At 47.0% G+C, this 144,179-nt stretch overlaps 1 protein-coding gene across 1 annotated transcript; it reads left to right on the forward strand.

Moving 5' to 3' along the window:
* Positions 1-43,498: 43,498 nt before the first annotated feature.
* Positions 43,499-119,022, forward strand: LOC119966495 (PR domain zinc finger protein 1-like). The gene is given in 8 exon segments (XM_038798279.1): positions 43,499-43,642; positions 62,595-62,826; positions 86,762-86,792; positions 86,795-86,880; positions 100,125-100,377; positions 109,848-110,914; positions 113,158-113,286; positions 114,204-119,022. Coding segments are annotated over 7 exon segments (2,295 nt in total). The 5' UTR covers positions 43,499-43,642; positions 62,595-62,655; the 3' UTR covers positions 114,762-119,022.
* Positions 119,023-144,179: the final 25,157 nt, after the last annotated feature.

The raw sequence follows: 144,179 nt of genomic DNA on the forward strand, positions 1-144,179 counted from the left end.
ACCTGCACATCTTTGGACTGTGGGAGGATCCCGGAGCACGCAGTGGAAACCCACGCAGACACGGGTAGAAAGTAGAAACTCCACACAGACAGTCACCCGAGGCCAGAATTGAGAGAGGGACCTTGGAGCTGTGAGGCAGCAGTGCTAACCAAAGATGAGCAGGTTAGGTGGATTGGCCATTATCAATTGCCCGTTAGTGCCCAAGAGGTTAGGGTAGGTGGGGTTACTGGGTAAAGGGGAGAGGGTGGGGGCCTGACCCTAGGTAGGGTACCCTTTCCGAGGGTTGATGCAGACTGAATGGGCCAAATGCCCTCCTTCTGCACTGTAGTGATTCTAAGAAACCTCTCTACTTTCCTCTCTCCTCCTTTATGACATTTTCTAAACCCTATGTGGTGATCTGCATGTACACATCAATGTATATAGTTGTTTATCAATGTATATAGTTATCAGTACGACCTTCGACCAGCAGGTAGCAATAGAGACCTACCATGTGACTTGAGTCACCCGCCAGTTGGTAGTAAGCCCTACAAGAGGATAATTGCTCTGAGAATAGCTCCAGGAGAATTCACTAAATTCATTCAGTAGCCATCATCTGTATTATAGTTTGTTAGTTATCTTTCCATGTGTTTGTTAATAAATCATCTTTCTAGTTGAAGAACTAAATGTTCTGTGTACATCATTACCATGGTCATAATGCAGAACACAACATGGTACCAGGTCTGCAGAACAATTAAAGATCACAACAAGAAGACTGGGCTGAAGAAAGAAAAGAGAAAATTCTTCCACTGACCTGATGAATTACGGCCATCTGGAACTCAACGCATGGCAAGATTGTGAAGTTAGAGATGGAAGGTTTGAAAGCACCGCACAATCTTCAAGTCTTGAGTTATGTAGATGAAAATTGGCATGTTTTCAAGCAGAAATTTAAACTCTGTTGCAGCCCTTGGCCCACAGGCACAGCCTGATGAGAGGAATATTGCATTGCTGCTCATGGTAGCAGATCCTCAAGCAATAGAAATATACAATACCCTAGCCTTCAACAGCGAAGACGAAAGCAAGATCTTTGAATTAGCAATGCAATATTTTGATCAGCTTTGCGCTCCGAAGAAAAATGAAACGTTTGAACGTTATATATTTTGTACGCATACCCAAAAACAGGCAAATCTATTGATTCTTTTGTTGCCGACTTGCGGTTGAAGGCACAGTCGTGCAATTTTCGTATTTCAAACTCGTCGATGATCCGCGACCAGATAGTGTTCGGCATATTGAATGATAGAGTATATGAGAGGTTATTGAGAGAAGAAGACCTGAAATTAGAAAATGCAATCAAGATTTGCCATGCAAGTGAGCTAGCTGCACAGCAGATTAGCACACTCAACCTGCAACATTTTGGTGCCAATCGGGAAGAAGACGCCAGCGTCATAAGCAGTGTGATGCAATTGAAAAAGAAATGAGGTCGCAGTGCAGGCAGCCATTTTGAGCGGCCGACCAGATCCGCCATTTTGTGCCAGCAATGCGCTAATCATCATTTGCCACAGCGATGTCCTGCACTTGAAAGGGTGTGTTCCAGGGCGGCATGTGGCGCAGTGGTTAGCACTGGGACTACGATACTGAGGACCCGGGTTTGAATCCCGGCCCTGGGTCACTGTCCATGTGGAGTTTGCCCATTCTCCCTATGTCTGCATGAGTTTCACCCCCACAACCCAAAGATGTGCAAGTTAGGTGGATTGGCCATGCTAAATTGCCCCTTAATTGGAACAAAAATAATTGGGTACTCTAAATTTATAAAACAAAGAAAGGTGTGTTACAAGTGTGGCAGAACAAATCACTTTGCTAGGCAATGTCTCTCACGTCCAACAGTGGGCCAAACAGGACCAGTAAGTGTAGATAATAAGATGTGCATCGACGACCTGGCCGCTGTGAACCTGATTTCGAGGGAGGACACGAATAGCCAGCCAAATGACCAGCCAAAACGGCAAATTTTTCCTCACCATTTGCAGCAATAATGATGCAGATGTGAAGATCATTGAAGATGGATGGACGATTCCGTTGATGGTTACTGGCATGCTAATCAAATGCAAGCTCGACACGGGAGCGAGGGCCAGTCTGATCATAATGCAGGCGTTGAAACGACTAAAAATCAAACCGAAAATGGTTCGAAGATCCGTACTACTGAAGGCTTACAACGGTCATCAGGTCACAACATTAGGAGCATGTGAACTCGCAGTAACTGTTAAGGACATATGATCATATTTTCCATAGTGGAGACAGAGCGCATATCGCTCCTAGGAATGTAAGCGCGTGAAGAACTTGGGTTCGTTAAGCAGGTGTACACTGCAGAAAGCATGGCACCCAGGCAACATATATCTATGGAATCCGTCATAAAGGGCTTTCCGGAGATATTCTAAGGCTTTGGCACTTGGCCTTTCACATACCGTAACCAATTGAAGGTGAATGCGAAGCCAGTCGTACACACGCCAAGACGTGTACCTGCTCCACTGAAGGACAAACTAAGGCCTAGTTAGACAGGATGATGGCTCTAGGAGTCATCAGACGCATAGAAGAACCTACCGACTCGGTTAACTCTGTGGGGTGCATTAAAAAGCGGAATAATGGCCTGCGGATATGCAAGGACCCCAAAGACCTGAACCTTAACATTAAGAGGGAGCACTACCCAATTCCCAAGAGGGAAGAAATAACGTACGAGATGGCTGGAGCGACATGTTTCAGCAAGTTGGACGCGTCACAAGGCTTCTGGCATAAAGCTGGATAAAGCAAGCTCAAAGTTGTACACGTTTAACACACCCTTCAGGCACTACTGCTTCCTGAGGATGCCATTTGGCATAATTCTGGCATCTGAAACTTTCCATCGTGCCATGGAGCATATAGTTGAAGGGTTACCAGGTGTACACGTTTATGTCGATGGTATAATCATTTGGGAGTCCACACGCGATGAGCATGCCCGAAGGCTTCTCAGAGTCCTACAACGGATAAAAAAAAGTGGCCTGAAGCTCAATCAAGCAAAATGTCAAATCGGGGTTGATAGTATTATTTCTTGGAGGACATGCTCTCGGCACAAGGTGTGCAGCCGGATAATAAAAAGATACAGGCCATTTTAACGATGCCACGTCCCTCAGATGTAAAGGGCATCTTATGGATACTAGGGATGATCAACTTTGTTGGCAAGTTTATTCCCAACCTGGTCTCTAAAACTTCTCAACTATGAGATTCGATGAAAAGGACGCAGTGTTCCACTGGTCTCCCAGACTGAGCAGGAGTGGCAAGCATTGCTTATCTTGTTGACAACAGCGCCAGTCCTCGCGTTTTTTGACCCGGCGAAAAAGACCAACATCTCGACCGATGAAATTAAAATGAAAATCGCTTATTGTCACAAGTAGGCTTCAAATGAAGTTACTGTGAAAAGCCCCTAGTCGCCACATTCCAGCGCCTGTTCGGGGAGGCTGATACGGGAATCGAACCATGCTGTTGGTCTGCTTTCAAAACCAGCGATTTAGCCCTGTGCTAAACAGATCATGCGATGCGTCTAGGGATGGCCTAGGAGCGGTGTTACTGCAGCAGAGTGCAGACGACAGCTGGTCGCTAGTGGCATATGCATCCAGAGCAACATCCGAGACGGAGCACAGGTATTCACAAATTGAAAAAGAATGCCTTGGGTTAGTTACGAGTTTGGACAAGTTCCATGATTGTGTATGGTCTTCCGACGTTTCTTGTGGAGACTGACCACAGGCCACTCCTATCCATTGTGCCGTATAATTTGTGCAAAATGTCCCCGAAGTTCCAGTGCATGATGAAGTTCCAGCGCTACAATTTCGACCTAATCTACACACCAGGCAAGCACCTTACTGTCACGCTTTCTCGAGCCAAGGGCATTTAAGAGGTACACCTGGTTGATGAGGATGTGCAATGCCATGTCAATCCCTTCACTGCATCTCTTCCAGTCTCCAATGAGAAGTCATGCCTATAAAGGAAGAGACAGCCAAGGATATAGTCCAACTGGAGATAATCAAGTGTCTCCAAGAGGGATGGCCTAAGAATTCCTGCTTGAGTTACTACAATGTGCGGTCAGAATTGAGTGAGGCAAATGGCCTTCTCCTGCGACAGCACCAGATTGTGATTCCACATTCCTAGAGGACACTCATGCTCAGAAGTTCCATGAAGGGCACCTGGACATTGAGAAGTGCAAGCGCAGGGCCAGGGATACAATTTATTGGCCAGGCATCACCCAAAACATTGCAGACATGGTCAACAACTGTGACATGTGTCAGAAATTCTACTGTAAGCAAAGCAAAGAGCCGATGCACATGAGTGAAATTATCACACATTCGTGGCAGGAGGAGGGCATGGATCTTTTTCACTTCAATGGGAAAGACTACCTTTTGGTTATTGACGACTATTCAAATTACCCAGAGGTAGTACAGTTGGTGAACCTGACTGCTCGATGTGTCATCCAACATACTAAAGAGATTTTTGCCCGGCATGACATACCATAAGGGCTGGTTTAGCCCAGTGGGCTAGACAGCTGGTTTGTGATGCAGAACAAGGCCAGCAGCGCAGGTTCAATTCCCATACCAGCTTACCCGAACAGGCACCGAAATATGGAGACTAGGGGCTTTTCACAGTAACTCCATACTAGTGACAATAAAAGGTTATTATTATTATATTACCAAGCATTGTTATGTCTGACAATGGTTCCTGTTTTCAAAATTATGAGTGGACTGAATTTGCCCATCACTATGATTTTAAACAAATCACCTCAAATCCTCTATATCCCTAGTCAAACGGAAGGCAGAAAAGGATGTGCACATTATTAAACAGCTGCTAAAAAAAGCCATTGACAGCCAGGAAGACATCCAACTGGCGCTTCTGAGCTATCGTTCGACACCACATATCAATGGACTGTCACCAGCACAGATGCTACTGAACAGACAGCTGTGAACGACCCTGCCTTCCATTGCAACTCATCCTGTGGATCGAGGACTGGAGTGGAAACTGTTTCTTCAAAAGAGGAGGCAGAAAGGGTTCTTCGATTGGTCCACAAAGAAGCTCCAGCCACCGCATCCAGGTGATAGGGTCAGACTGAAGGATGCCAATAGAAATGGTTGGTCAAGGCTGGCAAAGGTACCTCAAAGGCAGGTCCACATTCGTTTCTGGGTCTTACTGAGGATGGTGACGTCTTGTGAAGAAATGGAAGAATGCCGTTGAAAGTACAAGGTCCTTTCATGTTGAGTCCAGCAGAAGAGTTGGTATGTAATCCCAAAACACTTGAAGAGGACACAGACCACCCATCAGAGCCACTGATCAGAGAAGCATCTGCAGCAGTGAATATGGAACAAGCAGGAACACCAACAACAAATGAAGGTGGACCACAATCGCCGACTCAGCCATCGATCAGGAAATCACCCAGATTATGTCGGAAACCTGACAGACTGAATTTGTAAGAAACTGTGTAGTGTACATGTTTAGAACAGAATGGCCTGTTCTGTGCTGTACTGTTCTATGTTCTATGTTCTATGTTATCATGTATATGATGTCGTGTAAAGCAAAGTCACATTTGTAAATGTTAATACTTCCAAAGGAAGGGGATGTGCTGATGTGCATGTACACACCAATGTATATAGTTATCAGTACGACTCCGACCAGCAGGTGGCGATAGAAATCTACCATGTGACTTGAGACATCCGCCAGTTGGTAGTAAGTCGTGCAAGAGGTTGGTCGCACTTAAGAGTAGCTCCAGGAGAATTCACTGAATTAATTTAGTAGCCATCATCTGTATCATAGTTCGTTAGTTATCTTTCCACGTGTTTGTTAATAAATCATCTTTCTAGATAAAGAACTACATGTTCTGTGTACATTATTACTACGATCATAACACAGAACACAACACCCTACTCTTTGATCAAACCTTTGGTTACTTCTACTAATATCTCTCTGTGACTCAGTGTCAAGATTTGGCTGATGACGCTCCTGTGAAGCACCTTTACGATGGTTTACTCTATTAAAGACACTATATAAGTGTAAGTTGTTGTTTTCCTTGCCCTTGTTACCCATGCCAGGTCGAACTCAAGTCACATGTGAGATTCTTTGACCCATTACTAGAGAATGAGTAGCTGAGCTGGTTTCCAGTTACCTTCCTCCATTTTGATTTTCAGAGGAGGCTTCAATTAAGGGTAAAGTACCACATCTACCCTTGATGATGATGGGCATTCATCAGAGTCAAACCTCCCCACTGGAGGAAGAATCAAGGCCCAGTTGAGCAGGAAATCTTGGCTGACACACACAGTGCAGTACGAAGGGGCGCTGCACTGTTCCACCTTTTGAATGAAATGTTAACCTCAGGCACCCCCTTCCCTCTCAGGTGGTTGTAACAGATCCTGTGGCATTACTTCAAAGATGAAGAGGGGAGTTCTCACTTCAACCACCATCACTAAAAACAGATGATCAGGTGATTGCTGCTCACAAGACCTTGTTGTGCGCAAATTGACTGTCACATTCCCCATATTGCTATAGTGACAAACATTCAAAAGTGATTCAGGGCATCTTGAAGTTGTGAAAGATGTGAGACACGTTTTCTCTTTCTTCCCATTCGAATGCATTGGGCTATCAGAGTAAAGCCGGATAGATGTAAAAACAGAAAGGCTCCTATCATTCCGGCTGATCTGACTTTACACATGCTGACAGATTGGCTTTAGTACTCAAATTAAAGGCCAGAGTGACAGGCATTCTCAACTTCTGACACCAGATGCTCAGCACTATTGTCAGTGGGCTTGAGACTCATTGTTTGGAAAGATATCAGTCGCTCTCGTGTGTCAGAACTGGTGACAGCTCAAGACTGCTGAGTCCAAGATGACTCACTTTGGTGGCAACCTGATCGCCTGTCCTCTGTAAGCAGTCTGATCAATAATTTGTCACACATTGAACAGTTCAGACATCGTGCTGAACACAAGGACGGTTGGTAACAGGTATTGGCTGTCAGTGGCAGATTCTTGGATTGCTAGTGACAAAATGGCTAAAAATAACTGCTGTCCTTTCAGTTTGTCAGCAACCTGAGAACCCGTGGCCTGCATGGTTTGTTTAGCCTTGATGAGAGTAAGTAGAGGATTTGGGTATCGTGCCTATTACTTTCGCACCTTTTTATATGTTATAGGAGGGGTTGTGTTTCACAGAATCTGTGAGGCACTGACAGAGACTGGGAGGGGGAACACATTTAAAGCTTTAATGCTTATCTGTAAATGGATTCACAGCATCTCAGATCAATGTCCTCTGTTGAAATCATCACTTCGCATCTTCACACTCTTCCCTTGGAGAGTAACATGAAATAGTGAATGGATTCACAGGCTGACAGCCCGTGGTGTCAACACATTTTCCATGGCTATGGCCATCTTCATCCCAGTCAGTAGGGGCATTAGTCTCTTTATTAGAGGGGAGAGTTATATCGGCTCCCCCAGCGTAAAATGAGGTAGAGCGAATACAAATATTCTACTAAATTTTTATTCCAGAATTTGGAGTTGGAAATCCGATCTCCACTTGATAGGACTGTCTACAGTCAGTGTTTGAATCCAGGACCTTCTGGCTCCGGGTAGGGATTTATACACCTCTGGACTAAAGGCTGCCAGTATTATGCTGTGGATCCCTCCCTGTTAGAAACTGGTCAAGGTCACTCAGCCTGTAACTCTCATCCATTAATCTGAGATGGAGTCAGCCTTTGGGCCGATAAGTAAAAAGGACAATATGCCAACCCATGGCGCCACTCTGATCCCATGGTTAACAGAACACTGAGAATTAAACCCATGAAAATGCATGACATTCCTCTTGACTAATCCCCAAGATTCCTGGGTTCAACCTCACAACATAGTACCAGATAAAGCACAATTTATTGGTGGTGCAAACTGGTATGGAGAAGCAGAGAATCAGAATGGTATTCCATGCAAGGATGTGGGGCTGGATTCTCCATTTTTGGGACTATGTCCCCACGCCGTTGTAAAAACTGTGGCCTTTCACGACAGAAAAACTGACGTGAAAGGGTCACATATTCCGAGCCCTGCTGGGGGCTAGCAGTGAACCATCAGGAAGCTCGCAGCTTTTGCGGCAGATACGGGCTTCCGCACTTCTGGGTCAGAAGCCGCGCATGCGCACGGCGGCGGCCTCCAGCGACCGCGCTGTGATCCATGGCAGACTGAGACCATAGAGCTGGACACTCCAAATAGTGCCCCTGACCGGCCGCGCTCCCACCCCGGACCGCCTGCCCAAAATTAGTCCTGTGCCGTATAAGGCCCAACCCTGCTGTCCGATTGGAGTCCGCAGCCGCCATGTTAGTATCCCGACCGGCAGGACCACATTAGATCCACACCTCGAGACTTTGGCCGGTTGGATGCAGAGAATGGCGGGGCGGAGAAATGGAGAAGCTCCTGGACGCACTCTGAGTTTCAGATTGAAGACGTGCACAGCTGGTAGAGCCAGCGGTGTGGTGGAGTCTTTCAGGATTGGTTCTGGCCATGGATGTGGCATGTCATCCGGACAGTTCCTACATTGGGCATGGAGACTCAGGGTTCAATGGCCCATGTTGCCTTCTGCTGGGCAGCAGCCTCCAAGAAGTTTCTGGAATCCACACTTAGCGGTGGCCATGTTGACGGTGAGAAATTGCTGTTGCTTTTGGAAAATGGACCTAATTAAACTAATGGCTGCCGCCTCCATGAAGGGGGCTGCCGACTTAGGTCCAAGCCAATTCCTGAAGCATTTTCTGCACCCCCTCCCCTTCTGCCCCTCTACGAACCTGTATCTCAGTTGCTGGGAAAATTCTGCCCTATGATTCTATGGCTCAGACAGGGAAAGGAGCACCAGTTACAAAACAGCATCCCAGCCACTGGGAAAACGGTGGGGCTGGGCAAGGGGGGGGGGGGGGGTGGAAGGTGGTGGGATGTGGAGGTATAGAGGGCAGTGGCTGATATGGATTTGCTTAATAGTGACACCTAATGGTAGAAACCAAAGACTTCACCCCTGTTGTCATGTGAGAGTACCTTTAAGAAATGGGTGTCTAAGAAATGTACCTTTAGTAAATGTACCTTTAAGAAAAGGGTCTTTATCAGTGATGTCAGAGTGTGGGTGGAACTGGGCTGTCCATCAGCTTTTTACTTTCATTTTAGGCTGTTTGCTGCAGGGTGTGTTTTAGTTTCGTTTTCAGTGTTGGAGCTGAAGCCCAACAAAGCAGCTGTACTGCTGTTCTCTCTGCCATGAAAAGACTATCTCTTGATCATTTGGTGAATTCAGAATTATAAATGTTCTCAGGAGTGAATGTAAACCCAATGTGCTTCTGTTAAAAGGTGTTTCTTTTATCTTCTGGATGTTGTTTGGGGAGTTATTCAGGATGACTTAGTGTTGTATTCTTTTTTTACTGTTGTATTTTTTCACCTCCTCATACGTCCCAGATACCTCCTCCGGTGCAAACACTTCACTAGCCCTACCTATCAGCTTTGTTTGAATCAGTAATACTCACATGTCCTGTGGCCATTTCATTTGTTTAGCCACCTTCTCAAATGAAATGAAAAAGTTATTGATAACACGTGGGCAAGTTTGTGGAGATAAATTGGGAAGTACTAAAATGGCTATACATGATGTAGATGTGGGAAATGCTGTTCCAATCAAACAACATCCATATAGACTGAACCCTTTAAAATTGGCATAGGTTAACAAAGAGATTGACAGTATGCTTAAAAATGGCAAAATTGAAGTGGGTTGCAGCCAATGGAGCTCACCCACAGTGATGGTACCAAAACCAGACAGTACCCAACGGTTGTGTGTGGACTAAAGAAAGGTTAATGCAGTTACAAGAACAGACTCTTATCCTATCCCACGTTTAGAGGATTGCACTGAGAAAGTGGAACAATCAGCTTTTATTTCTAAACTGGATTTACTTAAAGGTTACTGGCAGGTACCTTTATCCGAAAGGGCAAAGGAGATTTCAGCTTTTTTGACTCCGAATGGTATATACCAATTCAAAGTTATGCCATTGGGCATGAAAAACGCCCCAGCCACATTTCAACGGTTAACTAACAAAGTTGTTTCAGGATTACCCAATTGTGTGGTGTACATTGGCGTTCTGGTAATTTTGAGCCAGACCCGGACAGAACATTTGAAACATCTGATGGAGTTATTCGATCGACTTCAGGAGGCGGATTTGGTGATGAACCTAGCCAAAAGTGAATTTGGAAAAGCCCAAGTCACTTTCCTTGGCCATACACTCGGACAGGGTCAAATGGTCACACGGGATGTATAACCGACAGTTATTGAGGAGTTTTCCATACCCTTGAGATGACGGGAAATAATGCAATTTCTTGGCATGAATGGATTTGATTGAACATTTGTGGAAAAGGTTTGTAGCGTGATTGCTCCACTGATGGACTTACTGAAGAAACGTCAAAAATTTCAATGGACAGCGGAGTTTCAACAGGCATTTGACTGCCTGAAAGCTGTGATAACCAATGCTCATGTGTTGGAGAATTACAAGAGACTCTTTGATCAGATTGAACTAAAGTATCTGACTTTAAAGAGAAATGACGAGGCGTAGAGAAATGGACAGATCGTGCAGAGACCTTCTTGTTCAAAGAGACTGTCAATCGAGAAGGATTTCAGTTGGAGGAAGATGAACAAAACAAAATGGACTATATTATTATACCTGTTTGCGTGTGTTGTTTTTTTGAAACAAAAATGTATATTTACTGTGTGCATTTCTTAAGGGTAGTAAAAAGGTGAAAAATGAAACAATCTTGAAGTTGATGGTTCATTTTTTTTTCTTTGGGGGAGGTGTCATGTGAGAGTACCTTTAAGAAATGGGTGTTTAAGAAATGTACCTTTAAGAAATGGGTGTTTATCAGTAATGTCAGGGTGTGGGTGGAGCTGGGCTGTCTGTAGCTTTTTACTTTCGTTTAGGGCTGTTTGCTGCAGGGTGTGTTTTAGTTTCGTTTTCAGTGTTGGAGCTGAAGCCAGACAAAGCAGCTGTACTGCTGTTCTCTCTTCCATGAAAAGACCATCTCTTGATTATTTGGTGAATTCAGAATTATAAATGTTCTCAGTAGTGAATGTAAACCTAATGTGCTTCTGTTAAAAGATTTCTTTTGTCTTCTGGATGTGTTCAGGAAGTTATTAAGGATTACTTAGTATTGTATTCCTTGGGGGTTGTATTTGAATTGATGGTTACTAAGATGTTCACTGTATGTTTTAAAAAGGTGAACTTGAGTTCATAGAATAAACATTGTTTTGCTTTAAAAAAAAACTTTCCATTTCTGCTGTACCACATCTGTAGAGTGGGCCGTGTGCTCCCCACACCACAATCGATTAAAAGTTGTGGGTCAGGTGAACTCCATGATACACTTTGGGGTTCTCTAAACCTTGGCCCATAACCCTGTGAATCTTGAATTTAAAGTAATCAAAATGAGTTGTTGAAATCTAGTTCTTCTCGACAATTTTTGTCTCCTATTCTGCTTATTAATAATAATAATAATGATAATAATCTTTATTAGTGTCACAAGTAGGCTTACATTACCACTACAATGAAGTTACTACAAACAACCCCTAGTCGCCACACTCTGGCGCCTGTTCGGGTACACTGAGGGCAAATTCAGAATGTCCAATTCACCTAACAAGCACGTCTTTCAGGACTTGTGGGAGGAAACCGGAGCATCCGGAGGAAACTCACACAGGGAGAACGTGCAGACGCTGCACAGACAGTGACCCAAGCCAGGGACCCTGGCACTGTGAAACAACAGTGCTAACCACTGTGTTACTGTGCCATCCTGAGTCACGTGGATTAGGGGTATACTGTCTGGTGTGATACTGAGCCACATGGATCAGGGGTATACTGTCTGGTGTGATACTGAGCCATGGGGATCAGGGGTATAGTGTCTGGTGTGATACTGAGCCACATGGATCAGGGGTATACTGTCTGGTGTGATACTGAGCCACATGGATCAGGGGTATACTGTCTGGTGTGATACTGAGCCACATGGATCAGGGGTATACTGTCTGGTGTGATACCGAGTCAGATGGGTCAGTGTCTCTGGGCCTCGATAGGGAGATGGGAGATCTTTGTCCTCATTTCTCTTTGTTGCTCCCTCCCTATTGGTGATGTGTTGTTTTGAGATTGTGCGAATAGGGCTGGGTTCTGAGGGTTGAAAGGAAACAACTTTCATTCTTGTTGCGCCTGTCAAATCAGGACACCACAAAAGAACTTTACAGCCAATGAAGCTGTGAAGTATGGTCACTGTTGTAATGGAAGAAATGCAGCAGCCAGTTTGTGCACAGCAAGTTCCCACAGACAGTAGTGTAATAGTGACCACATAATCTGTTGTAATAAGTGTTTCTTGAGCAGTAAATATTGGCTGGGCATAAAGGGGATCTCTCCATCTTCAGATATTACCATGAGATATTTTACGTTCATTAGAGAAGGTAGGCAGGTCTCTGATTTAATGCACATCTAGCAGCACAGCAGTTCCCTCAGTACTCCACTAGATGTATGCGCCTGGATTACATTCTCAGATCTCAAGAGTGGACTTTCTGACTCAGAGGTGAGAGAGCTATCGAACCTTGACCGACATGTTTTTAGTCCCAATGGTCAGCTCCTTGCTGCTTTGTTCCAGTTCTTTATTTAAATAAGAATTGCAGGTGTCTTCTGCAGTTGGGAGCATTCGGGCCCTGATCATTTTATTTATATTAAACTGATATTAGTCTTCAGTCCTCCATTCCCAACACTTCCCCCCTTAGGTACCTCGGGCCAGTTTCAGCCACTCTGCAAGCTCAGATGTAGTTCAGTTCATTTCTCTCTGTTTAGAGAGTGAGGCTTAAGTTCAGGCCTGAAGTGCTGGGCCTGCTGCAGGACCCACCGGCCTTGAAGAGAAACAAAATGGGAACGAGGAATTTTGCTGACATTAAGCTTGAGTGTCAAGTCTATAAGCCGTAAATCATTGAATTTACAGTGCAGATGGAGGCCATTGGGCCCATCGAGTCTGCACCGGGAAGACCAACCCACCTAAGCCCACACCTCCACCCTATCCCCACAATCAAGTAATCCCATCTAACCTTTTCTTTTTGAACACTGTGGCAATTTATTATGGCCAATCCATCTAACCTGCATATCTTTGGACCGTGGGAGGAAACCGGAGCACCCGGAGGAAACCCACGCAGACACGATGAGAACGTGCAGACTCCTCAGACAGTGACCCAAAACTGGAATTGAACCCGAGACCCTGGAGCTGCGAGGCAACTGTGCTAACCACTGTGCTACCGTGCTGCCCTAAAGGGAGGGGAAGCTGAGGAAAGTCATGATTTCCCTAGTCCTGGAATCCTGGGGAAGAATAATATAATGACAGAATGGTTACAGCACAGAAGGAGGCCTTTCGGCCCTTTGTGCTAGCTCTCTGCACAGGCAACTCTTATTCAGCCCACTCTCCTGCACGTTCTCCATTGCCCTGCTCCCCTTTTCTCATCAGATAATGATCCATTTTCCTTTTGAAAGCCATGATCCTCCTGCACAGACGTAGGGTGTGTATTCTAGATCCTAACCACTCACTGCTTTTAAAATCAAGATTTCCTCATACCATCCGGTTCTTTTGTCAGTCACCTTAAATTGGTGTCCCTTGGTTCTTGAACTTCCTGTGAGTGTATTATCTTCAAAGAGAAATCCTGGCAGTCAGCCATTTAGTTATTTCTGAGGTACTGGCCCATGTATGTAGGTAGTACTGGTATATCACTAACACCAGTGTGCGCAGTGATGATATATGTGCCAATCCAATTACTGATGCATTTTTAATGTGCAGCAGAATTAAAAGGAAGTGTATTACTTATGCAGTGCCTAAACATAACACAAACATCACCAAGTGAATTACTGAACTCGGTAAAGTTTGCAGGAAATGGTTAAGCAGTTTTTGTTGAAGCTGCAGTGCTACATATGAGCAGGAAAAGGCTATTCAGCCCTTTGAGCCTCTTCTGTCCTTCAATTAGATTGAGGCTGATAGAGATTAGATCATGGTTGAACTCAATTGTAACTCCATCTACTGGTGTTGGCCAGGGTTATAATTATTGAACAAAATGCACTGCTTGATTTTGTGTAATGTGTGTGTGTGTGTGTGTGTGTGTGGGGGGGGGGGGGGGGGGGGGGGTATATAGTTGTAAGTATGTGGGTGTTGAATGTGAGTGAACGTGGGGTGTGTGTATGTTTATGTGTAGTCATCAGCTTGTCTGCCAGTTGATGTGTGTGTGGAAAGGTGTGCGTGTCTGTCAGTGGGTGTGTGTATGTAAGTGTTTACATCTCTATCAGTGGGTGTGTGTATAAATGTGAACGTGTCTGTCAGTGGGTGTGTGTAACTGTGTGCATGACTGTCAGTGGGTGTGTGTGTATGTATGTAAGAGTGTGCTGGTCTGTCACTGGGTGTGTGTAATCATGTGCATGTCCATCAGTTCATGTGTGTATATGTTTGTGTGTAAACATGTGTGTGTAAGCGTGTGCGAGTCTTGTCAGTGGGTGTGTGTATACGCATGTGAGTGTCTGTTAGTGTGTGGAAGCGGTGCATGTGCGTGCTGGCCAGTGTGTGTGTATGAGTGGAAGTGTGTGCGTGTCTGTCAGTGGGTGTGTGTGTAAGGATGCGTGTGTCTATCAGTGGGTGTGAGTGTTTAAGCATGTACATGTCTGTCAGTGGGTGTGCATGTGTAAATGTGGCAGTGTTTCAGTGGATGTGTATATGTGTAAGCACGTGCATGTCTGCTGTAGGTGTCTGTGTGTATAAGGTGTGCATGCCTGTCAGAAGTTGTTTGTGTGTGTAAACTTGAGCTTGTCTGTCAGTGGGTGTGTGCGTGTAAGCATGAGCTCATCTGTCAGTGTGTGTGTGAGGATGTGTGTCTGTCAGTGAGTGGGTGTAAGCATGTGCATGTCTATCAATGGGTTTGTATGTGTATAAGTGTGTGCATGTTTGTCAGTGGGTGTAATCATGTAAGCATGTGTGTGCCCATCAATGGGTATCTATGTGTAAGGGTGTGCATATCTGTGAGTGGGTGTGCGTGTGCAAGGATGTGTGTCTTGTCAGTGGGTATGTATGTGTGTAGTCTGTCATTGGGTGTGTGTGTAAGCGTGCACGTGTGTCAGTGGATGTGTGTATGTGTGTGTGTACATGTGTGCACGTCTGTCAGTGGGTGTGTGTGTGTAAGGGTGTGCGTGTCTGTCAGTGGGTGTGTGTGTAAGCGTGTGCATATCTGTCACTGTGTGTGTAAGCTTGTGCATGCCGATCAGTGGGTGAGTGCGTAAGCGTTTACATGTCTGTCAGTGGGTGTGAGTGTGTAAGCATGTGCCTCTCTGTCAGTGGTTGTGTGTGTAAGCGTGTGCATATCTGTCACTGGGTGTGTGTGTAAGCGTGTGCCTGTCTGTCAGTGTGTGTTTGTCAACATGTGCGTGTCTGTCAGTGGGTGTGTGTGTGCATCAACAGGTGATGTTTTTATTTAGCACCAAATGACAGTGGTGACTGCTGATTATTGCCTCAGTTCTCTAATTGCCACAGGTTTGTCTTATGTAGATATCATGCGCTCAGTAGCTCGTTCACTCAAAGCCTCATTAAACCCTAAAGGATTTGTCAACATTCCAAATTAAAAGAAACACAAAGGCACAGCCAAATTAATCTGTAACATTTGTTTGCTTAGCAGCTCACGATTGCATAACTAGTTGGAAAGCTGACCAAGCCTTTACTGTGTTAGGTAACCGAGTGACTGCTTCCTAGCTAATTGAAATTCTTGATTAATTGTTTGTCTGATGTACTTCAGTTAAAAATATATTCACTTAAAAGTTGATGTGTCACGTTGTGCCCTGCAAAGGGATGACTTTAAGGAGAATTTATTGTAATACATATGTACGTACTGAAACAAACCTTTCAACCAAACTAGACCAGGCCTGTATTATTCATATTCCCCATGAATGTCCTCCCACCTCCCTCATCTCACCATATCAGCCTCTCAGGGGGAAATTAGACCAAGAGATTCATGTTCAAAGAGGGGTGTTTAAAGCAGTGTCTTAAAGGAGGTTAGAGTGGGGAAGAGAGGCAATTCTGCAGGACTGCCAATGTTGGAGCAATTAAAATCAGGATGTGCAAGAGGCCAGAATTGTAGGAATGCTGTTGGTCTTATCTTTTCCCGATGACAGCACATCTTAGCCCACGGGTTTCCAAGAGGCATGGAAGTCCCATTGACAGTCCTGCCGCAGTGAACGGCGCACCATCAAGAAGCATGCAGCTGGGGGACCAGAGAATCCAGCCCTTGATATCTCAGAGGGCTGTAGGGCTGGAGCAGATTACAATAGGTGGCTGAGGGGGGATTTGTAATGTCGGATGAGAATTTCAAAATAAAAGCAGATGGTTGATGGGTGAATGGGATTTGGTGCGAGTTTGGACATTAATTTTGGTAAAGATAACCAAGGCATGGATGCGGGTTTCACCAACAGGTGAACTGAGGTATGTGAGGAGTCGGACAATGCTCCAGACGCAGAAATGGGCGGCCTCAATGGTGCGAATGTGCAATTGGAACCTCATCCTGGTGTCAAACATGACACCAAGGTTGTGAACAGTCTGGTCCTGCTCCTGACAGTTGCCAGGGAGAGCAATCGAGTCGGGGGTTGGGAACGGACTTTGGAGCAGAGACTGAAGATAATGGCTTCGGTCTTTCCAATATTTTGTTGGAGAAACTTCTGCCGAGTCAGTATTGAATATCAGACAAGCAGTCTGACAATTAGAAATGGTGGCAGGATCGAGAAAGGGGGCAGTGCATGGGAGCCGTCCAGCGTTAGCATATGTCATGTGTTTTTGGATGAAGTCACTGAGGGGTAGTATGTCAAGGGGGAAAGAGGAGTAGGCCCTGGATAGATCCTTGGGGAAGACCGGAGTTAATGGTGCCGGAGTAGGAAGAGAAGCCATCACATGGTCCTTACCTGGCAGGGTTACAAAGATAAGAGTGGAACCGGGTGAATGAGAGTGGATGATAGTGAAGAGGATGCAGTGGTCAACCCAGCCAAAGGTTGCAAACAGGTCATGTATGACGAGGAGGAATAATTTGACTCTGGATGTCATTTGCTACTCTGATAAGAGCTGTTTGATTCTGTGGCGGGGCAGAACTGTGAGGCATTCAAAGATGGAGTTCCAGGAAAGGTGGACATGGATTTGGGAAGCAACAGCACATTCAAGGACTTTGGAGAGGCAGGGAATTTGGAGATAGGGGCCGGGATTCTCCGACCCCGCACCCGGTCGGAGAATTGTCAGGAGGGCGCGAGAATCGCAACACACCACCCCGATGCCGGCCCGCCGATTCTCCGGTGCCGATTCTCTCAGACTCCCCTGGGACCGCTGCGCTGGTCAGGGGCTGTTGAAAGCAGCCCCCCGGTAATTCTCCGGGCCTCGACGGGCCGAGTGACTGCCAAGTTCGGCCGAGTTCCGCCGGCGTGGGTTACGTATAATCCCACCCAGCGGGACCTCGGAGTTCTGGCTGCGGGGGCTGTCCTACTGGTTGGATCTGACTCCGAGGCCGGGGGGGGGGGGGCGCTCCATGGTGGCCTGGCCCGTGATCAGGGCCTACCGATCAGTGGGCGGGCTAGTTCCTCCACGCCAGGCCCCTGGAGGGCTCCGTCAAATTGCCCGGAGGCCAGGGCGGAGACGGGCACCCAAGCGCATGCGCGGATGCACGGCGGCTGTGGCGCGCATGCGTGGACCCGCGTCGGCCATGGCGCACCGGCTTCCGACTGCCAGAGCAGCGGACACCATTCTGGTGTTGTACTAGCCCCCTAGAAAAGGGTGCATACCCGGGCTTTGCGGCGCGTTGGCGCCGGAGCGGCTCGCGCCACTTTTGACGCCGGCGTCAGAACTTGGCCACGAGATCGGAGAATCCCGGCCGGGATGTATTATAACCTGCACGGATGTCCTGGGGTAGGGATGATTAACTACCCCATGGACCTTGCAGAATACAAGCTCCCTTGATAAGCGGGCAGGGGACCCTTAACAATCTCTGGTTATGTCTAAATAGAATCGGCCAGTGAGGAACCAACTAGAGAAGACCCAGCACAGATCTACTGGAGGTATATATCATAGTTATTGGAAAATAAAGTACGTTTTTGTTTCGACCTACTCGGTGTGGACATATAAAAGGATGGTAGTTGGCAGAAGTGAGGAGGGGACCTCCTCACTTTTATTTAAGGAGGGGATTGGGGTGGGGTTGGGGTGTGGCGGGGTGGGGACAGGACTTGACAAGTGAGAACAGTTTACAATGTCAGCTAACATGAAAGTCAGGAAGGGAGGTTGGTGATTATCACTTTAGTGGAGATAGGGTCAGTGGTGCAGGAAAGAGATCTCATGGACAAGGTGAGCTCGGAGAGGGCATGAGACAAGACAGGAGAGAAACGAGAGAAAGATACTAGTGCAGTGCTCGGGCAAGGGGAAAGGTTAGAGGAAGTTTGGCACAGTAGGCTAGGAAAGGGAGGGATGTAGCTGAGGCAGGTGAACAGATGGTCACAACATTAGTGATTAGTGATTGGGAGGGCAAATGGAATGTTGTTGTTTATGGCAAGGGAAATGGAATGTATAAAATAAGGAAGATTTACTGCAACTGTACAGGAGATGGGTGAGAGCACTTTGTAATACTGTGCACAGTTTTGGTCTCCTTTTTTGAAAAAGGATATAATTGCATTAGAATCAGTACAGAGAAGGTTTACGTGCCTCATTCCTGGGAGGAAGGCTTATTCTATGAAGAAAGGTCGAGTGAACTAGGTCTATACCCATTGGAGTTTTGAAGAATGAGAGGTGATCTTATTGAAACATAAAACCTGAAGGTATCAAATGTTTCCACTTGTGGGGGAGACTAAAACTAATGGGCACAGTTTAAGAGGTCTGTCCCCTTTGAAGATTAAGATTAGGAGAATTCTTTTTCCCAGAGGGCTATTAGTCTGTGGAATTCTCTTCCCCAATGATAAGTGGATATGGGCAGAATCTTCCGGCCATGCTGCATCGGAAAAACATCTCGCCATGGTGCAGCGTGGGCGGTGAAAGCCGCGAGACCCCGCTCCCGGGATCTATCCGGCTTGCAATGCCTCGCGGGATTCAACACAATTGCGCGAGACATTGCAAGGGGAATCCTGCTCACAATGAGCGAGATCAGTTTCTGGCAAATCTGCACATTAAAGCGAGGCAGTAAGCCTTACTTTAATGTGCAGATTCCCAAGACATCTTCGGCTTTGGGATTCAATCCCTTTGCCTGTGGGACCTTAGGTGAGTGCTATTTAGTACTGGTCCCCACAAATGGAGACCAGGTAGAATGGCACTCGTGGGGGTCTCCAAGGGGATCGGAGGCCTCCAGCTGCATGCCCTTTGGGCATGGTGGTGCCGTGGCACTGCTGGTGCCACCTGGGTATCTTGGCACTGCCATCTGGGTGCAAGCCTGGCACTGCCAAGGTGCCCAGGTGGCACTGGCGGGAGCACTGCTAGGGTGCCAGGTTGGCACTGCCAAGATGGCAAGCTGGTATTTTTTGTTCATGTGTGATTGGGTCGGGTTGCCCACCATGGGCATTGGAAGTCGTGAGGGGGGGTACTGAGGGACCCTTCCATCTTCCGTTCTGGCTGGAGGGTGGTCAGGGATTCGTTTTCAGGCCTCGGAGATGAGGATGCCATTAAAAAATGGTGTCCCGATCTCTTGCTACAACGGGGTGTTACAGCGAGCAGAGCTCCCAGTTGCAAAAAACAGGGCTATGTGCGGCCTTGGTTGTGCTTTCCCTTTATTCAACACGAGTAGCATTGAATAGCCACGTGTTTCTCAGCACAGCGAGTGCCTGGAAACATACAGCTAAACACGCTCGCTAGGAGACTTTGTTCCTTTTGGGAAGATCACGCACTGGGTCACTAAATTTATTCAAGGCTGGCGTAGATAGATTTTTGATAGACAGGGGAGTCTAGGGTTATGAGGGACAGACAGAAAAATAGACTTGAGTTCACAACCTGATCAGCCATCAACTTATTGAACGGCAGAGCAGACTTGAAGGCCTGAATGGCCTTCTCCTGTTCCTAAGTCTTATGTTCCTATGAGCAAGGGCATGGACAAAGGAGTGATTTGGTGATAAGAGCCACACCGTCACTATGAAGGCTTTGGCGGGGCCAGTGATGGCAATTCAGAAGCAGTTCTGGTCGGTATTAATAAGCAAGGAGTGAGGGAAAAGAGAGGGATCTTTAAGAGTACAAACAGGCATTTCTCATATCTGGCCCAGGATTGAGAAATGGGCGAAGAGAATCTCCCCAGATATGGGGACATGTGCTGCTATAGAAAGAGTGGAAGAGATGAGTCTGTTGGAAAAAAAAAGAGAAGGCTGAGGATCTTGGAGGCGGCTTTAACAATAGAGATTTTGTTCTGGCTGTTAATTCTCTAATTTAAGTGACTGCCCTATATAAATTTGTGAAAAATATGTTGTGATATTTAAGGAGAGTGCAGTGTATTAAATACTCATTTTGACATTTAATTCTCTAATCCAGAGTGGGGGGACCCAGGGCTTTATATTATCCTTGACTCGTGTGTAAGTCTGCAGAAAGACTTAATCACTTGTCATAACTGTCAATGCTTCAATTCATCACCGGTCAGAGGCGGTAATCTGTGTCGCTCGATGTAATTCCTGTCTGCTGCAATTCAGCATATCAGCAGGGTGGCCAAGCCAGACTAATTAAAGGCTGCAACTGGTGGCAGCTGTGTACCCCAGCTTCTGGTCAGCCGAACACAGGACATAATGGTCAAGGAGCAAATTAATTATGCACGCGTGGGACTGAGTGAGCTGCCAGCTAAGGCAGTGATCTTGATCGTTCTGCACCACACACACACACGTGTTTTTGTCCACAAAGAAATACATACACATATACACATGTACACAGGTGCTTGTCCACACAGATATGCATACACACATACACACACATGTGCTTGTCTACACAGATATGCATATACTCATATGCTTGTCTACACATACGCATACACACACACATGCTTGTCTACATAGAAATACACACACACACATGCTTGTCTACACAGATATGTATACAAACATACATGTGCTTGTCTGCCCGGATATGCATACACCCACACACACACATGTCCTTGCCAACACATATGCATACACAGACACATGTGCTTGTCTACACAAATATACATGCACAGGTTTATGCATACATTGAGGGTGGAATTCAATGAAAAAATGTCTGTGTTCATTTGTGGTGGGTTTTTCAGGGAGTTTCCCAAGTTCCCCACTGCTATCCAATAACCCATAGTCACCTTTTTGGGCCCTGGGGAGTTTCTCACTGGTTTAGACCACACTTAGGGTGCAATTCTCCCAAAAGGCAACAAATTGCCCTGGCGAGCGCATTTAGCCACATGTTTCCCGGCACTCGCAGTGCCGAGAAACACAGGCATTCAGTGCGACTTGAGTTGAATAAGAGGCTTGAACGGGAACGGGCGACCGAGGCCGCACATAGCCCGGTTTTGTACAGTGGTGAGCTCCCTCGCCGAAACTCCCCATTGTGGCGCGAGTTCGGGAAGCCAGCTGCGAAAGAAACACAAGACTTGAGTGACGGTATTGTGACCGTGTATAGATTCTGATGATGCTGTTAAAGTTATTGCCTTTGTTTTGGTTAAATCATTGTAATTATATAATATGATGTGTAGTTGTGGACAAATAAATTTCAACTTGTATGATGTAATAAGTTATGTGGTTAGATATATGTCATGGTATATTTGTATTAAGTGGATGTAACACTGGTGTAAAGAAATCTTCATGATTATGACGATTTTGTCCTTTCAAAGTGGGGGGGGGGGGGATTGTCAGGAAAACAAAGGTTTTTAAAGAGATTTATACTTGTATTGGTAAACATTAGAAATAAGGTATAGTTTTAAGTGAGTTTCATTGAATGGTTCTATGCCTGGAAGTGTAAAATCTATAGGGCGTGATTCAGCGACCACGTTGCATCCAGTGCAGATCCAGGCGCAATGGGTGAAACAAGCGAGAGCCCCAAATTGCTCTACTGCAAAAGCCCAAGTGGATCAATGTGTTGATGAACAGTAGCAGGCCTGTCATCTGAAAATGCCAAACCTTGTGCAATTAGGTTGGCTCTGAGCCCTAGATTCATCTCTATGAACCATCTGGGCCCGACCTGGGATAAAGCAAATTCTGGATTAGAATATGCTGTAGTGAGTGCCAGAGGTGAAAGTTTGCTTGTGATTGAAGGTGCCATTTCGCCAGTCTCAGCCTAAAGCAAGCGATTGTCTGGTGTCACGGGCAGTGGCAACTGCTGGCGCAACATTCCCTCTTACAATCCAGTCATGTCTGGGTTTGGAATTAGAGGCTGTGTCAGCTTTGATGATTCCTTTATTTCATAATATTTACTTTCTTTCTAATTTAAATTTTTTTCAATTAAGGGGCAATTTAGCATGTCCAATCCACCTCCTATGCACATCTTTAGGTTGTGTGGGCGAGACTCACGCAGATACGGGGAGAATGTGCAAACTCCACACGGACAGTGACCCGAGGCACGGATCGAAACCGGGTCCTCATCACTGTGAGGCTGCAGTGCTAACCACTGTGCCACCGTGCCGCCCTTTTTCCTTCTAATTTAACACATTGAATGCTGAATGGAATATCAGTCTGTAAACTGTCCGCCAATTGGTCAGCACGCAAAGCCTACACACCTCTCACTGAAGAGTGGCCTGACCACCATTTCTGCAGTGATTACTCGTCATTAAAAATCTCTCATCTCATTCACTCAGGCAATGAAAGATCCCTTTATTTTCCAAATCATTGAAGACGTGGTCTGAAAAAATTTCAGGAAGGTGACATTGGCTTTACACCCAGCCTGAGAGTCCTCTCATGGAGAAACCTCTCCATTATCTAGGGCAGGGGAAAATTGAGAGAGGTGAAGAGTTTCTCAACTTTGAGTTTGAGAAGGAGATGGTGTGACAAGACTTATTTCAGAAAAGTGAGGATCAAAGAGGAGTCAGCTTGTGTTCCACCTCCTTTCCCAGCACTTATACTTTTGTTGTAATGAATGTGAATATTGTTATTGGCAGCAGTGCAATAGAAGTAGTAATCCTCAGGAACATAGGAACTACTAGATGAGAAAGGAGCAAGACCCTTCTACCCTGTGGGTTTATGATACAACAGTAATGGAGTTATTGACTAATCATGACTCAATCAATTAGCCGACTCCCAACCTAGACCCAGACATGACGAAAGGAAACCTCCAGTGGCAGAGAGTTTTGGTAACTCTTTAGTTCAAAGCTACCTGTTCCTTGCCAGCACACTACATTCACCACGCCAGGTCTCAAATTACTTCTATGATGCACTCCAAAGTATCACTTTCCGAAATGAATCTGTCTAGTTTGACAGTTGAATGAACCAATGCCAGTAGCTAACAGCAAGCACCCACAAGTAGCAATGACATAATAACCAGATCACCTGCTTTAATTATGTTGGTTGAGGGAGAAATATTTGCCAGGACACTGGAGAGAACTCACCTGCTCTCATAGAAATCATAGAATTTACAATGCAGAAGGAGGCTACTCGGCCCATCGACTCTGCACCAGCCCTTGGAAAGGGCACCCCACACAAGACCACACCTCCACACCATCCCTGTAACCCAGTAATCCCACCTAACTTTTTTTGGACACTAAGGAAATTTTTTTTTATCATGGCCAATCCTCCTACCCTGCACAACTTTGGACTGTGGGAGGAAAGCAGAGCACCCGGATGAAACCAACGCAGACACGGGGAGAATTTGCAGACTCCGCACAGACAGTGACCCAAGCCGGGAATCGAATCTGGGACTTTGGAGCTGTGAAACAACTGTGCTAACCACTGTGCTACCATGCTGCCCAATGAAAAATGCTCTCCCTAAAAATAGTGCCACATGATTTCTTTTTTTGCAAATATACTTTATTCATAAAATTTCTGAAAGAAACATTACAAAACTTTTCACATTGTCATAACAAGAAAGTGCAATAATATTCACGTTTTCTCCAGAGACAAAGATGTATTCTGGGGTGCTTCAATTCAGTAATGAGAACATTACAAATATTTGAATATTTTTGTTACAGAGTACAATTCTGTTCAAACTATATACATTGGTCATGTTGCACTCTGAGGTGCAATACAGTTACGTACGGTTAGGGTTAAGCACGCAGTCTGGAGGATTTTGCATGGTTACCAGACCCTCGGTCTACATCGTCTGAAAGGCCTTTCACTGTGGCCTTTCCCCGTTGCATCTTAGTGGCAGTTGCCCTGAGCTTAGTAGTCCTGTACCTTGGAATGTGCCAGTTTGCAATACCTGGTCGAGGATAATTCTTAAAATAGTGTCGCAGGATATCCTACACCCACCTCAGAGGGCCGGCAGGGCCACGGTTTCACATCACATCTGGAAGACTGCACCCCTTGACAGTGCAGCACCCCCTCAGTCTAGCTCATTGTATTCAAGCCTCTGGAGTCCGCTGACTCAGAGGTGAGAAAGCTACCCACTCAGCCATGGCTGACACATTTTTAGAGCAAGTTGAGACTAATGTCTGTCTAACAGTTTGCCCATTCCCTCTCCGATTGCTGTAAATGGATAAGTGTGCAAACTGTAATTGTCCTGCCTGGTCCTGCAATGTTCTGCTTATCACCTGGCTCTTCTGATTGGCTTTGGAAGCAATCTACTAGCAGAGCTGCTAATTGGGATTAACGAGGTGTAGCTCTAATGATTTGGCAAAGTCACTGTGCTGCAGAATAAAACCTCGCTTTGTGAGAGCATGGGCTGATTAGCTTTTAGCAAATAGGTTTTGTCTGCATTGGCGAGCTAGTATGTGCAGGATCTGTGTGCTCTATGATCAGGGAGCCTCTGCTTACATTGCGAATATTTCCAGATGGAGATAGAAGGAATTAGATTAAGCTTTGATTATCAAGAAGCGGCTTAAATATAAGAAGTAGGCCATGGAGTTTTCTATGGATTAAGGTCGTTGGATGCTATTAACCTGTAGATGAGGGGGAACAAGAAGGGGGAAAGTGGAACAAGGTAACGTGGCATTAAAATGAATGTTGCATAGGGGAAAAAGAGATTCTTTGCAGTTCAAAAACTGGTTGAGGTATTGGTGAGCCCTAATATACTGTGAACGTACCATACAGAAGAAGGTCCTTTGACCCATCATGCCTGTTACGGCTCATTAAAAGAGCTACCTACTTTGTCCCACTCCCTCTGTTCTTTTCCTCCCTGATGTTCAAGTATCTGTCCAATTCCCTTGTTGTAAGATGCAATTGAATCTCCTTCCACCACCATTTCTTGAACAGTTTTCGTTTGAGCCTCCCCATCTGCGTTCCAAACTTAGCACAGTATTGGTTGGTTGGGGGACGCCAAGTTATGTCCTAACCTGTGAGAAATTCTTGCTGGATGGGTGATTCTAACCAAGCACACAGGAGGCTTGATAGCGGCACAGTCACCCAGGTATGGCCTGTTGGAAAAGTGGTAAAGAGGAAGCTCTGGGAGGGTGAAGGGCCATAGTCCTCTGTAGAAAAACCTGCTGAGAGTGTTAACGTGGGTGCCTGAATAATGCCATAAGAACACCATCATGGAAATGTTGTGCAATAGTGAAGATGTCCAGACAGTGTAAAAGTGATTGTTCTCTGACAGTAGAACAGATACTACATGCTGAGCAACAGGTAAGGTGCATGTTGCATATTCGGAGCAGGTATAGACTTGCCATTTCCAGCATTTTGAATCACACTTCCTGCATTGTAGCATGATGGGCTGATTTCCTTTCAATGCTATCTAAATTTCTGGTAATTTAGGAGCTAAAAACAAACAAGGAACTGGTAATCTATTTCCTCACTTAAAGAATCGGCTAGCCGAGCCACCAAAATTAATCTCTATTATCTTGAATGTCCTTGATAAGAAAATTGGCAGCAAAACATTCAGTTTTAATTGACAAGGACTTAGGGAATAGGAGCATTTTCCAAACATATTGCCCAGTAGTGCTCGTGTTAGCCTCACTGTTAAATGTTGACCATCAGGGGCCCATTAGTTTAGACTATGATCATCATTTGAGGACTGGATACAGTAGTGTTTTTTTACAATGTATTTTATTACAAATATGTATCAAAACATGTTACAGCAAATAAACACCCTGGGAAATATACGTCCCAACAATCAACTATACAGTCTGTACAGATTTTTCCCCTTTTTCACCTTACCCCCTCCCCAAACCCCACTGCGACAAACAGCTCCTCAAACACGGTCAAAAACATCCCCCACCTTTCCTCAAACCCTCCTGAAGAGCTCCTTAACTCATACTTTATCTTCTCTAATCACAGGAAGTGGTACAGGTCACCTAACCAGGCCGCTACCCCCGATGGCGTTGCCGACCGCCACTCCAGCAAAATTCGCCACCGTGCAATCAGAGAGGCGAAGGCCAAGGCATCGGCCTTCCTTCTCTCCATGAGCTCCGGCTTCTTTGGAACCCCAAATATCACCACTAAAGGGTCTGGGTCCACTCCCTCCTCCACTATCCTGGCTAACATCGCAAACTCTCCCGCTCAGAATCTTCCCATGTTTTCGCAACCCCAAAACATGTGCGCGTGATTCGCTGGCCCCGCCCACACCTCTCACACTCATCTGTTACCCCCTGAAAGATGCCACTCATTCTTGTCTGAGTCATATGCGCCCTGTGCACCACCTTAAACTGTATCAGGCTCATCTTTGCACAAGAGAAGGTCTTGTTTACTCTTCACAGTGGATACAGTAGTGTTAATAGTGAACTAGTAAGACAAGAGGCCAAGAATCAAATCCCAATATGAAATTGAACTCCGTGAATTTGGTGTGTGTGTGAATGGGTGTATATGCGTGCGTATGCGTTCATGTGGGTGTGTGTGTTGGTATGATTGGTATGTGTGTGTTTGTGGGGGGGGGGGTTGCATGGGAGTGTGTGTGTGTGGGTGTGTGTGGGCGGGGTGTGTGCATGGGGGTGTATGTATGGGTCTGCCTGTGGGTGCATGCCAGGAGAGGGCAGTAACTTCTGATGCCCAGGTGATCAGTCCAGGAGATCATATGGATCAAGCATTATCCATGATTTGTTTTGATTTGATTTATTGCCACATGTACCGAAGTACAGTGAAAAGCATTTTCTGCGACCAAGGGAACGTACACAGTATGTACATAGTAGAAAAAAACAAATCATCGACAGAGTACATTGACAAATGGTACATCGACAAACAGTGATTGGTTACAGTGCAGAACAAAGGGCCAAACAAAGCAAATACATGAGTAGGAGCAGCATAGGGCGTCGTGAATAGTGTTCTTACAAGGAAAAGATCAGTCCAAGGGAGAGTCGTTGAGGAGTAGTAGTTGTGGAGATGAGGAACTCTTCATATTTGAGGTGCTGGGGATGAGAGAGAGGAGGAAATGGGGAGATGAGTCTCCAATGCAACAGCTGTCATAAACACAGTGCATTCATATGGTGCCTCTGTTCCAAGCACAGGTTGTGTTGTTGAAATCTAAAGTTGTGGAGCAAAGGCTGGCAGTGCAACAGATTGTCTTCAAGAAGAACTGAAGTTTTTTTCTTTAAAGTTAACGATGTTAGGTAAAAGTGGAGTTTGTACTGTCACTCCTGCCAGTAACTAACAGAGCAATTGTTTTAAGAGGGCAGCTACCTGACAGTGGGCTGCGAGGGGTATGGATATGAAGGGGTAATAGATGGGCAGGTCAGTAATTACCTGAGTGTGGGACACATACACCAAAGGCAGTCCTGTCATCACCCAGTGCACAGGGACATAGTCTGTAAAGGTAACTGCATAATAGCAGTGTTGCGTTTATCTCTGATCCACTATGGGGCTTAAGCAATGTATCTTTGGAAAGAATTAACACAGTTCCACTGTGGCCACGAAGCAGCCTGATGGTAAAATGACACCTATTATTAGACCTACTGGTTCTTTTGACATCGCAAGACCAATAGCAATGTAAGAGTATGAGAAATAGTAGCAGCACTAGACCATCTGGCCTGTCATGCCTGTTTTGTCATTCTATAATTTAATGGCTGATTTTCTACCTCAAGTACACTTTTTAATCCTATCCCTAATCCTTGATTCATTTAATGCTCAAAGAAACCTTACATTGATCTAGCACCTTTCACACAGTAAACATCCCAAGGTGCTTCATAGAAACCTGGGCCGGGATTCTCCCCTACCCGGTGGGGCGGGGGGTCCCGGAGTGTTGCAGTGGCATGAACCACTCCGGCATCGGGCCGCCCTAAAGGTGCGGAAGTCTCCGCACCTTTAGGGGCCAAGCCCTCACATTGAGGGGCTAGGCCCACGCCGGAGTGGTTCCTGCTCCACCGGCTGCGTGAACGGCCTTTGGTGCCATGCCAGCCGGGGCCAAAAGGACTTCGCCAGCCGGCGTAAATCCGCGCATGCGCCGGAGCGTCGGCGCATGCGCAGGGGAAGACCATGGGTGAAGACCATGGCGAAGGCGGAAGAAAAAGAGTGCCCCCACGGCACAGGCCGGCCCGCCGATCGGTGGGCCCCAATCGCGGGCCAGGCCACCGTGGGGGCACCCTCCCGGGGTCAGATCGCCCCGCGCCCCCCCCCCCCCCCCCCCTCCCCAGGACCCCGGAGCCCTTCTGCGCCGCCGATCCCGCCGGTAAGGTAGGTGGTTTAATCCATGCCGGCGGGAGAGGCTTGTCAGCGGCGGGACTTCGGCCCATCGCGGGCCGGAGAATCGCCGCGGGGGACCCGCCGACCAGCGCAGCGCGATTCCCGCCCCCACCGAATCTCGGGTGGCGGAGAATTTGGGACATGGTGGGGGCAGGATTGACGCTGGCCCCGGGCGATTCTCCGACCCGGCGGGGGGGTCGGAGAATCCCGCCCTGATCAGGCAAAATCTGACACTTAGCTGCAAAAAGGTAGATTGGTAGAGACAAAGAATGAGCCTAGTTTCAAAGGAATCTATTATGGAGGATGAAGAGGTAAAAGATTCAAGGGGGAATTCCAGAGTACAGGGCCAAAGCAATTAAAGGCACAGCCGCCAGTGGGTGAGGCGAGGATATAACTGGAACGCAAGGAGAACTTTTAAATTGTGGCATTGCCGAGGCCGGTCAGCGAGCATGGGGCTGATGGGTGAATAGCACTTGGGTGCGAGTGAGGATAACATTGGATATTCTGAATTCTCCTTCAGTCTTCCTGAATCGGCGCTGTAGTGTGGCGACTAGGGGATTTTCACAGTAACTTCATTGCAGTGTTAATGTAACCCTACTTGCGATATTAATAAAGATTATTACATGAGCTGCAGAGCTTTGGATGAGCTGAAGTTTATGGAGGGTAGAAGTTAGGAAGGCAGTCAAAAGAGCATTAGAACTCTCGAGTGTGGAGATAACAGAGACATGGATGAGATCAGTAGTAAATGAGCAGAGGTAGGGGCGGAGACAAAGATGTCGAGTTGGAAGGAAACGGACTTGGTGATGGAGAGGAGGTGAACTACCAAGTTGATTCGGGGTTAAATAGGATGCTGAGAATTTAATGGTCTCATTCAGTCTCAGACAGAAGCCTGAGAGAGGGATGGTGTTGAAAGTTCTGGCATTATCAGACTGACATCCACAGTGAATGCACTGATATCAGGCTAGTCACATTGAAGTAACTCAAAGTGCCTTAAATGACAATTTTTATGCCAAAAAGTACAAACGGTGTGTATGCTGGGCGTATTTTTGTTTTGTCGGAGATGCAAACAAGGAGCTTGGTGAATATCTACGAGACATGATACCGAGGATTAATGATTTAATCCTTGAAATCCCCCTCCCCCATCCCAGATTTGAGAATTCTCTGACATCTCCCTTGTCTATTTCTCATTTTGAGGAGTAAGCTCCCCTGGACACCCTGATGGGAAAATTTACTGCTTGGATGGACAAGCGACCTACTTTTTAACTTTTGCACAGCATGTGGAGCCACATTCTGTGTCTACTAAGAATGTGAAGCTGATCATCAGGCCAGGCCTGGCTACAACAACACTCGAGAAGCCCAACACCATCCAGCACAAAGCAGTCCGCTTGAGTGGCACCGCTTTCTCAAGCATTCACTCCCTCCACCACTGACGAACAGTGGCAGCTGTGTGTACCATCTACAAGATGCACTGCAGCAACTCACCAAGGCTCCTTCAACAGCACTTTTCAAACCCGTGACTTCTACCATTTAAAAGGACAAATGCAGTAGATGCATAAGAACATCATCACCTTGAAGTTCCTGTCCAAGTCACTCATCATTCTGACTTGGAAATATATCGCAGTTTGTTTCCTGTTGCTGGGACAAAATCCCTAACAGCCCTGTGGGTGCACCTACACACGGACTGCAGTGATTCAAAATGGCAGCTCACCACCATCTCAAGGGAAATTATCGATGTACTATACATACCGGCTGAGCCAGTGATGCCCACATCCCACAAACAGTTTTTTCAAACGTTTCCTATGTTATAACAGTGGCGACACTTAAAAATAATTCATTCATAATAATTTTTTTTAAATACTATTTTATGAAGGTATTTGAAAATTTTACAACAGTAACATAAACAATGACATCAACATGGCAAAATAAACATTCCCCCTCCCCCCAGCTCAATCTTCACACATCCCAACCATAAAACAACAATCCGGCCCTCTCCCACCCCTTGGAATACTGCCTCTGCTGACATTTTCATTTTCTCTGAGAAAGTCGACGAACGGCTGCCACCTCCGGGTGAACCCTAACATCAACCCTCTTAAGGCAAACTTTATTTTCTCGAGACTGAGAAACCCAGCCATGTCACTACCCCAGGTCTCTTCATTCGGGGCTTCGAGTCCCTCCACATTAACAAGATCCGTCTCCAGGCTACCAAGGAGGCAAAGGACAGGATGTCAGCCTCTTTCGCCCCCTGAACTCCCGGCTCTTCCGATACTCCAAAGATTGCTACCTCCGGACTCGGCACCACCCGTGTTTTTAATACCTTGCCTTAGTAAAATCCTGCCAAAACCCTCTAAGCTTCGGGCATGCCCAAAACATGTGGACATGATTTTCTGGGCTTCTCGTGCACCTCGCACACCTATCCTCAACCCCGAAGAACTTACTCATCCTAGCCGCTGTCATATGTGCCCGGTGGACTACCTTAAATTGTATCAGACTAGGCCTGGCGCACGATGAGGAGGTTTTAACCCTGCTTAGGGCATCCGCCCATAGCCCCGTCTCTATCTCTCCTCCTAGCTTGTCCTCCCACTTGCCCTTAAGCTCCTCCACTGGAGTTTTCTCCGCCTCCGAAAGCTCCTGGTAAATATCTGATACCTTCCCTAGTCCCACCCAGGTACGAGAAACTATTCTATCCTGTATCTCCCTTAATGGCAGCAGCGGAAAGGCCGGCACCTGTTTTCTCAGGAAGTCGCGCACCTGCAAATACCGCAAGCCATTCCCTGCTGGCAATTCAAATTTATCCTCCAAAGCTTACAATCTAGGAAAGCTCCCATCTATAACTAGATCTCCCATCCTTCCAATTCCTGCCCTTTGCCATCTCCGGAACCCACCATCCAGACTACCCGGTACAAACCGGTTATTATAAATCAGGATCCAAATCGATGGTGCCTCCACTCTCTTATATCTCATCCATTGCCCCCAGATCCTCAAAGCTGCCACTACCACCGGACTTGTGGAGTATCGGGCCGGAGGGAACGGCAGAGGTGCTCCCAAACTGGTGTCTTGACATGACGTCGCCTCCATCAGCTCCCATGCCGACCCCTCCCCCACTACCCACTTCCTAATCATGGCTATATTAGCCACCCAGTAATAATTGCAGAAGTTCGACAGCGCCAACCCACCCTCCCCCCGACTGCACTCCAGCAACACTTTCTTCACCCGTGGGGTTTTACTCGCCCACACCAAGCCTGAAATAATCTTATTCGCCCGCTTGAAAAAGGCCTTAGGGCTGAAGATGGGGAGGCACTGAAAGACAAACAGAAATCTGGGGAGGACCATCATTTTCACGGTCTTTACCCTCCCCGCCAGTGATAGTGGGAAAGGGCTGGTTCAGCTGGCTTTTAAAGTAGACCAAGGTAGGCCAGCAGCACGGTTCAATTCCCGTACCAGCCTCCCCGAACAGGTGCCGGAATGTGGCAACTAGGGGCTTTTCACAGTAACTTCATTTGAAGCCTACTTGTGACAATAAGTGATTTTCCATTTGTTCTACCAACCGGGATAGGTTGAACTTGTGTACCTCCCATTTCCGGGCCACCTGGATTCCCAGACATCGAAAGCTCTTCCCTACCATTCTAAGCAGCTCTCCCAGTCTCTTCTGTCTTCTTGCCTGGATCGCAAACATCTCGCTTTTCCCCATGTTCAATTTATACCCTGAAAAATTGCCAAATTGCCAAATTCCACCAAGATTCGCATTACTTCTCCCATCCCCTCCAACGGGTTTGAAATGTACAAGAGCAGGTCATCTGCGTAGAACGAGACCCGGTGCTCCACGCCCCCCCCGCCCCTGCCCTGAACCAGCCCTTTCCAGTTCCTAGAGGCTCTGAACGCCATGGCCAATGGCTCTGTGGCCAGAGCAAACAGTAACAGGGAGAGGGGGCACCCTTGCCTCGTCCCTCTGTGCAGTTCAAAATACTCCGACCTCAGCCGGTTTGTACGCACACTCGCTACTGGTGACTGATAGAGCAGCCGCACCCAGTCAATAAAGCCCTCACCAAACCCAAACCTTCCCAGCGCCTCCCACAGGTAATTCCACTCCACCCGATCAAAAGCCTTCTCCGCATCCATCACTACCACCACCTCCGCCTCCTCTCCTTCTGACGGCATCATAATAACATTTAGAAGCCTTGAGTTGCCTGCCCTCAACAAATCCCGTCTGGTCTTCCCCTATCACCCCCGTGACACAGTCCTCTATCCTTGTGGCCAGTATCTTAGCCAGCAGTTTGGTATCCACATTCAGTCGAGAAATCGGCTTGTATGATCTGCATTACTCCAGATCCTTCTCCCGTTTCAGGATAAATGAAATCGAGGCCTGCGACATTGTTGGGGGGAGGATTCTCTTCTCTCTTGCTTCATTAAATGTCCTCACCAGTAGTGGGCTCAATATCTCTGAAAACCTTTTATCGGATTCCACCGGATAGCCGTCAGGCCCCGGGGCCTTGCCCGACTGCATGCCCTCCAGCCCCTTGCTTATTTCCTCAATCTCAATTGGGGCTCCCAGCCCCTCCACCAGGTCCTCCTCCACCCTCGGGAACCTCAACTGATCCAGAAATTGCCTCATCCCCTCCACCCCAGCCGGGGGTTCCGACTCATATAATTTACTATAAAAGTCCTTAAACACCTCGTTCGCCCCCGCTGAGTCCAGGACAGTATTACTGTCTCTACTCTTTACTTTACCTCCCTCCCTAGCCGCCTCTCTTTTCCTGAGCTGGTGCGCCAACATTCTGCTTGCCTTTTCCCCGTACTCATATATCGCCCCCCTCCCCCCCTTGCCTTCCTCAACTGTTCCACTGCTTTCCTTGTGGTCAACAGCCCAAACTCCACCTGTAACCTCCGCCGCTCCTTCAGTAGCCCCGCATCGGTGGGCCTCTGAGTATCTCCTATCGTATCTCCCCCACTAATCTATCCCTCTCAGCCCATTTCACCTTTTCTCTGTGGGCCCGTATCGAGATTAATTCCCCTCTGATTGCTGCCTTCAAAGCTTCCCAGACCGTCGCTGCAGAGACCTTCCCCGTATCATTTGTTTCCAGGTAGTTCTCGATGGACTTGTTAACCCGCCCACAGACCACCTCGTCTGCCAGCAACCCCACATCCAGTCTCCACAGCGGGCATTGCCCTCTCTCCACACTAACCCGTAGATCCACCCAATGTGGGGCATGATCTGATACTGCAATTGCCGAGTACTCAGTATCCACCACCTTCGGTATTAGCACCCTGCTCAGAACAAAATTCCACGTCGTCCCAATTCGGAGCATATATGTTCACAAGTACCACTCGCACCCCCTCCAGCTTCCCACTCACCATTATGTACCTACCCCCTTGCATTCATAATAGTTTTATCCATCACAAATACATTTCAGGGCTCTGAATGACTTTTGGATGTTCTGAGGTAGTGAGAGACCTGGGGCGGGATTCTCCAAATCGGGTCGGAGAATTGCTGTAGGTGGGTGGGCGCGATTCACATGACGCTGCCCCGACGCCGATCCGCCGATTCACTGGCGACTGGAGAATTGGTGCCATTGGCGCCGGCACGGCGCTGGTCGAACGCCGCATTACGCCCCCCCCCCCCAAGCGATTCTCTGCGCGGGATGGGCCGCGTGTCTGCCGAGTTAGGCCAAGTCCCGCCGGCACCATTCTCGCATGGTTCTACCCGGCGGGACCTCGGCGTTCATGTTGCAGGGGGCGGCCTGTTGGGAGGAAGGGGGGGTCGGGCCCCGGGGGCAGACTCCACAGTGGCCTGGCCTGCGATTGGGGACTACCGATTGGCGGGCAGGCTTATCCTGGTATGGGCCTATGTTCCCCTGCGCCGGGTCCCTGTAGCTCTCCACCATGTTGCGTTGGGGCCGGCGTGGAGAACACATGGGCATGCGCAAACTCGCGCCGGCCATCATGCGCAACTTCGCCGGCCGTAGCGCAGATGCGCAGACCCGCAGCGCCCGTCCTGAGGCCTGGATCGGCAGCTGGCGCAGTGTGAGGCTCTCCAGTGCCGTGCTGTGCGGTGCAGGATCGCTGCTCCTAGGGGCCTATTGATGCCAGCGTAAAACGCTCCGGTGTTTAAGACGGTGTCAACACTTAGCCCCAGGATTATAGAATCCCGCCACTGATTTACATTCAAGGGACGGAATTCTCTGAAAATGGGGCTATGTCCCCATTCGGAAGAGAAAAAGGGCACAAATCACTCTGGATTGTTTTTCCAGAAAGTCCAGAGGGATTCTCCATTTTGAAGGGGGCTTGCAGGACCCCGGAGTAGTCCACGCAGCTCCAGCCCTGCACTTCCGGCCGCGGGTCCGCGCATGCACGCGGCACCTGCCTGTGGCCCCGCCCAAAATGGCGGACCCGCACAGCAAGCCGGCCCCAACAATATAGGCCACCCCCCAGGTCGCACGCGCCCGCCTGCCGGTGGCCCGTCCTGGAGGACCCCCCCCGCCCCCCACCAGGGCGGCCGCGGACTCCGAGTGCCCGCCGAGTGAAACCATGAGTGAACCACGCCGACAGGAACTCGGCCAGTTGGCGGCGGAGAATCGCCGTGCGGGCCTCTTTCAATAGCCCCCAACCGGTGCCGTGTCGACTGCGCTTTGCGCGACTCCCGCCGATTCTCTGGTCCGCGGAGAATCGCGGGAAGGTGTCAGACCCAATCGTGGGTCTGATGCCCCATTCTCCATCCCCGCGTCGAGCGCGATTTCGGCGCGGAGGCTCGGAAAATCCCAGCCATTTTCATTCTTTATTGTGTCCCATTGTCTGCCACTCTTTCAGGAATAGCACACAGGAAGGAAATAGGGGAATGGAGGAGTTGCATTACCTGATTACAAGATAACATAGTCCTAAACGCATGGTAGATTTACAGGTCAGATCAGTCAGCGGGGTCAGAAATCCCTGGGCAGTGACGGTAGCAGACCATTCCACTGACTGTTGTATTATGTACCTGCATGTCATGTAATGAAAAGGTGTTTAGCAAAGCAAGAGTTAATGTGGGACTGGAGAATAGCACCACACATCGTATGATGTACAAAGTCACATGGTATTAGATTCAGGGAGAATACTCTGGAAGCAGCCTGCGTGAAAGCAACACCATGCATGACATGAACTGGAATCTTTAAAATTAAAGATGAACAATAAATGGTTTATGTTTAAACATACAAGTCTCAAAGACCACATAATTGAAACACTCCAGCTGACAAAATAACACAATGCGGTGACCAGAAAATGGAACATTTTAAACAATAAAGAAAGAATTCCAAGGTATGAAAATCTAAAAGCAATTAAAGCCGGACTGGAGATTGATGCTGAAGAAGGAAAATTGAAGAAACAGTTGCAGAAGCGTCGCTGCAGATTTGGGAATTGAAGAATCCAATGGAGCTAGTGGACCTCCAGTACAAAACCCCGTGTGACGCAAAATAAAAACATGCATTCAGATCACAGACACAAAGAGCAAAATTACAAAAAAAAATTGCAAGACCCTGATGTGACACAGAGGGCGTGATTTTCCTACTGTGTTGCGCCCAGTATCGAACTCATTGCACCAAGTGCATAGCGGGATAGGCCCAAAATGGGTTTTGCACTGGGCACCAAGCCGAGCGAGATGCACCCGACCCGCTACGTCCAGCGTGATCTGAATCATGCCCTTGCTGGGCGTGATCCAGATAATCATGTTTAAATGAGCTATCAAAAATATAGACTAGACGTGATAGCCATGGCGAAGGCCAATGGAGCCCTTGGTGGTGGGGGTAGGGCTCGGCAGTGCCTCTGGCACCGCAGGTGGTACCAGGTTGGCACTGTCATGGGGCTACGAGAAACAAGCTACAAGAAACAGACTGAAGGGCTAAAGAAGCAGTTGAATGAAAATGAAGAGGAATGGAGAGGAAACTCCAGAGAACTTTCCAAGTTAGAGCAGATAATGAAGCCATCAGTAATGCAATTTACTGAACTAAAAACAAGTTGAGACTTTGCCAGAATCAAGCAAAAGCAAAGGGATGTTTTCCCAATGAATTCAAGAGGTTAGTAGCCTCTGTAGACACTGTAGCTTGTGGTGTCCTCCCCCACCCCCACCCTGAGTGCAGAAGAGGAATATTGTCTTGGTAATTAGGTTGTTTGAAGTGAAAGAACTCTGAGGCTAGGAAGCAGTCCTCACCACACCAAGTCATGTTCTCTAGAATAACCTATCAAATACACACTTGGTTGGTCTGCGGACAGTAGAGTTCTTGGAAATAGGGAATTGGGCAAGTGTCTGAGAGAACAGCCAACTTATAGCTGTGGGATTAAGTGGTTACCTTGTTTGGATCATGTGATTCTGAGCTATATCCTAGGAATTTGAGTAGGGGACTATTGCAATTTCTTTCCTGGCTGCAAGAATGACTGGATGGATGTGACATTCTTTCTTGGCATTAGCTTGCAATATTGTCTGTTCGATGGGAAGAACCCTCGCCCCCAGCGTCCACTCCTCAAGGATGATCTATGATTGATCCATGAGGCTCAGTGCCTCGGAGCACCGCAGACTGGCCTGGCTCACATATCGTGCTATCAAGTCTGGGAGGGTTTGGAATGGTTAGAACCTCCATGGCCAGGGAGCTTAGGAATTGGAGCCACCCATTCAGCTCTTCAACACTGTTCCTCTATTCAATCAAACTGATTCGTACCTCAACCTTGTTTACCTGTCTTTGCTCCACATTGCTTCACACAAAACAAAACTCTTATCAATTTCAATCCTGAAAACTCCAATTGATCCCCCTTTCCGAATGTTTTGGGGAACAGGTTCTAGATTTCCATTATCCTGAAATACTTAGCTATAATTTAAAAATGTTTCCCCTTGTTCAGGATTTCTCCACCAAAGGATATATTTGTGCTCTCATATCTACATTAATGAATCCCTTTATTGTGTGTAAAATGTCTCAACTAGATCACAAACAACCTTCTAAACTCCAGTATAATACATGCCAAGTTTATACAACATGCCCACATCATTAAATAACAATGAGTATAATGGGGGATAATGGGTGCTGGCCCAGTGCCAGGCCCTCAGTATCTCAATGTTCAAGTTTAATTCTAGGTGTCTGTTTTACCTCGCTGGACTGCCTGTATGAGGCATAAACAATTGGCTTACGTATATATATATATATTGAATATTTTTCATCACCATTCCAAATGCAACATCAATGGGCATTTATATAGTGTCTTTGGTAACTTTCCAGCCTATTAAGTCCTTTGGATATGTGTCTCTGTTGTAATGTAAGGAAGCACCATGGGCGCGATTCTCCGCAATGGCCGACGCCAGTTGAAACCTGGAGTGTTTCACGACGGCGTCGGAGGCCGCTCCTCGCCCCCTATTCTCCCCCCCGGGATGCTAGGAGCGGCGTTGCGGGGAACTCGGCGCACTGAGAATGACGCGGCCGGTGGCGCCTACGTGACGTTGGCCGCGCATGCGCAGGTTGGCCGGCTCCAACCCGCGCATGCGCGGTTGCCATCTTCCCCTCCGTTGCCCCGCAAGATGTGGCGGCTTAATCTTGCGGGGCGGCGGAGGGGAAAGAGTGCGTCTCTTAGAGACGCCGGCCCGACGATCGGTGGGCACCGATCGTGGGCCAGTCCCCTCCTGAGCACGCCCGTGGTGCTCGATCTCCTCTCCGCCTCCCACGGGCCCCCACACTTACCTGTCGTGCGCTGTTCACGCCGGCAGCGACCAGGTGTGGTTGACGCCAGCGTGAACAGGTCGGGAACGTCAGGCCGCTCGGCCCATCCGAGCCGGAGAATCGCGGGTCGCCGTGAAAAACGGCAACCCGCGATTCTCCGAGCGGCGTGTCGCAAAACGCGACACGCCATTTTGGGGGGGGGGGTGGGAGAATCGAGGCGGGAGGTGCCAGAGCGGCCCTCACGCGATTCTCCCACCCGGCCTGGGGAGTGGGGAATCGCGCCCCATGCGCGTGTATGTCCTCATGATGGACAAAACCCTACCTCAATAAATCATTTTATACTGCTTTGTTCCCGAGTTAAGTTTCTTCTTTGTAGGCCGTTAACCAGAGGCCTTGGAACTGTGTGCAGAGTGAACAGTAGCACTGTTCTGTCCTACCCTAGAGTCTCCTGAGCAGATCTATCAAGCCAATTCTGTTGTGAGATGCTGTCCAATAGGTAAACTGCCTATTTGAGTCTCTGGCCATCTCTAATTTTTAAGAAACATTCACCTTCACAGTTCACTGGGATTTGCTTGCCAGCAGCTGGAAAATTGAAGAAACCCCTGCTTGTGATTTGGCAGCAAAAGAACATACCTGGAGAGTGTTTCACGTTAATAGTCCCATGCACGGCGCGTGATCTGCTCTCTGCTGCCGCTTCTTTTTGGAAACCTTCACGCAATCAAATTTGTTTTCATTTAAAAGGCGACAGCGGCTGTCAATCTCTTTTTTTTTGTTTGCAATAAGTATTTTATTTTGGACGGGTACGCACCAGAAACCACAAAATTACAATAGTAAAGAGCATTATTATCCCAATCTATCTTTAAAACTCCATTATGTTTGCAGAATGCAATTTCATTAAAATTGAAAATGCAAAACACAGGGCGGGATTCTCCGACCTTGGGCCGGGTCGGAGAATCGCCGGGGGAGGCTGCGATTCATGCAACGCCGCTCTGACGCCGGTCCGCCGATTCTCCGATCACAGGAGAATCAGCGCTATTGGCACCGGCACGGCGCCAGTCGGGGACCGCTATACGCGTCCCGTTCCCCCCCCCCCCCCCCCCCCCCCCCCCGGGCGACTCTCCACGCTCAAATGGGCCGAGTGGCCGCCGAAATAGGACAAGTTCCGCCGCCGCAGTTCACGTGTGGTCCTACCCGGCGGAACCTCAGCATTCATCCTGCGGGGGCGGCCTGATGGGGGAGGGAGGGAGGTCCAACCCCGGGAGGGCCTCCATGGTGGCCTGGCCCGCGATCAGGGTCTACCGGCTTGTCCTGGTGGGGACCTATGTTCCTCTGCTCTGGGCCCCTGTAGCTCTCCGCCATGTTGTGTCGGGGCCAGCACAGACAAGGAAACCCATGCGCATGCGCGAATTCGCGCCGGTCGTAGTGCGCATACGCAAACTCGGCCGGCCATAGAGCGCATGCGCAGACCCGCGGCGCTCGTTCTGACACCGGTATCAGCAGCTGGAGCTGCGTGAGTCACTCCAGTGCCGTGCTGCCCCCTGTGCGGCACAGGATCACTGCTCCTGGGGGCCTGTTGACGCCACCGTAAAACGCGACGGCGTTTACGACGTGTCAACTCTTAGCCTCAGGATCAGAGAATCCTACCCATTGAATTTCTTCAAGATAGAAATTTTGAGTCGTGACACAGAAGTTTAATGCTTGAGAAGGTACAACACCGAAGCTTGCCTGAATACCAGAAGAAGTTATATACTTTTCAGAGTTCATGTCATCTTACACCAATGTTCGGATTATATCACATGGGGGGAGTCCTTCTCAGTAGAGACAGGGGTTTATTTTGAAAATGTCAGACACTAAAATAAAATGTAAAAAAGCCGTGGCCACAACTCCTGAGAATAATCACATTGACTGTTTGTCATTTCTGAGCCCGATACTCAGTGCTGCCCAGGACTTGCCAATACAGCCCCCCTACCAGCCCCCCTCCCCCAAAATAAAACCTGTTGCCCAGTAAGACCAACCAGAAACCAGCGGCTGGGTCTGACCCCGAACAGGAGGTGACGGGGCTCAGTCACCAGGACCTGTCCTCAGCAGATGAACTCTCGGGCCTGCACAAGCCTAATTTCCCTGGATAAGTCACCGCAGGGGAGCAGCACACCGAACCTCGGAAGCAGGAGCACCCGGAATCGTATCCAAGCACTCACAAGGGAGGGGGGGATCTTCCCCGACTGTAGGGATGGATCAGTCTCACCTCCACCTCAAGCATTGGGTTTCACTCGCCCCGAACGCCTGGCTATAAAAACCTCCCGTACAACAGCAGACACTTGGACATCTCCACGCAAAGTCGGAGTGAACCCTGAGCCGCAGACACTAGCTTTCTCTCTCCACCTTGCAGACCACCTCCCATTGTAACTCGCCTTCTCCGTGGAGCCTCAGGCATTTTCAAACTTGGCCACCATTCTCAAAGTAAAAATCGGGTGCTCCTCCCTCGATTGGGACCTCCGCGGGAATGGTGTGCCCGATTGTTGCACCACCCTGCCGGGACCCACAGACTTTGAAAACCCTGCTCTATCCAACTGCAAGCAGTCTTCCCCACTCCTGCTACCCAAATCCTCATGCAATGAAAGCTAACGTACCATGTGCCTTTCTAATGCTTGTTGCAGCTGTATGTTAGCTTTCAGTGACTGGTGTACCAGAACACCCAGGTCCCTTTGGACGTTAATATCTCACCATTTAAGAAATGCCTTGCATTTCAGTTTTCCCGAACAAAGTGATAACTTCACATTTTTCCATGTTATATTCCTCTGCCATATTGTTGCCCCACTTTCTTAGTCTGTCTAAATCTCCTTGAAATCTCTTTACATCCTCCTCACAATTCACATTCCCCCCTAGCTTGAGTCATCAGCAAACTTGGAAACATTACATTTGGTGGCCCACATCCAAATTATTGATGATTGTGAATAGCTGGGGCCCCAGCACTGATCCTTGCTAGCCACAGCCTGCCAACCTGAGAATGATCAGTTTATCCAGACTCTATGTTTCTGTCTGTTACCAATTCTCAATCCATGTCTGTATATTACCCCATCCCAAGTGCTCTAATTTTGCTTACTAGTCTCCTGTATGAGAACTTATCCAGCAGGTTGTCCGAACATGATTCCCTTTCATAAATCTATGTTGACTCTGCCAATATCACCATTATTTCCTCAGTGCCCAGTTATCACATTCTTTAGGATGGATTCATGCATTTTCCCTACTTCTGATGATAGGCCAACAAGACTGAAGCTCCCTGTTTTCTCTCTCCCTCCTTTCTCAAATAGTAGGGTTACATTTGCTACCTTCTAATTTGCAGACACTGTTCCAGAACGCGCGTTCCAGTTGTTAACATGTTCCACGCGCGCGGGACTGGCGGGTCTGCGGAGAATTGCGGAAGCGCCGGCCTGCCGGATTTCCGGCGTGAACAGCTATTTTCCACCCGGCGCCAGGCGCGATTCCGGCGCGGAGGGTTGGAGCATCCCGCCCAAGGTGAATGCATTAACCATTTGTCATCTCTGACAGGACATGCACATGGATAACAAGGAATGAAGATTATGTTTAAGTTGTTCAAAATTTTACTCAGCCCCAAAAATCTTAATTCAGCAAATATATTGAATATCGGAGTACAGGCCAGAATCTAAGCATGGGACCGGGTGGTTTATATATAGGATATCAGATATTTGGAGCGAGTGACATGCCGGGATCTAATCAAGGTAATTATGAGGGGGGGAATTTATATAGAGTTGCACACCACAGGGAGAAACGGTTCCCACTTGTAGACAGATTGGGAATAAGAGGGCACAGATTTAAAGAGAAGTAAATGTAATGTGAGAAAACGCTTTTTCAGACAGCGAGCAATTGGGATCTGGAATGCACAGTCTGGAGTGTGGTGGAGGCAGATTCAATTGAGGAATTCAAGAGGGCATTAGATGATGAGTTGAATAGAACAATGTGCAGGGGTGCAGGGAAAGGGCACTAATGCTCATTTGGAGAGCTGGTGAGGACACAATAGGCCGAATGGCCTTCTTCTGCGCCATAGCAATTCTGTGATCCTGTTTTAGGCTTAATGTTTGGAGCTGATTCTCAATCTGTCTGCTGAAACCAAAGGCACATCGCACAATAACCAGAGCCTGTTCTCCCCCCCGCTCCAATGAGTAAGTGCAGGGCTGCCACAGAACTGAAACCAAGAAAGAACTGAGTTGCGAGTTTTTTGCTTACAGCTTGAGCAACAATTGTGGTCCCCCTGGGCTACAAAAGGCAAGAATCAGCAGGAAACGTGCTTCTGATCATTGGACAAATAATCGACAGCTGAAAAGTACTTGAATGGATACCATAGACAGGATCTGGGTGTGATGTGACAACCCCCCCCCCCCCCCTTTATGGTTAAATATCTCGCTGATTCTAGCTATATGGAACTGGGTTGTGGTGGAGGATAGTGACCAACACCTGTGGTATCACACCCCAGTGAGAGTGATGCTTACAGGAGAAAAGGGGAGATAATTGTGAGGTAGGTGAAAAAGATACAACCAGTCACTGACAACAATGGAGAAAGGAGCACAGAAAACAAACACACGGGCCCCTTGTTAGCCTTCCAGATGGCTGTGTGGATCCAGAGCTGGGCCACACCATGCTGTGCTTTTGTGTGCACACATCCCTTACTGAGGGATAATAATCAAAGACTTATTAATTGATTGTGTTTTGATTGTTTTGAATATAGGTCACCTCCCGCTTGTTGGTTTGTCCTGGATGCCTGGTACTTAATGGGTTAAGATCATTGTCTGATTGAGTGAGACACAGGTCGCTGACAGCAGCAATCAGATTTAACACTGTCCATGTGCTATATTTGCGTCTGCTCTTTGTTCCCCTTTTTTCAGTTGCGGGGACGGCGATGGGGGGGGGAAGAGAGAAAGGGACAGCTTCCTCAGACTAAATCATTAATGCCCTCATGATTGGTTAATCTGAAATAATCTGTTAACAGTTAGGCACCTTGGCAGCCTATAGCAATACTCAATGTGGATACAGTCACATCGGGTCCCATTCGATTGGGCGACTCTGGCCCAATGGGTGACTGAGGAGATTGACCCTGTACTGCCTAAAGTTTTGGAAACCCAGGACCGAGAGGCTGATTTTGAGAGGACTCCAAACACGAAGGAAGGATGAGGATTTAAATTGTTCGAGCAGGGAGTGGGGTATGGAAGGGAGGGTGATCACAGCATTGTAGAGCCATGTAAGTACATTTCTTCTGAAACAAGGATGTCACTGATGATGCTGCAGAATTTGTGCAACAGATTATGCAGTCACTGTGCTTAAGACTGGCACAAGTGGCATGGTACGTGTTTGTGTGGGAAAAGTCTGATTTAATGAGAAATCTCGGTAAAGAGCTGAATCCCAGAGGGCAGGGCAGCAGGGGATGGAAGAGTACCCATTCGGTGATCTCGAGTTTCTAAGTGAAATCTTGCATTTTGCACAAATCAGTCAATAGAGGAGAGGCTGAAATAACTTGGTCTGTTCACATTCAACAACCACTTTCACCCTTTGCTCAAGCCGGTCAAGGCTGTCTTGGTTCTGGGAATATGAGGTGACTTGATGACCTGAAATTAATTCGCTGTCGAATTTGAACCAAGGTGACTGAAAGTCAGTATGGAGAAATGAATGAAACTTTTGGAAAGGGCTCCACGTTTGTAAAAGCAATTTCATTAAGTTTATTTTCCCACTCCCACCATTTTTACAGCCATTAAAGGCAATGTTGTAAAAGGGGGTGAAATTTTACTGTGCATGAACAAAGTGCCGCTTACCTTTTGCTGCTATCCTTCCTCCTCAAACAGTAAAAATGTTGTCATATACTCACTCCCCAACTTCTCTTATGCAGAAAATGCACCTCCAAGCAAGAGCTATTCTGGAATAATTTCTGTTTTTGATTTTAGTGTGAACTGTCTCTCTGATTACCGATCATTTGTAGTCTGACAAATAAAGTTGGAAGACTTGAAATCAATGACAGGAACAGTTCCCTACACTGTACTGAAAGGATTGCCTTAGTTCATGTATCACTCCCAACAAAGTTTCTGACAAAGTACAGAGGCAGCAGGCAATGCTCTACTGCTATGTCTTGGTTGCTGCGTAGACTCCCCATTGACCAGTCACCTCCTGAGTGCCTGAGATTCACTCGGTGCACAGTGGTCTGTTTATTCCTTGCCCGTGCTAACGCGTGCTGATGAGCTGGTGAATTTGATGTCTTGGGCGTGGGTGCACTTGTCTATGTATCTGCTTTGCGTCACGGAAGAGAGAATATATAACAAATGGTATGTTGTTTGACCTAAGGACCCCTAAGATTCTGCACTGCTAATTAAGTACGTTTTGAAGTGCAGTTACAATTAAAATGGAGAGGAACATCACAGCCAATTTGTACACAGCAAGCTCTCAAAAACAACAATGTGATAAAGGGCAGATGATCTGTTTGAATGGTCCAATGTTGTGGGCATCACAGAGACGTGGCTGCAAAGGGACCAGGACTAGGATCTAAATATCCAAGGAAATGTGTCCTATTGAAAGGACAGACAGATGGGCAGAGGGGGCGAAGTTGCATTGTTAGTAAGGAATGAAATTACATCGATAGCAAGGAGAGATATAGGATCAGAAGGCATAGAATCTGTGTGGGTAGAGTTGAGGAATCGCAGAGGAAACCTGATGGAAGTTATGTACAGGCCCCCTAGTAGTAGTCAGGATGTGGGACAGAAAATAAATCAGGAGATAGAAAAGCCATGTAAAAAAGGCAATATTACAATAATCATGGGGGACTTCAATATGCAGGTGGACACGGAAAATCAGGCTGGTAGTGGATCCCAAGAAAATGAATTTGTGGAATGTCTACAAGATATTTTTTTGGAGCAGCTTGTGACAGAGCCTACTAGGGAACAGGCAATTCTGGAACTTAAGGTGAAGGAACCCTTACAGGGTAGTGACTACAATATGATAGAATTTACCCTGCACTTTGAGAGGGAGAAGCTGGAATCAGATGTAACAGTATTGCAATTGAATAAAGGGAACGACAAAGGGAGGAGCTGGCCAGAGTTGATTGGAAAAGGAGCCCAGCAGGGAAGACAGTGGAAAAGCAATGGCAGGGGTTTTTGGAGGTTATTCAAGGAGGTACTACAGAAATTCATCCCAAGGTGGAGGAAACATGCTAAGGGGAGGATGAGGCATCCAAGGCTGATGAGGGAAGTCAAAGACAGCATAAAATCAAAAGAAAAAGCATTTAAGGTGGCGAGGATTAGTGGGAAGCCAGAGGATTGGGAAACCTGAGCAGAGGACAACTAAAAAAGCAATAAGGGGAGAGAAGATGAAATATGAGCGTAAGCTAGCTAGTAATATAAAAGAAGATAGCAAGAGTTTTTTCCAATATATAAAAGATAAGAGAGACAAGAATAGACATTGGACCACGAGAAAATTAGGCTGGAGAAGTAATAATAGGAAACCAAAAAATGACAGATGAACTGAATAGTTACTTTGCATCAGTCTTCATGGTGGAAGACACCAGTGGGATGCCAGAGCTCCAGGAGAATCAGAGGACAGAGGTGAATGCAGTGGCCATCACTAAGGAGAAGGTTCTAGGAAAATTGAAAGGCCTGAAGGTGGATAGATCGCCTGGACTAGATGGACTACACCCCAGGGCTCTAAAGGAGTTAGGTAAGGAGATTGTGGAGGCATTGGTGGTGATCTTTCAGGAATCACTGGAGGCAGGGAAGGTCCCAGATAACTCGAAAACGGCTAATGTAACACGGCTGTTTAAGAAGGGAGGGAGGCAGTTGACAGAAAATTATAGGTCAGTTAGTGTGACTTCAGTCATTGATAAGATTTTAGAGTCCATTATTAACGATGAGATTGTGGAGCTCTTGGAAGTGTATGATAAAATAGGACCAAATCAGCACGGCTTCATCAAGGGAAGGTCATGTCTGACAAATCTGTTAGAATTTTTTGAGGAGGTAACATGGATGTTGGACAAAGGAGAACCCGTGGGCATGATCTATTTAGATTTCCAGAAGGCCTTTGACAAGGTGCTATATAGGATGCTCTTAAATAAGTTAAGAGCCCATGTGTTAAGGGTAAGATACTGGCATGGATGGAAGATTGGCTGACTGGCAGAAGGCTGAGAGTGGGGATAAAGGGGTCTTTTTCAGGATGGCAGCTGGAGACTAGTGGTGTGCCTCAGGGATTGGTGTTGGAACCATAATTTTTCACATTGTACAGTAACGATCTGGAAGAAGGAACTAAGGGCATTGTTGCTACGTTTGCAGATGCTACAAAGATATGCAAGTAGTATTGAGGTAGCAGGGGGGCTGCAGAAGGACTTGGACAGGCTAGGAGAGTGGGCAAAGAAGGGGCAGATGGAATACAATGTGGAAAAGTGTGAAATTATGCACTTTAGAGGCATAGACTATTTTCTAAATAGGAAAAGGCTTAGGAAATCAGAAGCACAAAGGGACTTAGAAATCCCAGTTCAAGATTCTCTTAAGGAAAACGTGCAGGCTGAGTTGGAAGTTAGGAAGGCAAATGCAATGTTAGCATTCATGTTGAGAGGGCTAGAATACAAGAGCTGGGATGTACTTCTGAGGCTATATAAGGCTTTGGTCAGACCCCATTTGGAGTATTGTGAGCAGTTTTGGGCCCCGTATCTAAGGAAGGATGTACTGGCCTTGGAAAGGTTCCAGAGGAGATTCATAAGAATGATCCCTGGAATGAAGAGGTTGCCATATGAGGAACGGTTGAGGTCTCTGGGTCTGTACTCGATGGATTGGATTGGATTGGATTTGATTTGTTTATTGTCACGTGTACCGAGGTACAGTGAAAAGTATTTTTCTGCAAGCAGCTCAACAGATCATTCAGTACATGGAAGAAAAGGGAATTAAACAATGGAGTTCAGAAGGATGAGGGGGGGATCTTATTGAAACTTACAGAATACTGAGAAGCCTGGATAGAGTGGACGTGGAGAGAATGTTTCCACTTGTAGAAAAACTAGAGCCCGAGGGCACAGCCTCAAACAGAGATGAGGAAGAATTTCTTCAGCCAGAGGGTGGTGAATCTATGTGAGTCCTTGCCGCAGTCGGCTCTGGAGGCCAAATCACTGAGTGTCTTTATGACAGAGATAGGTTCTTGATTAAGAAGAAGATCAGGGTTTATGGGGAGAATGGAGGAGAATGGGGATGAGAAACATATCAGCCATGATTGAATGGTGGAGCAGACTCGATGGGTCAAGTGGCTAATTCTGCTCCTGTGTCTTATGGTCTTAGGAATGATGTTGGTCGAGGGATGAATATTGGCTGGGTTGCCAAGGAGAACTCTCCCACTCTTCTTCAGAATGGCATCTTTGACATCAACATGAGAAAACAAACAGGTTTAACATCTGGACTGACTTGGTACTGCACTGGGAGTGTCAGCCTGCGTTATGTGCTCAAGACGCTGGTGTTGAACTTGAACACACAGCTTTTTGACTTAGAGCATAAATTGTTACCCATTGAATCAAGGATGACTTTAATTGAATGGAAGATGCAATGGATTTGGCGGGGTTCACAGGCAAATTGTAGGGTATGGGGGTGAGGTAAGACTATTGTTCTGATGGAGGATCAGGAGACTTTGTTTAAAATGATCATTCCTTGTTATTGGCAGTGATGGTAAGATTGTTTCCACTTGGAAAGGCCTGTAATTCTGCTAGATATGTGTGTCTGCTGTCCAAGCAAACAAGCTTGTTACATTTACTCTTCTGAGATGGATTAAATGCTTCTGCTTCCTGGAGTGTTGCTGTCTGACTTCACAATGTCGGTCACCTACCATACTGTGGACTAGTCACCATACAATCCCTTTGATTTTCCATCCAAAAACATTGTGACATTGGTTGCATTGAAGTGCATTTGAGACTGGTGTTCTTGGGGGATAGTTTGAAAGTCCTATCAATGGAGACTATATGATTTGGTTTTTTTTGGGTGCCATTTTGCGATTCTGCACATTTTTCTGTGACCCCCCCCCCCCCCCAAAATAACCGTGCTTGATTTTAACAGCACTTTACACCATAGACCATTGATTTGGGAGATGCTGATCTGGATAATATTGTTCCTGCCATGGTTGTATATGTGTCTGTGAGCGTCAATAACTGGATTCCATTACCCTTTGTGATTCCAGCTGATCTGCCAGTACCACCTTTGTTTATCCTCATTCCTGGTATTGCTGATAAGGCCGGTTTATTGGCTATCCCTAATTTCCACTGAAGATCTGGTGGTGAGCCACCTTTTTGAAACACTGCTGTGTATGGAGTGAAAGTTCACCTGCAGTGATTTTATTTGATGACACAGTTAAGGGTCAGCTATGTTGCTGTGGTCTGGTGTCACATATAGGCCAGACTGGGTAATGAAGGCAGATATCTTTCCCTGAGTGACATTAGTGAACTAGGTGGGTTTTTATAACAATCCAGCCGCTTCATGGCCACAATTACCAATGCCGGGCCAAATTCCCTGGTTTGGGAGACTCCAAAACTGAATTGTGTGCAATTCGCGTTTCTGTTGGGTGCGCTATTTGGTAAGCGAGTCAAGACATGTAAATTGGCCTGCACACTGCCGGCACGAATTGAAAGCAATTCCTGGCAAGCGGGTTTTGCAATCACTGGGGCCGGAATTAACGCTAAAGAGCCTGACAACTGGAGCTGTTTTTAAGTGCTCCACTTAGCTCACACTCACTGCAACTATGAAGGTGGCACACAGAAGACCCCCCCCCCCCCCCCCCAATTCTGGGAGTCCAAAATGGACGCATTGCTCCATGCCAGTGAGGAGAGGAGGGACATCCTTTTCCCCAAGGTGGGCCGCAGACTGATAGCCGCATGAAAGGCACCTGATCTGCCAATCCTAATCCCATTAGCACTTGGCCCATAGCCTCAAATGTTAAAATGTGCCAATGTAATGAAAATACTGTGTCAAATGTAGGGGATAGCACCAGTAAGTGTGCCAATGCCAATTAAATTTATTGTTCTATTGTGTTCAAATTGCTCTGGACAGAGAATAGACTGGGATTGCATCCAATTAAGGGCATAATGTGGCATTGATACTTCCAAGAGACTGTTCTGGTGAGAGATTTGTGGTATCAAGATTCATTCTGTAAAAAGGGTTCTGATATCGAAGCACCTTCTTTAAAAGGGGTCGGACATTGAACCTCCACAATAAATGTGGTTCACATATCAAAACTTCCTCCGACAGATGTCAGAAAATCCCAAGACTTTTATATATTTGGATGACCAGACTTTCTCAATTAAAAGTGCCAACAAAAAACAGACAGTAGCAAATTGGCTGCCCATTTCTTGCCTACCTTTCATTGTCTTCTTGAAGTAAACACTGTGGGCTGGATTCTCCATTCCTGCATCTAAGTGCTGACGCCAATGGAGGATCCATGGTGAGGGGCTAGCACCGGTGCCATGTGAAACACCTGCGGAATGTGCAAAAAACGGTGGGAGAATTGCTGGGTCTGTGGACAGGTGCAGTGCTGACCAGCTGCACCATAAATACGTCAATATCCCCCACACACTCAACGATCGCACAGGAAAAGATGCCGTCAGTTGTACTGGACCACGTACCTCTCCACCCCAACACCACAGCCCACCTCCTGGCCACCCCCACTACTCCTCCCAGCCCTGGTAGAAGCCCCCCCCCCCCCGGCCAGCGGCATGGCTCTTGGTAGATTATGGCGGTACTGGACACTGTCCTCATGCCCTTTCTCTCTTTTCGCAACCGCCACACCAGGGCCGGGATTCTCCCCTACCCGGCGGGGCGGGGGGTCCCGGCCTACCGGAGTGGCGAGAACCACTCCGGCGTCGGGCCTTCCCAAAGGTGTGGAATTCTCCGCACCTTTAGGGGCTAGGCCCGCGCCGGAGTGGTTCTTGCCACTCCAGCAGGCCGGGACCCGCCGACCGGCGCCACGGCTGGCCGAAAGGCCTTCGCCGGTTGGCGTGAATCCACGCATGCACCAGAGCTCAGCGGCCGCTGATGTCACCCCGGCGCATGCACGGTGGAGGGGGTCTCTTCCGCCTCCGCCATGGTGGAGGCCGTGGCGGCAGTGGAAGAAAAAGAGTGGCCCCACGGCACAGGCTGGCCCGCCGATCGGTGGGCCACGATCGCGGGCCAGACTACCATGGGGGCACCCCCCCCCGGGGTCAGATGGCCCTCCGCCCCCCCCAAGACCCCGGGGCCCGCTCGCGCCGCCTGTTCCCACCGGCACCAGAGGTGGTTTAAACCACGTCGGCGGGAGAGGCCTGACAGCGGCGGGACTTCGGCCCATCGCGGGCCCGCCGACCCGTGCGGGGGGCCCGCCGACCGGCGCGGCGCGATTCCTGCCCCCTCCGATTCCCGGGTGGCGGAGAATTCCGGCCACGGCGGGGGCGGGAGTTACGCCGGCCCCGGGGGGGGGGTCGGAGAATTCCGCCCCAAGTTCACGACTGCTGAGACCACACATGGCCCATCCCGTCGGGAACTCGGCCCAACGGAGGCAGAGCATTGTGGGTGGGCCCGATAATGATATTCAAACGGGATCGCGACTGCGTGCGGCACGCGTCTCAATGTTGCCGATTTAGAGGACGGAACATCGCGACCCGGTGTCAAACCGGCGTTTGCCGCGATTTCGGCGCCGTGAGCCATTCTCCGCCCGATCCCGGTTCCTGATTTCGGCATCGGGCAACAGAGAATCCTGCCCTGTGTACATCACTGTCTGTCTACAACCTGAAACATTATTCTTATCCTTGTCTTTCAGGTACTGCTAATCTGACCTGTATTTCCTGCATCTTCTCTCTTTGCATAGAGCTGGACAAAGTGGGGGGCAGGCAGCATGGCTCCAGCAGCCTGCCTTCAGACCTGATCATGGTGCATATTATATTGGGGTCAATTCATTTATTAAACTGGTGGGGAAGGAATTTATCAATATTTGTTTCAAAATAGAATGAGCAATTCTATGCATCAGGTCCTGAATGCTTTTTAGAAACAATTTTTGTAATATTAGAGATGGGGAGAATGGATGTTCAATGACTTATTCAATCAGGTAATGAAGAGTACTGTGGTGATTGTCCCTTTGAGGGCAAAACAGCCGAGAAAGGGTCACATGGCCTGTGTGACCAATTGGGACTCGGAGTATGAAATCACACCATGGTGAGGCAGTCTCCAAGGCAGAGACATTTTGGGAGCTAACAACAACCATGAGGCTGCTGAATAATTCTTAATAATAAACATCTTTTGCGTTCATTCATAAAGTCTGTGAAAGTGCATCCTTACATCTGGCAATCAGGATAAATTATCCTGACACTGCCTGTGGTCTGACACCTGTGAGTATCCTGTTTTAATCAAAGTCTGAAAACAAAACTACTCACTAGAATGTCTCTCCTTGGGCGAATAGGCCGATTTGACTCCTCCACAGGGGACTGGACGCAATACGTTGAGTGCATTGGGTATTATTTCCAAGCGAACAAAATAGTGGAGGAGGTGAAACACACAGCAATTCTCCTAGGTGTTTGTGGAACTAAGACCTATAACCTTATTCTCAGTTTTACAGCCCCAAACGCACCCAACTCCAAATCATTTAGTGAGCTCATGGATTTAGCGAAAGCTCAATTGTAAACTCAACCATCAGTCATACTCCAGAGATACAAATTTAACTTGAGGGTGAGAGCCCCAGGTAAATTGATCACAACTTACATTGCTAAACTGAAGCAAATATCGGAATATTGTGATTTTGGAGCGACGATAAATGACATGTTATGGGATGGGTTAGTCGGTGGCATGAACAACATAGAACATTACACCACAGTACAGGCCCATCGTTGCGCCGAACTGTGAAACCACTCTAAAGCCCATCTACACTATTCTCTTATCATCCATATGTCTATCCAATGACCATTTGAATGCCCTTAGTGTTGCCGAGTCCACTACTGTTGCAGGCAGGGCATTCCACGCCCTTACTACTCTCTGAGTAAAGAATCTACCTCTGACATCTCCCCTCAATTTAAAGCTATGCCCCCTCGTGCTAGACATCACCATCCGAGGAAAAAGGCTCTCACTGTCCACCCTCTCTAATCTTCTGATCATCTTGTATGCCTCAATTAAGTCACCCCTTAACCTTCTTCTCTCTAACAAAAACAGCCTCAAGTCCCTCAGCCTTCCCTCATAAGATCTTCCCTCCATACCAGGCAACATTCTGGTAAATCTCCTCTGCACCCTTTCCAATGCTTCCACATCCTTCCTATAATGAGGCGACCAGAATTGCATGCAATACTCCAAATGCGGCCGCACCAGAGTTTTGTACAGCTGCAACATGACCTCATGGCTCCGTAACTCATCCCTCTACCAATAAAAGCTAACACACCGTATGCCTTCTTAACAACCCTCTCAACCTGGGTGGCAACTTTCAGGGATCTATGTACATGGACACCGAGATCTCTCTGCTCATCCACACTACCAAGAATCTTACCATTAGCCCAGTACTCTGGCTTCCTGTTATTCCTTCCAAAATGAATCACCTCACACTTTTCTGCATTAAACTCCATTTGCCACCTCTCAGCCCAGCTCTGCAGCTTATCTATGTCCCTCTGTAACTTACAACATCCTTCCGCACTGTCCACAACTCCACCGACTTTAGTGCCATCTGCAAATTTACTCACCCTCCTTCTACACCCTCCTCCAGGTCATTTATAAAAATGACAAACAGCAGTGGCCCCAAAACAGATCCTTGTGGTACACCACTAGTAACTGGACACCAGTCAGAACATTTCCCATCAATCACCACCCTTTGCCTTCTTCCAGCTAGCCAATTTCTCATCCAAACTGCTAAATCACCCTGAATCCCATGCCTCCATATTTTCTGCAATAGCCTACCGTGGGGAACGTTATCAAACGCTTTACTGAAATCCATATACACCACATCAACTGCTTTACCCTCATCCACCTGTTTGGTCACCTTCTCAAAGAATTCAATAAGGTTTGTGAGGCACGACCTACCCTTCACAAAACCGTGTTGACTATCTCTAACCAAATTATTCCTTTCCAGATGATTATACATCCTATCTCTTATAAACCTTTCCAAGACTTTGCCCACAACAGAAGTAAGGCTCACTGGTCTATAGTTACCAGGGTTGTCTCTACTCCCCTTCTTGAACAACGGGACAACATTTGCTATCCTCCAGTCTTCTGGCACTATTCCTGTCGACAAAGATGACTGAAAGATCAAAGCCAAAGGCTCAGCAATCTCCTCCCTAGCTTCCCAGAGAATCCTAGGATAAATCCCATCCGGCCCAAGGGCTTATCTATTTTCACTCTTTCCAGTATTACTAACACCTCCTCCTTATGAACCTCAAGCCCTTCTAGTCTAGTAGCCTGTATCTCAGTATTCTCCTCGACAATATTGTCTTTTTCCAGTGTGAATACTGACGAAAAATATTCATTTAGCACCTCTCCTATCTCCTCGGACTCCACGCACAACTTCCCACTACTGTCCTTGACTGGCCCTACTCTTACCCTAGTCATTCTTTTATTCCTGACATATCTATCGAAAACTTTAGGGTTATCCTTGATCCTACCTGCCAAAGACTTCTCATGTCCTCTCCTGGCTCTTCTCAGCTCTATCTTAGGTCCTTCCTAGCTAACGTGTAACTCTCGAGCGCCCTAACTGAACCTTCACGTCTCATCTTTACATAAGCCTCCTTCTTCCTCTTGACAAGTGTTTCACCCGCTTTAGTAAACCACGGTTCCCTCGCTCGACCACTTCCTCACTGCCTGACAGGTACATACTTATCAAGGACACGCAATAGCTGTTCCTTGAACAAGCTCCACATTTCCATTGTGCCCATCCCCTGCAATTTCCCTACCCATCCGATGCATCCTTGCCTCATTGCATCATAATTGCCTTTCCCCCAGATATAACTCTTGCCCTGCGGTATATACCTATCCCTTTCCATCACTAAAGTAAACATAATCGAATTGTGGTCACTATCACCAAAGTGCTCACCTACCTCCAAATGTGACACCTGTCCTGGTTCATTACCCAGTACCAAATCTAATACGGCCTCGCCTCTCGTTGGCCTATCTACATACTGGGTCAGGAAACCCTCCTGCGCACATTGGACAAAAAACGGACCCATCTAAAGTACTCGAACTGTAGCGTTTCCAGTCAATATTTTGAAAGTTAAAGTCCCCCAAAACAACTACCCTGTTACTTTCACTCCTATCCAGAATCATCTTTGCAATCCTTTCCTCTACATCTCTGGAACTTTTCGGAGGCCTATAGAAAATCCCTAACAGGGTGACCTCTCATTTCCTGTTTCTAACCTCGCTTTCCTGTTTCGAACAACGCCGCTATTAAATACAGATTATTTGCAGAAGCTAACATAAATTTTAAGTGAGCAATGGAGATAATGCTGGTCATGGAAAGTGCTGGAAAAGGGGTACAAGAGCAGTAGAGCACACAAAATGGCGGCATTCACCAGTTAGGGAAGGAACCTGCATCCTGCTGTGCCGCTAAAATGGCCAAAGCAGCCATGTAGCAAGAATCAATTTCAGTCACCAACAAAACAAAAAGGTATAGAATAGACAAATAATCAGTAATGCTTAAAGTGGAATGTTAATAATGTGAAGCTAACCACATTCCACATGATGTTTAAGGAGGCTGAGTAATTTCATTGTCACAAAAGAGGACATTTGATAAAGCAGTGCAGAGCTCAGTCAAGATAGATGAGTAATTGATCAACTCAGATGTTATAAGTACACAATGTGGAAGAGCTTCACACCAGTGAATCTGATATTCATTCTGTTTAATCTAAAAACAGTCAAAATAGACCCTATTACTGTAACGTTCCGGGTAAATGGGAAGCCTCTTCAGGTGGAAATGCATACAGGGGCATCAGCCACTGTGACTGTGATCATACATTTCAGTACCTAAGAGGGGGAGTCCAACCATTTAATTTGAAGAGCATCTCTGTCAAGTTGAAGACTTATACTGGAGAAGCAATAAAAATAAAAGGCACCAAAATGTTCCTGTAAGCTATGGACAACAGTCTACCCAGCTCCCAGGTGTAATAGTGACGGATGAAGGAGCAATCTTTCTCGGCCACGATTGGCTGAAAGAAATCAAGTTGAATTGGGCGGAGATTTATCAAATACAAGAAGGGGGACTGCCCGAACTGATAAGAAAATACAAGAGCATCTTCTGTAACAAATTTGGCAAAATCAAATGGCTACAAGCTAAGATTTATGTGAATCCAGAGGTGACTCCCCGATAATTCAGGGCAAGACCAGTTATATATGCCTTACAAGATACAGCGTTAAACAGGTTGGAAGAACTAGGCATTATCCAGCCAGTTCAGTTCTCAGAATGGGCAGCACCTATAGTCCCCGTATTGAAACTGGATAAGACCATTGGCATTTACGGCAATTGTAAGAGAACAGTTCATCTTATTGGATATTTATCCAATCCTGTGAACTGAAGATCTGTATGTAAAGCTGGCAGGAGGTCAATCTTGTACAAAGTTGGATATGAGTCACACGTACCAGCAACTCAAATTAGATAACACTTCCTGTGGGTATGTCAAGATGAACACACACAAAGGCCTGTTCCAGTACATGAGCCTGCCTTTGGCATGTGCAGTATTCCAGTGAACGATGGAAAGTCTGCTGCAGGGGCGAACGTGAGTCGTAGTATACCACAATGATGTCCTTCTAACCGGATCAACAGAGGCCGAACATCTAGCAAACTTAGAGGAGATGTTAAAGCGATCTCAGGAGGCTGGAGTCTGCCTCAAGGGTCGCTTCAAAGAGGACAATGCTATCCTCTGACTTCGTTGGCAAGGATTCAATGATAGGTGTTAGTTTTGTCCACCTATGAATATACTTTCAAGCACCAACCTGGAATACACATAGGGAATGTGGATGCTCTTAGCCCCCTACCCTTGCAAGAAAACATCATGAGCTCCAGCACCACAAGAAATCATCATGACATTAAATCTTTTGACACTTTGCCATTCTCAGCGAAGCAGATCAGGAACTGACAAATCAAGATCCACTTCTGTCCAAAGTGAGAGACAAAATACTTAATGGATGGGTAAATGAGCCAGTTTCTGATGAAAGGAAATCATTCCTATTGAGTTGTCAGGATGGCATCATACTCTGGGGAGCAGGAGTAGTCATTCATGTACCAGACAGAGAGCTGCTTCTAACTGAATTACACAGTGCTCATCCTTGCATATCTAAGATGTAGATGCTTGTCAGGAGTTATGTGAGGTGTCCTGGTCTTGATGCGGATATCGAGAAGCTAGTCAAGCACTGTCAATAGTGACAACGGCAACTAAGGTTGACTGCTCCAGCCCCACTTCACCCTTGAGAATGGCCTGGCCGGCCATGGGTACGAATCCATATTGATTATGTTTGTCCATTCCTGGAGGGTGCACACTCTAAATGGATAGACATTTTTGAGGTGAATTGACCGACATCACATGCTGTCATTAAAAGATTATGCCAATGCTTTTCAGCTCACAAATTACCTGAAGTCCAGGCACGAGGCAATGGAACCGTATTCACAGATGGGCGGGATTCTTCGGAATGCGATGGGGCGGGCAACTCCGGTGTGAAGGAATGGCGTGAACCACTCCGGCGTCAGGCCGCCCCGAAGGTGCGGAATCCCCCGCACATTCAGGGGCTAGGCCAGCACCGGAGTGGTTTGCGCCGCGCAGGCCGGAGCATAAGGGGCTTAGCGCCACGCCAACCGGCGCCGAAGGGCCTCCGCCGGCCAGCGCGAATTGGCGCATGGCCGGGAGTGCCAGCGTGTGCTGGTGTCATCCCAGCGAATGCAGAGGGGGGGTTCATCTCCGCGCTGGCCATTGTGGACTGTTACACCAGCCGGCGTGGAGGAATAGAGTGCCGCCACAGCACAGGCCCGCCCACGAATCGGTGGGCTCCGATCGCGGGCAGGCCACCATGGGGGCTCCCCGCTGGGGCCAGATTCCCCCCCCCCCCCACCCCGAGGACCCGGAGTCCGCCCGCAGAGCCAGGTCCTGCTGCTAAATACCTGTCGTAACATACGCCGGCAGGACTGGCCGAAAACGGGCGGCCACTCGGCCCATTGCGGGCTGGAGAATTGCCAGGGGGCGGGGGGGCGCTGCCAACGGCCCCCGACTGGCGCGGCGCGATTCCCATCCCGCCAAATCCCTTGCACCGGAGAATTTGGCAGCCGGCGGGGGCGGGATTCACGCCGCCCCTGGCGATTCTCCGACCCGGCGGGGGGTTCGGAGAATCCCGCCCACAGAGTTTCAAAACTTCGCCGCTCTCAACGGTATTAAACACATTAGAACTGTGCCTTACCAGCCAACATCAAATGGAGTAGCCAAGAGAGCCGTCCAAACTTTCAAGTCCGGCCCAAAGAAACAGTCAGGAGGAACCCTGGAGACCAAAGTCTCCCAATTCCTCCTTATTGTTGTACTGCTCCACATGCAACAACGGGAGTTCCACCAGCAGAACTGCTAATGAAACGAGACTGAGCTTCATGTTTCCAAATTTGCTAGAGAGGGTAGAGGCCAGCTAAAGTAATCGGAAAGCAAGCCATGATTCATATAGTACAGCACGATCATTTATGGTAAATGAAGCCGTATATGTGAGAAACTTTAGTAGTGAATCAAGTTGGATCCTCAGAACTATTGTCTCCAAGACCGGACTCCTTTCCTACCAAGTGGACATGGAGGGATGAATCGTTTGTAAACACGTAGACCACTTGAGGAGTAGAGAGATGCTCCTGCAGTCAGTGTTTTTGAAATGTTATCAAACCTGCAAGAACCAAAGTACCTGATTGACCTGTTAGTGATATAACTGATGTATCTGTGGAAGCAAATAGTGATAAATTGCCTGCGCCAGAAGAGGGTCACATTATTACAGTTCCTGTTAACGTCAATCCTGTGGAAGCATCTCAGACTACAGAATTGTGCTGCTCCATGAGAAACAGAAAAATCTCCCAAAGACTTGATTTACAATTGTGCAACTCATGTACATAATGTATAGTTAATATTCAGGACTGAGTGAATTAGTTATTGAAGATTGTAGAAAGGGCCTAAAGGCGAGAAATTTGGTGATTGCTCTTTTAAGGGCAACACAGCAGAGTAAGGGTCACATGGCCTGTGTGACCAATCGGGATTCAAGAGTTGAAATCACCCTATTGTGAGAGAGACTACTAGGCAGAGACATCTTGGGACCTAGATACAACCATGAAGTTGCTGAACAATTCTTATCTTTTGTGTTCATTAATGAAGTCTGTGAATGTGCATTTTTACAAGTACGCATTCTGATTGGCTGGGAGAAGGTAGGGTACCATGAAGATGGACAACCATGGTGGCATTATGAGAGATGGTTGGAGGCTAGAAGTCAAGTGATGGACCCACCAGGAATATGTGCAACCAGAGTGCCAACTGCTGTTGTGAAGCACTGTGGGATGTTATTATCTGTGCACTGCAAATGCAAGAGGTTCTAATGGAAAGTAATTTTGTATGGGTTGTAAAGCAGGACTGCAATCCGACCCAGTTAGTACCCCATTGGGCAGTGCAGGTTAAAATGATACCCCCTTGGTTTCAGTAACCAGGATTTGATTTGTTTAGAAAGTTATTGGAGGTGTACTCTGTTAAAAAAAATATTGATCTCTGTTGAGAAATCTCATAAGGGCTTGATGGAAAGCTGGAGTCGGATGAAGCATGCAATCCTTGTTAATTCCAGCTCAGTCAGTGCACTTACCTCTTAGAACATTAAAGCATCTTACAGAAAATCTCACCTGATCGTTGCTCTGCATCCAGTTCTGGGAGACATTGCCCTCGTGTGTTGATACTGAGCAGATCAGGTTGTTGCTGTGGAGAGAGCTGCTCCCTATATCATAACATTCCCTGTTGATGCATCTCTGGGTGGAGCACAAGACAATGGAGGGACCTCCAAGGATACCTGTCTCATGTCGCTTGAGCTCTTCCAAAGTTCTGCTGAGCATATCCTAATTCGTACCATCTACTGTTCGCCCATTGATCTGGTGCTCACCCTTGGCTCCTCAAGTTTAAAATTCTCATCCTTGTTTTCGAATCTCTCCATTGCCTCAACCCTCCCTATCTCAATAAACACCTCCAATCTTACAGCCATCCAAAATCTCTGCCCCCTAATTCTGGCCCCTTGCATATCATGGATTTTCATGACTTCACCATTGGTGACCGGACTTTAGCTATCTAGGCCTGTAGTTATAGAATTCCCTTTTTTAGTCACCCTCTCCTCCTTTGAGACACTGCTTAAAACCTATCTCTCTGGTCAAATTTTAGATCACAGAAAGTAATATCTTCTTTTGTGGCTCAATGTCAAATTTTGTTTGATAAAACACCTATGAAGCACTCTGGGAAGTTTCAGTACATTAAAGGTGTTATATAAAGGCAAGTTGTTGTTGTTGTTTGGGGGTAAGTAGAACCTGTGATGGCGATACAATCGAGGTATATAAATAAGAATCAGTAGGGTACATCCAGAGAAACAACTGGAAGTAGAAATTTCAACCAATGGGATTTGATCCTAAAATTAGATTGAGGTTGTTGAGAAGTGAAAACAGGAAGTATTTTCCCACAAAGGATAGTGGAAATGTGGCAGCACTCTTCCTCAAAAGGCTGTGTAGGTTGGAGGTAAATTGCAATTTTCAAGAATGAGATTGCGTGATATCCTTACTCCGAGGGATAAGGAGCAAATTTGGGCAGATGGTGTTTAGATGCCAATCAGCCATGCTCAAACTGAATGGTGGAACAGGCCCAAAGGATTGAATGGCCCCCTCCAGTCCCTAATTAATGGGCACATCCGAGGAATCGAGATAGTTGAGGGGCGGGATTCTCCCATTTGGCGGCAGAGTGTCCTTGCCGCGTTTCACAACGGCGTGAAAGGGCCGCTGGGGGTACCGATTTTGGTCCCTACAGCGGGCCAGCACGGTGCTAGAGCGGTTCATGCCGCTCCAGCCTCCCATCCCGGTGCAAACTGTGCATTGCGGGATCCGCGCATGCACAGTGGTGCCGGCGCCAATCCACGCATGCGCGGTGGCCTCCCTCAATGCGCCAGCCCCGACACCACATGGTGCAGGAGTTTGGGGGCCGGTGCAGAAGAAAATAGGCCTAGGGAGCGAGAGGCCGGCCCGCCGGGCCAGACCCCAATGGAGGCCCCCCCCCTCCCCCTGGGTCGCAGCCCCCCTCCCACCCCCCCACAGGGCTGACCCCCCCCCCCCAACCCTGCACGCCGAGTTCCCGCCGGCTGCGACCAGGTGTGGACAGCGCCGGCGGGACTCTGCCTTTTTAGAGTGGCTGATCGACCCATCCTGAGCCGAGAATCGGTGGCTTGGCCGTGTACAGTGGCCCACGACTGGTGCCGTGCCAAACGCGCTGGCGCCAATGTTGCCAATTCTCCGTTCCGGGGAAAATCGCGTGACAGAGTCGGGGGCAGCATGGCCCGCTTGCGGGGATTCTCCGGCCCGGCTCCGGGCTGGGAGAATCCCGCCTGGGATGTTTCAAAAGATGACCTGCATGAGAACAGCGGGTTCTACTTGTATCTGTGGCTCTCCCATGTTTTCCTCTTGTCTGCGATAAATAATTAGTTTATTGAAAATCATCATGGCAGCAGGTTCCAAATTGTGATGACCATCTGTGACCTCAAATATTCACCAGTACATACAAGTAGAACCAATATCTGTTTGCTAACATAGGCTTGTAATTGTTTCATAATTAGATATAAATTTAGATCATAGATTATAGAATTTACAGTGCAGAAGGAGGCTATTTGGCCCATCGAGTCTGCACAGGCCCATGGAAAGATTATCATTAGTGTGGATATTGAAGCTTATTATTTTAATAATTAGATCCCCCCAAACCATTTCATCTTGACCTCAAGGGCAGACACCCATCCACTAATTGCAAGAAGCTCTCATCTCAGACGGGGTGTAATAATACATTAAATAGATATTTACTTTACTTCTATATACAGTAATGTGAGGCCATTGCTAGTTGTTCATGTTTTCTGTTACATTTCTTTAAAAATCATCAAATCTTTTGTTCCAATTCCGCCCCCCGCCTCATCCTCTGATCTCACACCTGTACTTCAAACTATGTTGGCGGCGCAATTACACAGTGGTTAGCATGGAGGCCTTACAGTGCCATGGAATCCGAGTTCAATTCCAGCCTTGGATGACTATCTGTATGGAGTTTGCAGGTACGGTTTCCTCCCACAGTCCAAAGATTTGCTTGTTAAGTGGATTGGCCATATTAAATTACCTCTTCGTGTCCAGGGATAAACAAGCTAGGTCACGGGGGACAGGGTGGGGGCGTGGGCCTAGGTAGGATGCACATTCAGAGCATCGGTGTAGACTCGATAGGCTGAAAGGCCACCTTCACTGTAGGATTTTGTATGATTTCTCCATGTTTTCATTATGGAGCTGTACCAAGATTTGGAGGTGGAACCAAGTCAGAAATCCCCAACTAGCTGCCCTCCTTGAGCCAGGTAAGCAGGTGTGTGCAATGTTGGTGAGGTTGCTGGGTGCCCGGTAAACATTCCCTTTCACAATAGCTTGGAGCATTGTTTATTTCTCTTTGACGCAAAATGCCCAGGTTTACACAATTGTCAGGGCTGACTAAGTTGTGCTATGTCTGAAATAATAGTAATTAGATGTTAGCCATGAGCATCATTCTCTTGCATCTGAGTCAGAAGATCCAGATATTTGAGCACATAATCAAAAGCTGACACTCCTGGTGTAGTACTGAAGAGGTGCTCCACTGCCGATGATGCTTCCTTTTGGATGAGTCACTAAACTAAATCTTGCCTGTCAGGTGGACGTAAGCGGTTTCTTGACACGACTTTGAAGAAGAGCACAGGAGTTCTCCCTGATGCCTTGGGCAAATATTTATCCCTCCCCCATCTTCATTGAGGCAAAATATCTGATAATTTATGTCATTGCATTGATTGGAGCTTGCTGTGCACAATGTGGCTGTCATGTTTCCTGTATTACAGCAGTGACTATTCTTCGGAAAGTACTTCATTGGCTGTGGAGAATATTGGGATGGTACAACGACAGGGGCTGTAGAAATGCAAATTGTTTTCTTTAATTTTTCCCTGCCCCCCCCAACTAATTTTTTAACTTTACAGGTTCTCCGATGTTCTTGGTCCTGTCACCTTGGAGCGAGTGCGACACTGAGAAAGCAGGAAGATGAAAGCTGAGATCTCGGACATGAGCCAGTGGAGAGAGGTGGATTTCGAAGAGAAGTGCACCTACATTGTAAATGACCAACCAGCGGACCCAGTGAAATATGCTGAGATCCCTCTGGCCAGAGCCTCCATACCCCGAAACCTTACCTTCAAGCACACAGTCACCGGCGAGGTAAGTTTCTCTGAGCCCAACTAGCCCAATATCATGGAGTCTCGCATGGTAACCTCATGCAAAAATAAATCAAATTCAGATGAAATATGCTGCATGATGTTCATTTGTACTTGATAAGATTTATTCATATTTATTCTTGGGATCGGCCACTGGCAAATCAATGTGCGCTATTCACCCAAGAAATTTCTCGGTCTGGTTTTGGGCGTGTTAAGCGGGATCCTCAGCAGCTGCGGAGCCAAGAAACATCTCGCTATTCAATGGCACTTTGCCTTTATTTTCCTTGGGGAGATTCTCACCGCTGGGTCTGCACTTGGAGCTGAAGCTCGTCAGTAGGAAAGCCTCCTCGCAGCCTTATTGGAGGGCTGACCTGATCTTCTCCCCCTCCCCCCACCTTTCAGACCCTCACCATTTTCAGCCCCCTCCCCCCCAACCTTGGAGTGGTCCCCAGTTACCCCCGGTCCCTCTACTTGGCAAGATCCCCCAGGGCCCAATCCCGATCCCTGGCATTGTCAACCTGGCACCTGGGCATTATAGCACTGATAACCTGGTGCCCTGGCAGTGCCCCTGCCAGCCTGGCAGTGCCAGGGTAGTGCTACCAGGCTGCCCGGGTGCCACTGCCCATGTGGCAGGCTGGCAGTGCCAAGGTGCCCATGTGCTAGAGGGAGTGCCAGCATGCCACCCAACCCTGTCCTTAACCATTCCGGCATCTCCAATGGCCTGCGAGACCCCTCCAGGTATGCCGAGTCAGTCCATGTTTGTGTGGACCAGTACTAAATCGCTCCCTGACAGGGTTTCCCAGGTGCGGCCCTTGAGTACTGGGCGCCAGGGGAATCTGGCGAATGTATATCTAAATGAGCCGTATCAAGATTGTGACGCCTTGCCAGATTCAATGGCCTTGTCCCGATGCCAAGTCGGTCATGATGAAGCTGCTGAAGCACATCCAATATTTATGGCCTCTCCCCCGATACTCTGAGGTCAAAGCTGCAGCAGGAGAGCGAGAGATCCCAGGTGAAAATTCACCCTCGATGTGCTGGCAAAACTTTAATTAGCTATAGGATGATGTCCAAAATATGAGTAACAGGTATTGTAGAGAGGATGATCAAGCAGAGGTGAGGTGAGAAAGTTGTTGCGATTAGTAATCTACTGCCTGTAATGGATAAATACGTGAAAAGAAAAGAAAATCAGCTTTATGCTGAAAGAAGGTGAGAGTGGGATTGATTGGATAACCCCTTCAAAGAACTGACACAGGAAAGATGGGCCCAATGGCTTCCTCCTGTGTTGTATGATCCTAGAATCGCCCTGAGTTTCCAGACTGTTGAGGTTATGCTGGCATCTTGACAGAAAGTCCAAAGAAATTCTGGGCAAAGTCTGGGCACGAGATGCTTTAAATTCTAGACATTTAAAAAAATTAATTGAAATTTTTATTGATTAATTTAATGAATTAATTGAATTCCAATTCCACCAGCTGTCATGGTGCGATTTGAATCCAATGTCACCAGAAGATTAGCCTCTGGATTGTTAAATCCAGTAACGTTACCATTATGCCACCATCTCCCCTTGTGCTCCAGTAGTGAGGAAGTCCAGAAACTGATCAACCATCATCCTACTGAACAGTGAAGCATGCTCAAGGGGCTGAATGGCCTACTCCTGCACCTATTTTGCATATTCGTAACACTGAGATAGATTCAGTTGGGTAAGAGCATCGAGGAATATGGAGCAAAGGTAGACGAAGGGAGTTGAAATGCAGACCAGTTTTATCATATGATTCAATAGTGAAACAGGCCTCAGGGACTGAATGGCCTCCTCCAGTTCTGAATGTTTTGCATACATAACTAGCATCAATAGATTATCTCATGCAGGATTGGTATTGGAAATGGAAAAGTTTCAAAATGGTGCAGTATAAGGGCAGCACGGTGGCGCAATGGTTAGCACTGCTGCCTCAAGGCGGCGAGGTCCCAGGTTGGATCCCGGCACTGGATCACTGTCTGTGTGGAGCTTGCACTTTCTCCCCGTCTTTGCGTGCATTTCACCCCCATAACCCAAAGATTTGCAGACTAGGCGAATTGGCCACGCTAAATTGCCCCTTAATTGGAAAAAATGAATTGGGTACTCTAAATTTATTTTTTTTTAATGAAAAAAAAAGGCACAGTATGAGAGATTGGGCCTGAAGTACGTTAATGGAACAGTATAGAATGAATTTTATTCTGTATCTACCCAGGGAACTTATAATAGGATAGTGTAGGTGGAGCTTCATTCTGCATCAAACCCAGGCTGTACCTGAGCTTGGGGCATTTGGTGCAGACAATTTGTAAACACAGATTCCCAGATCTGTACTTGCAGCAGTTTCAAATCCAAGTATAAAATGTGTCGGGGGCTATGCAAATAAGTGCGTTTAAGAGAGTGGTGATCGAGGACTTTGTCCTTAAGAGTCTGTCCCTGTCAGCCTTCAATTGAACACTCATTGAGTTCCCAGTTAAGAGCCAGGAATGAAAGGGAGAAGGAAAATGATAGTCACTGTAGTGATTATGAGCCTGGGTGTGGACTTTCCTTACCAGGATGGGTAAAGTGCCAAATGAGTCATATATGATGACATCCTTGTGAAGTTAATGAGCGGTGTATTATGCCCTTGAGCCTTATGTTAAAACACATCAGACCAGTCCCTGTCTGCTCCTTTTTACTGGATTTAATAGATCCTATGGTCCATTTCAGAGAAGAGCAGAGGAGTTCTCCTTGGTGTCCTGCCCAATATTCACCCCTCAACTGAATTTGTGGTCATTGATCACATTGGTCAACAAAGAAAGCTCCGTGAAACAGAAACAGAAAATATTGGGCGCGATTCTCCGCTGCCCACGACGGGTCGGAGAATAGCGGGAGGGCGTCCCCTGACATTTTTCACGCCCTCCCGCTATTCTCCCTCCCCACCCCCCCACGGCCGCCCCACGACACGAATCGCTGCTCGCCGTTTTTTACGGAGAACAGCGATTCTCCCCAGGCCGATGGGCCGAGTTCCCAGGCCTTTACGGCCGTTTTTACGGCAGCAAACACACCTGCTTGCTGCCGTTGTAAAAACGGCCGCAACATGCCCGTTCTGGGCATCCAGGGCCCCGATTGGCACGGCAGTACCACGGCCGTGCCAAGGGGGGCATGGGCCCGCGATCGGTGGGCACCGATCGCGGGCAGTGCATCCGTAACGGACGCACTCTTTCTCCCTCCGCCGCCCTGCAGGATCAGTCCACGGGGCGACCGAGGGAGATGACGGCCCCGCGCATGCGCGGGTTGGAGCCGTCCAATCCGCGCATGCGCGGCTGACGTCATCGTGCGCGTCAGCCAGCGTGACGCTTGGCGTGCGGACTTAGCGATGGTCGCTAAGGCCACGATGCCATGGTTCACGGAGCCCCGCTGCTAGCCCCGCCCAGGGGGGAGAATCGGGTCCCGGGAGGGGGCGCGGAGGCTGCCGTGAAACACGGCCAGTTTCACGGCAGCCTTTACGACTCGCCGCATTTGCGGAGAATCGCGCCAACATTGACTCAGGTGAGCCTCAAGGCAGGTTGGTTACATCCAGGACCCAGTTTTAGCGAATTAATTCACCCAGTCTCTATTGGCCCTTCCTGCTTGGCTTCCATTGAAAGTCTGATGGAGAAATCAGTGAACAAGTCAGCCAAATAGAAAACTGTTTAATGAACAAATAAATAAAGAACTTCTATGGTGCTTTTCACAATCTCAGGATTTTGTAATGTGCTGTGCAGCTAATGGCGTACTTCACAAGTGCAGGCAACATTGCAGTGGAGGGAAGGCAGCATGAACACACAATTACAAACGTGTTAAATGACCAGCTATACAGTATATTGAAATGTAAATATTGGCAGGACACCAGGAAAAATTCACTTGCTCTCCTTCGAATTAGTGCCTTTTAAGTCTACTGGCTAGGGAGTAAATGGGGCCTTGGTTTAACGTCTTATCTAAAAGTCAGCACCTCCGATAATGCAGCACTTCCTCGGTACCTAGCTTTTCCAGTCATGTTTCTGATGAACGAGCCAAGGTTGACAGTAGCTGGCAAAGGGAGTTTCTTCAGAATCCAAGAGTCAGAGAATAAGTCATTGTGATCATTGCAAATCTCATTAAAATGTGCATCACTCAAGTCAAAAGGGTCAACGATGACCATGGTAAGGGTCAGAAATAAGGCCAGGGGAAGGATCAGTTACACTTGCAAATCATTAAGCTGCAAAAGATTTCAAGCTGAAATTTTGAGAGACAAAATCCAATTGATTGTGCCTCCGTCATTGGTTGTTTCATTGCATTTCATTCATGGTGTAAGGGAAATGAATGATACAATGCTTTCATTTTGAGGAATCCCCTGTACCTGTGAGAAAGCTTGCTCCATGGGCATGCACTGAGAATCATATGATGGCCATTAATGTAAAAATGAGAAACCAGCAAAGGGAAAATTCTTTCTGGAAGGTATCACACAACCAATCTTCCTCAGCCTGCCAGTGGTCAGTAGCGAGTTCAATCCTCCATGCTGGCTGGACCAATTGCAAGGATGGACCATCCAAACAAAGTAAAGACAGTAGCATCATCCTTTTGACAGAGTGTTTCAGAATGGCTCTCCTTCAGAATGTTCATGAGCCAGCCCAGCGTAGACTGTTGATTAATTTCCACTCCGGCCCTCCCCAGAATCTGGGGGAGCAGACATTTTAATAAATAAGAGATTTATCACTACATTTCAGACTAGAGGCAATTCATTTTTCTCATGCTGTGTAAGAAGGACCTGAACCACTTCTCCATATTATCCTATGAAACATTCTCAAAACAGAAAGATTAGACATGTAAAGCTCCTTCTACATTCCGATCAAACATCCAGGGAAGTACAGCACAGCTTAGATACAGAGAGAACAACTTGCAATTGTATAGCACCTTTAACAAAATAAAATGTCCCAGAGTGCTTCACAGGAGCGTTAAACAAAATACATTAATGCAGATGATACATTAATGCAGATGGGTAAAAGCTTAAATGGTTTAAAGGTGTGTCTTAAATGAGGAGAGCTGGAATGCAAAGAGATTTAGGAAGGCTACTCCAGATCTTAGCAGCTGAAGACCAATGGTGGAGCAATGAAATTAGGGGACACCTTAAGAAAAAACAGAATTGGAGGAGCAAAGAGATCTTGGAAGGTTGTAGGGCTGGAGGAGGTTACACAAAAAATTGAGGGGGGGGGGGTGGCTAAGGTAATAGTGGGAATTGTAAACAAGAACGAGAATTGAAAATGGATTCACTGTCAGAGTGGAAACAAGTGAGCTGAACAAGACTACTTGCGAGACTGGACAAAGGCAGCAGAGTTTTAGATGTGCTGCGTTTACAGAGGGCAGAGGTGGAGAGGCTGGCCAGGAGAGCATTGGAATTGTCCAGTCTGAAAGTAACAATAGTACAAATGAAGGTTTCAGCAAAGATGAACTGAGGCAGGAGTGGAGATGGGTGATGTTATGGAAGAATAAACCTCGGACCTCACTCCTCCTGGATTTCCCTTTCTTCCTGTCACTGCCTATTCACCACATCCTCCCCTTCCCCACCTCTCCCAGTGATAGCTTCACAGAGCAGCTCCTGAAAGTCTCTCGTGGCAACCTCACGCCGTGTTTACCAATTACTACCACATAATTGTTACTGGGTTTGGGCCTAACCTATTTAACTGAGGCCTGGGAGTGAGCAAGCGCTTTGCATAGACAAACCTGATAGCGGTCACGTTAGCCCCTCCACTCATCCTCACCTGCCCCCTGTTAAAATCATGGCTTATGTTGGGGGTACAGGGCACATTTTTGAAATTTGCAGATGACGAAGGAACTTGGAGCTAGAGTGAACAACTGAGGACGATAATTGACTTTCACAGGGATTAACATGTTGATGGAATGGGTAGATACATGACAGATAAAATTCAGTGCAGAGAAATATGAAGTGCTTCATTTTGATTCGAAGAATATAAACTATTTAAAGGGGCTGCAAAAACAGAGCTGGAAATGTTTTTGTGCACAAACCTTTGAAGATGAGGGGACGGGATCATAGAATCCTTACAGTGTAGAAGAAGGTCATTCAGCCCATTGAGTCTTCACCAACCCTTGAAAACAGCGCCCTACTTAAGCCCATGTCTCCACCCTATCCCTGTAGCGCCACCTATCCTTTTGGACACTAAGGGGCAATTTAGCATGGCCAATCAACCTAACCTGCACACCTGTGGGAGGAAACCGGAGCACCCAGAGGAAACCCATGCAGACACGAGTGCAAACTCCACACAGACAGTCACCTGAGGCCAGAATTGAACCTAGGTCCCAGGAGCTCTGAGGCAGCAGTGCTAACCACTGTGCCACCATGACGCCCTCGTTTAACCGAGCCGATGGGATCCTGAGCCTAGTAAAGGTTAATTTTCCGGTCCCACTCATTGTAGGAATCGCCGTGGGCGGGATGGATAATTTGATGGACCATTTAAAGGTCCATTAACCTTGGGCGGAAATTTCTAGTCTCGGGGCAGGCGTGACCGAGAAATAGTGAATGCAAAAGCTTGGAAGCTATACTGAACCTGTAGAAAAACTAGTTCATCAACAACTGGAGTATTGTGCCCAATTCCGGGCATCACACTTCAGGAAGGGTTTGAAGACTTAAGAGAGTACGGAAGTGATTTACTCGAATAGTTCCAGGAACACGGAAACACGCTTGTGTGGGTGAACTGCTGTTGCTCTTCTCAAAGCAGAGAAGGCTAAAAGGAGATTTGGTTGAGGTACTTAAATAATGAAGGATTAGGTGAAGTAAATAATAGAAACTGTTTCGTCGGACTGAAGGGTCACTAACCAGAGGTCAGAGATTTCAGAACCAGAGGTAACATGAGGAAAACCCTTCTTATGCCACGATTGGAATTCACTGACTGATAGGGAACAGATTCAACAGTAGATTTACAAAATGGAATAGGATGCTTGAGTATTCCAAAGAGTGGGACTAGTTGAATTGCCCTTTAAGGGATCCTCTGGATGGGCTGATTGTACTGTTGTATGATTTTATATTCAATGTAGAATATGTAAAACATACAAAACATGTGACAAGATGTTTTGAAAGTAGACCGTACTCCACATTAAAAACTCTTTGTGTGCTGGAACACTCAAAAGAGGTGGTGACCAATGCTAAGAGACTATGACAAGTTTGAAGTTCTCAGAAGTTTGATTGTATCGTAAAAAGAGAGCCCCAGTCAGTTGGAGTGTAAACAGGAAGCTGCTCTTTCCTTTGAATTCACTCAACTAATACAGCTATTACGGGCCCGTCAGTTTTTCTGTTTGTTGCTCTGCGTGGGGATTTCCTCCTCTGCAGTAGTAGCTGGTCTTGGGTTACTGGCACTGAAGCACTCATAATCCCGCAGTGTTTCCTATTCACCAATCTATGTAGGCCCAATGCATGTTTGACCTTATTGGACTGGTTAACCACATGAAAGCGGAAAGGAAGAAACAAACTTGCATTTGTATACCACCTTTCACAAGATCAGGATATTTCAAAGCAATTCATAACCAATCAATTATGCTTGAAGGGTAGTCACTGTTGTAATTTCGGGAAACCCGGCTGACAATTTCCACACAGCAAGATCCCACAAACAGGGTGAGCTAATGTTTGTAGTGACTTTGGTTGAGGGATAAGTATTGGCCAGGAAACTGGGAAGTCCCTCTTGCTCATCCTCAGAATTGTGCTGTGGGATCTTTTGAATCCACTTGAGAGAGCAGGTAGAGCCTGACTTTAGGTTTCAATTGAAAAATGGCAGGCAAAATTCTCTAACCCCGCGCAAGGTGTCCACGCCGTCGTAAATGCCGTCACATTTTATGACGGCGTGAACGGGCTGAGCCGAAGCCTAATTCTGGCCCCTACTGGGGGCCAACACGGCACTGGAGTGGTCCATGCCATTACAGCTGCCGATCCCGGCGGGAACTGGATGCCGCAGGATCCGCGCATGCGCAGTGGCCTCTTTCAATGCGCCGGCCCCGACGCAGGACTACAGGGGCCGGAGCGTAGGAAAGGAAGATCCCAGCGAGAGAGGCCGGCCTGCCGGCCCGATCGCGGGCCAGGCCACATCAGATGCCCCCGTGGGGACGGACCCCTCCCCCACATCACCACAGGCCGCCCCTGATCCTTCCACACTGAGGTCCCGCCGGCTGAGAGCAAGTGTGGACGGCGCCGGCGGGACTCAGCGTTTTTACAACGGTCGCTCAGCCCACTGCGGGCCGAGAAATGGCGGAGCAGCCGTTTAGAGCGGCCCCCGACCGGCGCCGCACCAACCACGCCAGTGCCAATGGTGCAGATTCTCCGCTCTGCTGAGAATCGCGGGCCAGTGTTGGGGCGGCATGGCGCGGTTCGTGCTGGTCGTGGGGATTCTCCAGCCCGGCCCCGGGCTGAGAGAATTCCGCCCGGCATCCCAGACAGAGTAGCAGTCTCCCCGTACAGCCCTGCAAGAGTCGGCCTCGATCTTTTGCTGAAGTTTCTGGACTGAGTCTTGAACCCATGGCCTTCTGACACAGAGGTGAGAGTACAACCTACTGAGACACAGCTGACAGCAGATGAGAACTCTTGTCTATCATTTAGATGTCAATGCGTTCCACTGTGATTTGAATCCATCATGTTTAATAAACATGCAGCCTCAGGCTAAGCTTGCCAACTTTCCAGGATCTTCCTGTGATCTCTAGGAATTGAGGATTAATCCCTAAGACACTGCTGCAATCAACCCTGGACAAAAATCATTGAGGTATTAAAAAAGAAGAGTTCTATTCATTTTCTTTGAACATTCATTGATTGGCTATAAAATGTTTGGGGCTGAGGGCTGCAAGTCGTGTGATGAAAGCTCGAAAAATACACGCAACCAGAGTTGGTAATCTTACCGTAAACATGGTAAATTACTTGTGACTTCAGAACAGACAACTGGTTGGAGACATACCTGGCACAAAGGAATACAGTTGTGGTTGTTGGAGGTCAATCATCTCAGTCCTGGAACATCACTGCAGGCATTCCTCAGGGTAGTGTCCTGCGCCCAACCATCTTCAGTTGCTTCATCAATGACCTTCCCTCCATCATAAAGTCAGAGGGAGAAATGTTCGCTGATCATATGTTCAGCACTATTTGTGGGGCCACAGATACTAAACAGTCTGCATCCATATGCAGCATGACCTGGACAATATCCAGGCTTGGGCTGGCTATTGGCAAGTAACATTTGTGACACACAAGTGCCTGCAATATCCATCTCCAACTAGAGAAAATCTTACCATCTCCCTTTGACATTCAATGATATTACCATCACTGAATCCCCCACTGTCAACATAATTGACCAGAATCTGATTTGGACCACCCTTATAAATACTATGGCTACAAAATCAGGTCAAAGGCTGGGAATTCGGCCTTTGAATGAGGAACGGTTTAGGACTCTGGGTTTGTACTCGTTGGAGTTCAGAAGGATAAGGGGGGATCTTATTGAAACTTACAGGATACTGCGAGGCCTGGATAGAGTGGATGTGGAGAGGATGTTTCCACTAGTAGGAAAAACTAGAACCAGAGGGCATAATCTCAGACTAAAAGGACGATCCTTTAAAACAGAGATGAGAAGGAATTTCTTCAGCCAGAGGGTGGTGAATCTGTGGAACTCTTTGCCGCAGAAGGCTGTGGAGGCCAAATCAGAGATTGATAGGTTGTTGATTAATAAGGGGATTGGGGGTTATGGGAAGAAGTCAGGAGAATGGGAATGAGAAAAATATCAGCTATGATTGAATGTCAGAGCAGACCTCGATGGGCTGAGTGGCCTAATTCTGCTCCTGCGTCGGGGAAGCGTGGCGCGACTCGCGCCGGTCGCGGGGATTTTCGGCCCAGCCGCAGGCTGAGAGAAACCCACCCCTGATGTCTGGCACACCACCGCCAGTCTGGGCCCTCTCCCGCCGATTGTGGGAGAGCGTCTCCTGAGGAGACACAGAGGGCATTGTTAGCCACACGCATGATTCACGGTGGTGGGAAAAGGGGTGTGAAGGAAGGGCTGAGGAGATTGAAGGGGGGTGGAAGGAGGGTTGGTGGTCACATGGCGAGTTGGGGGGTGGAAAGGACAGTGTAAAGGGGGTGGGGGGAGGGCGTGCGAGGATTGGTGTCAACTCACCCTTGCAGCCCGGTGTAGCTCTTTGGCCTTTTTCTGGCATTTACACCTACACCTCCCGCTGCCGGGGGAAAGCGGGCAGCATAATCAAGGATCCCTCCCACCCGGCTTACTCACTTTTCCAACTTCTTCCATCGGGCAGGAGATTCAGAAGTCTGAGAACACGCACAAACAGACTCAAAAACAGCTTCTTCCGCACTGTCACCAAACTCCTAAATGACCCTCTTATGGACTGTCCTCATTAACACTACACCCTGTCTGCTTCATCCGATGCCAATGCTTATGTAGTACATTGTATATATTGTGGTGCCCTATTATATATTCTTATGTATTTTCTTGAATTCTGTTTAATTCCCTTTTCTTCCCATGTACTGAATGATCTGTTGAGCTGCTTGCAGAAAAATACTTTTCACTGTACCTCGGTACACGTGACAATAAACAAATCCAATCCAATCCAATCCAATCCATTGGAAGCCAGTACGCCTGGTCACTCCCAGCGCTCACAGCCGTCACCACGTCATCCTACGCAGCGCAGGCTGCCCTATGGCTGACCCTTCGGGGGAACAGGACATACCTTCTGGCTCCACAGGTCTGCATCCCCGAATCCTGGGGCCGGTTTCCTTGGCGCCTTTGTTGCGAGCAGGGTGTGCAAGTGCTGCTTAAGAGCTGCTTGACCTTTGCCTGGCGAGTGTGGTGCCAGCGAATTGGCTGGCGAGCCTTCATTTGCAGCAAGAAGCCTGTGGGACGTCCACTCCAGGGTGTACACCGGGATGCTCATGGCAGTTCCTGCACGCTACCACACTTTTGTGAGAATTGCGCCCTAAGTCTCATTGAATAGCAGTGGCGATCTCGCCTGCAAAACCTGCGGGAAACTCACTGAAAAACCCACCACAAATGAACATAGAAATGTTTCCATTGAATTGCATGCTCTATATCTAATCTGTGCAGCACCTGCCCTGGGAGCGTTTGAAGGGCGGTGTAGAGGGAGTTTACTCTGTATCTACTCTGTACAGCACCTGCCCTGGGAGTGTTTGAGGGACAGTGTAGAGGGAGTTTACTCTGTATCTACTCTGTACAGCCCCTGCCCTGGGAGTATTTGAGGGACAGTGTAGAGGGAGTTTACTCTGTATCTACTCTGTACAGCACCTGCCCTGGGAATGTTTGAGGGACAGTGTAGCGGGAGTTTACCCTGTATCTACTCTGTACAGCCCCTGCCCTGGGAGTATTTGAGGGACAGCGTAGAGGGAGTTTACTCTGTATCTACTCTGTACAGCACCTGCCCTGGGAGTGTTTGAGGGACAGTGTAGAGGGAGTTTACTCTGTATCTACTCTGTACAGCACCTGCCCTGGGAGTGTTTGAGGGACAGTGTAGCGGGAGTTTACTCTGTATCTAATCTGTGTAACACCGGCCCTGGGAGTGTTTGAGGGACAGTGTAGAGGGAGTTTACTCTGTATCTACTCTGTACAGCCCCTGCCCTGGGAGTATTTGAGGGACAGTGTAGAGGGAGTTTACTCTGTATCTACTCTGTACAGCACCTGCCCTGGGAGTGTTTGAGGGACAGTGTAGAGGGAGTTTACCCTGTATCTACTCTGTACAGCACTTGCCCTGGGAGTGTTTGAGGGACAGTGTAGAGAGAGTTTACTCTGTATCTACTCTGTACAGCCCCTGCCCTGGGAGTGTTTGAGGGACAGTGTAGAGAGAGTTTACTCTGTATCTACTCTGTACAGCACCTGCCCTGGGAGTGTTTGAGGGACAGTGTAGAGGGAGTTTACTCTGTATCTACTCTGTACAGCACCTGCCCTGGGAGTGTGTGAGGGACAGTGTAGCGGGAGTTTACTCTGTATCTAATCTGTGTAACACCGGCCCTGGGAGTGTTTGAGGGACAGTGTAGAGGGAGTTTACTCTGTATCTACTCTGTGCAGCACCTCTCCTGAGAATATTTGCAGGACAGTGAGTACTCTACAATAGAACAGATTCCATTCATTGCTATCCCTCCTCTTTATTTCTATTTGTTGTCCATATGTTGGTGCACTGGAGTTACATGCAAGTCAGGCCAGCTAAGGATGGATAAAATCCCTTCCCTGAAAGACATTAGTGAACCAACTAATGGCTTGCAAGTTACTTTTTGTTCTGCTTTTATCCAAAAAGTATTGATCTATTGAACTTACTTTCATAATGTGCAGTTATGAGATCATGAATTGATAACTTCTGTGATGTTAGTCCCGTGGCTCAAACACTAGATTACCAAGGTTTATAAAATATATTCAATATAATTTGAAAAAAGTCCAAACTATCAGCAGGGCCCAGTGTGCTGATGAAAGGCCAGGTGCAAAACCACACCTTTTTTTTGGGCAATTGAAGGTGATATATCATTTTTCAAACTATCCCATTGTTAAACTCCAAATGAGAGGTTTCAAATAATTAATTTGAACAGCAATAGAAATATATTGAAATAATTTATGAAGAACAATTAAGCCCACAGGGAGAATGAGGGAAAGTGATTCTCAGTAACCTTAGGGATATTTTGATTTGATAATATTTCCCATGAAAGGCATCAATTAGTCATGCTGACTTACATATAATGTGGACAGGTGCCAATGGAAGTAAAAAAAAAATTGATTAGACAACCGTTCACGTGCGCAATCAGGAGAAGTTCTTTGCAGGAGTTTAATGCATCTCTTTATTGACGTTTCTTGGAAAAAAGGAGGTTACCCAGTCAAGAAGCAGGTATGACGTTGGAAAAAACATTGGCACATTATATTCTGTTTTAAATTGCCCCAAGGAAACGTTGAATGATGTGAACTTGGTGAAATGCGAAAGTAGTTCTTATGAATTATGATCTGTGTTCTCCCAGGAAATTCCCCTGAAACACTGCACATTTTCCATTTCAAGGTGTAGCTTTTTGGAATCTGAGAGCACCTGCAGCTTCCTGGCCTTTTAAACACCCTGTGAAATGTGCACAGAAAATCACCTGAGCTCCAGAACACTTTACAACCTTATATAGTCTCAATCAACTCTATGGGTGTGATTTAATGGGAACAGAATTCAGAGTCTCGTTTTGTGTGCGTTTAGCGGGGTGTTTCCCGGCATTTCCAGCGCCGACAACGACTCCGCCATTAAATGGGACTCTGCTTCTTTTTTGGGCTCCAGTGAGGAATGTCCCACCAAGGCCACATGATTTCCTATACTGACAAGCTCAATTTGCCAGTGCAGGAAGGGATCGGGACGCCACCATCTTTCTTTTAAATTTAGAGTGCCCAATTCATTTTTTCCAATTAAGGGCAATTTAGCGTGGCCAATCCACCTACCCGGCACATCTTTGGGTTGTGGGGGTGAAACCCACGTGAACACAGGGAGAATGTGCAAACTCCACACGGACAGTGACCCAGAGACGTGATCGAACCTGGGACCTCAGCGCCATGAGGCAGCAGCGCTAACCACTTGCTGCCACCATCTCTTGACCCCCCCTCCTGCAGCCTCCAGACTCTCCCAGTGCCCCAACTGAACAAATATGGGGTCCATGAGCCTCACCCGCACCATACCTCATAAGGGCAGGGCACCCCCGGGCCCAATACTTGGCATGGGCAACTTGGCACCCAGGCACCTTTGCATTGCTGGACTGGCACCCTGACAGTACTCATGCAAGCCTGACAGTTCCACTGGGCATCTTGGTAGTGCCACCCACCATGGTGGCATCAGGAGGGCCAGGGTACCACCCTGCCCAGAGTCTGACAATCCGGGGTTCTCCGATCGTCTCGGAGACCCCACCAAATGCTGTTACACCTGGTCCACCTTTGTGGTGGCAAGGCATGGTCTCCGAGGCGAGGCTGCTTGATCCCACACCTTGGGTAACACCAGCGCAGACATATTTAAGTGAGACTAACTACTCACTTGTTGGATTTTGCGAGGCATAACGAGCGTCCAAGATTTAATGGCCTCGTCACATCCCAAGTCAGGCACAACGGGGCCAGTAGATCGAGCACTGTGTCTAATCCCTCCTCTTGCCAATGGGGTTTGGATTTTTATTCAATTCCTTTACACCATCTCCTGCATATAGCACCTTTCCCAGGGAATTTCGGACAAACACAATTATACAATAATTGGCACCAAGCTAAATAAGGAACGAGCATTAAAGAGGTGGAAAGATTTCAGGAGGGGTTTCCAGAGCTCAGGGGCCTTGTAGCTAAAAGGCATGGCTGCCAGCGGTGGTGTGATTAAAACTGGGGGTCCGTTTTGAAGATGAAGTAGTGAGGAGATATTGGAAGGCTTTGCGACTGCAGGAGATTTCGGAAAGGGAAAGGATCAAAGCATTGGAGGCATTTGAAAACAAGGATGAGAATTTTAAATATGAAGCACTGCCAGAAGGAGAGCCAGTGTATTCTTGTGAACACTATATGGGTGGGAACTTGGTGCGAGTTAGGATACAAGCAGGAGGGTTGCTTGGAGTTTACGGAGGGTGAAAAATGAGAAGCCAGCCTGGCGCCATGACAGTGCTGACTTCCTGATCTGGATGGTTGACACCTCTTCTTCTACCTTTAGCCATATGGTAGGCAATCGTCATCCAGTATGTATTCAAGTACATTTTGTGTACTATATTGGATACTTGAAAGCCCAATTTGAAATGAAAATGCATAAAGTGCCGTAGATATCTAGGTTAAGAAGTTGCAATCAGTGGGACTCAACAATCCTACTGTTTATAAAGCAAGCCAGCTCTTAAATTGAAGAGGTCTTGAGTACCCCTTTTGTTTCTCTTCCCTACACTTTGTCTTCAGTTGTAATTCTACTTGCACATCCTTGATCAGTTCAATCTTCCTTTTGTCGACACCACATGACAGTCACTATGAATGTTGCAAATCGCAATGATTGTGGTCCTATCCCAACATTGGAGTAGAAATCCACCTTCGGCAGAAATGTATGATCTGCGGTATTGCAGTGAAACATCATTTTACTCTCAATTGATCTGAATATCAGCTGGGACGCATAAAAGGTGGCGAACATGATACCAAACAACTTCTAATTATGGTGTACAAGTGGAGTGTAAGAGGAAATCCCACAACAAGACAGGCTGTGTAGAGAAAGAGAGAAATGAGCGAAAGAAGAAGTGAGTCATGGAAAAAAAGACTTTTTCATTCTGCAGTATTTGACAAAGAGCTAGGGTGCTCTCCTGGTGTCTGGCTGGTGCCCTGGCCAATATTTATCCCTCAACTAACAAGCAGACTGTATGGTTTCCATTGCAGCTTGTTGGACCTTGCTGTGTGTAGGTTTGCAGTCATGTTTTCTACATTGCAAAATAGCTGCTTCACAAGTACTGCCTTCCTGCAGGTACCATGCCCCATGAGGGCCTTGGCAACCATAGACTTCCATTGGATTGTCCATGAGTAAGTCCATGGTTTGCCATTGCCTTCTGAAATATGGCTGACCAAGAAACTCTCTTGCTCTTTTCACCTGTCATCAATTTTATTGGAAGGCTTTGCAGGCTGATAATCAACATATTTGGCCATATTATAAATGCATTTTCCATGGCCATCAACTCCCACAGTGAGACATGAACCCAGATCGTCCGGTCCAATGATAGGGACACTTTACAAGTACTTTATTAGTTGTAAAGCACTGTAGGAGCTTCTGAGAATATTACATAGAACATACAGCGCAGAAGGAGGCCATTCGGCCCATCGAGTCTGTACCGACCCACTTAAACCCTCATTTCCACCCTATCCCCATAGCCCAATAACCCCTCCTAAACGTTTTAGATACTAAGGGCAATTTATCATGGCCAAACCACCTAACCTGCACGTCTTTGGACTGTGGGTGGAAACCGGAGCACCCGGAGGAAACCACGCAGACACGGGGAGAACGTGCAGACTCCACACAGAGTGACCCAGCGGGGAATCGAATCTGGGACCCTGGTGCTGTGAAGCCACAATGCTATCCACTGTGCTACCATGCTGCCCTATATGATATATGAGATACTACAGAAATGCAAATACTTCTTGTTTGTTCATTCCTTCCTCCTTCCTTCTTTGATTCTTATCAGACAACCCCAGCTTGTGTTTTCTTTGTCTGGTCCAATTATCAAATAAATGGTTCATATTGAAAACCTTATGCCACAATGCTGACTGCTGTGGTTAAAAATGAAATGGAAGCCTGGAATGTGCCAATGGTATTCTATTCTGAGTTCCCGATCAATGAATCACTGATTAAAGGGTTTAAAGGTTTCTTATTCACGGACTGTCTATTATGCAAAAACACCAAGGTTGTGACTCAGCTCTTTCCCTCTGTATCAATTCCATTACTTAAGTGCCCACTTGTATTTGTGATTAGTTCACCGATAGAGGGTCTGGAAGTGACAATTTCACTGCCTGGTGTGCACTTTGGGTTGCTAGCTCTGGCTGCATGCATTTCTGAAGGCTTCATCACATAACTTCCTACCTCAAACTGTCCCAACCCTATATTGGTTGCCTGATGTGTCTATCATCATAATATCTCAGCTTCATCTGGCTAATCGGGAAGCAAACACCAGATTGGAAGATTCCTGACTGCCAGTCAAAATTACCACCTGCAACATTTTTAGAATTAATCAACAAAATGTTGAAATAAACATTTATTTTCATGCAGCTATGATTCTCCTTCCAGTTTTCCTCCCAGTCGAATTCTAGTGCTTTTCTTCCATTCTTGGAGACTCCAGGCAATTCTGGATGGTAATGGCAACCCAAGGCATGATACAGAATGATGCAGATATAAATCCCAGTTTCTACACCCAGGTTTATGTCAAGTTTTGTGTAGAAGCTCTCAGCTGGAGTTGGAATAATGGCAACCTTAGTGCTCCCAGGGATTGGAGATATTGATCAAGCTCCAAAACTCCTATTTACATAATGCCTGTTTCAAGCACGGGCTCTTGACATCTTTACTTCACCTTTTACCAATATGGTCGGTGGCACTTTGTCAGTGGGAATGTACACATGCTGCCAGCCCCATATTGGATTGTTTGGTGGCTATTTTGAACTTGTAGAATGGGTTGCAGATCATTAGTTTCATGACCCTGATATTTTGGAAGAGAAGGGGAGAATGTTGAGCTGGGGAAAATAGGTTGAGAGAAAATTAGGAAAGCGTAAAAACTAACACAAAATTATCAACCTATTTTCTATTATTTTTCTGAAGCATATTTATTCTCTGACTACTGCTAATGTAAACGTATATGCATGGATTTGAATGAGTCAGAAAGTTGTCCTTTGATTCCATTGAATTATTGAATGACACAGCATAGAAGGAGGTGATTCAGTCCATCATGAGGATAATAGATCTTTTAAACAATGCTGAATTAGTTTTGCCTGACTCCCCCCCCCCCCCCCCCCCCACACACCACACCACACACACAAGTTATTGAACCTTTTGTATTATCAAAAGCTCTCACAATTTTAAGCACCTCTACTAAAGGTGATCTTTACGTTAGTGATGGAAAGGGATAAGTATACCCCGCCAGGGCAAGAGTTATAGGCTGGGGGAAGGGCAATTATGATGCCATGTAGACATGACTTAGGATGTGTTGGTTGGAGAAGTAGGCCTGCAAGGGTTGGGCACACTGGATATGTGGAGCTTGTTCAAGGAACAGCTATTGCATGTTCTTGATAAGTACGTACCAGTCAGGCAGGGAGGAAGGGGTCGAGCGAGGGAACCGTGGTTTACCAAAGAAGTGGAATCTCTTGTTAAGAGGAAGAAGGAGGCCTATGTGAAGATGAGGCGTGAAGTTTCAGTTGGGGCGCTTGATAGTTACAAGGAAGCGAGGAAGGATCTAAAGAGAGAGCTGAGATGAGCAAGGAGGGGACATGAGAAGTCTTTGGCAGGTAGGATCAAGGAAAACCCAAAAGCTTTCTATAGGTATGTCAGGAATAAAGAATGACTAGGGTAAGAGTAGGGCCAGTCAAGGACAGTGGTGGGAAGTTGTGTGTGGAGGCTGAGGAGATAAGCGAGATACTAAATGAATACTTTTCGTCAGTATTCACTCAAGAAAAAGATAATATTGTGGAGGAGAATGCTGAGACCCAGGCTATTAGAATAGATGGCATTGAGGTGCGTAGGGAAGAAGTGTTGGCAATTCTGGACAAGGTGAAAATAGATAAATTCCCGGGGCCGGATGGGATTTATCCTAGGATTCTCTGGGAAGCCAGGGAAGAGTTGCTGAGCCTTTGGCTTTGATTTTTAGGTCCTCATTGGCTACAGGAAGTAGTGCCAGAGGACTGGAGGATAGCAAATGTGGTCCCTTTGTTTCAAGAAGGGGAGTAGAGATAACCCGGGAACTATAGGCCGGTGAGCCTAACGTTCTGTGGTGGGAAAGTCTTGGAGAGGATTATAAAAGATACGATTTATAATCATCTAGATAGGAAATACTATGATTAGGGACCAGTCAGCATGGTTTTGTGAAGGGTAGGTCATGCCTCACAAACCTTATCGAGTTCTTTGAGGAAGGTGACTGAACAGGTAGACGAGGGTAGAGCAGTTGATGTGGTGTATATGGATTTCAGTAAAGCGTTTGATAAGGTTCCCCACGGTCGGCTATTGCAGAAAATACGGAGGCTGGGGATTGAGGGTGATTTAGAGATGTGGATCAGAAATTGGCTAGTTGAAAGAAGACAGAGAGTGGTAGTTGATGGGAAATGTTCAGAATGAATGAAATGAAAATCGCTTATTGTCACGAGTAGGCTTCAATTAAGTTACTGTGAAAAGCCCCTAGTCGCCACATTCCGGCGCCTGTTCGGGGAGGCTGTTACGGGAATCGAACCGTGCTGCTGGCCTGCCTTGGTCTGCTTGCAAAGCCAGCGATTTAGCGCAGTGTGCTAAACAGCCCCAGTGTTTGAGTCCAGAATGGAGTTCAGTTACGAGTGGCGTACCACAAGGATCTGTTCTGGGGCCTTTGCTGTTTGTCATTTTTATAAATGACCTAGAGGAGGGCGCAGAAGGATGGGTGAGTAAATTTGCAGACGACACTAAAGTCGGTGGAGTTGTAGACAGTGCGGATGGATGTTGCAGGTTACAGAGGGACATAGATAAGCTGCAGAGCTGGGCTGAGAGGCGGCAAATGGAGTTTAATGTGGAGAAGTGTGAGGTGATTCACTTTGGAAAGAATAACAGGAATGCGGAATATTTGGCTAATGGTAAAATTCTTGGTAGTGTGGATGAGCAGAGGGATCTCGGTGTCCATGTACATAGATCCCTGAAAGTTGCCACCCAGGTTGATAGGGTTGTGAAGAAGGCCTATGGTGTGTTGGGCCTTTATTGGTAGAGGGATTGAGTTCCGGAGCATGAGGTCATGTTGCAGTTGTACAAAACTCTAGTACGGCCGCATTTGGAGTATTGCGTACAGTTTCTGGTCGCCTCATTATAGGAAGGACGTGGAAGCTTTGGAACGGGGTGCAGAGGAGATTTACCAGGATGTTGCCTGGTATGGAGGGAAAAATCTTATGAGGAAAGGCTGATGGACTTGAGGTTGTTTCGTTAGAGGAGAAGAAGGTTAGAAGGTGACTTAATAGAGGCATACAAAATGATCAGAGGGTTAGATGGGGGGACAGCGAGAGCCTTCTCCCGCGATGGAGGTGCTAGCACGAGGGGACATAGCCTTAAATTGAGGGTAATAGATATAGGACAGAGGTCAGAGATGGGTTTTTACGCAAAGAGTGGTGAGGCCGTGGAATGCCCTACCTGTCAAACAGTAGTGAACTCACCAAACATTGAGGGCATTTAAAATTTATTGGATAAGCATATGGATGATAAGGGGCATAGTGTAGGTAGATGGCCTTTAGATTTTTTCCATGTCGGTGCAACATCGAGGGCCGAAGGGCCTGTACTGCGCTGTATCGTTCTATGTTCTATGTTCTAAAGCTTCTGTAATCTCTCTTCCAGGGAGGACAACTCCAGCTCCTCATGTCACTCCACATACTTGAATCCCCATATCCCTGGTGCTATTCTGGTAAATCTCCTCTAGACCCCTTTTCTAAAGTGTGGTGCCCAGAACTGAGCGCAGTGCCTGAGTTAAGGTCGGAAACAGTAATTTATTTCAAGTTTAGCATAACTTGTTTGCTTCTGTACGCTTAGTTCCATAAAAAGCCAAGGAAACTGAGGGCTCTTCTTTAACTGCCTAATCATAGGGGCTGGTTTAGCTCACTGAGCTAAATCACTGGCTTTGAAAGCAGACCAAGCAGGCCAGCAGCACGGTTTGATTCCCGTACCAGCCTCCCCGGACAGGCGCCGGAATGTGGCGACTAGAGGCTTTTCACAGTAACTTCATTGAAGCATACTCGTGACAATAAGTGATTTTCATTTCATATTCCAAAACAATTGGACAAACAGCTCCTGACCACCTCCCTGCCAGTGTATTCCTCATCGGGAAAAGCAATATAATCCTTTCACTTCTGCTGAAGATGAAATGCACTTTCTTTATTCTCTTGTTCTGGCAACATCTCTGAAATTATAATTGTTCCCTGAAGGAGATATAAAATAGCTGTTTAGGGAAACTTATTCAATCCAAATGTTTAATCCCCCAACTGATTGCTGTCTCTCAGCCACAGATGATCAGATAGACGGGGTCAGTGTTTGCAGGTCTGTTGGAAAATAGCTTGAGTATTGGATGGCTTTCATCTTGTGTTTCTCCCTGATCATCTTCATCCACTTCCTGGTCCTCCCATGCCCTCAGACCAGGGTGTGAGCCACGACCCCATCCAGGTCATTTTGAGGTGGCCCCAAGATCCTATCCATGTTGGGATTGAATCTTCTTCTGGATTATCCTGCCTGCTTTCGTGGGTGAAGGGAATGGAGGGGCAGCTGTCCGGAAACCTCCTCTTGACTTTTCTTACAACAAGCTTGAGGCTGGTGAATCTGTTCAGGATGTGGTCGAAGCTATTGAAAATATTGGACTGAACCATAAGCATAGACTCGCCTTATATTAACCTTGATTGAGAAGGTTGAGAGGTGATTTAAATCGAGATGCTACATATCAAAAGGATTTGGTAGGGTTAATGCAGAGACTACTTCTACTGGTGGACGGATTAAGAACAAGGAGGCATTATCATAAATTAGAGTTGGGCCATTCATGTGTTATGTCGGAAGTACTTACTCTCACAAAGGGTAGAGGAAATCCGGAACTCTGCTTCTAAAGGGTGTGGACGCTGGGGGGCCACTTGGAATCTTTAAGACTGAAACTAGTAGTATTTTGTATGGCAGCAGCATCAAAGGGAAATGGGAGGAAAGGCGAGCAAAATGGATTTAAGGTCAGATGATTGAATTGAATGTCCAAGCTGGCCCAAGGGACTGAATGGTCTCCTCCTTTTCTTAATGTTCATAACCCAGAGGGAGTGTAAGTATTACCCTGAAGTTGAGGCATATTGACAGTGAGGCACATCTGTTGGCTGTCAAAGAGCGAACAGAAATGAACTGCCTGTGAGAATTCATTTGTTCCCCATAACTTTAGAAAATTAACATTTCAAATAAAAGGAGACAAAGGGCGGCATGGTAGCACAATGGTTAGCATTGTTGCTTCACAGCGCCATGGACCGCGGTTTGATTCCCGGCTTAGGTCATTGTGCGGAGTCTACACGTTCTCCCTGGGCGGGATTCTCTGGTCGCCGAAATCATGTTTGGCGATTGGCCGGAGAATCAACGTTCGTGCTCCACCCCCTCCAAAGCGACGTACTCCAGGAGTATGCTGTTGCCAGAGGCTCTCCCCCCCCGACCGTCCGAGTTCCCGACAGCGTCAGTCACGCATGCTATTATTTGTCAGGAACTCGACGTGGCAGCTGCGGGCTGAGTCCAGGGCATCCACAGTCAGGCGAAAGTCGAATCACGGGCAGGAGGGGCTTTGGCAAGGGCTGGAGGCATTGTTGAGTGATGGTCAAGGAGTCGCGAGCCAGCCATAGGGGTGACACTATATGGCAGGTCAGGTCCATGCACAGCCGGCGCCATGTTGCATGCGCTGGCAACGGACCCGGTAATTCTCCGGCCGTGTCAGGCAGCTAGAGCTGGGTGCTCTACGCTGTCTGCCTTCTAGCCCCCCACCAAACGGTGGATCGATGGTCATTTTGCCTCGAATTTTCATAACACCACTGTTCCCACGCCTGCGGTCAGGACATAGCCTGAAAATCGGAGAAACCCGGAGTTTCCACCGGGTGCTCTGCTTTCTCCCACAAGTCCTGAAAGATGTACTGTTAGGTGAATTGGATATTCTGAATTGTCCCTCAATGTACTCGAACAGGCACCGGAGTGTGGTGTCTAGGGGATATTCACAGTAACTTGATTGCAGTGTTAATGTAAGCCTATTTGTGACACTAATAAAGATTATTATTGTTTGCCATATCTCAAACAACAATTAGAATTTTTGCAGGCGGCACGGTGGCACATTGCTTAGCACTGTTGCCTCACGGTACCTGGGACCAAGGTTTGATTCCGACCTTGGGCGACTATCTGTGTGGAGTTTGCACATTCTTCCTGTGTCTGCATGGGTTTCCTCCGGGTGCTCTATGAAATGAAATTGTTCTCCCGTTTAACAAACAGGAAGTTGTATGTCATTCTCAAATATTTACAATCAAACGGTTCTATTTTTGCACTCAAGTTAGGACTCATTTTCATATATTAATATTTAAAGGGAAAGAAATGCTATTAACAGTCAATTTCCACATAGGGACCTTGGTAGCCACTACATTAAGGCAACATCCAAGTTTTGGCAATTGTCAAGAGACAATGAGTTGATCCCTGTTGTCAGAGGGAAGAGCTGAGGATTGATTATTTAACCTGTACTTTTCAATATCAAGGGACATTTGCCTGATCATGTTTTTCGGTAAGATCTAAATAAAGAGCAGCATGGTGGTGCATGCTAACTCACAGCACCGAAGACCCCGATTCGATCCCAGCCCCTGGTCACAGTCTGTGTGGAGTTTGCACGTTCTGCCCGTATTTGCATGGGTCTGACCTCCACAACCCAAAAATGTGCATCATAGGGAAATTGGCCCTTAATTGGTAAAAAAAGATTTGGCTACTCTAAAATAAGAAATAACTTGCTTTCTATTGCAACTTAGCACATCCTCCGAACATCTCAAAGCACATCAAAGCCAATGAATCACTTTTGAAAAGTAGTGACTGTTGGTATGTAGACAAGCTCTGGAGTCAGATTGTGCATGCGACCTCCAAGGCAGAAGATTGCTTTGGTCCAGTGTCTGTTGACCCCTTTCAGGTTTAGCGCAGTCAGGTCAAAGTCTTCTTCTGATTGGCTCCCCCAGAAGCACTGGGCCAATTCCAACACCTCTACCATCAGCCCTCCTCAATACAAAGGCCAGAGATCAGACATCAGCCCGAGCTTCTGGCCCTGTATTTTTCAGTTACACATTGAACTCACATCTCAAGGTCTGAAAAAGGGTTATCATCTTTCATGATCTCAGTACATCTCAAAGTGCTTTACAGCCAGTGAAACACCTTGACATTTAGGCACTGTTGTAGTATGGGAAAACATGGTGCCTTTGCTTAATTACTCATTTAGTAGAAAGCACCTCTTACAATGCAAGCATTCCCTCAGTACTGCATGATAATGCCAACCTACAGTTCTGTGTTCAAGTGGAGATCCAGATGAGATCTAGCCACTAAGCCAAAGCTGGGACTGACTGATCACTGTTAACCTGCTTTACTGTTTTCTTTCAAATGTTTTCTTTCTTTGCTCCTTAGATTGTAGGATCGGATGGTGAGCAAACCAGGAGGCTTCGGGACTTGGACGAGCACATAGTTTCTGACCAATGCTTTCTCTTTCTACCCATAGGTGATTGGAGTAATTAGCAGGGAATACATCCCCAAGGGACACGTTTCGGGCCATTGGTTGGGGATATCTACACCAAAGGACAATGTCCCAAAGAACATAAACAGAAAGTATTCTGGAGGGTAAGTTAGTCAAGGCCATTGGCAGAAGCTGACCAGGCACTTGTATATTCACACCTCCATTAAAGAGTGGAAAGGACTTGCATTCAAATAACGCCTTCTCAACGTCATGATGTCTGAAAACTCTGCACAGCCAATGCTGCTTTGAAGTATAGCCGCTGTTGTAACGCAGGAAGCGCAGTAGCCATTAGCACATGGCAAGCTCCCAAAGCAGCAGGTGACAATGGTTAGCTAATCTGTCTTAGATATTGTACAAATATTGGCAGCATACCAGGGAGAACACTCCTGCTCCTCATAATAGTGTTGCAAATCTTTTACATTCACTTGAGAGAGTAAACAAGGCCTTATTTTGAACATCTCCAAAATATAGCATCTCTGACGGTGCAACACATCCTCAGTACTGCACTCGGGTGTCAGTCTTGACTAGGTCAAGTCTCTGGGGTGGGATTTTAAGCCCATAATCTTCTGATTCAGTTATGGACTGAGCCATGACTGATGCTGTTATAGACAGGTCTACGAAACCGATTGCACGCTCCCTCGGCAAATGAGATAGCAACAGAGGGGCAGAGCACATGATATATTGTATGAGGTGCTGCTCAGAAATCATCTGGAACACCGTGGTCAAATTTGAATTCCAGATCACTAGACAAACGTTTTGGGCTTTGAAAGGGTCCAGAGGGGAGCAATTAAAATGATCCCTGGAAACAGTAATTGGTAGTCATGAAGACTGTTAAGGAAATTGAGATTACTCTTTTTGCACGGAGGTGATTTGAGAGGAGCTACTTGAGGTTTTGTGGTTCTGAAGGGTTTTTGACATGGCTGAGCTGGGCACATACAGTGTGGTGAAAGTTCAAATCCTAGTGTTACAGATTAAAAATGAGGAAGTGAGTAAGAAGGAAAGTCAGGGGAAATTTCTCACTCCAAGTCATTTGTGGAATAAATTATCAATGATAATTATAGAGCAAATGGGGGTGGAGAGACAGTTGGATTTGTTCCTGGAGTGAGAAGGAGGCTGGCAAGAGGGTGGGTGGAGTGGGCCTGACATTGTCATCTCGGAGATGCTGAATTCAGCAATGTACAGTCAACAAAGCTCAGGCTCGCGTACTCTAGCTGGGCCCAGCTAGAAACTCCAATGCTTTACATAACTGGGATTTGGCAGATATCGCTCTGACATGATTGCGATGAAAGCATCCTCCCCTTTTGCTGGAAGGTGGCTCGGGCAGTGCAAAGCTCCTCTCTAGGCATTGCTGCTCAGACCAAAGATGAGGAACCTGGTGTGTCCACTCATTTCTGCTCTGTGATGTTAAAAACAGCAAGTGTTGGAAATACTCAGCAGGTCTGATAGCACCAGTGCTGCCTCTGTGACACAGCTTCAGAAAGACAGCTGGCCATGATTTTATCAGCCTGCAACAGACACCCACTTGGATGGGATCAGTATTCCAACACTTCATCCTTCAGTCCCTCACTGATATTAGCAGTGGCATAGGGCTATATAGCGCCCGGAAAATAGATTTGCTAACATGGGCAGGGAACAAATGAGGGACACCAAACATTGGGTCCAATTTACATGAGTTCCCTGGTGAAGAGGATTTTAGTTCCAGGTCCTGTCACTTGTAGGTTAGTCCTGGGAATGGGGAAAAATGACTGGCAGGGAGGGGCAACCAGTAGAAGTGGAAAGTGATTGGGAGGGAGGACCTGACAATGGTCTTCAAACTGCAGTGGAGACAAGAGACTCACAGCTGTAACCTCCCACTCCACACAAGTGTTTTCTTTCACATGTCTCTTCATGTGGTGAATACTCTTCAAGGCTTTAAGGGGAAGATGGGACCAAGCGGCAGGGAGGGGAGGTCAGACCAAGGGGCAGGGAGGGGTTGAGGGACAGGGAGGGATGGAGGGACCGAGAAACAGGGAGGGGCTGAGGGGCCAGGAGAGATGGAGGGACGAAGGGTCAGGGAGGGGCAGGGTGGAGGGACCCAGGGATGTGGTGAGATATATCTGAGGCTTAATGAGATTCCTGATCCTTTTCCTGTTCCTAGAAATTAATTGCATGATGAATGGTGACAACATTATAGACTGAGAATTCAGTGCAGCAACAGAAGGCGGGCGCAGTCACATGGGGAAATGCTGTCAGTTCTCCACAAGCAGGAATTAGTGAGTACAGCTCACCTTGATTTGCAAGGTGGTGGCTCGATGAGATCAACAAACTAAAACCAGGGTTGGGGGAGGGACTTTTCAAGTTTCATTACATTAACCTTGAAAGAGTAAGAACTGTACAACTCACACCCATTACACCTCCGGCATCCTGTAGGATAGGAAGATAAACAGACACAGACGCACAAAACACACAACTGGCTGCCTTTCATGTCTGACTCAATGGAAGTTTTGTTTTCAATTTCAGTGTCAGTTCCTCTTTATTGCAAAACATGCCCTTCTTGAGGATCATTAGGGGCGGACAACAACCGCTGAGCTTGCCAGAGACGTGCACACTCCATGACTGAATATAAAACATTGGGAAAGTTGAAACTGTTCGCCTTGGAACAGAGAAGGCTGAAATGTTTTCAAAGCTATCCGGGGTGTTGATAGGGCGGCTCAGGAAGTGGGTTAGTGACCAAGGCTCATACATTGAAAATAATTGACCAAAGGAGCCAGAGGGAAAATGAGGAGGAATGTCTTCTCAAGGAGGCTGGTTCAGCTCGGGGGGGGGGGGGGGGGGAGCAGTAATTGGTCCTGCATAATTGGTTCAGAGTTGGTGGAGGGGGACGGAAAGTGGGTGGTGGAAGTTTGGATGTGGGACTTCATCGGGCAACCCGTTCAAAGAGTTGGCTCAGGTGGCCTCTCCCTGTGCTGTAAGATTCGCTGATTATGAATCTATGATCCAGCTCACTCGCATTTCGGATGACTGCCCTCTGCTGACAGTCTGGGGATTATCGCCAAGAAAGTTCTACCTGTGTGTCTGATTAAACAAAAACAAGCCCCTGTGATTTTGATAGGATTTGGCCCCCGTTTGACCCACACTGTTACTTTTTGGTCCCACTTATAGGTCCAAGCTTTTTAATAGCTTTCTTGGAAAGGCACTCCTTAATTTTTTACTAGAATCCCAACGGAGCAGAAGGAGGGCCATTCGGCCTATCGAGTCTGCACCAACCCTCTGAAAGAGTACCTTTACCTAGGCACACTCCTTAGGCTATAGGGCTAAGGGATATATAGGCTATAGGGATTCAATTGTCCACTTGTTTAGAAGCGCTTGTATCGAATTTCTCTCGACTTTAACGGGGGTGTTAATGCAATTATTCTCCATTAATAACACCAGCACTGAGCATTTCGATACGATCCGTTAAGCATTTATACACAACGTCACAGACAGTCGCTTCCAGTTTCGAGACCATCCACGCACTCAGTGTTTTAGTCCCTAAGAAATTTAGGTATTTCAGAATTGCGGTTGTGTTGCAATTTTCGCTTCCTCCTCTTCCTTTAATCCCGCCATTAACCTTCGGGTCTTGTGCACAGACCTTGTGACTCCCTCCGATACCCCGCCTTGGTAGCCGTTCCTCACGTGGGCGATTCTGGACGGCGAGTGGCGGCCGATTATTTGACTGCGTGGGGCATCACACTCGAAAGCACCCCTTCCCCCTCCACCCAATTCTGCCCTCCCGCGATACTCTCTACTCTAAATCGGGTTTCGGGCCTCTTTAGGTCGGGGGTGGGGACGATAAACAATTTTTAAAATCCCGGAATATTCTGCGGGAATTGAGTAAACACTAAAAATAACCCCAGTTGAGGGAATATCCGCACGTGCTTTGATGCAGTCATTCTCTGATCTCTTTCAGTTTTCAAAACAAATTAGTGTACTGATTGAGATAGGCACAGCAATGTGCACAGATAGCTTGAAGGGAAAGTTGACCAGGAACACTTCAAATCCCCAAAAATTCTAGTGACGTTTGTGTCAGGAATAATGGTGAAATTGCTACCTTAAGAGTAAATAGAGGGAAACAAATTGTGGTTTTGCTTTGACAATACGAAACTTGAATACAAGAATCAAAATCAGGCTGAGTTTATTGGTGGTGACTGGAAAGGTAGGATCTTCTGCTATATTGCAGGGGTTGACTCACATTCCCATTAGGTACTGGGGTACTGAGCTTACTAAATCAAAGTGTGGTGCCCCATCACCCTCTCTGCTTTCTATTCTGTCACTCTATTGCTCTTCTTTGCAATAGCTGATGTCCCTCATTTTAAAAGCAAATATTTCACGGGTAATTCCTTAATCTCAGACTCCTTGAGAATGTGTGTCATGGTATTAGGTGTCTTGCAATGACAGGACCAGGGCCCTGCAAAAGAAACCTCTGCTCTTAAACCCAAACACTGATAGTTAAATCTTTACAATTCTGCCAAATATTTTCTGAATAGTGGCCTTTCCTTGACTAACATCTGGGCGGCTAAAGACTCTGGTTTGTTACCTGCTGTGCTGTCAGTGTCCCAAAAGGCCTCTGTACTCCTAGTCTGGGACTGCGAGGAGGAGTGGGTTGGGGAGGAAATCAGCCATGCTTCCTCCTCCTGATCATTATCCAATCACCCAGCAGGCTCCAACCCCAACTGGAAAGTACTCATGTCTGCATATGGCTGAGGTTAGAATGGACAGCCATGGGGCTCAAAAAGGTTGCCAGCACTCAGCAACTATGTTTATAGCACCTGCGGAATTGAAGGCACACCTCATTCAGAAGTCTTTGAATATTGGCCTTGAGTTGCCTGCCCTTAACAAATCCTGTCTGGTCTTCCCCATCACCCCCAGGACACAGTCCTCTATCCTTGTGGCCAGTATCTTAGCCAGCAGTTTGGCGTCAACATTCAGTATGCTGGAAAATCTCAGCAAGTCTGGCAGCATCTGTAGGGAGAGAAAAGAGCTAATATTTCGAGTCCGATGACTCTTTGTCAAAGCCTGAAGATTCTGTATCATGAGCTAACAAATTAACAAAGCTTTGTCAAAGCAGAGACCGTTCCCTCCGAGACAACCCAGTCCACTCCTCCACCATACCCAGCACCCCTCCCACCACCCACGGCACACTCCCATGCAGTATCCCATTCAGTAGAGAAATCAGCCTGTGTGACCCGCATTGCTCTGGATCCTTCTCCTGTTTTAAGATCAATGAAATCGAGGCCTGCAACACTGTTCGGCGGAGGACTCCCTTCTCTCTTGCTTCATTAAATGTCCTCACCAGCAGTGGGCTCAATATCTCTGAAAACTTCTTTTGAATTCCACCGGGTAGCCATCAAGCCCCGGGGCCTTACCCGACTGCAGGCCCTCCAGCCCCTTGATTATTTCCTCAATCTCAATTGGGGCTCCCAGCCCCTCCACCAGGTCCTCCTCCACCCTCGGGAACCTCAACTGATCCAGAAATTGCCTCATCCCCTCCACCCCAGCCAGGGGTTCCAACTCATATAATTCACTATAAAAGTCCTTAAACACCTCATTCACCACACCTGGGTCCATGACAGTATTACTGTCTCTACTCTTTACTTTACTTCCCTCCCAGGCCACCTCTGTTTTCCTGAGCTGGTGCGCTAACATTCTGCTTGCCTTTTCCCCGTACTCATAGATCGCCCCCTTGCCTTCCTCAACTGTTCCACTGCTTTCCCTGTGGTCAACAGCCCAAACTCCACCTGTAACCTCTGCCGCTCCCTCAGTAGCCCCGTGTCCGGGGCCTCCGAGTATCTCCTATCCATCTGGAGTATCTCCTCCACTAACCTGTCCTTCTCAGCCCATTCCACCGTTTCTCTGTGTGCCTGTATCAAGATTAATTCCCCTCTGACTACTGCCTTCAAAGCTTCCCAGACCGTTGATGCAGAGACCTCCTCTGTATCATGTTTCCAGGTAGTTCTGGATGGACTTGTTAACCCACCCACCTCCTCGTCCGCCAGCAACCCCACATCCAGTCTCCACAGCGGGCATTGCCCTCTCTCCACAATAACCGGTAGATCCACCCAGGGGCATGATCCGACACTACAATTGCCGAGTACTCAGTATCCACCACCTTCAGTATTAGCACCCTGCTCAGAACAAAAAAGTTGATGCGAGAGTATACCTTGTGGATATGTGAAAAAAGGAAAACTCCTTCGCCCTCGGCTGTGCAAACCTCCATGGGTCTACTCCTCCCATCTGTTTCATAAAACCCTTCAATTCCTTTGCCTCAGCCGGCCTCCTCCCTGTCCTGGATTTTGACCGGTCCAATTCCGGATCAATGACTGTGTTGAAGTCTCCTCCCATGATCAGGTTATGTGCCTCTAAGTCTGGGATCTTACCTAACATCCGCCTCATAAATTCCACGTCATCCCAATTCAGAGCATATATGTTCACAAGTACCACTCTCACCCCCTCCCACTCACCATTATGTACCTACCCCTTTGTCTGACACGATTCTCCCTGCCTCGAATGTCACTCGTTTGCTGATCAAGATTGCTACCCCCCTGGTCTTTGAGTCCAGTCCTGAGTGAAACACTTGTCTTACCCACCCTTTCCTCAATCTCGTCTGGTCTGTAACGTTGAGGTGTGTCTCTTGTAGCATTGCCACGTCCACCTTCAGTTCTTTCAAATGCGCGAACACGTGAGCCCTCTTGACCGGTACATTCTGTCCCCTCACATTTCATGGGATCAGCCTGGACAGGGGGGCTTCCACCCCCCCCCCCCCCCCCTCCCCGCCGACTAGCCATCACCTTTTTTTGGCCAGCCTCGAACTTGCACCCTCCGCTTGCTCGAGGCCCCACTCGGGCTGTCGCTGTTCCCGACCTCCCATTTGTCCCCTAATAACAGTTCCTCCCTTGTCAGCAAAGCAGCTCCCGCCCCTCCCCCCCCCCCCCCCCCCCCCCCCCCCCCCAGCAACAACACTAAAAGCCCAATCCCCAAGTCCAGCTCCAGCTTACGACCTGTCCACCCCCCACTGCGCTTCTGAGAGTCAGCTGACCCATGCTGACTCGATAGCTCCCGCCCCTGGCACCAAGTAGTCTGTCTCCCTATTGTACTCTCCTCTTCTCCCTCCGCCCCCCCCCCCCCCCACACACGTGAATAAACATTTTAAAAGCATCACATTCGCCAAAAAAAACAGTTAAGGAACAATCACTTTAGAAAAATAGTCACCCAAAAAGCAGAACTAAATTCAGAGCCCACCTCCCCTCTAACAAGGACCCTGCAAGACAGATCAACCTTTAATTATTCACACAGCCCATTATTTCACATAGAGCTACTTAAATTTGTACAATCCAGCACCACAAATCGGTGCCACAGTACTTCGCCAAGGCTTAAGTGTCTTTTAATTGGCCCCCAGCTTCATTTCTTTAATAAAAGTCCATACTTCATCTGGTGTTTCAAAGTATAAGTCCCGTTCCTTATGTGTGACCCACAGGCGGGCTGGGTACAGCTTCCCAAACTTCAGCCCCTTCTTCAAGAGGGTCATTTTTGCCCGATTGAACCCAGCTCGCCTCTTGGCCAAATCCGCTCCCAGGTCCTGATAAATGCGCAACTCACAGTTCTCCCACTTGCTGCTCCGTTCTTCGTGGCCCACCGCAAAACATGTTCCTTGTCCATGAAACGGTGTAAATGTACCACCATGGCCCTCGGCGGTTTGTTCGCTCTGGGCTTCTTCTCGAGGGCTCTGTGTGCTCTGTCCAATTCCAGGGGCCAAGGGAACGCCCCAGCCCCCATAAACTTCTCCAACATGTCCGTCACATAGGCCTGCGCATTCGATCCTTCACTGCCTTCAGGGAGGCCAACAATTCTGAGATTCTGCCTCCTGGACCTGTTCTCCAGGTCCTCCAGCTTCTCCTGCATTCTTTTCTGGTGGTTGTTCATCATCCCCACCTTGCTGTCCAGCATGGTTACATACTTCTAGTGCTCAGACAATTTTTGTTCGACCTCCTGCATCGCTTTCCCCAGTGAGAATCAGTGTGTGTGGAACTGTACCCCAGTGAGAATCAGTGAGCCTGAAAATGTACCTCAGTGAGAATCAGTGTGTGTGGTACTGTACCCCAGTGAGAATCAGTGTGTGTGGAACTGTACCCTGGTGAGGATCAGTGTGTGTGAAACTGTACCCCAGTGAGAATCAGTGTGTGAAACTTTACCTCAGTGAGAATCAGTCTGTGTGGTACTGTACCCCAGTGAGAGACAGTGTGTGTGGAACTGTACCCCAGTGAGAGACAGTGTCTGTGGAACTGTACCCCGGTGAGAGATAGTGTCTGTGAACTGTACCCCAGTGAGAATCAGTGTGTGTGAAACTGTATCCCAGTGAGAATCAGTGTGTGTGAAACTGTACCCCAGTGAGAATCAGTGTGTGTGAAACTGTACCTCAGTGAGAATCAGTGTGTGTGGAACTGTACACCGGTGAGGATCAGTGTGTGTGGAACTGTACCCCAGTGAGAATCAGTGTGTGTGATACTGTACCCCGGTGAGAATCAGTGTGTGTGAAAATGTACCTCAGTGAGAATCAGTGTGTGTGATACTGTACCCCGGTGAGAATCAGTGTGTGTGAAAATGTACCTCAGTGAGAATCAGTGTGTGTGATACTGTACCCCGGTGAGAATCAGTGTGTGTGAAACTGTACCTCAGTGAGAATCAGTGTGTGTGGAACTGTACCTCAGTGAGAATCAGTGTGTGTGGAACTGTACCCCGGTGAGGATCAGTGTGTGAGACTGTGTCTGTGGAACTGTACCCCGGTGAGAGACAGTGGGCGCGATTCTCCGCAAATGCGGAGAGTCGTGAAGGCTGCCGTGAAACCGGCCGTGTTTCCCAGCAGCCTCCGCACCCCCTCCCGGGACCCGATTCTGCTCCCCGGTCGGGGCTAGCAGCAGGGCCCCGTGAACCTCGGCATCGCAGGCTTAGCGAAATTCGCTAAGCCAGCACGCCAAAGTTAACGGCGGCTGACGCGCACGATGACGTCAGCCGCGCATGCGCGGATTGGATGGCTCTAACCCACGCATGCGCAGATGACATCATCACGCATATGCATGAAACCCGCGCATGCGCGGGCCGGTATGCCCCTCAGCCGCCCCTGCGGACTGATCCAGCGGGGCGGCGGAGGAACAAAGAGTGCGTGGGGTTCGGACCCGCTGCCCGCGATCGGTGCCCACCGATCGCGGGCCCATGGCACCATTGGCACGGCCGTGGTGCGGCCGTGCCAATCGGTGCCATGGTTACCCAGAACGGCACTTTGCGGCCGTTTTCACGAACGGTGAGAGCAGGTGTTTTGGCGTTCGTGAAAACGGCCGTAAAGGCCTGGGAAAACGGCCTATCGGCTAGGGGAGAATCGCTGCTCGCCGTAAAAAAACGGCGAGCAGCGATTCGTGTCGGGGAGCGAGCGTGGGGGGGGGGGGGAGAATATCGGGAGGTCAGGAAAAATGTCGGGAAGGCCCTCCCGCTATTCTCCGACCCGTCGTGGGGGGCGGAGAATCGTGCCCAGTGTCTGTGGAACTGTACCCCAGTGAGAATCAGTGTGTGTGGAACTGTACCCCAGTGAGAATCAGTGTGTGTGGAACTGTACCTCAGTGAGAATCAGTGTGTGTGATACTGTACCCCGGTGAGAATCAGTGTGTGTGAAACTGTACCTCAGTGAGAATCAGTGTGTGTGGAACTGTACCTCAGTGAGAATCAGTGTGTGTGGAACTGTACCCCAATGAGAATCAGTGTGTGTGGAACTGTACCCCCGTGAGAATCAGTGTGTGTGGAACTGTAGCCCAGTGAGAATCAGTGTGTGTGAAACTGTACCCCAATGAGAATCAGTGTGTGTGGATCTGTACCCCAGTCAGAATCAGTGTGTGTGAAACTGTACCCCAATGAGAATCAGTGTGTGTGGATCTGTACCCCAGTGAAAATCAGTGTGTGTGGAACTGTACCTCAGTGAGAATCAGTGTGTGTGATACTGTACCCCGGTGAGAATCAGTGTGTGTGAAACTGTACCTCAGTGAGAATCAGTGTGTGTGGAACTGTACCTCAGTGAGAATCAGTGTGTGTGGAACTGTACCCCAGTGAGAAGCAGTGTGTGTGGAACTGTACCCCAATGAGAATCAGTGTGTGTGGAACTGTACCCCCGTGAGAATAAGTGTGTGTGGAACTGTACCCCAGTGAGAATCAGTGTGTGTGGAACTGTACCCCAATGAGAATCAGTGTGTGTGGATCTGAACCCCAGTGAAAATCAGTGTGTGTGAAACTGTATCCCAGTGAGAATCAGTGTGTGTGAAACTGTACCCCAATGAGAATCAGTGTGTGTGGATCTGTACCCCAGTGAAAATCAGTGTGTGTGGAACTGTACCCCAGTGAGAATCAGTGTGTGATACACTGTACCCCGGTGAGAATCAGTGTGTGTGGTACTGTACCCCAGTGAGAATCAGTGTGTGTGCAACTGTACCCCAGTGAGAATCAGTGTGTTTGAAACTGTACCCCAGTGAGAATCAGTGTGTGTGGAACTGTACCCCAGTGAGAATCAGTGTGTGTGGAACTGTACCCCAGCGAGAATCAGTGTGTGTGGAACTGTACCCCAGCGAGAATCAGTGTGTGTGGAACTGTACTCCAATGAGAATCAGTGTGTGTGGAACTGTACCTCAATGAGAATCAGTGTGTGTGGAACTGTACCCCGGTGAGTATCAGTGTGTGTGGAACTGTACCCCGGTGAGTATCAGTGTGTGTGGAACTGTACCCCAATGAGAATCAGTGTGTTTGGAACTGTACCCCGGTGAGTATCAGTGTGTGTGGAACTGTACCCCAGTGAGAATCAGTGTGTGTGGAACTGTACCCCAGTGAGAATCAATGTGTGTGGAACTGTACCCCGGTGAGTATCGGTGTGTGTGGAACTGTACCCCAGTGAGAATCAATGTGTGTGATACTGTACCCCGGTGACTATCAGTGTGTGTGGAACTGTACCCCAGTGAGAATCAGTGTGTGTGAAACTGTACCTCAGTGAGAATCAGTGTGTGTGGAACTGTACCTCAGTGAGAATCAGTGTGTGTTGAACTGTACCCCGGTGAGGATCAGTGTGTGTGGAAATGTACCCCAGTGAGAATCAGTGTGTGTGGAACTGTACCCCAATGAGAATCAGTGTGTGTGGAACTGTACCCCCGTGAGAATAAGTGTGTGTGGAACTGTACCCCAGTGAGAATCAGTGTGTGTGAAACTGTACCCCAATGAGAATCAGTGTGTGTGGATCTGTACCCCAGTGAAAATCAGTGTGTGTGAAACTGTATCCCAGTGAGAATCAGTGTGTGTGAAACTGTACCCCAATGAGAATCAGTGTGTGTGGATCTGTACCCCAGTGAAAATCAGTGTGTGTGGAACTGTACCCCAGTGAGAATCAGTGTGTGATACACTGTACCCCGGTGAGAATCAGTATGTGTGGTACTGTACCCCAGTGAGAATCAGTGTGTGTGCAACTGTACCCCAGTGAGAATCAGTGAGTTTGAAACTGTACCCCAGTGAGAATCAGTGTGTGTGGAACTGTACCCCAGTGAGAATCAGTGTGTGTGGAACTGTACCCCAGCGAGAATCAGTGTGTGTGGAACTGTACCCCAGTGAGAATCAGTGTGTGTGGAACTGTACCCCGGTGAGAATCAGTGTGTGTGGAACTGTACCCCAGCGAGAATCAGTGTGTGTGGAACTGTACCCTAGTGAGAATCAGTGTGTGGGGAACTGTACCCCAGTGAGAATCAGTGTGTGTGGAACTGTACCCCAGTGAGAATCAGTGTGTGTGGAACTGTACCTCAATGAGAATCAGTGTGTGTGGAACTGTACCCCGGTGAGTATCAGTGTGTGTGAAACTGTACCCCGGTGAGTATCAGTGTGTGTGGAACTGTACCCCAATGAGAATCAGTGTGTGTGGAACTGTACCCCGGTGAGTATCAGTGTGTGTGGAACTGTACCCCAGTGAGAATCAGTGTGTGTGATACTGTACCCCGGTGAGTATCAGTGTGTGTGGAACTGTACCTCAGTGAGAATCAATGTGTGTGATACTGTACCCCAATGAGAATCAGTGTGTGTGGAACTGTACCCCGGTGAGTATCAGTGTGTGTGGAACTGTACCCCAGTGAGAATCAGTGTGTGTGATACTGTACCCCGGTGAGTATCAGTGTGTGTGGAACTGTACCTCAGTGAGAATCAATGTGTGTGATACTGTACCCCGGTGAGTATCAGTGTGTGTGGAACTGTACCCCAGTGAGAATCAATGTGTGTGATACTGTACCCCGGTGAGAATCAGTGGTTGTGTGTGTGGTACTGTTTCTCAATGAGAGTCGGTGTGTGTGTGGGCTCGGGAGAGGAAAGTGGGAAAGAAAATCCTGAAAATAGAGATACATCGATTTGGAGCTCAGAATTGCAACAACATGAATTCGAACACGAAAGGTGTGTTGGGTGACAACAGAGAATTTTGGGCATTCGGAAGTGGCAACGGCAGGTATGGAATCACCCCTGGTTCAACATCGGAGCTATCTTCCAATACAGAGCTGCCCACTAGCGCCCAGAACAGTTTTAAAAAGCAAAGGCTGGGTCGCATCGGGTGGTATAACCTTCCTTAGAGATTGTTGTACAAAACTGGCAAAAAGGGTTAAGCTCACACAGATACAATCAAAAGCATGCCGGTTCCTGTGCCTTGATGAAAACCCCCTGTCTGAAAGCCATTCCCGTACTCAGAAGAGAGAAATGCCACCAACATTTGCAATGTGACTTTCCTTCCTGTTAAGGAAACCTCGTACTTTCGCTGTCAACACACACACGAAATGTGTTTGGCTCGGAAAAGAAATGCCTCGGGGTATGTGTGTGCGTGTGGGGGGTGACACTGAGGCTGTAAAAGCTCAAGGGTGGAAGAGCGAGAGCGAAACACACACACAGGAAGATCCAACCCTCCGAACAATGATGTCAGCGAGTGAGCTCACTGTTACCACGTGACAACTCTGATAAATAGCTCAGTTAGCATGACATTGTATCAGCTTCAGTCCAACCTGCAAAGTCTCGCTGACAAGAGGGAGGTGTGAAGGATTGTGCTCCCGATTCTGCCCCCCCACCCCCCAACATACACAAAGAAACAAGTGGCGCAGCCTTGGGATTTACATGGAGCAGGTTGCTTAACCCGTTTTGCTTTGATTATTTTCCCTCTGATCCAATTGAAAAGTTTTTAAAAAGTCAATCAGAATTACAGGCGATAGTCGTGTTCACATTCTCTTTCCTTCCTCAACAAATTCCATGATTTTATTTTTAAATTGATTCCATTTAATGTCACCACTAGGTTTATTCCTCCGGGAACCTCCATCACTTTCTGGACGGGTACAACGTGTGTAAGAGTAACTGGATGCGGTACGTGAATCCCGCACACTCGGCGGAGGAGCAGAACCTGGTGGCCTGTCAGAATGGCACCGATATTTACTTCTACACTATGAAGCCAATCCCTCCCAGCAATGAGATGCTGGTCTGGTACAGCCGCGAGTTTGCAGAGAGACTGAATTACCCTCCGACCGGTGACCTGATGATGTTAAAGCTCAGTGAGTCTCATTGCTTGATTTTCCTGTCTTGTTCGGGCGCTGGGCTGAGGGGTGGCTGGGGGGTGTTTGGTGGAGGTTGTTCCTGTGTTTTTTTACCTCGTTGGTCGAATGTGTCAGCGTGTAATTTCAAAGTGATCCTCTTACCTCGTACTGTAGCCCCGTGCAAGCTGTCGGACCTCAGTGACCTGTCCCCTGCATTTACAGTTAGATCGGAGTAACTTAGCCGTTACATTGTTGAAGATGCACATGCATATATTTTTATACTTTATCATCGCAGTTGTTAAGTTGCAAACTCTCAGGTCTTCCTATATTTAATACAATCTTCATAGTCCCAGGAACTAGCAGCACCCGGTTAAGTTATAGAGGGGATGTTTCAGTAGGGGTTTCCACTCTCTGCCTCTCTCTCTCATTCTCTCTCGGTCTCTGTTTCTCTGTCTCTGAATCTCTCTCTCCACCTGTTTCTCTCTCCACCTCTCTCTCTCCCTCTCTCTCCATCTCTCCACCTCTCTCCGCCTGTTTTGTCTCTCTCTCTCCACTTGTTTCTCTTTCTGTCTCTCTCCCCACTTGTTTCTCTCTCTGTCTATCTCTCCACCTCTCTCCATCTCCACCTCTCTCTGTTTCTCTCTCCAACTCGCCATCTCTTTCTGTCTCTCTCCACCTGTTTCTCTTTCCCTGTCTCCACTTGTTTCTCTCTGTCTCTGTGTCTCTCCACTTGTTTCTCTCTGTCTCTGTGTCTCTCCACTTGTTTCTCTCTTCTCTGTCTCTCTCCATCACTCCACCTCTCTCTCTCCATCTCTCTCTCCACTTGTCTCTCTCTCTCTGTCTGTCTCCATTTCTCCACCCCTCTCTCCATTTGATTTGATTTATTATTGTCACATGTATTAGTATACAGTGAAAAGTATTGTTTCTTGCATGCTGTACAAACAATGCATACTGTACATAGGGAAGGAAGGAGAGACTGCAGAATATAATGTTACAGTTATAGCAAGGTGTAGAGAGAAGATCAACTTAAAACGAGGTAGGTCCATTCAAAAGTCTGATGGCAGTAGGGAAGAAGCTGTTATTGAGTCGGTTGGTACGTGACCTCAAACCTTGGTATCTCTTTCCTGACGGAAGAAGGTGGAAGAGATTATGTCCGGGGTGCATGGGGTCCTTAATTATGCTGGCTGCCTTTCTGAGGCAGTGGGAATTATAGATAGAGTCAATGGATGGGAGGCTGGTTTGTGTGATGGACTGGGAAACATTCATGACCTTTTGTAGTTTCCTGCGGTCTTGGGTAGAGCAGGGTCCACCTGTTTCTTTCTCTCCACTTGTTTCTCTCTCTGTCTCTGTCTCTCTCCGCCACTCTGTGTGTCTCTCTCTCTCCAATTCAAGTGTTTGCCGTTGTCCCTTTTCTCGCCGATTGTTGACTTTTGGCTGGGGCAGTTTTTATTTTTGCGGCACTCCAATCAGTTTCTGTACAGTGCTGTGTAACAGGCGCACTGACAATGATCCATCACCTAGAACAATTGAACCATTAAAAATAAAACCCACGGAGAACGGGCTTGAGAATTTTAACAAGCGGGAGATACGACGGAAAGAGGGAGTGAGAGAGAGAGGGCTGGGACCTGATCGGATATGCAATTTAAAATGAGCAGCAGCTTGCAGCGACTGGACATGGAATACATGCCTAATCACTGAGTGTGTGGAGTGGGTTCGATTTGAATTGCTTCATTGTGATGAGCTTTCATTATTGAGGTAATTCAGAAAGTTAACTCTGTTGGTGCAATACGTTTGCTCACTGACTCAGCGAGCAGCCTTTGGCACCAAGATTTGAAACGGGGATATGAGAGAATGAAATGTCGTGCCCCCGATGTATTTCGGGGCACACATGCCTCGTCCCAGCTCATCTACCGACCACCCCTCCATCCAACAGTACCTCCAGTGATCCAGGCGTCTGCGATGTCCCAAGTCTGTATCCTAGCAATGCTGCTGGGGCATGAGGGGTAGAGGTGGTATCAAATAACAACAGTGTGCCATCAAACCTGGGTTTGAACTCCCTGTAAAGAGAAGTGCCATTCACTGGCGACTTAGTCGGGGAAGGACCTCCTTCCTTTGTCGTCCCCCTCCTACCAAGCAGGGAAAGGTGAAAAACAGATTTCGCAGCGCAGGATAAAGGAGATTTGACTGTGACAAATTTCCCTTTCAACTTGAGGTTTGATTGGTGATCTTACTTAAAAAAATTATTTGCACTTTCAAACAGCTTCCCCTTTGTACTTTCCTCTGGAGCAAGTACTTCAAATATTTTGGGAGGATCATGTGAGTTTCTTTTCATATATGATCAGAATACGCCTACTGTTCACCAAGGCAGGGAAGCTGGGCGATTTCCGAAAATTACAAAGCAGGATCACAGAGTGGTTACAGCACAGAAGCTGGCCATTCAGCCCATCACATCAGTACTGACTCACCAAAGGAGCAAATCATCTAGTGCCACTCCCCTGTAGCTTTGCAAATTCTTCCTTTACAGTTATCTATTTCCCCCTTGAATGTCTTAATTGAATCTGTCTCCACCACACTCCAAACAGTGCATTCCAGACCCTAACCAGACACGGTCCAAAAAAGTTTCTGCGCATGTCACCAATGTTTGCCAACCACCTGAGACCAAAAGCCTCTTGTTAGTGGTACTTCCATCAATGGGAATAGTTTTTCTCTATCAACTGTGTGCAGGCCCCTCATGATTTTGAACACCTCTCCTCTCAACCTGCTTTTCTCCAAGGACAACAGCACAGCTTCTCCAATTTATCTACTTAACTAAACTTTCTCATCACTAAAACCATTCTTGGGAATCTTTTTCGTTCTCTCTCGAATGCTTTAACGTCTTTCCTAACAGGGCCAGTTTGTGTCCGTCCCTCCGTGAGTCTTTTTTCTTTTGATGTCTCCCACTTGCTGCACTTTTTGAAAAGAATACCATGAATGCCTTTTATTTTCATCCACTAATCAATTTGCAGCCAGGACTCTGGGTTGTGATTGTAATATCTCAATCTCTACTTGGTATGCTGGAGGGCACATTGAACAGCTCTCATAACTTTTCAGCAGAATCTGTGTTTAAAACTGTTGGATGCAATGTCTAACCTCACACTTCCCTCCGCCCCTTTTGTGCTGAGCTACAAAGATACACGTCTGAAACTTGTGGGCAGAGAATTTGATTCCAAAGCATTCACATTCATACAGGCAAAGAGCTTGTGAGACTGTATTAAGGGAAAGCGCTAGAGTAAGGGAGAGTGACTGGAGGTGAGAAAAGGCATATGTGTTTAAATTGGCGATGAAAAAGTGTGTGTGTGTGTATATTAGTGTGTGTGTAATGCTTGTATGCGCCGGTTTAGCTCAGTTGGCTGGACAGTTGGTTTGTGACACAGAGCGATGTCAACAACGCGGGATCAATCCCCGTACCCCCTGAGGTTATCCATGAAGGCCCGCCTCCTTAACCTTCCCCCTCACCTGAGGTGTGGTGATCCTCAGGTTAAATCCCCACCAGTCGGCTCTCCCTCTTAAAGGGGAATGCAGTTTATGGCCATCTGAGAGTATGGTGATTTTATATGTGTGTGCGTTTTTCATGACTAATATATTGCTTGGCTTTCTATAGTCATTTAATCTGACTAATTCCACTTTACCCTGTGGTTATTGATCACACCTCAGAAAGCACTGACTCCATCCCATCCCAGTGTTCTCATGTGTGATATTTTGGAGCTGGCGCCTTGCTGTTGCTGGTTGAGTAACAAGTAACAATTCTCTTTTGTCTTGAAATGTGGTTTGACAAGTGTTTGTCCTGCTAAACAGGTTTCTATTACGTGTTACAGCCACAAATTGTAAAATTAACTTGGCCTCACACTCCCCTCACTCCCTACCCTGGGGTGTTAGTAAGGCCGAGCTTGCTTTCTCTCAGTAACTTACTCTCTCATTGCTCATCACAAACGGTTTTGGTTAATAATGGACAATTTGGCTGCACCACTGTACAGCTTGAGCCTCTTTAGAGGGGGGAAATATGATGTGCTGCCTGTTCCAAATCACTGTTGAGTGCCCTCATTAACGTTAGCTTAGAGCGGTGGGGTAATCGCATTCAATTACCATGCCCCATCTGCCAAAACCTAAAAAACCATGGCAATATTTGTTTCCGCTTTCTAGCCCATATTCTAGCTCTCACCAAGTCCCCGTTACTGTGTGTCCATTGAACTATATTGACTCCTGTGGCACCTCTGACACAACTTCAAAATTCCCATGCTTGTTTTAAAAGTCTTCCATGGCTCTTGCCCCCTGCCTATCTCTATAACCTTCGCCAGTCCAATAATCCTCTGAAAACTCCACATTCCTCCAAATCTGGTCTCTTGTGTGTCCATTTGCTCTGCCATTGACAGATGTACGTGCCTTTAGTTGCCTGAGCTTTCAGATCTGCAGTTCCCTCCCCAACCATTTATGCCCCGTTTCCTCTCCCTCCTCCCTTAAGGCACTCCTTCGAACCTATCTCTGACCAATATTTGACACCCTTTTCTAATACAGAACATAGAACAGTACAGCACAGAACAGGCCCTTCAGCCCTCGATGTTGTGCCGAGCAATGATCACCCTACTCAAGTCAACGTATCCACCCTATAGCAGTAACCCAACAACCCCCCCCCCCCCATCCCCCATCCCCCATTAACCTTATTTTTTAGGACACTAAGGGCAATTTAGCATAGCCAATCCATCTAACCTGCACATCTTTGGACTGTGGGAGGAAACCGGAGCACCCGGAGGAAACCCACGCACACACGGGGAGGACGTGCAGACTCTGCACAGACAGTGACCCAGCCGGGAATCGAACCTGGGACCCTGGAGCTGTGAAGCATTTATGCTAACCACCATGCTACCGTGCTGCCCATCTCCTTAAGTGACTCAGTGTTGTTGGATAATTCTCCAGTGAAACATTTTGGAATATTTTACTATGCTAAAGGTGCTATATGAATGCAATTTGTTCTCCAAACTGACACAAAAAATGATAGCCAATTGATTAAACCGTTGAGAGGGCCTAAATTCCAATATTACTGTAGCTCTATACACCTGGACCACTAAATGTACCTCAGTAAGATTGAATTCCTGTCAGGGTGGGAGAGGAACCTGGATAAATAAACAACAGACTAAGAATTAGTTTTGGAATAAAGGGTGCTCATTTCACAGACTGAGAAGGCACGCATCAGAGTGCTGTCTTTTCAGCTAAGAAAGAAATGCACAACATTTGCTGTGTTAGCCCCTTCCAGTAATGTGCGTAGTCCCTCTCCCTCCTGTCACCATCCCCAGTTTCACTACATTCAAAGTGAAACTGAAAGCCGGGTCAAATGTCAGTCAGTCAACTCCACATCACGACAGAATCCAAAAACAATTTGAGGTTTTAATTGACTCAAATATCGCCTTCAGTTATTCAACGGCAGAATATCTCGAGAGGGAAATCAGTGCTAAGGTTGGCTCGAAAGGGCTGAACCCATGGTGACCTTTGTGCATGGGACTCGTGTTTCTAGAGTTGGTGTCAGTTAATTAAGCTGTCTGTGACTAGTTGTTCAGATATTAATGCAGGGCAGAGGCGTGACAAAGTAAACTGACCTTTTATTTGAACAAAAAGGCCAAATTGTAAATTCCTTCTCCACCTGCAATTTGCATGACAGAACAGTGCCTCGAACTACATCGATGTGAATTTTCTCAAGTTCCCACGTAGGCTGTCAAAGTCAGCTCAAGAACAGATTATCACTAAACGGTTAGTTTTTGCTGTGTGCCAAGACTTGCATTTATTTAGCACCTTTCACCACCTCAGTCCCAAAGTGCTTTACAACCAATGAAAACCCGTTGAAGTGTAGGTAGCAGTTGTCGGAGAGGCAGCAGCTAGTTAGTGCACAAGTGCTGCCAACAGCACCAAGTTAAATGATCAAATAATCTGCTTTTTGTGATGTTGGTTGAGGGATAAATATTGGCTCGTACAGGAGGGAGAAACTGCCCACTTCTCTTTGAAACTGTGCCAGGGAATCTTTTATATCCACCTGGCAGTGCATCAAGGCAGTTTTCTCTATAGGACCTTTACAGCGTGGGAAAAGTTTTGCCCCTCAATCTGAGTTTGATTTGACGGGATGTGCTAGAATTAAGCACCTCGTTCCCCACTGCAGCTCGCCTTCAGCAGTTTGCATTCTAACTGAAGCAAAACGTATCTTTTGAAAAACAAAATATAACTGAGTTGATTCATAAATGGCAGGCAGTTAGGCAGAGTTGGTAAGCAGCAGCAAGCTGACAGAATTGACTCTCACTTTGAGAAAACAGTGACTCATATTTAAACATGACAAGTCAAAATAATCCCACAGAATCTCTGACAGAGCAACATCCATTTATACTGCATTTGTAATGTTGAAAAGCATTTTCTTGGAGCATTTTCAGGCAAAAATATGACATTGAGCCATTAGATCAGATAACCAAATGCTTGCTCAAGGAGGTAGGTTTTAAGGAGCTATTCACTTGAGAAGGGTGAGGAAGAAAGGTTTAGGAAGGAAACTTGAGAGCTTGGGGTTGAAGCAGCTGAGGGCACAGCCTGTAATGGTGGAGTGATGGAAATTGGACATTCACATGAGTCCAGCATTGGAGGAGTGCAGAGATCTTAGAGAAAGGTGACACATCAAGGGAGGGTGGAAGGTCAGATTGATTTGTAAATTAGAAACATATTTTAAAACTGAGACTTTCCCAGATGGGGAACCAGTACAGTTTGGCAAGCACAGGGATGATGGATGAACGGAACTCGTGTACAGTTAGGATAGGATAGGCAGTTGTATCAAGGTGTAACCTATGACAGGGTGTGATAGACTTCCAAACTTACTAAATTCTCTCCAGTGCTGAGGGCATGTTTTTGAGACTGCAGCTGTCCTCATGCAGCATTCCGATCTCAAAACTGGGTATCAGCCCATATTTGTTTGACTTACAAAGACTGGTCTGCTCATTTCACTCCAGCTTTGGAAAGAACAAATCTCGTGCAAGGCACAGAACATGGATCATCTGCAGAGTTGATGCCGCAGACACTCTATTCCATTGGTATTCAGAGGTTTTGTCACAGGGCAGTGATAACGGGAGCAGTATAGGATCAGAACCTCACTGGGAGTTGTTTTCCCCTGAACAAGAAGCTTTTAGGAAAAATTGAATCATGCAAGAGAAAAATCTGAAGTAGTGGAAAGTCTGCTCAAAACAGGTATAAACACCCCCCCTCCCCCCAACACCGCCCCTCCCCACTGCAGTGAGTTATAATGATCTGGAATGTATTGGCTGAAAGAGAGATGAAAGCAGATTTAGTAACTTCAAAAAAGAGGATTGGATAATACCTAAAGGGGACAAAATCTCAGGGTTGTAGAAAAAAGGAAGGAGTTTTGTGGGATTAATTGGATACCTCGACCAAAGAACTGGGACAGGCCCAGAGGACTGAATGGCCTCTTTTGCAATGTATCATTTTTGAATTCAGTGTGAGCTATGCTTTGCAGGAATACCTCCAATACTAACTAATCGTCAATAAGGCCACTCTAATTAATGGGTTGCAGCAACAGTACACCGTGTTCCGACCCCCAGATTAACCCCCACAGGCAAAAGCCCTGGGCCATATCAGTTATGTACAAGGATCTATATTCAGGAACCTCTGCTCTTGTGGCCCAGTCCTTCGTGCTGTGAAATAAATCTTTGCCCCAGACCCTGTGGCACGGGCCTGAAAACAATTGGTGCTTGGCTTTACAGACTAATCCAGTGCAGTAAATGCGGTACAAGAGAGTGGAACAGACTGTTCTAGTTCATCTGATAATCTGATAGCTCATCTGAGATGGATGAACTCGTCAAAATCATCTTGCTCAACCCACCTAAGAAAAATCTTTGAGACTGAATAAAACTTGTATCCATCTCCCTCCTATCAGTTGAGAGCGTGGGGGATTGAGATTTAATGACTCAGTATAATTGTTTTCTTTCTCAGCTTGCTCTCATTTCTGTGTTAAAACGACCTGTGTCAGTGTTTTTTAGCCACCACTCCTGCTGCCCTCAGTCATTGAATTCCACAGAGTTGCATTATATGATTCAGCACAATTCAGAATGACTGTGATCTTTCTACAGTTAGGCAGCCCCTTGCACCAAGACCCCACCCACCTGAAGCTCTTCAGAAATGATTCGGCCAGCGAAAGAGGAAGCTCTGGTTCAGAGTGCGTTGCCTCAACTTGTCTCCTATCTGGAGGCTCATCTTTGGTCACAGATCAAAGCGCGGTTAATCTTTCTTTTGTGCAAAGCAGCACAAACAAGCAGAAACACTTTTACTCAGAGTTTTATCACATTCTAGCTCCTGGCTAAGTGACTGAAAGTGTTTGAATACCTACTCCCACCCAACCCCCCCCCCCCCCACAACCCCAACCCCACTCCCTCCCACCCTCTCCTGAAGGAGCTGACTCCTAGTTGGGGTTCAGCTCCACTTATGCTGCTCGCCTCCTGGTATCTCATTCTTTGAGACTGCAGACTTCCACGTTTTGTAATGATATTCCAGCCACCCTAGTATTGCTATTTCAGCCTAGGTGACAAGGTAGCCGTAGAGTGGGGTTTGCACCTAAAGACTCAGAGGCAAGAATGTTACCAAGTGAACTGGGGTGACAAAATATATGAAACTGAGGAACTGCTGTACCCATCAAGCTCAGTAGTGGGAAGGATGGGGGTTTAATGACACAGTATAAATGTTTTTTTAACCCAATTTCCCTCATTTTTTTTTGCATTAAAATCACCTGATTGTTAGCCACCAATCTTGCTCCCATTGGTTACCGAGAGTTAAAATCCCACTGTGCAGGATAATATCAATGTTGAAAATAACCACAAGTTGTTAAATTTTTCAACTTTGCTTTGCAAATGTCTCAAAAGTGCTTTGTAGCCAAAAACAACTTTGGAAGTGCTGTCTCTCTAAACATGACAGTCTATATGCAGGATCCCACAAGTAGCAGTGTGATAGTGACCAGATAGGTTGTTTTTATTGATGTTGGTCAATAAAGGACTCCAGGGAGAATTTCCCTGCTTTGATTTGGATGGTACTGTGGAATCCTTTAAGCCCTCCTGAGGAGGCCTTTGGTTTAACATCTTATTCAGCAGTTGACACCATTGAGAGTGCAGTATTTCCTACGTACTGCGATGAAGCAATAGCCTGAATTATTTGTTCAAGTCTTTGGATTGGGACTTTAACCTGCGACTTCTAACACAGAGGTGAGAGTATTACCACTGAACAATGGTGGTTTTTTAGATCTTTAGCGTGGCTTCACTCATTTATTACTTCTTAAGGAACTTCTCTCCTCAATGCCTTGTTTCAATTTTGACAGTATATTGCACTGTGAGCCCTGGTCTTTCTTTACATCTCCCTCCACCAGTCAGTAATAATTCTGGTGATCATTTTGTAGGATTAATAATCTGTACTTTTTTTCTTTGCAGAACATAATCTCAAGGGATATAAGGATCTAGTGTCTGAATACACTGGCCAGCTACCTCAGAGCAGAGAAGATATTCAAGAAGGCCAAAAACAATATGCTAACAACACAAAGAGGGAGGAAGAAAAAGTGGATGTGGAGATAATTGAGAGAGATACTCCGCCCATCACTCCAGACGACCAAATAATGGACTTCAGTAAAAAGCTTTATCCAGGTGTAGTGATCAGATCTCTACCAGAAGAAAATAGCTCAAAGATAAATGGTGTTAATGGCAATGAAAGGCCATTGGACAGAACAAGCCCCTTATACAGAACTAGCCCAAACCAAAGATCAAAAAGTCCTGTTGTTCAACAAAGCCCTCAGGTTCTATCTCCCAACTCAACTACCTCACCTCACAAAGAACTCCCTCTGCATTTGAATGGACGTCACAGTCACACTGAGGGCCTTGTCTCCTACCCAATGTACTCGCCTCCAAGCCACATCCAACATCAGTATATGTATCCATACAGCTCCCTCTCTCCTCACTACCCTCGCTTTATATTGCCCACCTATTCACCTGGTTTTAACAGTATTCACCCCCTGAACAGTCCAGCAAGTTTGAACAATGTGAACAACCTCAGCGTTTTTGGCAGGATGGCCCCAGTCTGTGGTGGGTTTGTGGGTGGAGACTGCCTCTCTCATCCCATGATGAGCCGAACTGTTCTGCCCGCCGGGCTGTCTAATGAAGAAAGTCAAAGGCTTCTAGTTCCTGAGCAGCCAAGGTGTATCCTTATTCCTGCCCCCACCAGCGCTTTCACACCTACGGGCCCAGCAATGGACCTCAAGGAAACTCCTCTCAACCGCTCACCACCGCCAGGTACCTCAATAACCTCCGAGCTGTCGGTGCAACTGAAAGCTACTCCTTGGGTTCCAGGAAGTGAGGAAGCAATGAATCTGAGCAAACCAAAGATGTCCCTGGCAGATTCACCTGGATATAAGTCACTTCCATACCCACTGAAGAAACAGAATGGGAAGATCAAATATGAGTGCAACGTGTGTTCAAAGACGTTCGGCCAGCTATCTAACTTAAAGGTATGTATTCTTTATAATGTATTTGCAAAAGATACAGCGATTGCGATCTCTAACTGAGAGACAGCTGTGCTGAAACTTCAGTTTGTTTTCTCAGTGCTAGCATTAGGGGTATAGTGAGGACTCTGAAACTCTTTCCATGAAGTGTAGCACTTTCTCCTCCCTTCCCCCAAGAAAATAATTAATAATGCAGAGAGATCTTTAAAAATTCTTCCAAAATATTCTGAAGAGTATACAAAATTAGGTCACCCCATTCCAATCATTTTGGCCAGCATGTTTGTACCTCTTCTTTCACTTAGCATTTAGTTGTATAATGGGGAGCGGGGGTGATGGAGAACAGCTGGTGATGGGGAGCTGGGGGTGATGGGCGGCTGCAGGTGAATGGGCGCCTGGGGTGATGGATGGCTGGGGGTGATGGGGAGCCTGGGGGTGACTGGGTGATGGGGAGCTGGGGGTGACGGGGAGCTTCGGGGTGACGCAGTACTGGGTGTAATATGGTGTTGTGAGCAGTGTGATGCCCACTCTATTCTGGTGTTCATTATTATGTATTACTGAAAGTAACACATCACTTCTAAGGTGAAGATGGCACATTGATGTCCTAAAACTAGTTTTGGCCATGCTGGTTGGTGATGTTGGTTTACAACCAGGTTTCTTTAATCAAATCATGGTGCAGCATTGTCATTGGCAGGAGTTTCTACTACTTTCCCACCAGCCTTGCCTTTCTCCTGACCGATGATCAATAATCTGTCCCCCCCCCAAAAAAAAAACCATATTGCTAGCAGCCGATGATGATGACATTTATACTCAGATTTTCCTGGGTGCTTTCTGTCTCCAAGAGATCCGCAGCCCTGGTGTTCACTGCACCTTAACCTTCAGCGAACATAGTTCAGTGAACATAGAACCAATGAATGACATCGCCGTCCACCTGAGGTTGCCCTTGTTTGTCTGTGTCTGTGCTTTGTCACAATGCAAAATCCAGTTTCTACATAAATTTATACATATTGTGGCTGATTGACCCAAATGCAATTGAAGGGGAAAATAATTGCTGGGCTGAGGAGAAAGTGACTAATTTACAGCTCTTTTAAGGAAGAACGACCTAGTTCTGTGCAATATGATTCTCTGAAATGCCATAAGTTTACATTAAAATGCTCCCAAGGCAATTGGGTTTAATGTAGAACTCGGCAACAACACTTCATTTGGGTAAAGTGGTTCAGGGAATATGTTCCGGACCAATAATTTAGAGAATAATCCTTTAGCTCCCTTTGAAGTGGCCTCGTGAGCCGTTCTGCTGTATGAAACCACTACAAAGGATAGCGGTTCATGAAGAGGGCCCAGCACACCCACAATCACATGGTAAATAGGGATAGCCAATAAGTGCAGGCCTTGGCAACAATGCCCACATCCCGAGAATAAACTTAAAACATTTTACTGTGTCTTTTAAAAAAAAAAAAATTGTTCGTCAAAGGATTTTTGACACAGGAAGTCTTGAGTAATTTGAGTCTAAGCTGATCATGAGGCACATTCTTCACCTCTCAATTTAAAACTGCTGTGACTGAGCTGAGCTGAAATTCATAAGTTCATTATAATCAAATCTCAGCGCAATTTAGTGACTCACATCTGATTCTGGGGCAGAGGTTATTCTGATTAAATCATTTTGTTGTGGAATGATTAAAACAACAACGAAAAAGGAGCAACATAGGTAGTACTGAGGGAATGCTGTGCCGCTGGAGGAGCGGCCTTCCAGAAGAGGCATTCAACCAAGGCTCTGTCTGATGTCCATGAGGGCTGTAAAATATTCTGGTCATTATGTTGAAGGGTGGGAGAGTTCTTTCGAGTGCTCTAGACAATATTTACCTCTCAACCAACATCACCAGAAATAGATAATCTGGTGATCATCATATTTGTAGGAGCTTGACTGCTGCGTTTCTTACATTCACTACACTTCAAAAGTACTTCACTGGCTGTAAAGCGCTTTGGAGTGTCCCGAGGTTTTGAAAGCTGCTACATAAACACAAGTTTTTTCTTTCCTTTATGTGACATACGCCACACACCCTTTGGTAAGGAGCTGTTTAGCAGAGAGACTTTAACCTGTGACATTATGGAAACCCTGAAGTAATGAGTCACTGTCCCATAAAGACAATAACCACCTCAGTTCAGGGAAAGATACCAGCACTGCGTTTTTGATGGATCACGGCACCCCGCCATCTGCAGCAACCTGTATTATAACTGCATTCCATTTCTTGCAGGTTCACCTGAGGGTCCACAGTGGAGAGAGACCGTTCTCATGCAACACCTGCAGTAAGACATTTACACAGCTGGCTCATCTCCAAAAACATTACCTGGTACACACTGGCGAAAAACCTCACCAATGCCAGGTATGAAAACTGAGAGCTTGTCCAAAGTGATTAAAGAACTTTAAATTATAAGAATGAGTGGCGCTGTGGATCTGACTGCTAAATTCAAAGTGGCGGTTCTGTCAGTGTTGTGCCTGTTTTAGGCTGATTGTACTCCTGAGCAAGCACTAGTTTCTATCCCTCACAGTCCAAGGCACATGAAAGAGGTGTAAGAACACAGCTGGTACCTGGTAACTCTAACTCACCACAGGTCAGTGGCTTCAGATGAGGAGCGGTAGGGGGTTAGAGGAAAGAAAATAAACTTCCATAAAATGCAGGCCAGTGTGAAACCTTTGAAGGGAAAATGGAATACAAGATGCTCAACATTAAAATCTTAGCCCCATTTTAAATTAACATACCGAGCAAGAATGAATAAAAGCAAATTACTGCGGATGCTGGAATCTGAAACAAAAAGAGAAAATACTGGACAATCTCAGCAGGTCTGACAGCATCTGTGGAGAGAAAAGGGAGCTAATGTTCTGAGTCTGGATTACTCTTTATCAAAGCTAGAGAGAACTGGACTCCATTTCCAGTTCCCGCCAGCTTTAACAAAGAGTCATCGAGACTTGAAACACTAGCTCCCTTTTCCCTCCACAGACACTGATAGACCTGACAGTCCAGTATTTTCTGTGTTTGTGTTGAGCAAGAATGGAGTAGGATTTGCAGAAATGCCCAACCAAACTGCCTGATTTTCCTCTTTTTGGCCCCTCTCTATCACCTGATCAGGGGATGGAGCTGGGTCTCATTTCTGAATCTCACAGAAATGATCCACTTTATTGTTTCCATCGAGCCAGGAATGCTAATTAAATGTGGTAATCTAATGCATCAATTGCCTGTCTCCTCTGTGCCTGCTCTGATCCAGTTGTCTTGACTGACCTCTCCAACTTTCCCTGCAACAGGTGTGCCAGAAACGTTTCAGCAGCACCAGTAACTTGAAGACGCACCTCCGCCTGCATTCCGGAGAAAAGCCTTATCAGTGCAAGCAGTGTTCAGCAAAATTCACCCAGTTTGTCCACCTCAAGCTGCACAGACGCTTGCACAACAAGGAGCGACAGCACAAGTGTCACTTTTGTCCCAAGAGCTACATCCACCAGTGCAGCCTGAAAATCCACCAGAAAGGCAACTGCCCCATGGCCTCAGTAACCAGGTTGTGCAAGGAGGAACTCCTCAGGATTGGTGATGCAATTGATAAGTTCGACATGAGTGAGCATGCAGAAAGGTTGGAAGAGAGTGCCACAGCAACCGAGATGGAGATAGTAACTGATCAGATTATAGCGGCTGGCCTGGAGAAGGGCTACAAAGAGGAACAGTTCAGGGTAGCATGTCACAAGGACACTGGAGACCACCTTCCATCCATTGGCTTCCATGAAAGGATCAAGAATTCCAATCTAATGCTATTCCACCAGAGTCCACCACCTCGTCTGCCTATCAGGGTTAAGCAAGAAGCCAGTTTGTAACTGCACAGTCGTTGTCATGTGCTGGGACTAATTTGATGAGTTCTACACCAAATGCAGTGAATCACTGGGGCTCATAGCAGACAGCTGACTTTATTGGACAAACTAGAATGGAAAATTCATGGCATTGAGGAAATTGATCCCACAAAAAAATATGGTTTCAATGTACTTCCAATCACAGGAGTAGTCATCGAGCTGTGTTTTACGTGTCTATGTGTATCTGTATTTGTTTTGGTTTAATCTTCTTGTAGCTTATGTTATAGGATCTGACAAATTGTCAATCCACTCTTGTTGTCCTTGTGAGTAAATATTAATTCACTCAGACCAGGAAAATAATTCCCAAACACATGGCCATTACGTAGATCATGTGCAGACCCAGCCTCTGCTGTAATAACCAGTTGTGCTTTCATTGCTTCCTCAGGGTGTGTTAGATATATTTATGCAACAGAAAATGGTATATATTTTTATCAGTTAAGAGACAATCAGATATGAGTTTATTCTTCTCAGGTCTATATCTTATTTATTAAGAAACAAAGCATTTTTTTATTTTAAATAAAGGTCACAGTGTCTAAAATGTGGGATTGATTGATATCTGTGGCACTAGCAATGGGAAATAATTGAATTTTCTCAAGCCCGGCTTGTCAAACAGGCATCATAAGAACAAACTGTCCTTCTGTCCTTGCTATTGAGTTTAACTGATGGTCCCATTCACTCTCAGTCTGAATGTTGTTTGTGTGAGATCACCTCGATACAATCGAGTGTGATGCAAAGTTATTGACCAGATATGCTTGGGCTGAGAGAACAGTGGTTCTTTAAAATGAGGACAATTGGATCCTTCTGAATCCAACCAACAAATCACATTCCTGCAGCCTCAAGGGTTGAAATCTTGCCGTTTAGCTGTGAGGGTGGAGTTTGGAGGTGGAGCATTGTATGAATTCCTTTTCCCACAAGGTATGAAGAAATATCTCCTTGGGTTGGGATGGGAGAATTCAATGTACGATGTGTGTGTAGAATGTAGTGAGGATAGATTCTCGTTGAAGAGAAAAATGAGGCTCCTTCACACCCAACTCCCCCCACTCCCTCTCCCAGCCCCTGTGCTTGCAAAGGGGATTTGTTTCCTGTTTGTATTTTTTAAATTAAGCTCCCATCCAGCTCATTCATTTACTGTTTTGACCAGCATATAATTAATCATTGAGGCACCCAATGACATCTTCAAAAAAAATCAAGCACCAATAGAAACACTTGCCTACCTCTAAATCTTTCTGTCCCTTTGATGTTCCGTTGTTCTCTATCCACCATCGTGGCATGCATTTCCCCACCTTCTTGGGGCTGGGAATGTGACAGAGTTTCTTCTCATCATGCCCGTGGAGTCTGCCAGCCACTGCTAAAACTGGAGTAATAAAACTGACCTCATTCCATGTATTTATAACAACCGCTGTCAATGCAGGCCGACAATGGGGTACAACCAGTGTTTTTACACAGGACACAAAGAATTGCATTAGTGGCTGAGCTAACTGCATCCAAAGTGATCATCAATCAGGTAGAGAAAGCAGGGATTAGAATAACACCCATCCTTCTAAAGCCATAACCCCCTGAAGTCATCTAACGGTATGACAAGATCTTCAGCAAAGCTTTTTTTAGCTTGGTGGAGTACTTAATAGTTGACTGAATGAGGTGAAATCGAAGTAGATTCAAAAGCAACCAAACAAATATATATGTTATCTTTTGGCTGAGTTCGAAGAATACCAAAAACAAAATTGCTCAAAGCTTGGCGGGGATGCGATTTAGGCAAATCTTGGGAGTGTTTTAAATAGTGTGTGTTTTTGAACATGTCGGCAGTTATAGCGCATAGGTGGCTAGTAAAGATTGCTCAGGGCAAAATTATTTTTGAAAATTAAAAATAGTAGAAAAATCGCTACTTTTGATAGAAAGAATTTTGTTTTTGTAAAGAAAAATAAAACATAGAAACATTTTGGAACTCTTAATAGAAAATAGTCATACACTGGGCAGCTTGACAGAGGGATTCTATTCCTCTGTTTTATTGTTTGCTTTGAGAACAATAATTTGTCTTTTGTTTTTTACACTGGGTTCGATTGTTTTTGAGTAAGGTTGCCATGGAAACCACCAAGTCACCAACATTGACAACTCTTGTTCCAGGGGAACAATCAAATTCAGTGGCAAATTATGACTGAATAATTGTGTCTGAATTCACCTTTGATTCCCAAAGGTTGAGAACTAATATGAATCTTCAGCCTTTCCATGCATAATTTTCCATGTCACCCATAGTTTCCATGGTGACTGTTGGCTTACTCTGACTACCCTGATTTAAAAATCTCTGAAAATTTCCCCCATTTAAGAGGTGTCAACAGGTGGTACTCATGGCGACCATGGTGGGTAATGCCCATGGCTCCTGTCAATCCTGTGGTTTCAGAGGGATTCGATGGGCGGCATCCGTGGCTCTGATGGACACATTTTTTCAGTGGTTTCTACAGCAAAATGAGAACCCTGGTGATATGCAAACCAAAGCAGTACTTTTCTTGAACTGGGTCCACTTGAAACATTCCTACTTTTTGATGTACTTGTTTACTAGAGGTGCAGTGAGTTCGCGTAAATATTTCAAGACCTTCCTCAACCCTCGGCCAGCAACCCGTCACACTGTGAAATGCGCCACCACATGGGATTCCACTAAACTTGATGTGTATTCACAATGCATATTTGGCTCTTTGCAGTTTGGGGTTCCAAAATCTGTTGGTGGCGGGGTCAATGACCTAAGATCAGGATGGGATCTTACTGAATCTCAATCGTACAAATTGCTCCAAATTGACAGGGGCGAGCAATTTACTCATTTAAAATAAGGGGTGTCTTAAGCTGAAAAGTCCAGTTTGTGTCGGGCTGCTCATTTGGTTTGAGCTGTCTCACGCACCGACACGCATGCTCCCACACACGCACACACACAGACATAGCGCACACACATAATTAATAGCTATAATGATTTCCAGCTTTTTCTACATAGTCAGCTGATAGGCCTAAGCGTTAATATTAAGAAAAAAACCCTGATTATTCAGGCTGTTTAGAATCTACCTCTAGAAATCACTATTTCTTCAATTTTCTCTCAGAAACAGCTCAGGGCTAGAAATTCATACAGTTCAGTGCCAATCTACAACGTTAACGTTAGACGTTATCTTTAAAGTGGGCTCCCTTGCTGCTTAACATTATGGGTAACAGTTTTTCTTTCGAGCATTTTTGATAGATTCAACCACAAAATCAATTTTACAAAAAGAAAATGTCTTAACCCACTCAGAATCATTGGCTTAAAGTGAGTGAAAAAAATATCCATATTAGCCAGGGAAGCAGGGAACAATGTGCCAGGATCATGACAGGGGCAGAAAGGTAGCAAATCCACACGGGAAAGGTATCTACAGAGAACAAGATTGGAAAACAAAGAATGATGCCAGAGTGGGCATTCAAACAAATCCAATCTTTAAAGCTCTAACGCTCCAAATGAGTTAAAAAGGCCTTATGATTGGAATCAACAAACCAATAATGTTCCTTCTCCTTTCATGAAAAGATTGGGTTCATGTCAAATTAGAAATTATATTTCAGTGCTATTTGGATTATCAGTAAATAATGCAACAACAAACTTAATCTAGTGCATTTAGTATATGATGACAATGGCGTCAGTGATAACTTCTACTCTGTTATTTAAGTGTCCAACAAACATTACTAGAAGTTATGAGGAAACACCAGGCCTTGTACCAGCAGGAACAATATTAGTGGAGGGTTCATTCTAGACTAGAAGATCAGAAATACCACCACAGAAAGAGGCAATTGTCACAAACAAAAGTAATAAAGCTGAAGCCCAGCGATCAAAAAAACGTACCTCCTGCCTGATGATACTGAGGAAGATTGCAATGAGTCACTGCGCCTCTATCTCTTTCTCGTGAAAATAAAATGCTGTTGGCTAAGTGCTTGGGGTCAACTTCTGGAAATCAGGCTGTTCTCAGCTGTGATGTTCAACATCCTTTAATTTAAACCAAATAGCAGGTCGAAATATTGCAGGGACAAATTGACTTTCATATATTGGCACCAAAGTTACTGGGTAGTTTTATTTTGCAACTCCATATATTCTCTGTATCAATTGAAGTGTTTTGTACAGAAAGACTTTTGCAAAATTATGTTTACATGTGGTTTACACTTTATTTATGTTCAATTTCTCTGACAATTCATATGTAGTTGTGACTTAAATTAAACTTGTTTATGAAGTGAAAACTTTTTTTCTTTATCCATGCTTCTTTCTACCCTCTCCCTCAGGTCCTGATTCCACTGTCACCTTCACGAAGTGACTGATGTTTGGGTCGATAGAGGGATAAATGTCAGAGATGACACGAGGGAAAGATTCACTGCTCTATAAAAAAATCCATGGGATTTCTTTTCCCCGGGTGGAACACACCATTACAAGGGGACATAAATTTAAGATAAATGGTGGAAGATATAGAGGGGATGTCAGAGGTAGGTTCTTTACCCAGAGAGTAGTGGGGGCATGGAATGCACTGCCTGTGGAAGTAGTTGAGTCGGAAAAGTTAGGGACCTTCAAGCGGTTATTGGATAGGTACTTGGATTAGGGTAGAATAATGGAGTGTAGGTTAACTTCTTAAGGGCAGCACGGTAGCATTGTGGATAGCACAATTGCTTCACAGCTCCAGGGTCCCAGGTTCGATTTCGACTTGGGTCGCTGTCTGTGCGGAGTCTGCACATCCTCCCCGTGACTGCGTGGGTTTCCTCCGGGTAATCCGGTTTCCTCCCACAGTCCAAAGATGTGCAGGTTGGGTGGATTGGCCTTGAAAAAATGTCCAAAATTCTATGATTAACCTAGGACAAAAGTTCGGCGCAACATCGTGGGCCGAAGGGCCTGTTCTGTGCTGTATTTCTCTATCTCTATCTCTATCTATAATATCCACTTGAGAGGGCAAACGGCATCTCAATTAAATGGATTGTCCTAATGACAGCACCTCCAACAGTGCAGTGCATCCTCAGTACTGTCACTGGGAACATCAGCTTGGATTATGGGTTCAAGTCTCTGGAGAGGGATTGCAGATGTTGTCAGTAGATCCATGGGAGGAGCTGGAGGTGAAGAAATTGAGGGTCTTGGTGACTTTGACAGCTGTGGGCAATGCATGGTCACCTGCTCCTCTTGGACAGAGGTCCACTTCCCAAAGGCTGCAGATGTTTGTGATCACTTGCTGTGAGAGACTAAACTGTCTAAGGCACTTTAGAGAGGGCAATGTAACTGCTGTTTGACCTACAGACCTGGTGCTGGGGTTATTGCCTCCTTCCAGGTGCAGACCTGTCTCCAACTCCTCTGAGTCTTGCAGGTGGCTCTGGCAAAAGCTGCTGTGGCTGGAGGAATCTGCCCATTCTCCTCAGAGATCCAGTCAACTGCAGAATCAGTAGACCCCATGTTGCAGGGAAGTCTCACAGGCAACACAGTGGGATGACCCTCAGTGGAGTCCCAGACACTTGATAGTGACAGGACAAAGTTGCCGAGTTTAGGTAGAAAATGTTACTCCTGTCAGGAAGAGGCTTTCACAATGGCTGACCATTGACTTGTCAGTTTCAAACTTTGCACTGTTGAAGTCGGGTCAGTTTAATTTTGCAATGAGTTTCTGCTGCGCATTAACCTCCTCCAACCTGGTGAGGTGCAGACACAGCATGGAATCCACAGGCAGGCTGGGAAAGAATTAATTCAGGATTACCAAATGAAGCAGGCACTCGGTTCAGCATGTATCAAGGCCACACTATGTTAACTCAATGTTAATACAATTACACAGCCTTCCTTGAGGCTTTTCCCTGCCAGGCTAGTGCTCAGGAAGTACAAACCTGAAAAATAAATATTTCAGGCTTCAGGTCAATCCACATCCATCAACCTGCCATGAAAACTCTATTCATATTTTGACAGCTGTGCAAATTGCACCACATCAGCTGTAACAATCCACAACATTCAAACTTCAAACAGTCCACAACAATCAACAAAAATGTCAATTTTCTGGATCTCTCAATGTTAACAGATACTTTAAAAATAATTCCAGATCGGGATCCACACCTTCCTTCACCAAAAAGGAATCCGTTCTTCCTTGGGTCATATCCAATCTGTGTACTGCGTTTTGTTACAATCCTTACATTAGTTTTTGTGCTTTATTATTTATGAGCAATCAACAGGGGTGAAAACATGAACTCTGCCCATCTTCTTTAGCTGAAGTAAAAAAGGCTCAATTGTCTGTTTAATTGCCTGAATTGGTTTTTCATCAGACAAAAGGGGGTTTCCAGGTCGCCTCAGAAACCATACTGGGGAAAGCGGGTACATACGAACACATGAAATAAGAGCAGAAATAGGCCATTCGGCCTCTCAAGCCTGCTCCGCCATTCAATGAGGTCATGGCTGATCTGTTTGTATCTTGAATTTCACATGTCCATCTGTCCCTGATTACCTTAGATTCCCTTGCCTAACAAGAATCTATCAACCTCCTCAAAAATATTCAATGACCTGCCTCCATTGCCTTCTGAGACAGAGAGATTCAAAGTCGCATAATCCGCCAAGATAAATAGTTTTTCCTCATCTCTGTCCTAAAAGGGTGACTCCTAATTTTAGAAACAGTGCCTCCTAGTTCTGGTCTCACTCAAAAGAGGAAACATCTTTTCCATGTCCACCTTTTCAAGATCACCCAGGATGTTATACATGTTCAATCGAGTCACCCCTCACTCTTCTAAACTCCAGTAGAAACAAGCCAGGTTGTCCAACCATTCCCCATAAGCAACCCATTCATTCCAGGTATCAATCTGTTAAACCTCCTTTGAACCGCCACCAATGCATTTACACCCTTCCTTAAATAAGGAGACCAAAATTGCACACAATATTGAATATGTGGTCTCACCAACGCCCTGTATAATTGAAGCATAACATCATTACCTTTATGTTTAATTTTCCTACATTATACTCTATCTGCCAGATTTTCATCCACCACTCAACCAATCTATATCTATCTGCAACCTCCTTCTGTTCTCGTTACAACATACATTCGTACCTATCTATGTGTCATCCGGAAAGTTAGCTATCATGTCTTCACTCCCCTCCTCTAAGTCATTGATACAAATTGTAAAAGGTTGAGGCCCCAGAACAGACTCCTGCAGGACTCCACTCATCACATCCTGCCAATCAGAAAAAGACCCATTTAAGTATACTCTCTTTTCTCTGCCAGCCAGCCAATCTTCAATCCATACGAATATGTTATCCCTTGCACCATGAGCATATTTCATGTAATACCCTTTGATGCAGCACTTATCAAATACCTTCTGGAAATCTAGGTACAGCATGTCTACTGGTTTCCCTTTATCCACAATGCATGTTATTCCATCAAAGAACTCCAATATCTTACTTCCCTTTCACAAAGACACACTGACTCTTCTCAATTACTTTGAATATTTCTAAGGGTACAGCTATAACTTCCTTAATGGCAACCGGAGAATCTCGCCTGAGGTCAATGCAGTGGCTTGCCCTTGGCATTCTTGCGGCGGGATGGGGCGGGAGAATCCCGTTCCTGACCCCCCACTCACCTTTGCGCAGTTATATAGTTTTTCCTTAATTCTGATGTTTTCCTTAACTTCTTCCATTAACCACGGTTATACTTATTCTGAAATATCCCCTTAAAAGCTTGTTACTGCATCTCTATTTGTCTGCACTCTATCCTAACCTCCCAGTTCACTTTAGCTGGGTCAGCTTTCATGCCCACATTGTGGCCCTTATTTAAGTTTAAAATACTAGTCTTAGACCCCTTCTTCTCCCTTTCAAACTGAATGTAAAATTCACTCATATTTTTGTTGCTGCTACCTAGGGATGCCTTTAATTTGAGATCATTAATTAATTCTGTCACATTACACAATGCCAATTCTAATATAACTTCCTCCCTGGTTGGCTCTACAATGTGCTGCTCTGAGAAATTCTTAAAAGCATTCTATTAACTCCTCATCTAGGCTACCATTGGCAATTTGATTTTTCCTGTTTTTATGTACATAGACTTACATAGAATTTACAGTGCAGAAGGAGGCCATTCGGCCCATCGAGTCTGCACCGGCTCCTGGAAAGAGCACCCTACCCAAGGTCAACACCTCCACCCCATCCCCACAACCCAGCAACCCCACCCAACACTAAGGGCAATTTTGGACACTAAGGGCACTTTATCATGGTCAATCCACCTAACCTGCACATCTTTGGACTGTGGGAGGGAACCGGAGCACCCGGAGGAAACCCACGCACACACGGGGAGGATGTGCAGACTCCACACAGACAGTGACCCAAGCTGGAATTGAACCTGGGACCCTGGAGCTGTGAAGCGATTGTGCTATCCACAATGCTACCGTGCTGCCTCTCATGATTATTGCCATCTCAAACCCACAATCTCCCAGTATTTCTTCTTGTATATTTTGTCCTATATTTGGCTACTGTTAGGGCTATTCCAAATAGTGACTTAATCTCCTGAATATTCCTCATCACCACCCACACCAATTATAAATGTAGTTCAATGTATGCTAATAATTCATTAAATTTGTTATGAATGTTCCGCACATTCAGAGCCCTAAGTTTTGTCTTTTAGCTATCTTTGCAGGATCAAGTTTTGACTGTTAGTGTCATCATAGATTTTATCCCTAAGAGTTCTGTCTAGTGTAATGTCAATTTAATGGAGTTAATTATTCGCCCATTCAAAAACCTGCCTCTACCTAGATGAGGAAATTCCCTGAAACCCAACTCTGACTCTATCCATGGGTGGGATTTTCATCCCAGGATACTCAGATCATGTTCCCCTATGGGACACAGAATCCAGTGTCAGGGCAAAATCGGGACCGATGCCATGTACCTGATGCGATGCTCCAACCCTCTGCTGGCGGTGTGACGAGGTCCACGACCATGCACTGGAGGGGGGATATAAATGAATACAAATGTGTCAGAATGACCCATATGCATTAATTTAGTGGGCCTGGCAACCTATGCTCCGGCCATCCGTGATTCCATACCCCCGCGGTTCCAAGAGATGATCCGGCAGATATGCCGTACGGTCCCCATGCTCAACCGGAGTCCTCAATGGCACGCACAGTCTGGCAGGTCCTTAAATGACAGGCGTTGCCAGTACACACGAGCCTAATGCAATCTACCAGCAATCCTGCCGACCCGTGCGACCACAGGATTGGCGGCGGTCCCGCCTATCCAAGTGCAGGCGAACCCTGATCCACCCTTGCGGCGATCAACCAGAATTCGTCACCCGCCACAAAGACTAAATTTATAGACTGAACTTTTGCACATCTTGTTACCTCATCGTTTTGACCTGTGTAAATATCGTTTTACCATTTAATCTGCCCTATATCTGCACTAGCGACACCTTCCTATGTATACAAGTTCATTTTAGCACATTCTGTATATAGGCACGCACATATACACATCCACATGCACCTTATTATTTATTATCTTAAAAAAAAGGGAGATATCATAATATACATCTATGTATATAATGGAGTGCAGACAGGCAGTGATTGACACACAGGATGACCAGTGAGCACACAGAACAGAGCAGCCAATCACCAGACAGGACACGACCACTATAAAGCCAGAGGGCACCAGGCTTCCCGCTCTCTCGGGATCCAGCCTCTGAGACAGTCAGAGCTCGTAGGCTAGCCAGTGCAAACACCATGCAGTCTGGTCAGGCTAGTACTAGGTCTCCAGTCAAGTCAGCATAGTTTCAACCCACAGTTGAACATTTTTAGGAGTTAAGACTTTAAATAAAATTGTGTTGCATCTTATCCAGTGTTGGAAGTCTGTCTCTCCCTACACTGCATCAGGTGCAGTCCACATCGACCCAGCCTGCCTAACACATCAGGGGCTGGGGACACTTATTTCCAGATAATCCTGCAAGACACAAGACATGACACATGGTTGGATCGTGGGTTGGAGTGGTGTGTGTGGGAGGTGGGATGATGGGATGGTATGGGGGTGAGATGGTGTGGAGGTGGTGAGGTGGTGGGGTGGTGTGGTGTGTTGGTGTGGGGTGTCGGGATGGTGTGGGGGTGGTGGGGTTGGGCTAATGTGGGGGATCTGATGTGGTGGTGTGGTGTGAGTGTGGTGGTGTGGGGGTGGCAGGGTGGTATGGGGGTGGTGCCACAGGGACTCACTTGGTTCCGCGATGCCAACCTCATCCTTGGTGAGAGCCCTCTCTCCAGGCCCACTGGCCAGGCCCAGTGTCCGCCGCTCTGCGGTGGTGATGGGCTGCAGGTCCGGCGGGCCCACTGCAGTCTTCTCTCGCTCCCTGCGGTTATGCGTCACCTTCTCCTGAGAGGGTGGGGAGGGGAGAGACAGAAAATGCACAGTGTTAGCCAGTCGGATGTGGGCAGCACGGGGGTTGGGCAGCGGGTGGCCTTTGTGAACAGGGCACCCAACCATGGTGGGGGGTCTGGGTGCTGGTACGTAGTGCAGGGTGAGGTGTGAGCAGACTGCCAGCGTGTGGGGTTCGGTTGCTCTCCAGGTGGGGGGGTGGTGGTTACAGGTATGCGGGTCGAGGGTTTGCATCAGGGGCATGGTGCTAGCTCCTCACCTTGGCCGCCCTGAAGGAGTTGTGCAGCTTTTTCTGCCACTGCTGGCTAATCCTAGCCCACGCCATTCGCAGCCTCTGCCACCTGCGCCCAGGCCTGGTGTTGAGTGGCAACCTCCTTCCCACCAGAGGCATAGGATGTCCCACCTCTCCTCCACGACGTCCAGCAGTGTCTTGAGATCCACATCTGCGAAACAGTGCCGCTCTTCAGGCTGCCCTCTTTTTGGCTGGAATGAATGTGGGTCGGGAATGGAGAGCTGGTATGTTGCTACAGCTTGCCAGTCTCTTGAGTGCCAATCCCGACGAATCAGGCACCATTTTCCTTGGAATTGCTCTAGTTCCACATGGTGCTGGTGCTAGCCCATTCACGGATCCTGAATGGCTTTGGGACCGGGGCTGCTTCCATGGTTGTATAACTGTGTATAAGGCAGTCTCCATTCATTAAAAACCTTTAGCTGAATGTGCCTTTCTGTTGCAGGCCTGTGTGTTGAATAATTGTTTGTTGGGTTTAACAATGCTGATTCCCTGTTTCTCTTCCTCCGCCGTCCGTCAATAAACAGGAAGTGGGTGATTCTGGTGAAATCAAAGCCATGTCATGGGTTAAGCCAAATACAGATTGAATTGCTGAGTCGGCAGGTTCGAGCCCCTAATCCTGGTAAATATAAAAATAATAACAATAATAATCACTTATTGTCACAAGTAGGCTTCAATGAAGTTACTGTGAAAAATATATCCCAATGTTTGCAGTGACTTTGAAATAATTGGGCAGTCAAAGTAGCTAAACCGTTTCACGACCATTTTACTTGAGATAAAAAAATAAAATTATTAAAAATGTTTAATTTTAACGATATAGTGTGAGGATGGCTCAAAATATCAATTCCGCCGAGATCATATTGGAGGGGGTAGGGACACCTGCTAAAATGTTACAGCTGCAAATGCCAGGAGTGATACAGTTCCAGGATAATTAGGCAGCAGCCTGAGTATTCTGTGCAGTTCTGGCCACCTTATTACAGAAAGGATGTAATTGCATTCAACAGGGTGCAGAGGATGTTGCCAGGTCTTGAAAACTGCAGCAACGAGGAAAAGTCGGGTAGGCTGGGGTTGTTCTACTTGGAACAGAGAAGGCTGGGGAGGGGGGGTGGGGGGGGGGGGGGGGGGCGCGGGGGGGGGGGGGGGGGGGGGGGGGGGCGGTGGGGGGAGATTATATTGAGGTGTACAAGGTTGTAATGAGCCTAAGTAGAGTGGATGAGAAGGGCCTATTTATCTCAGCAGGGGGTGTAAGAGGTTCATGCTCCTATTTCCGCTTACAGATGGTTCTTGACTTTCGGATTTTATAAATGGAAAATGACACAGACACAGGGGTTCATCACAACCTTGTTTATTAAAAAAAGCACCCAAATATAAAGATTTCTAAACTGCTGTGAATGACACAACACAACACTTAATTGGCTAGCTCGAGTTATATACCTCCCCAATTTAACCTCAGCTTCCACTTAGGCACATAAAACCACTACAATTTATTAGAAAGCCTCTCCTTCAAAACCATAGGCAAAATCCCAAGCTTCTTCCCAAACATTCCTCAATTCAAACCCACCGCCCCCCCCCCCTCCCCCCACCCACCCAGGAATTGGTTGTTGCAATCGTTTCAGCCCAAAGACCTCTGATCATTCTCTTTCTCAGGTAAAACTTGTTTCAAAGGTACATTAAAAGCCTCAGACCTATCTACCTCTTGGGTTTGGCCGATAACTTACAACTTCCCCCTCCTTCCAGTGAGAGTTGTATGTCCACGAGCCAGGTTCACTGTTCCTGATCCTCCTTCTTGACCATGCCAGACCCTTCAATCTTGGCCTTTTGATGAAGATTCTTATGGAAATATCATGAACAGATTTCCTGAAAGCATCCTGTTGAATGTTGAATATGTTTCCTAAAGTTATCCTGCAGGACGGACAGGGCTTCGCACCTGTTAATCTCATTGGTGCCCTGGTTCCATGCCCTGCTTCGAACAAACTCATTCAGGTGCGATGAATATAGAAATTGATATGTATTATATTTCATATTTGTGGCAGTAATGTTATTAAAAAGCATGGTTTAAAATACATACAGGCAGTGTGTTTACTAAAGCTGCAATTAAAGAATTCCAACCACTTACTTGGTTACAGATAAAGGGTTATTAGAATCATGTTTTAATTGCTGGAGATTCCCTGGGTATAGATAATTTATGGGCGAGTGGAGTTAGTCCTCGCTAAGCAGGTCATGGAATTTAGTAGGATAGTGATGCTGTGATTAATGGGAGGAGCCAGGTCTGACTGCAGTTGAGCAGTCTGCTAGATTATTTTAAGTTGAACAGCAGTTTGCCAAGGATTTTTTAAAATAAATTTATCATAAAATATCATAGGATTTATAGTGCAGAAGGAGGCCATTTGGCCCATCAAGTCTGCACTAGCCCTTAGAAAGAGCACCCTACTTCAGTCTATGCCTCCACCCTATCCCCGTAACCCACAAACCCATGTAATCTTTTAGACACTAAGTGGCAATTTATCATGGCCAATCCACCTAACCTGCACATCTTTGGACTGTGGGCGGAAACCGGAGCACCCGGAGGAAACCCATGGAGACACGGGGTGAAAGTGCAAACTCCACACAGACAGTCACCCAAGGCTGGAATTGAACCTGGGACCCTGGAGCTATGTGGCAGCAGTGCTAACCACTGTGCCACCGTGCTGCCCTTTAAAGGACAGCTATCTTTTAAAAAAAAATTAGAGTACCCAATTCTTTTTTTTCCCAATTAAGGGTGTCATGAGAATGTCGCTTTAAGAAATGTTTGTCTGTTCATGTTACTGCAGTGATGTCAGAGTGTGGGTGGAGCTGAGATCTGGTTCTGCTTTTTAGTTTCAGTTTGAGAAAAGCTTGGGTGTGTCTGTGTTTTTTTTTGGTTTCGTTTTCAGTGTTGGAGCTGAAGCCAGAGAAAGCAAGTATACTGTTGATCTCTCTGCCATGAAAAGACTATCTCTTGATCATTTCGTGAATTCAGAATTATAAATGTTTTCAATAGCGAATGTAAACCTGATATGCTTCTGTTAAAAGGTGTTTCTTTTGTCTTCTGGATGTTGTTTGGGAAGTTATTAATGATTACTTAGTGTTGTATTCTTTTGGAGGTTGTATTTGAATTAATGGTTGCTAAGATGTTCACTGTATGTTTTAAAATATTAACTTGAATTCATAGAATAAACATTGTTTTGCTTTATAGAATATAGAATATAGAACACTACAGCGCAGTACGGGCCCTTTGGCCCTCGATGTTGCGCCGACCTGTGAAACCATCTGAAGCCTATCTGACCTACACTATTCCATTTTCATCCATATGTCTATCCAATGACCACTTAAATGCCCTTAAAGTTGGCGAGTCTACTACTGTTGCAGGCAGGGCGTTCCACACCCCTACTACTCTCTGAGTAAAGAAACTGCCTCTGACATCTGTCCTATATCTATCACCCCTCAATTTAAAGCTATGTCCCCTCGTGTTGGTCATCACCATCCGAGGAAAAAGACTCTCACTGTCCACCCTATCTAACCCTCTGACTATCTTATATGTCTCTATTAAGTCACCTCTCAGCCTTCTCCTCTCTAACGAAAACAAGCTCAAGTCCCTGAGCCTTTCCTCGTAAGACCTTCCCTCCATACCAGGCAACATCCTAGTAAATCTCCTCTGAACCCTTTCCAAAGCTTCCACATCCTTCCTATAATGTGGTGACCAGAACTGCACGCAGTACTCCAGGTGCGGCCGCACCAAAGTTATGTACAGCTGCAGCTTGACCTTGTGGCTCCGAAACTCAATCCCCCTGCTGATAAAGGCTAGCACACCATATGCCTTCTTAACAGCCCTATTAACCTGGGTGGCAACTTTCAGGGATTTATGTACCTGGATGCCGAGATCTCTCTGTTCATCTACACTACCAAGAATCTTGCCATTAGCCCAGTACTCTGCATTCCTGTTACTCCTTCCAAAGTGAACCACCTCACACTTTTCCGCATTAAACTCCATCTGCCACCTCTCAGCCTAGCTCTGCAGCTTATCTATGTCCCTCTGTATCCTATAACATCCTTCAGCACTATCCACAACTCCACCGACCTTTGTGTCATCTGCAAATTTACTAACCCATCCTTCTACACCCTCTTCCAGGTCATTTATAAAAATGACAAACAGCAGTGGCCCCAAAACAGATCCTTGCGGTACACCACTAGTAACTGAACTCCAGGATGAACATTTGCCATCAACCACCACCCTCTGTCTTCTTTCAGCTAGCCAATTACTGATCCAAACCGCTAAATCACCTTCAATCCCATACTTCCTTATTTTCTGCAATAGCCTACCGTGGGGAACCTTATCAAACGCCTTACTGAAATCCATATACACCACATCAACCGCTTTACCCTGATCCACCTGTTTGGTCACCTTCTCAAAAAACTCAACAAGGTTTGTGAGGCATGACCTACCCTTCACAAAACCGTGTTGACTATCGCTAATCAACTTGTTCTTTTCAAGATGATTATAAACCCTATCTCTTATAACGTTTTCCAACATTTTACCCATAACCGAAGTAAGGCTCACATGTCTATAATTACCAGGGTTGTCTCTACTCCCCTTCTTGAACAAGGGGACAACATTTGCTATCCTCCAGTCTTCCGGCACTATTCCTGTCGACAAAGATGACATAAAGATCAAGGACAAAGGCTCTGCAATCTCCTCCCTGGCTTCCCAGAGAATCCTAGGATAAATCCCATCTGGCCCAGGGGACTTATCTATTTTGACATTTTCCAAAATTGATAACACCTCCTCCTTTTGAACCTCAATTACATCTAGCCTGGTCGACTGAACCTGAGTGTTCTCCTCGACAACATTGTCTTTCTCCAGTGTAAACACTGACGAAAAATATCCATTTAACGCTTCCCCTATCTCCTCTGATTCCAGACACAACTTTCCACTACTATCCTTGATTGGCCCTAATCTTACTCTAGTCATTCTTTTGTTCCTGATATACCTATAGAAAGCCTTAGGGTTTTCCTTGATCCTATCCGCCAACGACTTTTCGTGTCTTCTCCTCGCTCTTCTTAACTCTCCCTTTAGGTCCTTCCTGGCTAACTTGTAACTCTCAAGTGCCCTAACTGAGCCTTCATGTCTCATCCTAACAAAAGCCTTCTTCTTCCTCTTGACAAGTGCTTCAACTTCCTTAGTAAACCACGGTTCCCTTGCTCGACAACTTCCTTCCTGCCTGACAGGTACATACTTATCAAGGACACGCAGTAGCTGTTCCTTGAAAAAGCTCCACATTTCGATTGTACCCATCCCCTGCAGTTTCCTTCCCCATCCTATACATCCTAAATCTTGCCGAATAGCATCATAATTGCCTTTCCCCCAGCTATAATTCTTGCCTTGCGATATATACCTATCCCTGCCCATTGCTAAAGTAAACATAACCGAGTTGTGATCACTATCACCAAAGTGCTCACCTACATCTAAATCTAACACCTGGCCGGGTTCATTACCCAGTACCAAATCCAATGTGGCCTCGCCCCTTGTTGGCCTGTCTACATACTGTGTCAGAAAACCCTCCTGCACACACTGTACAAAAACTGACCCATCTATAGTACTCAAACTATAGTATTTCCAGTCAATATTTGGAAAGTTAAAGTCCCCCATAACAACTACCCTGTTACTCTCGCTCCTGTCGAGAATCATCTTTGCAATCCTTTCTTCTACATCTCTGGAACTATTCGGAGGTCTATAGACAACTCCCAACAGGGCGACCTCTCTTCTCCTGTTCCTAACCTCGGCCCATACTACCTCAGTAGACGAGTCCTCAAACGTCCTTTCTACCGCCGTAATACTTCCCTTGATTAACAATGCCACCCCCCCCCCCCTCTTTTACCATCTTCTCTGTTCTTACAGAAACATCTAAATCCTGGACCCTGCAACAACCATTCCTGTCCCTGCTCTACCCATGTCTCCGAAATCGCCACAACATCGAGATCCCAGGTACCAACCCATGCTGCAAGCTCACCCGCTTTAAAAAATACTTTTCCATTTCTGCTGTACCACACCTGTAGAGTGGGCCGTGTGCTCCCCATACCACAATCTATTAAAAGTTGTGGGTCAGGTAAACTCCATGATACACTTTGGGGTTCTCTAAACCCTGGCCCATAACAATGGACAATTTAGCACGTTCAATCCACCTACCCTGCACATCTTTGGGTTGTGTGGGGGTGAGACCCAAGCTGACATGGGGAGAATATGCGCACTCCACATAGACAGTGGATCGAACCTGGGTCAATGCGCCATAGTATCAGTAGTGACCACTGCGCCACCATGCTGCCCTTTCATAGGATTTGAGTCTGACAAAAGTGTCATGGATCTGCTCTTGAAAGGAACTCTCTCCAAAAGTCTCTTCATGGGAAAGCAAGTAAACCTTTTGTGTTAACTTTATTTATAAGTGGATTTTGAACTGTATTGGGCTGCTTAATTACAATTAGTGGCATTTGTAGATCGTAAGTTACCAAATTTTTTCTTTTATTTCAGAACTGTTTACCTGATTTTTGTAAATCTATTTATTTGGTATTTGTGTGGTTAATTCTGTGTTTAAATTAAAGCTTGTTTTTTATATAAAAGATACCTATTAGTCAGAGTCATCATTCCTGGGGTGGAATATTCGTTCCTCACAGTTTTACAAATTTAAAAAAATTATTTGGGGTTCTTGACCGGTATTCTAACAAATGTTGGGGTCTGTCTGGTATCCAAACGCTGTGCTGTTATTTCCACAAACAAAAACAATGATCTCCATTAAAATGAGGTATCTCTGACTCTCAGACTGATGTGCCTGTAACGGTCCATCTCCTTCTTGATGGTTGTGAATGCAATCTAAGTGAGCCTGTTGTCTGGGGCCATTTGTAACAATGATCCTCCCAGCTTCTTAATTGAGTTATCTGATGGCAACTATCTTGTGCCACTGTTATGATAATGTCCCAATATCCTTTCATAGTATCAGTTCTGCTTCAATGTTAGAATGTCTGAAAACCACCGCTTGCAGCATGGCCATCCTCTGTGTGTTTCTTGTGTTGAGATTTGGCCTTTTTATTTACAATATTTCTGCTCAGGCGATTTACATATCTCATGAAATCCAAATGTCGGGGATTCTGATCCCACAGTGACTTGGAGCATAGATTGATAGAAGGATTAAAGGGGAGATGAGGAATTGTTTCTCCACCCAGACGGTTGTAAGGGTCTGGAACTCAATGCTTCAAAGGGTAGAGGCAGAACCCCTCAACTCATTTAAACGGTGTCTGGATATGCACCTGAAGTCCTGTAACCTCCAGAGCTATGGACCATGCCCTACAAAATGGAAATAGGCTAGGTGGCCCCTTTTTCAGCCGGCGCAGACAAGATGTGCTGAGTGGCCTTGGATTCGTCATTTTAAAAAAAAAATTCTAAGTATCTATAAAGGAGTGTAGTGGAAGTAAGGCAGAAGAGATGCATCATGGAAACAATGGCCAAAATGACCACCTTCTGTGTTGTAACGATTCTATGATAGTTACAGAATGAGTCAGATACAAAGTAAATTCCCTCTGCACTGCCTCAAGAAACGCTCCGAGGGCAGGTACAGTATGTGTTAGTTTCAAGGAAAAAAATCCCTCTGCACTGCCCCTCAAAGGGTAGGTACAGTTAGAGTTAGATACAGGGTGAACTTCCTAGCAAACACTCTGAGGGTAGGTACAGTACAGGCTGGATATAGGGTAAAACTCTGCACTGATCCATGAAACACTCCCAGGCTTGATACAGGTTAAGTCTAGAATAAAGCTCCCTCTACTGTCGTTCCTGCTGTTATTGCTGTTAATGTTACCACTACTGTTGTTGCTGTTAATGTTGTTGCCGTTAATGGTATTGTTGACATTAATGTTGTTATTAAAATTGTTATTGTTGTTGCTGTGAATGTTACTGTTGTTCATTTTGTTGTTGTCAATGTTATTGTTGTTAATTTTGTTGTTCTTATTGTTGTTAATGCTGTCGTTGTTAATGTTGTTGTTAATGTTGTTGATGTTAATATTGTTGTTATTAATGTTGTTGTTAATGCTGTTGTTAATGTTTCTGTCATTAATAGTGATGCTGTTGTTAACATTGTTGTTGGTTCTATTTTGCCTTCTGTTGTTGTTGTCACTGCCTAATCCTCAAGGGCCTTGTAGGCAGGGCTCAGGGTGGGGCTCACATTCTGGAGCGCACGAGACCCATCAGTGAATGTTGTTTCATCAGCAAGAGGCTGCCCATGGCTTTGGTAAAGCATGACCACATCTTTGGGATGTCAAGCTTACATGCAATTAATTATACGAATGGAAACCCATTGACACTGAATCAAATTAACTGTGCTCTCTCTTCACAAATCGAGAACAAAGTTGCTTGCCTTTTTTTTAGCCTCCTTCATATTGTCACTGATTTAAGTTGAGATAAGGGACGTTGAGAAACAAGCAAGAATGATTCAGCCATGCAAAGCTCAGCACTCTAGCACTGCAACTCTGCCAACCCAGTAAATCAGTTTTCAAAGCCCTGTTTAACTGCACCCATGTCTGTGTCTGTGAGGAATGAACTGCTTCCCTTTCTAATCTATCCCCATAGGCTTGTGAAAATCAGCATGGGAGTTGCTAGGGACAATTGATATATCAGATGATTGCACCCAGCCAGGCAACCACAGGACATGAAGTGAATCTTCTAACCACTGAGCTCTCTGAGCCACCCAGCCCTCAACACATTTCCTTTTAATATCTCTAAGCCACTGCCACAGGCAATGTGCTAAAGCTGTTTGAAGTTACATTTTATTTTGACAGCCACAAGTTGACAGCTAATGAAAGTTAAGCGTGCAGCAGGAAGTGTTCGGTATCTGTACTAACTACCACAGCTCAGAAACACCACTGATGAAGGGATTGGGTGTTTCATAAAGCAAAATGTCTGCTCCTCCACTGGACTGCCTAGTATCCCAAATCCTCAGCATCATGTGATGGAACCTGATACAAATTTATGTCAATATTAGTTGGTCTAATTATTTTTCCTCCACTTTTCGCCCTCTTTTCCCTAGAATATTTTGCAACACAAGAGACGCCCCTCCCCCCGCTCATTACCGTAATGCTGGCTCGTTCCAAAGGTTTATCCACTTAACTCCTTTCCAACTCCCTTGCCGCTCCACATTTTTTTTTTCTTTTTCAGATACTTATCTAATTACAGATTTTATTTCGACCATCTTCGGGCGTTCCACATCCTGACCCTTTCTGTGTGAATTAGATTCTCCTAATGGCCTCAATCCTGAATGAAAGCTGACAATCCACCGAGGGAGTGCTGCACTGTCAGTAGTGCTGTCTTTTGGATTAGATGTTAAACTGGGAGCCCATTTGCCTGCTTGGGTGGCACAAGTCCGATAAAAAGCAGGGGAGTTACCCCTGATGCCCTGGCCAATATTTTTCACAAAAACAGATAATCTGGTCAAGATCATGCTTTTTTTTGTGGGAGCTTGTTGTGCACAAATTGGCTGCTGTGTTTCCTATATTACAACAACAGAGAGCAGCAACCTTTCCATATCAATTGGTAGAGTCTCTGCTCCTGTTTTTTTTATCCTGGGCCAATCAATTGGAACAAGAGAGGGTGAGGGTTAGTCCAACACAAAAATCAGCAGTTTCGACCCTTCTGCCAGACACTTGCACAAGTCCAATTCTGCAGCATCAGGCTGAGCATGTTTAACGTACTCAGTTGCCATGGTGTCCCCTGAGGCTGGATTCTCTGGACTCCAGCATTGTGTTTCTCGGCGGGGCACCGTTCGCTAGTTGCGGGATTCTCTCTTCCCACCGCTTGTCAATGGGATTTCAAATTGAAGTCACCCCATTCCTCCAGGAAACCCTCGGGCAGGGAGGGCACAGCCAGCAGGAAAAGAGAATCCCAATTTGCACCATGTGGCAAAACAGTGCCACTGTACAGAATGGCACAGAACCTGCAGAGCTCGCTTGAAATTATTGAGTTTAAATCCAAATGGGAATAATGTTTGATCCTGTGATGGTTTCACACGGAGAGCAAGTTTTCAACCATTAGTTGTATAAAATCAGAGGTAAGGTGGCAGAGAGCTGGGCCGCTTCTTCTGCACCACCACTTTTTTTTTCAAAATATTTTTATTCTTCTTTTTCACATTTTCTCCCAAATTTACACCCACCAACAATAAACAATAATCATCAACAAATATGTCAATCCCCATATCAATAACAACGATCCCATCCTCTCACCAAACCCCAAACATTAGCTCGCATGTTCACACAAACAAACGACAAAAAGGAATTAGAGATCACCCATAGCCCCCATTAACACTCATCGCCCCCTCCCCCCAACCCTCCCACCCACCCACCCCAACCAATGTTCGATGTTATTGTTGTAGTATGACTAGGGGTATTACGGTACCTGGGAGTGTGAGCTGCCATTGGTGCAGAGGACTCGCTGCCCATTGGCCCAGGTATGTCATGTGCCTCTCAGCCGATTGGCTGAGAAGTAGGTAGCTCCGCCTACGAGATGGGGTAAAAGAACCCGTGTTCACCGGCAGTCTATCATTCTTCTGTACGTCTGCTGCCGGGTCCACTTCTTGTGTATTAAAACCTATCGTTCGGACTTTATCTACGTTTCGTGTCCATTGATGGTGCATCAATTTAATACACAAGTTTATAAAGGATGGAGTTCCGTATCAAGCCGGAGAGCCTTCGACTCAGCCCGCACACAGCGAATACAACAGCAGCATTTAAGCACTGGCTGGCGTGCTTCAATAGCTACCTGAGTACAGCCGAAAACCGCCTGATGTGGGAACAAAAACTGCACATCCTCCACTCGTGCGTCGGCATCGCCGTGTACACGTTCATCGAAGACATGACAGACTACGACGCGGCCATGGACTTACTTAAAGGACATTTCATACGGCCAATGAACCAAGTCTACGCTCGGCATTTACTGGCCACGAGGCAGCAACTACCTGGTGAGTCTCTGGACGGATTTTACCATGCCCTCCTCGTGCTGGGGAGGGACTGTGGCTGCCCACAGGTTTCTGCTGCCGAGCAGACCGAACTTCTGATCAGAGACGCTTTTGTTGCAGGTATGCAGTCCTCGCAGATCCGCCAAAGACTTTTAGAGAGAAAGACTTTAAGCCTCATGGAGGCATGGGCCCTCGCCTCCTCCCTAGACGTTGCTAATCAGAATGCTCGCCCGTACGTCCCCGACCGCGCGGCGGCCCCCTGGGCAGCATGGAACGTGACCTCCTTCACCCCCACGGACTCGGACCCCCCCCAGGCCTGCGCCGCAGGGCACCCCGATAAACCCACGGGGCCCCGCTGCTATTTTTGTGGCCAGACAAAGCACCCCCTCCAGCACTGCCCGGCCTGTTCCGCAACCTGCAAGGGCTGCGGTAAGAAGGGCCACTTTGTGGCCGTTTGCCAGTCTAAAGCGTTCGCTGCAGTCCCGAGCAGCGACCGCGGGTCCTCCCCCCCGCTCTCCTCATGGGCCTCGTGCAGCCCGCGGACCTCGCTGCTCCCACCCCCCACCGCCACGTGCGATCCCCGGGCACCGCCATTTTGGGCCCCCGACGCCACTTGCGGGGAACAGGTGCCGCCATTTTGACCACCCCCCACCATGTGCGGCCAACGGGCGCCGCCATCTTGGATCGGCACCGAGGACCCCGCAGGTGACTACTCTCTGCCTGATGATGACTCGGAGTTTCTGCCACGACTCGCCTCAGTCACATTGGACCAGTCGCGGCCTCGCACTCTTTCCACAGCGACCACGAAGATCCTCAACGGCCATGAGACAAGCTGCCTGCTGGACTCCGGGAGCATAGAGAGTTTCGTCCACCCCACCACGGTAAGATGCTGCGCGCTTCCTGTTTAGTCAGTCAAACAAAAAATGGCTCTGGCCTCCAGTTCGCACTCGGTCCAGATCACGGGATGCTGCATAGCAGACCTCATGGTCCAGGTGAGTGAATTTAAAAATTACAAGCTCTTCGTCCTTCCTCACCTCTGCGCAGCAACACTCCTGGGGTTAGATTTCCAGTGCAACCTCCAGAGTTTAACATTCAAATTCGGCGGCCCTATGCCCCCCCTTACTGTTTGCAGCCTCGCGTCCCTCAAGGTCGATCCCCCGTCCTTGTTTGCAAACGTCACCCCGGATTGCTAACCTGTCGTGTTGCACGTTTTACTTGAGTGTAATTCGTGTTTATTGGAGTGTATTAACACGCCTCCGTTTAAAGGCCGTGTGCTTAACACTACTAGGCTCTATGTATGTATTTTCAGCTCAGGAGTCGCCAGATGCCGTATAGACACCTCACAAATATTCCAAGGTCAGGTTCAAAGTAATAAAACGATACACCGATTAGTAAGTTCCAAACGATCAATATTTATTATACAATTATAATAAATACGCATGCACACGCTAAGGGACTAAGCTATGACTAAACTAAGCAATCAGAATACTTAACTAAACAGGAACAGGCAAGGTCAGGGAGCGAGGCCTTCGTTCCGATCTTGGTCTGCAACCTTCAGAGAGCGTGCTGGTCACTGGGGGTCTAGAGGGCCTGGTTCGCGTAGCGAGCGTCGTATTGGCACTTACGGTTCGGCGGCTGGTGCTCAACGGCTGGAGTCAGGATACAGGTTGGAGTTCTTGGTCAAAGCCGGAGCACGAAACAACAGACAGGACCATGGGTGGGGGTCTATCTTTTATAGGGGTCCCCAATGTCCGTGCCTTTCCGGGGCGGGCTTTACCTTCAGGTATCGATTGGATCACTCCCAATCAATATCTTTTGAATTCCTCCAATGTGAGGGTCTTTCTTGATGGCGGGGGCGGTTTCTATAGTGGATACTTCTGGTGCCGCTCTGTCTGGACATCCACTTAAAGTATCTTATTCAAACCCAAATGTTGCCATTGTGTGTGCCTAGATCTGGACTGCCTCATTAGTATGCAAAGCGTTTTGCTATTATCACCTTTGGTTTGAGATCTTCCACCTGGCCAGAAACTAGTTTTGCTGCTTGCAAAATGCTAATGAGTCTTTGCAGACTGCTGCCTTGGCTAAACTGCTTTTTCCCTGCAGTCTTAGCGATTCTCCATCTTGTTAGCCCAGTGTCCATTTTAGGTGGCTACAGTCGCCACCAGGAGCAGACAGTACAGTGCCCAGGACCGGACCTTCATCAGGTCCGAGGTCCAGCGGCTTCTGAAGGAAGGGGCCATCGAGGCTAGCAACAGACCCTGGCGAGCACAAGTGCTGGTGGAAAAGACCGGAGAGAAGAATAGGATGGTCATAAACTACAGTCAGACCATCAATAGGTTTACGCAGCTGGACGCGTATCCTCTCCCACGTATCTCTGACCTAGTCAACAGGATTGCGCAGTACAAGGTCTTCTCCATGGTGGACCTCAAGTCTGCCTACCATCAGCTCCCCATCTGCGCGAGTGACTGAAAGTACACTACGTTCGAAGCAGATGGGTGACTCTACCACTTTTTAAGGGTTCCCTTTAGTGTCACAAACGGGGTCTCCGTCTTCCAAAGGGAGTTGGACCGAATGGTCGACCAATACGGTTTACAGGCAACCTTCCCGTGTCTCGATAATGTCACCATCTGCGGCCACGATCAGCAGGACCATGACACCAACCTCCGAAAATTCCTCCGAACCACAAAACTCCTTAATCTGACCTACAACAAGGACAAATGCGTGTTTAGCACCGACCGTCTAGCCATCCTCGTCTACGTAGTGCGTAACGGAGTAATAGGCCCCGACCCTGAACGCATGCGCCCCCAGATGGAGCTTCCCCTCCCCCACTCCCTCAAAGCCCTCAAACGCTGCCTGGGCTTCTTTTCATATTACGCCCAGTGGGTCCCCAATTATGCCGACAAAGCCCGTCCCCTCATCCAATCAGCCACGTTCCCCCTGTCGATGAAGGCCCGCCAGACCTTCAGCCTCATCAAAGCAGACATTGCAAAGGCCATGATGCGAGCTATCGACGAGTCCCTCCCATTCCAGGTCGAGAGCAACGTGTCCGATGTAGCTCTGGCAGCCACCCTCAACCAAGCGGGCAGACCCGTGGCCTTCTTCTCCTGTACCCTCCACACTTCCGAAATCCGCCACTCTTCGGTTGAGAAGGAAGCACAGGCCATAGTTGAAGCTGTGCGATACTGGAGGCACTATCTGGCCGGCAGGAGGTTCACCCTCCTCACAGACCAACGGTCAGTGGCCTTCATGTTCGACAACGCACAGAGGGGCAAGATAAAGAACGACAAGATCTTGCAGTGGAGGATCGAACTGCCCACCTACAACTACGACATCTTGTATCGTCCAGGGAAGCTAAACGAGCTTCCCGATTCCCTGTCCCGCGGCACCTGTGCCAACGCACAAGTGGACCGCCTCCGAACCCTCCACGCGGACCTCTGCCACCCGGGGGTCACCCGCTTTTTCCACTTTATAAAGACCCCCAACCTGCCCTACTCCAATGAGGAGGTCAGGACAGTCACTAGGGACTGTCACATCTGTGCGGCGTGCAAGCCACACTTCTACCGCCCCGAACAAGCTTCCCGCCCTTTTGAACGTCTCAGCATGGACTTCAAAGGTCCCCTCCCCTCCAACAACCGCAACACGTACTTCCTCAACGTGATTGACGAGTACTCCCGTTTCCCGTTCGCCATCCCCTGCCCTGACATGACCACACCCACCATCATTAAAGCCCTACACACCATTTTCTCCCTGTTCGGATTCCCCGCTTACATTCATAGTGATATGGGGTCCTCCTTTATGAGTGACGGGCTGCGTCAATTCCTGCTCAGCAGGGGCATCGCCTCCAGCAGGACGACCAGTTACAACCCCCGGGGTAACGGACAGGTCGAGAGGGAGAACGGTATGGTCTGGGAGACCGTCCTGCTGGCCCTACGGTCCAGAAATCTCCCAGTCTCCCGCTGGCAAGAGGTCCTCCCAGACGCCCTCCATTCTATCCGGTCACTTCTCTGTACCTCCACTAACCAAACGCCTCACGAACGCCTTCTTATTTTTCCCAGGAAGTCTTCCTCAGGGACCCCGCTCCCAACCTGTCTGGCTACCCCCGGGCCCATCCTGCTCCGGAAACATGTGCGGGTGCACAAGTCAGACCCATTGGTCGAAAGAGTCCAGCTGCTACACGCAAACCCGCAGTACGCGTATGTGGAGTATCCCGACGGGCGGCAGGACACGGTCTCCCTACGGGACCTGCCATATCCCGGCCACCCCCCCCCCTCCCCCCGGTGCCAGCACCCCCCAACCCCAACTGCCCCCGGCAGGCGCCCCTCGTCACCCCCCCCCCCCCCCCCCCCCGGCCTCACCGACCCCTACACACACGCTGCCTAGTGGACAGGACGACCCTCCCCCGGCCTAGCCCTGGCTCCGACTAGGGGTACGGACGCAAGAACAGGATCATCGCTCCCGGAGTCACGGACGACCACCGCTCCAACGTCGCCGGCACAGCTACGCAGGTCGAACAGGACATCCAAGGCACCCGATTGGCTGATCGAATCCATGTGAATTGCTGATGGACTCTTGTTTTTGCTTGTTCTCCATTTTTTTTCTTCTCTCCCCATTTTTACCAAACTGTACATAGTTACTGTTCTGTATTTTGTAAATAGTTGCGGGCCAGTGGGCAGCCATCAATGTAATGGTACGATCTAACATCTCTAGTCATACTACCAGTCTCACGTACTCACGTACTCACATACCCCCCTCCATGTCCGTGTTCACCGTACACCCCCCCGGTTCCTTTCTCAACAGGGGGTGAATGTGGTGGTATGACTAGGGCTATTACGGTACCTGGGAGTGTGAGGTGCCATTGGTGCAGAGGACTCGCTGCTCATTGGCCCAGGTATGTCATGTGCCTCTCAGCTGATTGGCTGAGAAGTAGGTAGCTCCGCCTACGAGATGGGGTATAAGAACCCATGTTCCCCGGCAGTCAGCCATTCTTCTGTACGTCTGCTGCCGGGTCCACTTCTTGTGTATTAAAGTCTATCGTTCGGACTTTATCTACGTTTCGTGTCCATTGATTGTGCATCAGTTATCCAGTTCTTGAAAGTGCATAATGAATAACGCCCATGAATTGTAGAATCCCTCCATCCTTCCCCTCAGTTCAAACTTAACCTTCTCAAGAGTCAAGAATTCCAACAGGTACCCCCGCCACGCCAGGGCACAGGGTGGAGAGGTTGCTCTCCAACCTATCAGGATCTGCCTTTGGGCGATCAATGAAGTGAAGGCTACGATATCTGCCTCCGCACCCGTTTCCAACGCTGGCTGGTCCGACACCCCGAATATGGCCTCCCAGAGGCCCGGGTCCAGTTTCTCGTGCACCACTTTAGAAATCACCCTAAAAACCTCCTTCCAGTAATCCTCTAGCTTTGGACAGGACCAAAATATATGAATGTGATTGGCGGGGGTGCTCCCCGCTTCGTTCACACACATCTTCTACTCCTTCTAAGAATCGGCTCATCCTCGTCCTGCCATAACGACGATATGCCTCCCTCTCACGAACCCCGTCTGATCTTCACCTATCACCTTTGGGAGATACTCCTCCAGCCTACCCGCCAGTACCTTTGCCAATACCTTTGCGTCCACATTCAGAAGTGATATGGGCCTATGCGACCCACACTCTGTCGGAACCTTATCTTTTTTTAGCAACAGGGAAATCGATGCCTGCCCCAAAGTTTGTGGCAACACCCCTTTCCCTGTCGCCTCTTCAAACATCCCCACCATCAGGGGTGCCTGCTTATCCTTGAATTTGTTATAACATTCCACCGGAAACCCCTCCAGCCCTGCTACCTTCCCCGACTGCATCCTCCCAATCACATCCTTTATCTCCTGCTCCACTATCACTCCTTCTAATGTAGCCCTGTCCCCCTCCCCTAACCTCGGGTACTCCAACCCATATGGAAATTCCTGCATCTCCCGGTCTCCCCCAGGTGGCTCTCATAAAATTCCTCAAAAACCTTGTTAATTAGATCCGGCGCAACGAACGACTTCCCTGCCTTATCCCTCACCGGAAGAATTTTACTTGCCGCTGCCTCCCTCCGGAGCTGACCTGCTAACATACGCCTTATGTCCATGTTAAACTGCACACCATTCTCGTCTCAGTTGGCACACCGCCTTTCTGGTGGATAGTCGGTCAAAGCTCACCTGTAGTTCCTTCCTCTTTCCCAGCATCACTGGGTCCCCATCCTCTGCATAACTCCTATCTACCTCCAACATCTCATCTATTAGCCTCTGCCGCTCCAACATCTCATCTATTACCCTCTGCCGCTCCGACATCTCATCTATTACCCTCTGCCGCTCCAACCTCTCCTCTTTGTCCACACTGGCCTTAAACAAAATCACCTCACCCTCCCCACCGCCTTTAGAGCCTCCCAGACCACTGCCTTCGACACCTCACCCGTACAGTTGAATCTTACATATTCCTTAATTACCTTTTCAATTTTCTCACAGAACACTTGGTCTCCCAAAAGTGCCACATCCAGTTTCCACCCCGGCCTCTGCGCTACCCCCTTCTCCAGCACCATATCCATCCAATGCGACCCCCTTCTCCAGCACCATATCCACCCAATGCGGAGCATGATCTGACACAGCAATTGCCGAATATTCCAACCCCTTAACCCAGCCAGAAAGCACTTCCCCACCACAACGCAAACATCGCAACACCTGTGTTAGCTTTATGTTGTCAGGGTTTCTGATGAGCAATTATTAAATGAGCAACAACTATTTATAACCACAAGATTTATAATGCTGGAAAGCAGCTCATGTACTTCATCCTTCAGAGCCACAAACCCTGGGCGAAATTCCCTGCCTCGGACCATCGGTATGAGAGTTTCTGGTGAGGTGGAGAGTCCTGCCTTAGTTAATAAAACGGGACCTGTGCCGTGCGTTAATCTGTTTAATGGGGCTATGTCCCTATGCCCGCGAGAAAACGGGCATGAATCTGGAGAAAGTCCAGAGTGATTCTCCATTTTGAAGGGGGCCAACAGGGTCCACGAAGCTCCGGCTGCCGATACGGGGCCCTGCACGTCCGGCCGCGGGTCCACACAGACACACGGTGGCCGCCACCACAACAAGGCGGACCCACACAGTGGACCTTCCCCGACAACACGTGCGGCTGCCGATTGTTTGCCCCCGACGCAAGCCTGGCCGTCCTGGAAGCCCTACCTAGTGACGAATCACACCACCCCCCACCATGAGTGAACCACGCTGGTGGAAACTCGGCCAGTTGTCGACAGAGAACCGCAGCGGCTTTTGCGGGTCTGATGCCCCACTCTCCGCCGCCGCTCCGAGCGCGATTGCGGCGCGGAGGCTCAGAGTATCCCTCCCGGTCCACCGCTGGCATCGGGATCGAGGTTTGCACCCTACGCCAGCGGGACGAAACAAGTGGGTGATTCTCTGGTCCTCTGGGCTGGAAATGAGTTGGGCTAGGATGAGTACAGGCATGGACAAACATGAGTCTGACATGGTGAACTTCACAGACCCCCCCCCCCCCCTCCCCCCCCCCCCCCTCCCCCCCCCCCCCCCCAGAAAAGAGACTCCTGTCTAGAAGCTAGAAAGCAGTCCAGATAAAGGCAGTGAAACAAATTAATGTTGGAACATGCACCTGGGCAATACACCTGCTGGCCCAATCACAGGAAGCACGACATGTCAATTCCTGGAAAGAAAAACCAATCAGCTGTGTTTAAGGGTGGCAAGGTAGCCCAGTGTTTGGC

The sequence above is a fragment of the Scyliorhinus canicula genome, chromosome 1 (assembly GCF_902713615.1).
Source record: "Scyliorhinus canicula chromosome 1, sScyCan1.1, whole genome shotgun sequence".
NCBI classification, from domain to species: Eukaryota; Metazoa; Chordata; class Chondrichthyes; order Carcharhiniformes; family Scyliorhinidae; genus Scyliorhinus; species Scyliorhinus canicula.